The following is a 107,588-nucleotide window of genomic DNA, read 5'->3' on the forward strand; positions in this document are numbered from 1 at the left end:
TCAAGGCTGAGTCGACCTAGCAGGGGCACATGACAGGCTTGAATACACGTTGCCATTGATGCGCATGGCCGGGAATTGAACCGGAATCTTTGGAAATTGCGTGATCAATGGACAAAGATGATCAACGACGTCCGTGGACACATACACACAGATGATTAATACACACGCAGCCCCGCGCCACAGATCTTACAAAGCAAACAAGCCATATAACAACACAGACAGGCAGATGATACGGAAAATATAACTGAGAGATGATACCACACATCCAGATAAGAGGATGCAACGTAAACATAAAGAGAGATGATTAAACGCGCACACAACCACAGAAATAACAATTAAGACAAACAATTATCAGTATATTCGTAATAATTATCAGTATAGCCCTAATAGACTGTAGCGGCAAGTAATGTTAGCGAGCACGTATGAAAGCCAATATGGTGCATGAGGGAGTGGTGTGGCTTGCACCACGCTCGGCCGCCTTCGTCTCCCCAGTGGTGATGCCAGATGCTCATGTTAGGCTGAATCGACTTAGAGGAGGCCCAGGAACGTTTCAGATATTCATCGCCGTGATCGAACACGGGTTGTAAGGGCACTGCGCTAATCACACTACCCCCGCCCCCCCCCCCCACTATACCGGCTTTGTCTATTGTGTTGTATTAACCCACAGAGACAAGACAATGGGCAACACCGCAGACAACGGGCGCGCTGGGCTATTTGCTCCCGTCACGTGAGGCGAGATCGGCTTGCGGTGCGTGGAGGGCGCGGGGAGCAGAGCTCGCTCAGAGCGCGGGGCTCCTGTGCCCGGGGAGGGGGCTCCTCTGCCGCGTCCTCCCCTCCCGCCTCTTGCACTCGACTCCGAGCCGCGCTCCCTCTCGCACTCGGGTTCAGCGAAGCCTCCGATGAACACCGCGCCAGAAACTCGCTGCGATCGTAGCGCTGTCTTTTGCATCTCACGATAGCAACAGTTCCGGGGATTTTGTGTTTTTTCTTTCTTTCTCATCCCTCCTCGAGTCGATTTGTTGCGCTAATAGTAGTATTATTTTATATGTATACTGTAAACGCATATGTTTATAGTGTAGTTTTGAGTTTGACGACGAAGATGCCGGTTATGAAAGGGTTGCTGGCTCCCCAGAACACTTTCCTGGACACCATCGCGACGCGCTTCGATGGCACTCGTAAGTGATGTTCACCTTTATGCGAGGGCGGACGGCTCAAAAGAGCCCTTGGTAATTAGAGCTGTTTACCTCAAACGGGCGTTAATCAGTGCGTCGCATCACGAGCCAGTGTAGCATTACCACATGCGACGGAAGGCAAACGCGTGCGTGCGCGCGCGCGCGCGTGTATACACACACGATCCGTTCAGCTCCGTTCTTGGCACGCCACCGTTGTTTGTTAACTTTAATATACGCTCGAAACACCTTCGAGGTCCCGTACGTATAATTGTTATTGTTATCGTACTTAATAAAAATATGCGTTGCGCAGTTCAACTCAACAGTTGACATTTCGTTGGCATACGTGTCCGAGCATAGAATGCACGTCCATGTAAACAACAATAATAATCAACGGAGTAATTGAGCATTTGGAGGACAGTTTTTGTTGTTGTTGTTGTTGTTGCAAACGACGATTTGCGCTTGGGAGCCTGGACCGCGTGTTTCAGCACCACGGACAGTGCCCGCCACTGTCGCCACGTACAAGCGCCTTGCGCTCGCCACGCGCACAGACTTAAGCGCTCGCGGAGTCGACAATTGACAGCTGGGCTGTCTGCTTCGAAATACAGGGCAAACACATTTTAAGATGCCAATTAAAGAAACGGTCACGGTCTAGCGAGCATTTGGGTTTCTGCAGAAGGCGTCATTCGTCCGTCACTGCGTGTCTCGTGTTCAGCGCGAGCCCGCGAGGGTGTGCGTGTGTGCCCTGTAACCGTCGCCGCCGTACATGTGCCGCCAACAGATCTGTAATCGTATACTACCGAGTACCATCCTACTGTCAACGGAGTCTATACATTTTAAATAAAGCCCATCCTGGCGAGCCTTTTTTTTTAATTCGGCCAATGCACTCGATTATATGGCTAATATGGTGATGCTTTCTCGCATATAATTCACTTAATGTAGCTCCTACCTGTTGATGGCTTACATTTATTACAAGAGAGGGAGGTGATTGATATAGTAAAATAGATAATATATGTTTGGGTCACAGAAAACACGTGGATTCGTTCGTTCGGTTCAAGAGTGGGCTCTGTTAATAATACATTATCACAAAGGTAGTCTTCATGATGACAATGACAAGTTGGTCTGTGCGTCGAGGAGGTCATGAGGTGGGTATTGATTTGAATCATAATGAAATAGACGTGGACCACGGTTTGGGCTTTCCCCCAAGAGGATTCCAATAACCTCTTAGAAGCTGACCTCAAGGTCACGTGGCGTCTTAGCCTACTTCAAACCTTTTGGCCCCACGAGGAGAGCTTCATGCTGTAGTATGTTTTCTAAATATGTTTCTTCTTTACTTAAATCCCCTATACTCGTCGAGCGGTTGTGATAGTAATTGTACTCGCAGGGCAATATCGTGGACGTGTTGCTAAGGCCAAGGTATGTTTAATGATCGACAAATTGTCCAATCAGAGAATGAATGGTTAGAACGTAATTGTAGAAAAGCTATCATCCACTTCCCATCACGTGTTAACAATATTCCACCGAGTGTGCTGTTGAATGTGAAGTCATAATTTCCATTGAATTAAATGTTTTGCACGGGGAACATGGTGTGCTACTGCACACTGTTTACTGGCGTAAACACAAAATGAAAATTATTATTATGATGCTTTTCATCCAACTACAACTTTCACTGGTTCACACAGGATGAGTTTCCAACAATTGTATCAATATTGGCATATTGATACAATTGTTTATAAATTGAAAGGATTGACTGAATCATTGACTTGAATGAAAACTGCAATCATACCATTAATACAATAGTAATACCATTAATATTTAATTAATAATGGAAGCGTCGCTTACAATGATTCTTACAAGAATAAGACGTCAACATCACACAATAAGATATTGAAAATTATAAGGCCACAACAAAGTGTAAAATACTACTTTAGCAGCATTTCAAGTATCGAGGCATATATGTACGTATGTATGTTGTACTTCTTTCGTACGAGACCAACCACGCTGATCGGAGGTGCAGGGGAAGGTCAACAACTTAAAATAATGTGATATTACGAAGCTAGTCTAGTAAGAAGTATGGTATATTATTTCAAATATATATATCAATTGAGCTTAAATGAAGGTGAATATTGGCAAAATAATGTTGTCAGGAACGGTGTGAGAGATAGGGTTAAACGGTGGGCTGGGAAAGACCGATTTCGTGAAGTGAGGGGTACATAACATGTTGGAACGCACATAGGGATGAGGGCAGAGGCGATGGTTTGTTTATTCCACTTAGGTCCCTTATTAAACTGAGCTACACAAACACAACGCACTTGAAGTGGACTATATGGCCCATGTCAGCTTGGTCCAGTCGGGCTGTCATGGGAATCTCGGCTGAGGCCACTTGTCGTTTAGACAGACCAGGTCGACGCGCTTCCCAGTGGTGATGGGGACATGGCATGAATCGCTTTGTTGTTCCATGAGACTGACGCATTGTAAATTACAGATTTTCTGCCAACGTTTATTGCATGGGAGGGGGGGATAGAAGAGATTGGTTCCTGTCTCAAATTGCAGTAATTTGCTCTCTGGATGACAACATAAGTATTATGGTGAAAGTACATTGGAAACTTCCTTGATTACATCCAGTGATTATATACACCTCCAGAGCGAAATATTAAACCAGAGTGAGAACAATGAGTGGGTGGCTTGACCCGTAATTAATCAATGTGGGAGGTAGATGTGGTTAGATAAACATCCATATCTTGACAAATAAGAGAGGAAGGTGGATTTTAGGAACCATTCCTTGGTTCTGAGGGTATAGTCAGGTGTTATACTGGTAGGAACGAAGTGGACCAGACCACCAATAGATTATATCGTCCGTCCGTCCGTCCGTCCGTCCGTGTATCAACATCGACCCCTACTGCAAACACTTGGCAGGACCCTACAAAAACCTTTTGACTCAGTGGGGCTTTCCTGGCTTAACAAGTGTAATAATACATTATGTTTATATTATTTGGTTATTCGTTCCTACCAGCCCACCCCGCAGGGTCCTGTTTATGAAGCAGAAAGTGAGGCGAACACTGGTGTTTGTAGCTGTAGGAGTGCATCATTATGAAATTTCGGGAGTAGCAACACGTTATTATGTTGACTTCTGCAACAGTGAAAAGAAACAGATGACTGTGCTTCAAAAAGGTGCAAAAGCCTGCTATTTTGTACATGTATAGGCCTTGAGATTAAACAAATAGAATGTCGATCAAATGGTATCCAATATATTAATATTGGACATTGATCTAATGCAGTTGTGCACTATGTAGGGAAACTAAATTGCGTGCAGTAAATTAATGTCACGTTAAAATATGATTCTGCATCAACAATTCCCATGGCTAGAAATTGAAACTCGATTCTGGATTGCTTTTGCACTGAATATAGGTTAAAGTGCTCCAGTTGTGTGATTGTGGAGCAACAACTTAGCGGGTAGTAGTGACTGCAGAGGTGTGGACTCGAGTCATGCGACTTGGACTCGAGTCAGACTCGAGTCATGATTTTGATGACTTCAGACTCGACTTGGACTTGCCTCATCTTTGACTCGACTTGACTCGGGACTCGAGAGCAAAGACTTGAGACTTACTTGTGACTTGCACAACAATGACTTTGCCCCACCTCAGAGGTGTGGACTCGAGTCATGCGACTTGGACTCGAGTCAGACTCGAGTCATGATTTTGATGACTTCAGACTCGACTTGGACTTGCCTCATCTTTGACTCGACTTGACTCGGGACTCGAGAGCAAAGACTTGAGACTTACTTGTGACTTGCACAACAATGACTTTGTCCCACCTCAGAGGTGTGGACTCGAGTCATGCGACTTGGACTCGAGTCAGACTCGAGTCATGATTTTGATGACTTCAGACTCGACTTGGACTTGCCTCATCTTTGACTCGACTTGACTCGGGACTCGAGAGCAAAGACTTGAGACTTACTTGTGACTTGCACAACAATGACTTTGCCCCACCTCAGAGGTGTGGACTCGAGTCATGCGACTTGGACTCGAGTCAGACTCGAGTCATGATTTTGATGACTTCAGACTCGACTTGGACTTGCCTCATCTTTGACTCGACTTGACTCGGGACTCGAGAGCAAAGACTTGAGACTTACTTGTGACTTGCACAACAATGACTTTGTCCCACCTCAGAGGTGTGGACTCGAGTCATGCGACTTGGACTCGAGTCAGACTCGAGTCATGATTTTGATGACTTCAGACTCGACTTGGACTTGCCTCATCTTTGACTCGACTTGACTCGGGACTCGAGAGCAAAGACTTGAGACTTACTTGTGACTTGCACAACAATGACTTTGTCCCACCTCAGAGGTGTGGACTCGAGTCATGCGACTTGGACTCGAGTCAGACTCGAGTCATGATTTTGATGACTTCAGACTCGACTTGGACTTGCCTCATCTTTGACTCGACTTGACTCGGGACTCGAGAGCAAAGACTTGAGACTTACTTGTGACTTGCACAACAATGACTTTGTCCCACCTCAGAGGTGTGGACTCGAGTCATGCGACTTGGACTCGAGTCAGACTCGAGTCATGATTTTGATGACTTCAGACTCGACTTGGACTTGCCTCATCTTTGACTCGACTTGACTCGGGACTCGAGAGCAAAGACTTGAGACTTACTTGTGACTTGCATAACAATGACTTTGTCCCACCTCTGGTAGTGAGGCACTGAGAGAAAAAGAACGGGTTGAGAGACTGAGATGACAGACGTTGAGTGGGTAGCTTAAGAAGTGGGCGGGCATGGTTTCAGGTGAAGTAAGAAATTGGCATGCCATGTAGTCATGCAGTAATGCACTGGCCACTCCTAATTGTATACAGCTCTTATTTATATTTTAAAAAAATTGTACAAGAAAAATGCATTACTCTAAGTAATGTTACATTACTATCAATCCTTCTGGAGTTTTTTCCTGCACATTTTTATGTGAAGCATTTACATTGGCAGAAAACGGAACACCGTATAGGGGAAAATGTACGAGTAATTTTGCAGCACAGTACGCATGAAATAAAGCTTCCTTGGCCTTTTTTCCCCAAAGCCAGTGAAGGACATGTCCGAGATGTAATTTCTAACCTTTAATGGTGTGCTTCTCATAGATGAGGCATTTTTGATTTGGCGTGTCACAGCTGCGACTCCACACCAGTGTGCTGCTATGCTCTATGGAGTTTGGGATTAAAGGTTATGCTTTGAGAGGCCAGGGTCAGTAATGGACGAATAGGAATTTACAATTCTTTGCACTGCCTTTCTTTTTTTTCCTGTGGCGTGACAATGTGCCGCTGATAAGATTCGGCCAAAGAGCGCGAAGCTACCTTCAAAGGGGAAGCAGCTTCAATGCGACTGTAAACGTGGCGTCACAAGTTGTTTTTTTGTTGTTGACAAAGCTTGTGTACATCTGTTGATGGTAATTGCTTGATCACTGTAATCATGAAAACAATATATGACATTAACTCATTCAAACGTTAGTGCCACTGATTATATTGACAATATAACTTGTGATTAATTGCCCACTGCTTCAAAACCAAATAATAAATAAACAGATAATACTCCTTATAATAGTCTGTGTAAAAAGTCACTTTATTTTTTATGTTGAGGGAAATATATGTGGAGGCGTAGTGTCTGCGATGTGGTACTTATATTCTCCACAATGACGCACGTGATTATATTGTGGTACATAACCATATTGTGTTTAATTGTAAGTCTGTACAACAGTGAACAAAGCAGTAAAAATAATTTGCTCAAAGGCGACTTGTTAAATTATTGTTGTTGAAGCTGGCTTCAGGTGCCATATTGATTTACATAATACTGGCTGAAATAAACAGGCCTTTAGAGACTGCGTGTTGGGGTGTAGATAGGTTTACTCGTACTCGTAAGCAGTACAAAGTTATTATAACACATTCCTGCGGAGGGAGATGGTAGGAACGTTGGGTTGCTCGGTCAATGGCCAGGGTCAACGGCGGCGTGGTGTATTCCGCAAATATGCGAGACTGTGAGGGCGAGTTTTATAAGAGCACCACGGGGTGACCAGACCCTCCCCACCCAGCCCCACCCCTCCCACCCCCCACCCAGCCCCACCCTCCCCACCCAGCCCCTCCCCACCTTCCCCTCCCCACACAGCCCCTCCCCACTCTCCCCACCCAGCCCCTCCCCACCCTCCCCTCTCCACCCAGCCCCACCCTCCCATTTTTGGATGCACGACGGGCGGATGGACAGAATAATCCCCTGTGGGCTGGTGTAACCAGGAGGTTCCTACCAGTAAAACAAATATACAACAAGGGTATCATCACAGTCAGCTACCACCAATCCACTGCTGGACGAAGGCCTCCCTAAGCCATCACCATCTCTGAAGGTCCTGCAATCTTACAATCACCTGCAATCTTACAATCACCAAATCCCGTGCACACGATCTGATTCAATCACTGCATACCCGCGGTGGACATTCTCTCCCTCAGCTGCCACTCCTTTGCTAGCCTCAACCACCGACTCAGCGACGTGTCTTTCCCAAGCCCACTTACCTTTCTTAATAGGCCATATGATGTCTTTAACCCACACACCTCCGATTAGCGTGTGTTGGCGAAGTGCGAAAGAAGTTCAACACACACATACAACCTGCATAGGTTCTCGAATCCACGTGTTCGTCTTTCTGTCTCTCGGTGTTGCTCCAAACATGCATCTCCCCATGCTTATTTTCGCACTTCTGAGCTTACACTCCATTGTCTTCATCACTGTCCCATGTTGCTGAACCACGTGCACAACATGGCAGGAGTATAGTATCATAGATTACACGTGGCACCTCTGAGAGAATGAGGGGATGAGGACATCGCAGAACAAATGACACCCGGGCAAGGTAACAGCCAACACTAGCAAGAAGCAAAGAGCTATCAAGAAAAATTAAGAGGTTCTCTACATCCGAATAGATGACCTTGTTATGCGAATAGCACTGTTACAGGTCGTCCAAGCACACGTGTCAGGCCGAATAAGGTTCACAGGTTTCAGTGGGAAACTCTGTGACCTGTTGCAACCTACGAGTGCACGTTATGAATTGTTTAATATTATGACTACATATTTATACTGGTAGGAACCTCCTGGTTACACCAGCCCACAGGTGATTATTGTGTCCGTCGTGCAGGGAGGGGTTGGGTGGGGAGGGAGGGGCTGGGTGGGGAGGGTGGGGAGGGGCTAGGTGGGAAGGGTGGGGTGGGGCTGGGTGGGCAGGGGAGGGTTGGGAGGGGCTGGGTGGGGAGGGGCTGGGTGGGGAAGGTGGGGCTGGGTGGGGGGGGTGGGGAGGGGAGGGTCACCCCGTGGTGCCCTTATAAAACTCAACGTTTAACCTACTCACGCCGGCTTGTGCCCGCCCTCACAGTCGGGCATATTTGCGGAATACACCACGCCCTGGCCGTTGACCCTGGCCATTGACTGAGCAACCCAACGTTCCTACCAGCGTGATCTAAGATCACTATCCTTGAATGTATATGCGTGCATTTGGTCACTGTAGGTCAATGAGTATTTATGAAAGCTAGAAGATATGAGTGCCAAAACAAAGACTGAAGCATGTATGCATAAGAGATAAATGATTTCACGTTGACCAAAAAAAACATTATTTATGAAGACTTACCTCACGTATTGTAATTAGTGATCTCAAAACTGTATCTTCTTATCCTAAACGACTCTACCTGGATGCCAAGCCACACGTTTGGTACGAATGCTGCACGCGTGCTTACTCACAAGTACAGAGACACACATCAACCTTGTAGCCTGCACAGGCTGCTGAGACAAGTGGCGTCAGCGAACACTATTATTAAGCCTGGTGTGGTGCATGAGCAGTGGTGTAGCCACTCAAGGGGAGCGGTGGTGTAGCGGTCAGCGAACTACGCTAAGAACCTGGCGACCCGAGTTCGATTCCCGCTCACGGCCAGCACCGGTGGCGAAGAACGGAACCAGCCCTGGGTTTCTCCGAGGTCGACTCAGCCTCAAACGAGTACCTGCTCTGGATGTGTAAACATCACCACTGGGTAAAACAAAGGCGGTCGAGGGTGGTACGAGCCAACCACCCCCTCGTGTACCGTGCCGGCCTTCATAGGTGCTCGCTAGCAGAGCTTTAAATATAGGCAAAAACATGACCAGCCATCTTTTTTCCCCCAGTGCTAATGTTGACACACCACTCCAGGTACTTATTTAGAGCGGAGTCAACTCAGAAGAGGCTCGGGACAGCTGCAGATAATCATCACTGCTGTTAGTTGTGGCTGTGAATACAAACTCAAGACGCCAGGTCTTATGCGCAATCACTAACCACAATGCCATCGCTACCGCCTCACATGTACATGCACATACATGTAATGCCTTTCCTTCTTTGGAACAGATGGTACATTTGACACGGTGCCAGAATGCCTTCTCTTCTTGTCTGCATAAATTCAATTGACTTTTGTTCCAGCTGTTTGTGGATTCCCAACACAATGGAGGGATCACATTCAGATGCATGATGCTCCTGCTGCTGCTGCTGCTTTTAAAATTAACATTACACACTTCATATGTATTTTTTAGTTTTCTCATGAATTTGCAGAGTGAATGTATTTACGAGTTATTGGAGGGGAAAACAACATTACTATCTCAGCCAATATAGCATCTGCAAAACATGACATCTAAGACAACAGAGCAGTAGGTATTTTTACAGTTGAATCGTAACCAGCAGCTGATGGGGGGAAACAACAGGACCTATTTCTGAGTTTAATATGTACAGATCTGCGTGGGTGGAACTATTGGTAAGGTGCTGGAATCACCATTGGAAGAATCCTATTTTAAATTCCAGTTGTGGCTGGACTTAAGTCAATTTATCCAGAGTTTATGTAATAAGTATTACTGTGTGGAAAGTTAACCATGGTTATCCTATGGATGGCCTTGTCCCTACCATGATAATGTGTAATTTCCACACATTTCTCAAGGACACCAACATAGATGAGCACCACCCTATGCTTGTTCGATATACACGGACGTTGTATCGCCAATAAGTATTCAACACGAATGGTACGTGTACTGCAATGGCCCACCGTCTGTTCGGTATGAAGATCAGGTGAATGACAAATTGGTCAGATGCCAACCGACAGCTCATTACCTGCAGGTTCTACGAATCAAAGCAGTTTGGCAAATACACGCATTAAACAGAATAAACAACACGCAATTTTAATTAAATGTAACGGGCATACGTGTGTTTCTCTAAGAGGTAGACGCCCCGAAAAAAAATATTCCAAAAGCTAAATGTTAAGCGAATGGAAGCTTACGTTTTGGATTAAAGTATCTTCCACACGTCTTATTGCACTGATTTTCATTGTTCGGGGGCATATTTGCCCTTCACAAACAGCCTTTTTCAGAAAGGAAACTCTTGGCGAAGACAAAGAGAGCAAAGGGTCAAACAGGGAGCATTATTCCAGACGAAGGTTTTTTTTCTGGAAGTGTCTTCCGTACGTTGTATCGATTTGAAGGGGGTTGGGGACTGGGGGGGGGGGAGAAGAGGAGGAAAGAGGGGAGAGAAGAGGAGGGAGAGATGGGTCGAAACGTGGGGCTGCCTGCAGAACGGCAGTGTTATGAATCTATTCATACTGAATCATATTGTACATTTTAAATGGATGTACATATATATATTTTTTTCAAATATTTTTTTCAAATATAATTCATATAATTCATATTGTGCCTCAGTCTACCTTTACATTGGCGTTCTTTTGTCAGTCATTTTCAGCAATATTCGACTGCCTTTCACACGAGAAAAAAAATTAGACGTAAAAAATTTGATGCGGGAAACACAATTGACCTGTTTAAGGCCATGCTATGCTCACCTTGCAGAAGGCAGCGCATCTGTGCCCTTACACGTTCTATGGTGATATTGGATTAAATTGAGGGAGTATGTGGGAATACCACGAGTTTATTCCCTTAAGTGGAATCTGTGCTTGCTGGCTAAGCCCAAAGTCAGCTGGGATGAGTACGGCAGTGCGTTGTGTGAGACGCAGGCCACAATGCACATCGCCTTTCAGCGACTGCTTTGGCAAGTGCTGTTAGTGAGCACCTATGGAGGAGAATATGGAATATGGTTGTTGTTGTTTGACTTGCATCCCACTGGGATTTTTGCACACAGCGTTGGTGTACGGTGTTTTTTTCTGCAATATTTTGCTGTCTTTTTTTGGATTTTCTGTTTGCACTTAGTCACATATTCACTTTAAGATGTTTTTTGTTCATGTTTTTGTTTTTTGTTTGTTGCGGTCGCACCCGATTCAAGAGCCGAATGGCTCACAGGGCTATACCTAATAAATGAACTTCAACTTGAATATGGTGTCTGTGCAGGACTGCCCCAGTCTGAAACCACATTGGGGCTGTGCAAGCCTCTCCTTAGCGTGCCTGGCAAGGCGATGTTGAATAATCCTTGCCAGGACCTTTCCCGGCACACTAAGGAGGGAAGCGCCATGGTAGTTATTGCAATCAGTGTGATCTCACTTCCTAAAAATGGGGACCACCAGGGAATCTTTACAATCTTACATAACCTGTCCTGGGAACCAGACAGCTGTAAAGATATCACATAAGGCAATATGTACAGAGACGCCAACCTCCCTGCAGTAGTTTGCTAGAAAGGTCATTTCTGCCTGGCGTTTTACCTGGTCTCAGGCTCCAGATCACCCTTCACACTTCATCAACAGATGACACATCAGGCAAACACTCACAGGGGGCAGCTACTTCCTTCAAACTTTTAGGTATGGCAGCCCCGGCAGCGTCAACCCCACCTTGCCCCATACAAAGGCAAATACAAATATCCCCTGTGTAGCCTCAACACACCGTTGGGGCAAGTGCTGTTAGCGAGAACTTATGAAGGCCGGCAAGGCACACGAGGGGGTGGGTGGCCAACACCACGCCCACACATACCTCCCCACCAGCACATATGAACACAGACACCTGCGAACAAACGTGGACATCACACAGAGGTAGGCAGTTCCATATTGACACGTGCATACTGCTAGTTGCACTATATCACACTAGCACACATATGCTTGATTGCACAATACATAAACCGTATATAGATACCACGTAGCTTTGTTGTATTGGAAATATTACTCATAGATCATTACTAAATGCCACTTTATGTGGAAAGGAATCAGTGCATTATATACAGTACAATCTTGATTTGAAGCTTTCGTGACTGCAGGAATCTATACTCTCTGGTTCTTTCGGTAAAGTCACGTGGATAGAAAAAATAAAATAAAAAAATATAAAACAATAAAAAATAATTGTTTATTATTTTTATTATTTTATTGTTTCCCTTCTACGTGACTTTACCGAAAGAACCGGAGGGTATTTACACAGTACCGTAAATATCCCAGGATTCATAATCGAATTCAAGGCTAAAGCTACACTGCAGAAAGAGTCAAATGCATTTTTGAAGATTGCAATAAATTTAAACCGTGCTTTTCTTTTTACTAAACCTCACACAGAAGCCTGACGTTGAATGCCAAACTAATTGGGAACAGTAACTGCTGTTCCTGTGACATTGTAATGTACTTGTTATAACATACCAGCAGAACGATAACAGTGCATTTAAATATCCTGATTTTTTTTACATATTTTACGATTCAGGTTTCCATTGCAGAACAGACTCCTAAGTGGGGTTTGACAAGCTTGTAAATTAAGGATGTTTCGTTTAAAACACAATGTTGCATTAGCTCGCCGATGCGTTTTCATATCGTTCCTCTGCATTGGTTGACATTATAAAGGTTTCATCCAAGCTCCCCGGCACATGGAGCGAAACGTTGGACATCATGTATGGATGCATGTTGAAATTCTTTCGCACCGTACTTAGCCTACCACGTTCGTTGGAGTTGCGGGGGAAGGACAACAAACACCGAACTAGACACACCGTGCTGGACAGCACACTGAGTGACACGAAAGCACATCGGCAGAGCCTTGAAAAGCTAAGCAGTCGTACAAGTGAAATTGTATACCTCTGCCAGTCAGACACGGAGAACCTAATTCTGCGTTGCCTCTTCCAATGAACTCACTTCACCCCTTTCCTAATCTGCCTCACCACACGTTCTCTGTTCCCTTGTCACCTTCCCTGCGGCCTTGATACATCAAACCAGAACTCCACTCACGTTCTGCCCACTCTGCGAAGCAGTTCTTTTTTTCACCTCGTGTTCCTGCCATTTTCTGGCACAAGCATAGAACACAACAGCAGGGCACAACACCAGCTTGTACGTGATGTAGCACGTGTGGATTGGAGCAGGTGCAGCGTGTGCGTGGACCAGTATGGAACACAAAACTGGCACAGAACGATGCAGCTTCTGCATGCATTTTGAACACAACATATCATATCACTGTCCCATATAAATAAAACAGTATGTGTGACTGGACTTTTCAATCCAGAGCTCGCTGGTTTGAATTCTCGACACTGGAAATTGACACGATGAAATTCCCCCAACTCTGTCCACCCAACATATGGTGTGGGTACTCCGGCTTCTTCCTCGACATCTGGCGCGCATTGAAGAGTAGGCCAAATCCCCTCTGGTGGGGTGGGGGAGGGGTGTGCTCGAGAGCTCCCTCTCTGGTGGAGGCCCTTCTACTTGGTGTGCGTGTGTGCGTGTGTGTGCGCGTGCGTGTGTGTGTGTGTGCGTGTGTGTGCGTGTGTGTGCGCGTGCGTGTGTGTGTGTGTGCGTGTGTGTGCGTGTGTGTGCGCGTGCGTGTGTGCGCGTGTGTGCGCGTGCGTGTGTGCGCGTGTGTGCGCGTGCGTGTGTGAGCAAGCAATTGCAGGGCTGCGCTTCAAGCAAATGTACGTTAAACGATGCGTGCTCGAAGTGCAAAAGCAAACAAGGCGTGTGAGGGTTAAGTCCTGAGACAACACGGGGTTCTGTACGTGTTTAATCCACTAGCCATTCACAGGTTGTTGGTTTTTTTAGAGGTGCGGTGCCATGACATGTGCACGGGTCGTTTTTGGTTTGTGCCGAGAGCACGCTGCTTGTTTATGGCGGCACAAGCTCTCTCCCTACCCGTGACACCGAAGCCACTTAATGTGCCAAACAATTTTATGGATGCACGGATGGTTATTTATGGGCATGTTATAGCGGAATAACGTACCAGTCGTGTGTGAAGAATGGTGATGAGCAGAGAGACTGCTGTCAAGACGAGCTGCTTCGGACGATCTGTAACATCTGCAGAAAAGAGCATCATAGCTCATCGGATTTTTCCAGTCTAAATAGAGATTTTGATTGAAGGCTAAATGTGACCGTCCGTGTGCTAGAATAATATGACTATCTCGCTTCGTATTTGTTTTTTGTATGGCATGCAGTTGACCTCGGCAACATTAATATGTTCATGTGGAGGTTGGTGGACAATTAAAACGAGCACACTGTGGTACGACTGTGCTCACCAATTTCAAACCATGGGCCGCATTGTACACTGGCATCCGGCCATCGATTATTCGCTGGTAGATGTTTACAATATTCACTCGGCCAATGAAGCCATCCACTGGCTCACCAACCTCAAATATCACACGGCAGTAGTGCTACAACTACACTGGCTCATTTAGGAGGAACGTCACATTTTAAAACGTGGATTCCGGTGTTAAGATAATTATATAATTCATGGAATTTCCAACACATTTATTTTTGGAAAAACATTTGAATAATCATTTATATGTATATGAATACAGTATTTATCAAGGTTATGGCTATTGACATGTGATCAATTGGCCAGGTAATGTTAATTTTAGTAGCTGTATGTTAACCAACTTCGCTTCCTGTTCTCCCATACAGGGGATTACAATCATTTATTCAGCATCTGGCTGATGCGGTTTCTCCAGGAATCACTGCTAGGGAAAAGCCGTCATCCTGAAAGCCATTAGCAATGTCAACGTGGCAGCAGTAATTATGAACAAGCGTTTTCTCAAAAGGTCCACGCTCTTTTCATCATCAAAAATCGATCCGCGAAAGTTCACTGTTGGAACAGGAATAAAGTGCATTGCTTCATATGCCGATTAGGTACGGCGTTTTACGCTTATGTCTGTACACTCACGGGTCATTGGGCACTTTAGAAAAATGCATTTAGAGGAGTGGACTGCTATAAGTTTCCACATGAGCTATCATTTGTGGCCAGGTCGTTGCTGAAAAAGAGCTACATAGCTCAGGGGGTCTTACGTGATAGAAAAAAAAATTGTTTAGTTTCGTTTTTCAGTACGAGACATCATTCATTATTTGTTGCTTGTGAGTTCACGTCAATGTTTTTTTTGTTCCCGCATTACATGCCAAATGCGTGCACTGCACACGCCCGGAAGATTTCGCTCAATTTGCTGCCTTAGTGGTTTTGCATGTTCTGTTAAGCACAGCACAAGTGTGGTTATTTGCAGTGGTCACCGCTCGCGTGACACGGAAGCCAAAATCGACACGTCGGGTGATACATTACCGAGCAAGCAAATAATGCATTCCCCCGGCACCGTGGCGTGTTTTTTGTTGTTGCAGGCAAGGTGGAACGTCTCCGTAAGGAGCTCCTTAGACTGAGTGGGGAATTGCATGGGCATCATTTGATGGCGTAATTCAAAAGTAACCTTAACGCCATGAGCGAGCGTGGCCAAAACCACCTCCTTTACCGTTGGAAGGGAATGGTATTGGCAATCATTAAATTGTTGTAAGGGGGCTATTATAATTCACTCGGATGAAAGTGGAAGCATAAATTGAAACAAAACAATCCGTTGTGTAGAGAATCTTCGTTTCTGCCTACTTTAAGCGAGCTCGGGGACAGTTCTTCTCTTGCCGTTCTTACGATCCCTACACGGTGACTTTGTTTTGAAGTCAACATGGAATAGCAACATTGAGAGGCAGTGTGAAATACTCCTTGAGATACGTTACAACTGCAACACAATCATGTGCAACATCAGCTTCCGTATCATCAATAAAATCATACTGAAGCATTGTGGTGTGAAGAGGACAACGCATATTGAGCCGAGGCCTTTGTGCAGCGGTAATTGCTTTGCTGTGGAGGGGAGGGTGCTCATTGTGTAGCACTTGACATGCACTGGATGAATTAATGTTGAAAAGTGGTACACGCAAAGTCCTTGTTGTTGTATTCTTCTATAATTACATGTTTATGCTCGTGCAACGCTACGTGATACATTGTGTTTTTAGAAGTTATCGCAATTTTTTTGCTAAATATACCGTCCTTGCAATTAGCATTTTTTTCTGCTTGTCTCTCACTTTGTTTTAATCGGGTTATTATTGTTGCCTGATGGCTGTCTAGCAACGATGCTATATAGTATTTAGAACATAAATGTAATGCACGAATGGTTAATCAAAGAACATAATAATAGGGTAAAAGCTCTGTCCACTTTTCTGCACCAGTTGACTATTTTTTTGTCAAGAACGGGACAGAATTCGCAGGATTTGTTTGCATATATATGTATACACACATATAAGTAGAGGAACATGGCTCACACACGGCTATGATCTTCCCTTTGCGGCAGAGCTGGGTGAGGGATAATGACGCAATTTTATTGTCCTGCCCTTTGGTTTAGTGGGTAACATTAAATGCCCCGCCCAATATGATTTTACCAATATACAGGTTTTTTTTATAGCATCATTTATGAGGCCATTATTTTGGGAACAAAAAAAAAATACAGAGAACTCTCAGCACTTAAAAGAAATAATAAAACTTCTCTTCGTGAATATACGTGGCGTGTCAGGCGGTGAAGTGCTCTTGGTTGGTTTTGCATGCACAAAAGGGCGTGCAAAGTGGCAATTATTAACTTGCAGTGACACATCCTGTGCGCATGTTTTGTCTGCACGTGTGCCGAACTACGATAACAGACACGTTACTATTAATCTGTGCATTCAATAAGCTAACTCGCGACTGCATACAAGTAAACATTCTCAGGATGCAGTTATAAACGCCTTCTGCAATAATCTCCGAAGTTTATAATGTGTGTAGAAATACAGCAAGCATATCATTCATTACAGTATTCCATATCATCATCATCAACAGCCATGAACCAATGCTGGATGAATGCCTCCCCACATCATTGCCATCCCGTATGGCTTTGCGATTACATCATCCTCCGATTTGCACGGGTGGTTACGTACGGTGCGAAAGAAGTTAAACACACATATATGATCCGTCTCACCCCTGCACACAAGCTAATTTCATCGTCCCATACCAACGGCGGTTGTTCTCTAAGGCTCGTGCTCACCTCTGGTTACCTCATGTGTCGGCCATCACCACTTCTGGTGACGTGTCCTACCCAAGCCCACTTACCACAGTTCTTAACAGTCGATAGGATGTCTATCAATATCCGTTTGTTCCGTCGTACACGTATTAACGTTCTTCATCTCAGTGTACATTCCCAGCATGCATCTTATCCATGATTTTGTGTACTGTAGAGCTAGTGTTCCATTTTCTTTGCCAGTGTCAATATTTACTATTCGTATATCATAGCGGGTAATATGCTTATGACTGAAAACGGTTATATGTTTGGGACATTGATATGCATATTTCATCGTCTGATTTCATTATGAGATTGGTATTTCCAAAAATAATTTAGTCTCTGTTTCACCATCCTGTTCATGATCTGCCCTTGGTATACACTGTTGTGTTTTCAAGCTATGTAACTCTGTGAATTATTATTTTTATGTTTAGTGAACTTGTTGCACGTAAACTTTGACTTTGCTCATACGTCTCATGAGCCTCGCGTTGCAGTCTTTTATGTTATATTCTTCAGTAATTTCCTGCAGATCATTTCCAATCCTTTGAACAATTACCATGTTGTCAGCAAAATATTAATTTTTCAAATACAATTTTCAGAAATTATAATTTAACGCCACTGTGAATAGCCTTGCTGAGAGCATATTTCCTTATATGACTCTGATTATGGTTAATTCTAGATTTGAAGCTTTCGTGACTGCAAGGATTCATATTCTTAGGTTTTTTCGGTAAAGTCACGTAGGTAAAAAATTTAAACTAAAATTAATAAAAGCAAAATAAAATAAAAATAAAAAATCACGACGTTTCGGAGGCAACACAAGCTTCCGTCTTCAGGTGGAACCGTCACAGCCACGACAGCTGTATCAAGTAAATGAGAGATTACAAGAGCTACCACTCCGTATATATAATGGTTGAGGGTTGGTTTGCTTTTATTAATTTTAGTTTCAATTTTTTACCTACGTGACTTTACCGAAAAAAACCTAAGAATATGATTATGGTTAGTATTGCTAATTCTAGATTTGAAGCTTTCGTGACTGCAATGATTCATATTCTTAGGTTTTTTCGGTAAAGTCACGTAGGTAAAAACATTAAAAAGTAAAATAAAATAAAAAATAAAAATCACGACATTTCGGAGGCAACACAAGCTTCCGTCTTCAGGTGGTACCGTCACAGCCACGACAGCTGTATCAAGTAAATGAGAGATTGCAGGAGTTACCACTGCGTTTATATAATGGTTGGAGAAGGTGGTGGGGCAAGGGCCGCATACTTATTATTAATATGGTAAGGTGAGGTTTGAGACTAAGAACAGACTGCATAATAAAGGCTGAGCCTTTGTTATGGAGAGGTGCGTTATGCAGTCTGTTCTTAGTCTCAAACCTCACCTTACCATATTAATAATAAGTATGCGGCCCTTGCCCCACCACCTTCTCCAACCATTACATAAACGCAGTGGTAATTCCTGCAATCTCTCATTTACTTGATACAGCTGTCGTGGCTGTGACGGTACCACCTGAAGACGGAAGCTTGTGTTGCCTCCGAAACGTCGTGATTTTTATTTTAATTTTATTTAACTTTTTAATGTTTTTACCTACGTGACTTTACCGAAAAAACCTAAGAATATTAGTATTGTTACTTTATTGATGCAATCTCAATGTAAACGTTGCACGTTTTGAAGTATATTTGTTAATGCTGAATTTCTTTATATAGGCCACCGTGCTAATCGGAAGTGCGGGTGAAGGACAACAAACTAAACACAAAAAGCAGTTCTAAAGAAATGACCTCGTTTAGTGATAACCTGAATGACGACATCAATTTTAACGGACTAAAATCAATTTTCCATGTCGACAAAAGCCAGACGTAACCATAATGCATAGGAACGCATAAGCCATCAAAATTCAAGGTCTCTGTGAAAATACACAATCGTTCCTTCGACTTGTGTGAATCTGCTGTAGTTCAAAGCCTAGACAATTAAGACGGGCATACTGACCTCCACCGGGATCAACCTGAACCACGAACATTTTCTGTGAGACTGCAAAAATGCACGTGACGTATCTTGGTTTAATTCCTTCCACAGTTTTTTTCTTCTGAAGACCTTTTCACGTACACACACACCAACGAGACATATACACATGCAGACACAACAACAACAGCTGCCATTCGACACGAAGTGGAGGTGACATGACCACAGTGCTCGTGCCAGGCTAAGTGCACTTTGAGGCCACGTGATGTGTCGAAGGCTGACTTATTGAGATGGCTGGCAGATGCACTCCCCTGTGCCCCCCGCTGTGGAGGCAAAACAAAGACAAAGACCCGCCGTACAGCATTAACATACTGGGCAAGTGCAATTAGTGAGTACCGATGAAAGCTGGCACGGCACGCTGGGGGTGGGTAGCCAGTGCTGATCTTTACACATCGTAACAGGCACTCATTTAAGGTAGAGTCGACCTAGAGGATACCCAGGACAGGTTCAGATATTCACCAAATGTATTGGTCGTAAGCAGGAATCGAACTCGGCCTCGCCGGGTTTGTAGTGGAGTGTGCTAACCATCGTTGCCACCTTTGGTCCCCCCCCCCCCCACACACACTTCACTTACGCGAGTAGCTGCGTGCAGGCAGATGAACAAACGGATCACACGGACCGACGCATTATGATTTTAACATATATTTTTTTCACGGAGATTTGCTCAATGCTAAACCAGTACTTTGAATATTTGATGAAAGAGCAACAACGAGCATGCATTGGGCATCTTTCCCTTATGTCAACGCAATTTGAACGTCTCCTGTGACTGCACACAAAGCAATAATGCTAAACGCAGCAAGAGTGCTCAACCGCATCATTTAAAATAACGACACGACAAAATGGAGTATTTAATAATGGGCTACATTCTGGAACAATGGACAGTTGTGTGTCTGTGTGTCAGGAGATATCATACATGTAAGCCACGGTTCATGTGACCGTAGTAATGATTTATTTTACCTGATCATCAATTATAACGTTATTTATATATATTCATTTGCATTTAAGCTCTTTATATATAATCATATGGCACCATCTGAAGCTGCCAAGTGTGGCAACAGTTAAGAATTCAAACCCAAATTAAAGAATGCCATATTACTAGGCAGCAGCAACACCCGCAGCTCAGAGGAAGCCTATACCTGCCAGCATAATTGGAGCATGTTTCTGCCAAGCCTAAACCAAACTGTCTTGCCACAGGATATGAATGTCACATTCTGTAAATATCCCCTCCTAAATATCGGGGATGAATGAATATGACAACGCCGTGCAATTTCTCCAATAAAGAGTTCCACGTGTTATTTCCACAATGTCGTCTTGCACTGCTTCTAGATTTGAAGCTTTCGTGACTGCAAGGATCCATACTCTTAGTTTTTTTTTTCGGTAAAGTCACGTTGGTAAAAAAATGAAATTTAAATTAATAAAAAATATATAACGTTTTGTTATTCAACGCATTAGAGATGTATTATTATTTTATTTTTTATTAATTTTAATTTCATTTTTTTTACCTACGTGACTTTACCGAAAAAACTAATGTCTGCATATTCCTCCTCCCCGCCACCGACCGCAGACAGCAACTTCGTGCTGGGCAACGCGCAGGTGTCCAACGGCTACCCCATCGTCTACTGCTCGGACGGCTTCTGCGAACTGACGGGCTTTTCGCGCGGCGAGGTCATGCAGAAGAACTGCGCCTGTCGCTTCCTGCACGGCGACGAGACGGGCGAGATCGCCACGCTGCGCGTGTGGGAGGCTCTGGAGGAGAAGCGGGAGTTCAAGACCGAGATGAAGCTCTACAAGAAGGACGGTGAGCCGTCGCCACCGGCGGCGTTACGCGACGCACGTCCCCGCTTGCTTGGCCGAGAAAGCCTCGCCGAGTTACGAGGTCCCCGCGTTGAAATCGTTGGCCTCTCTTTTTTTGTTTGCTTCAAACGAGCGTTCCTGTATGTGGAAGCGAAATGAAAGCACCTGGGGGGGGGGGGGGGAGAACAAAAAAACTCCAACCCATATGAGGGGAATAACATGTTTTAAATTTGTTGTTGTAAAATAACACTCAGAGCTGGGATATCCAATGATTTTTTCAATCACTCGAATAGTCGTATAACACGAAAACAGTTGGAAAATAGGTTTTACCTCTGTTGCCAATGTGTGCCGCTGGACGGGAGGTAATGAGTGTGGCTTGGCGGCATCGTCAAGGTCATCAGCTGCGTCACGCTGGGCGTGGCTTGCTCGGGGGTTTCCTGCCTTCGGGAGGCAGGGTGGGAGTTGGCTGCGAGTATTCAATGAGCCCGAGTATACAACCGCAAATATCAAATGTAGATTACAAGTTTTCGCCAATTAATAACAAAAAAATTATGAACCAAGCAGAAAGAGCACATTTTGTTGGAAATACTAACATGCACTCTGTAGTATACACATATATGAGTGTGGTACAATTAATCTGGTGTCAGTCGAGCCTGGTAGGCTTTGGCCCATATTAAGATGTCACTGAAATAAGCAATGGTGCGATGTTTTGGTGTGCAACCGCACATTGATCCATTGCTTTTAAAGGCATCTTCTGGTAACTGCTGAAAGCAGGTGGACGAATCTTGTAAGATAAGGCTGGTGTAGCAGTGCCATGAAGTGCATATCTGCACATTTCTATGGTCGGTCGTCTATAAAGCACGTGTTGAAGTTATCTTTTATTTTTGCAGTAACACAGAAAAAATGTTACGCAGATCAAGAGATTACTGTGATAGCAGAAGCTTGAGATGTCATAAGAAGGCTATCGACGCAGCATACAGATGTGCTAACAGGCTTTTGTAAGGTACACCCATAGATGAAGTGAAAAAGATCCAGAAAAATCGGTTCAAGGGGCATGCATGGTCATCTCTAATGCGTTGAATAACAAAACGTTATTAGAATCTGCGCAGAAGCGTCTTGCTTAGGTTAAGGAGCCACGTTGACAAATACCAAAAAATGTAAGAAATAGATAACGTCATCGTGTAAGACAAAATCATAGCAAATTCAATTGATTAAAATGTATGCGTGTGTACAAGAAAATATCCAAGGTTTAAGGACATATGTAAAACAAAAACGTGGTTAAAATGATGGCAATATATTGTACAGGAAATGGGAAATACGAAACAAATAAAACATTGCTTCATAGTGAATGACAATGAGATATACCACTGCCAGCAACACGATATTTTGTGTGATATCGATGTCATTATGCATTGTGTTTTCTTGCTTTCATTTTTCGGACGAAGCATAGTATCTCTGTATTCACAGTCAAATGTGTGAAACACTGCCCCGTTTTTTTTTCCCACGGCGAGACTTTCTTACGATAAAACATATTTGTGATACTGCATTAGCAGTGGTACACAAGCACAAATAACAAAAGCTAAACATTGCCTGAATATTATCTTCATCGCACGTTATTTCCTCTTCATGACATTGTAATTGATAATGAGTTGAGACTATATTTAAGGTCAATATGGATTTTTTTCCACAATTGCTTGCTAATCAGAAATAGATAAAGAACGTTTCCTCTTTTTCAGTTTTACAGCTTCGTGGCTGCAAACATGATGTGACCACGAGGTCGTTCTCCCTGTGAAGACCTTATAGATTATGCTTAACCCATTTATACAGCTCTCTATGCCAGTTGATTTTACTCAAGGGGTATAAGGCTGGATCATACCAGAAAACATTCATCAGATGCGCTTTGGGTCCTTACCGAAAGACTCAAAGAGTATGAATTCCTGCAGTCACGAAAGCTTTAAGTCAAGATTCAACAGATATGTGTTCACACTAGTAAGCTTGCAATGTCATTTATAAAAGTAAAAGTAACTAGTTTGCATACGACTTCTTATGTTTTCCCCCAGTTCGTATTAAATTAAATTCATACCTGACTGCTTTAAATATAATTTTTTATATATTTAGAGAAAATATGAAACTATTTAGTTTTAAACATAGGACATGAACCGAAATCCACACAATGCACGAGCTTGATGCGCAGTGGTTTGGCTGCTGCAGCTCCTTACGATTAAAATTTCCCTCCCTTTATTACTGATATTCCTACTTTCTCCCTGTATCACTGCTAATCCTACATAATACACGAGCATAATATGACTTTGAGACCCCCCCACCACACTACACATTCCAAAAGGAGTGACTAATCCCATATCTGCATTTGCCATCAATATGCTTAATTCCGGTGTTGATATGTAAACTTCTTTGTCAAGGCGCTCTCCTCCCCCCGACCCAGCTGAAATATGCGCTGCCAAGCTTGGCGGTGTTCATTGGGACGCTGTCTTTCCGACAGCTCTGTTTCTTCACATGAGGACGGCTGCTTGTGTTGTGGCCGAAACATCGTGATAATTTTTATTTTCATGTTTTATTTTTATTATTTTATTATTTCCCTTCTACGTGACTTTACCGAAGGAACCAAGAAGACGAAATCCACTCGTTCGCACTGTGGTGCTACGGTCATTGCGTATTTCCAGGAGAAATTGGATTTCTGTTTTAATCATTGTCACACTACAACGGTGTCCTGTCCTTGGCTTCTAGGTGCCACTACTGATTGGGCAGTCTTCATCAGATATAGGAGACCCGTGGGACCACAAGTCATGGCTCGGTCACTGGAAATGTGCACTTTTCTTATAAAACGGTGTTTTATATGGAAGCTAGCTTAGCATTAGAGGCACTATTATGGAACACTTCATGCTTACCTTTCTTCGTGCCTTTGGCCCTTTGGTTACTGGAGTGCACTTAAGTGATGAATACTGTCGTATGGGATGCAATGACTTCCGATAATCTGTAATGGTATCTATTTTAGGCTGTGTGCCTTAAAAAACAAAACAACTCCCCTGCATAGAATTGTGGTACTGTACTGCGTTCGTCTCTGTCAAATTTGTACTCTGTTTTGAAAAGATGAAGGAGGAAGCAGAGATGGACAGTGTGGTTGACAGAGAGATGAACGATTGTTGATTTTTTTGGATGGCTTTGGGTCAAAATCAATCTTTTAACAACTGCCTTTGTTTAAGTTTGTCTTGTCTTTAGTCTGTGCTACATCAAATTCTGCCTCCTGAGATGCAACACTATCGATCAATCAGACATTGGGGAACACGGTCAAATTATCAACAATGAATTACTAAATTTAAAATGTTTAATGCCTAAATAGTGGATCATTCTCAAGTATGATAAACCACCCATTAGTTTCATATTGATTTTCTAAATGTAAACTTTAATCAATAACCAGTTTACTTCTCACTTCTACTTCCCTTTTATCCATTATAACTACGACTTATCTCTATTGAATTAAATAATCTCTGCACCCTATGAATGTTTGCTTTTCCGTCTATAAATCTAGATAGGGTTTTTATTGCATCATTAGTAAGCCTTTTAATGGCACCATATTTGCATGAGAATCACACGGCTAACGACAGTCTGCATTAAATCTGGTTCAATGAAGGGTCGGGTGTGTTTACCTGGATGGCTTATCCCGTTAGGTGGACGGTGAGGGTTCATGGGGTACGGGGACACGGGTGTGACCATGTCAGTGATGAAGGAAACATGTGTGGCTGAAGCATAACATGCACTCGATTCATACGTCTATGCATAGTCCAATCACTTCCAGTGAATGCTCTAAATAAATTGCAGCCATGAGTTGTTGTTCACTTCTCCCACTCCCCCCCCAAACCCACCCACCCCACACACCTGGACAGAAAATAGAGCTTGGAAAAAAGAAAACAGTAGTGTGTGCGTGATTAACGAACCACGCCACGTTCGTTCACCGTGTGGTTTTATGATTTCTTGCAAAATTGACACTGTGCTTTTTGAACAAATATTGCATTTAATTATTAACGGCAGTGGGCTGTCTAATTTTCAACCCAGCTTAATACGGCAAGCTTGTATCGCAGAGACAAGGAAGAAACCCATTCTCCAGTCTTTCTACTGAGTATAGAAAGGTGCAGCTGAGGATAAGGTTAGGCCGGAGGGACTATGTTGTTTTGACAAGCTCACGTTACTTAAAACAAACTGTGATTGCTGCAGTTTAGAGATAAATGGGACATCGTAAAAAACAATGGAGACCATGCAATTTCATTCTGCTTTTCTGTAGTGCCAAACATCACAAGATGGATCGTTGTTATATACCATCGCCGTTTACCTATAGGAAGCAATGACAGCCCTTTTTCAAATACTACAATAGGTGTTTTTTTACATTTTCAATAACACGTGTCACTTCATCATAGTCTTATTCACTGTTAATTAAGGACATTTTAAATCACATTTGTCATACTGTAACAATTGGTATGAACTGAGAATAACGGGCTATTTATGGCAGTTCTACGGTCACAAACAGCCATGGCACGTTTGCGAGAATTAATTTGATGAAACAGATTAGTTAAGCAACAACAACAACAACAAACACGCGTGCCCATGAAGAAGTCATCGTTTTTTGCTAAGTGCGTATCTAAGAGAAGAGAGGATGCCGACTCGGCGTCAGTAAAAATGATAATGGAGTAAACATCAAATGATTCTGCTTATTAAAAAAGAGAGACCAAGGCAGCTCCCGCAATGAGTCAACACATGTCAGGCTTTGAAGAGGGTATGGCGACATTGAAAGGAGGTTGCACAGCAGGACATTAATAGGAAGCAATTCGCTGCTCTGTCACAGTGCAAGTTATTCCATTGCTCGCAAAACTGTGTGTTGTGCGCTCCAGATTGTTTTGCTAAATATGATTCATCGTTGTCAGGCTCCACTGTATTAAAAAAAAGCACACATTTCTATAAGCAGATTATACCAATGGCAAAAAAACCAATTATCCCCACCCACACGTGATACAATGTCCAGTTGTACATCTTCCATGATCAATTATAAACACCGAGGCAAATGTGGCATCCTTTGACTTACACGGTAAGGTCAATACTGCAGATCTGTAATGTAACTCCATTGTGCACCCTGAGATTTTGTTCACATGAGCACAAATACATTTTTTTAATGAATGTTTTTACATTCTGCTTCAATTGGGTGACATGTTCGTTACATAAAAAGCAGTGTTTCCTGTCTCCTCACGCCTTCACAGCCACATTATAATGGCATGAGTGGCTCCTTAACCACTTGAACGTGTGGGAAACGGGTACGTGCTGTTACGCTGTTGTGTACATATACTCCTCTACTTCCGAACCAGTTAGTTTCCAGAGGTCTGTTCGTAAGTCGATTTTTTCGTGAGTCCAACTTTACTCCTGTCGATTTCAAACACGTTGTACGGCATGCACACGAAATAGGGAGAATGGCTTTCAAAGTTGTATAATCTTCTGTAGATGTATAGATGGCACTGGTTCTTCATGTTCTGCAGATGTAGATGCCACCACCGCCATCTATTGCACGGCGGTTTAATTTACGCCTCTCGGTCCGTAACAAGCAACTGGATATACGGACAGGTCTGTTCGTATCTCTGAAAGTTGGTAAGTCGAATGTTCGTAAGTAGAACAGTCCCTGTAGTTTATGGCAAACATTCTGTTCTACGATGGGCTTTCATATTTGTCAGTGTTTCAATCATGGCCTTCAATGCTATACTTGTATTGCTTGTTTTCTGCACTTATTTGTAAGTAAAACATTTGCGAAAAAAATATTTATATATATGTTGTGCATCAAGATAATATGTTGGAAAAAAATCATTTAATTTTAAAAAGCCCTGACGAAACTTGGTGTGATCTTTTTTTGATTACGTTTTAATGGGTATCCTTTCATTAATGGCAACAATTATGCTCAATCTATTGGCCAATCATACTTCTATTTGAGGTTGAAATGTCTTCAATTAACCTTTCAATCGCGTAAGTGCTCATCTACACATCGGTTCAAGTATCCAGACAATTGTAGGCAGCTTGCCCATGGAACCTTTGAGAGTTGCAACAATGGAATTGAATTTCGTTAATGGCGGTGCATAATGTGTCAATGCAATTTTTAGGATCGTTTGTTTTGGACGAGGCGGATATATTTCGAAGAATGACCTGGCGAAGAAGGTGATCAAGCAGTCGCCTGCGAAGAGTGTCTTGAGCAATGGGCAGTAGAGACTTTGTCATGTGACAGCCAGGCAGCATATGACCAATCACCTCATGTCCTTTGCAATCATCGTGTTAAGGAATGTATTATATACAATACTGCACGGCAATTGACTTTCACCTTCAGCAAGATCAAACTATGTGTTCTATTTTGGTGAACAGAGTTCATAGCAGGGCCAATCAGACGTTGCGACAGAATGTTGTTTAAAGTTAAGACTGCTTAGATATCTCTGTATCCCATGCATGGGTTGGCTGCACAGTACTTCTGATTAGCATGGTTGGCCACATACGGTGTGAAAGAAGTTCAACATACATGCATACAACACCTCGACAAAAAAAAGCATATCTACTCGACAGAATTATTATCCGACGAGTATCTTTGCCATGCTTCACATCAGAGTTATTGTTTTTCTCAGTAAATGTCTACTTTCATCTATTTTATCCCGTAATAGTTTTTCTCATGACATGGAAATTAATTGAATCGACATGTTCAAGTCACGCTTTGTTTGCATTTTTGCACCACCGTATTTCAAACGATATATGCAATAATATCACATGTGCATATCAAATGCATTTTGCTCCACATATAGCTTTGAGTTTCTTTAGCATCTGGACATTCAGCAAAGCACAACAGAGAGCTTATACAGCACAACCAATAAAACACATGCAATGCTATTCGAGACAATTTACGAAATAATTTCTGGGAATTTCTTGTAACGTGGTACGACGAATGTGTATCTCATTCACAGGAACCCCGTTCATGTGCCTTGTGGATATTGTCCCAATAAAAAACGAGAAGGGGCAGGTGGTCCTCTTCTTAGCCTCCTACAAAGAAATCTCAGATAAGAAGGTCAAGTTTGCTGTGGACAGCGATGGTGACAGTGATGAGGATGGTAAGACGTTTATGTTCTGACCTTGCCATTTCACCGCAAAGCTGGGATTGGGCTGAACATGCGTGCGTACAGTTTTGTTAATATGAGGTGGAACGGCGGGCTATGAACCAACTGACCTGACTTTAATTTTTCTGCAACAGCTAACATCATTAGTGAGGGACATAATATCCGGTCATGGATCCCTCCTTCACTAACCCACATAGACCTGCTCGGTGAAGAATGGATAAACAACCCCAATAATTGACATGATGTAGCTTGTGGGCCTTCATCCAACAGTGGCTGTTATTATTATCCATAATACAGGTTTTTTTTGGGGTTAGATCGCGTAAACATATAAATGTGACCTATGGAAACACTTGGTACGTCATAGGAATGGGGGATCTTCATGCCGGCTGCAGGACCACCAGTGGAGATGTGAACCACCAATTGCTAATTTGTACAATGGAAAAACACAGAGCATGTTTGTCTGTGTATATATATATTAGGGTTGTTAAAAGCGTTTTTTTTGCACTTTTTGTAACCACATTAAAATAAAATAAAACACTATTCATGGTTACCGGTTTCCCACATATATAGAAATGTCTAGAGTGGTAAATAAAAACATTCTGACCTTTTTAATTGAAAAAGTAAAAGGGGCTGCTGTGGTGAAACGGTGAGCTGACTGGTCTTGCCATTCAGAGTTCGCTAGTCCAATCCCATCTCCCAGCACGACAGCTGAAATAACGGGACCCGTTTATTTTTTCATTCCCCCCCCACCTCTATACACGCAGCAGTATAAATGGGTTCACTACAGTCAGTCAATTGGCAGGTCATGTGTGGTGTGGTAAAGTGTGAGTACGCTTACCTCTTCCAAGATGTCTTGTTCACAAACTCCGGTCGTCCTTGCAGCAGCTTTAGGCAGACCATCGGAGAAAGACGGTCACTGCATCGCGCGCTTGAGGCCCTTCCACCACCAGTGGTATGAGCAAGCAAGTAATACATCGCAGGGTTGCAACTTCATTTGTGAACTGAGAAACGAGAGCAAATGAACCACATCAACCACGTGGTGAATTAGGCCGCAGTGCGGTTTGTACGTTTGCGCTTGCCAATCAGAGCAGTCATTACCAACATTCCACAGGAAACGATTACCAGTTCCTGACTTTTGTAACCTGTCATCGACAGTTTCACGGTTATCGATTAACAAGCCTAGTATATACACATCCATATATAATATTTATACAGTCATCAATTTTTATATTGCTGTTTTTGTAACTTTTTTTTTTATCATTGTGCATTTAAAAAAAATATATGTACTGAGCTGCAATCAACAGCGCATTATAAAATACCATAAATATATTGAGAAAATTGGCCACTCAACACGTTGCCAATACAATATATGACAAGAATGTGTAGAATTACAGCGAAGAGAAAGCCTTGCCAATTACTTGAATAAATGTCATAAGCACTATAGATTACAAATTCCGGAAAAGCTAAGTACTAGGAGATAATAGGTTACTGCTGATGGATGATTTGAATATTTAATATTGCGTCTGTGTGATGTTTCATTGGCTTTGACAGAAGGGCATTTAACTTGTACACTTTATTTAATTTGTAACACGAGCATTCTAACATTTGTCACTTCTCGGCAACAATCACAAACATTTGCGTCACTGTACAGTAATCAACATAGTTTTAAAAAAATAATGCAAGCAAACATTTGAATTCAAATTTCTCATGCCTACATCTTCAATAAAGTGTTTAAGCCGTCTTCGTGATTACACATTTAACACATCATACATTGTCACATGACACTGTTGAAAAATGTCACCCAGTATCTAAATTAAGGTAATCTTCTAGTGCAGCTTACCGTGTAATTGAGCAAATGAGTATACATTTAGTCTATGGGATATCTCAATTTTAAACAAGACGGAGGAGCGGGGGATCCTCTATAGCTTCCTGCCAGCACTGGTTGTAAGCGAGCAATTGCAGAACGACGCCTTTGCATTTTACCGATATGTTGTTCAATAGAATGTTGCACCTTTTCTTTTCTCCACAACGCCGAGAGTAATGCTGAGTGTTACCGAGCTCATGCTGACCGCTGCGGTCCTATAGCGTGTTTGTAGTTGTCCCGTGAGGACAAGAGCCTTGCGTACCACATCATCATTCTCGGCGCACACTTCGCCCCCCATACATTACTACTTCGCCTCCTTCTTCTTCTTTCGTACGGCTGATTGTAGATGCAGAGCAACAACTGCGATTTCACATTCAGGTGGTCAAGCCAGATAACTGCATCAGGAGCAGCGGAGTGCATCGCTGTGATGCAAGGCCGTAATTATAATATATATTGTGGGGGACACGTTCTCCCCACAATATTCTAAGATGCTCAAAATGTCCCCCCCCCTCCCCCAATATATTGGTATGAAATAGATTCATGATGATGTGATTGTGATTATACTTTATTAATACCTAATCTCTGCCATTGCATACAATGAAACAAATAAAGGTAAAAAATAAAAAACAGCAATGTAATACAATACACTATTTGACATTATTGTAAAAAGTAAATAAAAAATCCATCCTATGTGTTAGTTTTTAATATTTTAGGCAGGAAATGGCAGAAAATGAGTTTTGAAATTTGGATTTTTTTTTCTGGGGGGGGGGGGGGGGGGGGACCACCAGACCCCCTGAACGATTTGGTCCCTCCCAATGTTGACTCCATAGCTACGGCCTTGCTGTGATGTCTCCTTCGTATTTGTGGATCGGGGCATTGCATCGTTATACGTTGTTATGACCTGTTCTGGGTGGTTGCAAACCATGCAACATATAAGCAACCAATTCCCGATCCACATACATTACTGATGTGTGGCAGAGACATGAGCCCTCGCCCACGTGGTCTTTCCATGAGGTCAAAGTGGACGACTGCGTCAGCATATTGTTGAATCAACCCATTAATGGTGATGATTAATTCTTTAGAATACAATCCTACAATCTGCACCGTGTTAAACAAATCTGTTGTGCAGCTCATTGAGCTCGAAAGAATGTGTTATATGTGACCGTGCACCGCATGGCTAACTACATTTCATACCGAGGAGATCCTCTGCACCTGTGAGTGTTGTTTTCCACTTGGTCAGACCCTAGTTTGTAATTTTGCTGAAGACAGTGTGCGATACATTGGTGGGGCTTTCGCATTTAATGTGCTCGGAATGATGAAGACAGCCTTGTTTTTTTTAAATTAACTCTGCAAAATTCACATTCACAAAGTGATGGTGGAAATTAACAATTATAGAGGCACATTAGCTTGTAATTGTACTGAGTTGAGGTTTTGAAATAAATTTACTTAACACAAAAGCTGGAATGGCTTGTGTTGTTACCACGAAATATTATTAGAGGATATCTTAAGTTCCCAATCTTCTTCTTGCTATGGCTGATGTTGATTTAGAGGAATAACTCTAATTTTACAGCGAAGTGGTTGCACCAGATAATTGCATCAGGATCAGCGGAGCGTATTGCTAAAACGCCTCCTTTGTATATGCAAATCGGGCGTTGAGTCATTATTTGTTCCACGGTTTAATCTGGGTGACCAGTTGTTCACAGTGACTTTCGGCTGCAAACACAGGCTTAGCACTGAAGGAATACAGTGCCAGATGTGGAGCTCAACACGCGCGCGTACAGCCCCGTTTGTCAATCCACTGCTGGATGAGAGCCACCCACGCAGGCATTTGACCACATTTCACGGGACCGGCGAGGGCAGTTTGGTGAAGGTAGATCTGGGTACGGAACAACACAGGTCGCCGTTCAAAGGGAGCTCTTCAGCTCGACTGGCCTTATCTCACTCGATAAAGTCAAAGGCAATACAAGTTGGATTTCGCTGCTCTCGCGATCCACTGCCAATAACGGCTGCGACGCCTCTTTTGGTTGTTGTTTCAATGCGCGGCGTGAGTCGCCCATCCAAGCGGTACCCACCAGGCTCAAGCCTGCTTAGATTCTGAGGTCTGACAAGATCGGGGTCGTGGCAGGTGATTTGGTCACAGGCAGTGCTCTACACTAAACGATGGTTTTATTATACCAGGTGAGGCCCGCTGAGCTGTGTAGATCTTTTGCAGAAGCGACCTCGCCACAAATGATAGCCCAACGAAGTGGCTTTTCGTGTGGGAATTTCTAGCAGCCGAAACACTCTAAACGCCGTGACGTTGATTCTAAATGTGGAGGGGGAAAACCGGAGGACCCGGAGAGAAATCCACGGGGTGAACATGCAAACTCAAAATATACAGGCATCGTCATGGTTGGCTATCCAACCCACGACTTCCTGTATACCAGGCGAGGCAGATAACCATCTCGCCACGTGCTGCACGGCTCTGTGGTGGGTGCTCACGGTGTGCTTTGCGGGGGGCCGTACGTGCCCTACAGGCCAGCCTGTGGCGCACAAGAGGAGGGACGGTGGAGCCCTCGGGGCGAATTTCAACCCGAATCGCCGTCGCAGCCGAGCGGTGCTCTACCACCTCTCTGGACACCTGCAGAAGCAGGACAAAAACAAGCTGAAGATCAATAATGTAAGCGCCGAGAGCCAGACCTGAAACATTGTGCGAGCAGATCAAACGAACCGCATCTGGAGATGTTTTGATTCAGGCAGAGTGTCACAGTGTATGGTTTCACTCCAATGTAATATTGTATTTGTAATGTGGATTTACAGTTTTCCATGTTTGTGTTTGTATTTTTTTTAATTTTCATTGTGCTGCGGAGTATCCACTGCCTTTTCTTATTGACAATTAAAAACGGAACCTAAAAGTGCTTTATCCAATTTACAAGAAAAGTAAGGGCATTAAAGGCACAGCAGGTTGTGCTGTAGAGGAAATGGATAATGAAACAGGAGAGACAAACTGTGTGGACTTGGCAATGTGATGTGCCAATTCAATTGCAGTATTCAAGTTCCTGACACATGGTGCTCAGGCACACAGAAGAACACGTTTACAATATTTATTTTCAATGTCCCGAGCATGGCAAATGTGTCACGAGCGAAAATGGAGAGAACAATTCCCATTAAGTTAAATCATGTCAAAGTTCCAATGAACTTCATATTATAATTATTTTAAATAATTAATAGTTTTATATTATAATATTTCCAAACATACCTGTACATACCGTCCTGTTGGTATCGTCAGCCACCAGTTAATTTGGGACACCTGGTGTGCTCACAAAAATGTATAGTGAAGCCAAAAACACTGCGTATCTTTGACATACCATATATATATGCACATCACACTTCAATATTGGCTACAAATGATCATTTTCCAAAGCACTTCCGAATGTCACTTGTTTAATTTATTTTCTGGTGATTCAAGGAGAATTTTAAGAGCTGCCACCGTCGGCAGATGCCTTCGGTTGCCGAATGAATACATTTATGAGGTCGCACTCATTATACACAAAGTGCTTGACACAAATGAACCACAGCATCCTGCTGATTTCATCAAGGAGCATAAATCATCACGTGAACTCCGGTCATCCTCGGAGCGGCTTTTGGCTAGCCATCGAGCAAAGACGGTCACTGCATCGCGCGCTTTCACATGCACTTTTGCAGCCATCTGGAACGCTCTTCTTTCTGATATTAGGAAGCCACTGGAGCTATTCACTTTTAAATCTAGATTGAATACTCATTTATTTAGAACTGCTTATTGTGTTTAGTTTGTCGTCCTTCCCCCGCACCTCCAATTAGAGCGGTTGGCTACGTACAGTGCGAAAGAAGTTCAACATGCATTGGGTACAATTGCTTCTCTTTGTTTGATATCCCTTCATGCGCTGAATAGTACAGAGACTCCCTGCACTCACTCTCCTTTTTTTCTCCACCCAGAACGTTTTTGGCGAAAAGCCTTCACTGCCCGAGTACAAGGTGGCAGCCATCCAGAAGTCTCGCTTCATCCTGTTGCACTACGGCACGTTCAAAGCAGGCTGGGACCTGCTTATCCTTCTCGCCACATTCTACGTGGCTGTGACCGTGCCCTACAACGTTTGCTTCTCCGAAACCGTTGAGAACATATCGGACCCGCGTAGCACGGCCGTCGTTGACATCTCCGTGGAGATTCTCTTCATCATTGGTGAGTAATGTTGGGTCAAAGCGATGCCACTGGGCTCTTCAAATTCTGTCCTTCGCACTCCCACACAGAACCCGAAATGCCTCCTTCACCTTCAAAATGATGGCATTTATATTTCGTCAAATGATATCGAAGGTTGTGTGGAAATGATGACTGTTTTGATGTTTCCTAATCATTCCCTTGCCGCACCGGCACATTTATGTGCATTCACAATATCCCGCGAGACCCTAAGTCACTACAGCGTACATCATGCAGGGGCAGCCAATTGCAACTGCAGCAAAAGAGCATCTCCATGCAAGGATAACTTAAGGGAGAGATTGCGAATTAACTGTAATCAGTAATGAGGAATTGTTTCTAATTAAGGTTACATTCTTAAGTGAGAGTCATGCTGGGCACATTCCATTCCTTTTCTTGAACCAATGGGGGTAATTTAACATTTATTTTGTGTCGACTCGTTAGTCCGTAACACAGTCACTGTTGACGTCCCACAAAGTGGTACTTACTTCACCAAATGATGATGATAATGGTTGCTGCTGACTGGCACGGCCGCATCAGAGTCAAACAATTAACCGTCACTCATAGCCTACTGGGCCTTACTGTTCATTCATTGCTGAGCTTTCTGAATATTAAACTGGTTGCGCCAACATCAATAATTCTCGTGGCGTGGGCTTTTGAAAACACGTTTTGAAATTCATTTGTCGTTTATTCATGACCAGGTGTGAGACAACGACAGAAGGTTTACTTTGGTGTCAACCCACTGCACATCAATTTATCTTTTAATCTAATGCGAATTAGGTTCTTGTTCATAAAGTGTGAGCAAATGCTCAGTCACTGATTTGAGCAGGAAGTGGGCCAATATTTGCTCTTTGCTACATGTGTAATGCGGGCGTAAACGACCTCCCGGAAGTGACGTCATGGGGGGAGGAGTTACGTCACGTCGGGGGGAGAGGGGTCAGGTCTATAAGGGCAGAAACCGGAAGCAGAAGGGGAGGGATCAGAGACTGGGAAAGAGTGAGGCCACGCAGGGCAGAGGATGAGAGAGAGAGTGGCGAGATCGCCACATACACGGACCACGAGGTTCGGCACCGTCGGCCAACGGTGACCGACCCCGGAGCAGCAGGAGCAGCGAGGAGGCTGCAGAGAGCAGCGGGTCTGCAAAGGAGGAGTTGTGCAGCTGGGGTCTGCACGAGGAGTCAGCAGCGGGTCTGCTAGGAGAGAAAGTGGGCTACGTGAGCGACAGCAGCCTGGGGCTGCAGAGCGAAGAGTATCTAGGGGAGTGCCGTGAGGGAAAAGCATAAGAACCCAAATAAAGGACACGGAGAGAGAAAGAAGCGTCCGAGTTCTTTATTACACATGTAGCTACCCAAATTTAATGTGTGTGTGATAGTCAGCCAGGACACTTCACTTTATCCAAAGAGGCAGAAGCAAACACGCAATAACATTCTCATTATAATCATAAGTCATGATCTATGCACAGTTATAATACAGGTTTTTTTTTTAGGTTAGATCGCGTAAATATACAAATGTGCCGTTAAACCCGCCACCACCCGACACAGCCAATTTAACGACACATTTATATAGTTAAACGATCTAACCAAAAAGCTTACGTGTTAAACTATCCACAGCTGTATGAAGGCCTCATATAATACATGTCACTGCATCATAACAGGAGGCATGTTTCATAGTTATTGTTTCTGCCCTTGGTGGGGGGAATCATGGCACAGTGGTTCGTGTACTCTGCTACGAATCTGGATCCGTGTATTCTCTTCCCAGCCATATCTAACAAATGATCCGGCCATGGCTGCACACCCCTCCACCAACTCATACTGACCAGTACAGTGAAGTATGGCTAACACATCCCCATTGAAGAGAGGCCTTCGTCCAACAATCGCTTGTTCGCGTTCATCAATTTGGCCAAATGGTCGTTCAGCAGAGTTCTTGACTCATGGTGAGAAAGGTTGATGGTTCAAATCTCGGGTCAGGCAGGGGATCGACTCAACCGATCATATTGTAAATGAGCACCAATCTGTGGGGAGGTGAGCAGCACTAGTCTCACTGAGGGAATGGTCCTCGCTGTGAGACGTTTGAATGTCCACCGCTGATTTGAGGATCGCCGTAGAGATGAGCACTATTCATGTGATGTGGACCAATCAATTTCAAGGACAATGCATACATTATCAGAGTGCTGTTTTTTTGTTTGCATTTTGACCGCAGGTATTGTGGTTAATGCAAACATGATCCCTTGTAAAAAATGTGTCAGTTTTGTGCCAGATAAAAGGGTAAAAAAACGATTATTATACTGGGCATACAACTCGCGCTCACCCAATGCACCGTGAACTTTCACCTCACTCGTTGTTCAGCTTTTAGGGTGGGGGGGGAGGGGGTCTCTTGGTTTATATTGGCAGTGCATTGTCACAACGCCCCGTGTTCTGGTTGTGTTTACGAGGTTTTTTGTTATTTGTTCAGGTTGTTTTTTTTACCCCCCACTTTGTTGGCACAGCAGCAATGTTAGCAGAGCCTTGCATTAACAGGGCAATTAGCGTTTTTTATATGTCAAGGGTGTATATTGACACGCTTTTTCCTTATAATCTTCAAGTGAAGTTACTGCCTTCATAGATTAATTTAACTTTGATTTATATGCAATGTCTTAATTGGTGCCAATTAACCAAGGTCTGGTAACCTTTGCATTCTTAAATGATGGATAGTGAGCACTGCCAGGCATGCGACAATGTGTGCTGTTAGAGGATACCTCCACCGTTATGATAATAATGCACGAAAAGCAGGAAACTAAAACAGAACCAGGGGGGAAAACCCACCAAACTAAAGAGTTAAGGCCATTTTAAAGAGATGGTTTTTCAAAGCAGACTTAAATATATCTACCCAATCTGAATGCCTGATTTGAAGTGGCATCGTTTGGATGCCGTGCTAACAAAAAGCACCGATCATCCACTGTTAAGATTAAACTGAAAGCAGAGTCCAGGAGTTGCATTTCAAGCAAATGTTTAATGGCCTCTAAAGCGTCACTGTGGCTGAGCTGGTATAACTGGTGGCATAGCGACTGCACAAAAATAAAACAACAAACTGCATTGCTTGGACGCTCTGTTATACGGTACTGTAGATAATCGAGGTAGGGTAACCCATATATGCGCTCAGTCTTGGCCACCTGCACAACAAAAAAAGAGCGACAGTGGAAATGTTCTCATTAACGGAACCAATTTTGGAAGTGTATTGATTATTGTAATGTTTTAAAGGTCCTTCAGAGGAACTCTAAGTCTAATGGTTAATCTTGGGCTATTTGAATGTGTCACAGAGCTTGAATGCCCAAATATATTGGACCATCTTCCATTATCTTTTTTAAATTAGCGTGAAAACCCATACTTCACCAAACATTTTTTATTTTTAGTTGAATATCTAATCATATATATATATATTTTCACATGTAATATATAAAATGCTATATAAATATATAAATGCAAACGTTGTTCCTGATTGCTTATTGTATATCGATCACCCTTAACTGATTTCTTAGTACAGTATATGATCATTGATTCCATTTGGTGTACACTTTTCAATGGTAAACCATTCGGTTATATTTAGTGTTGTTATTTTACAGGGTTTGCGATGGAAGTTTGTATTTTAAGTTGCAGGATGCTGACGTGTCGTTTGGAACACAGCGATATGGGGGATCTTGATCTGGAGACGCGTGCAGCAGAGCTGTGTTAATTAAGACCAGCACTAGGGAAGCATGTCCCACCAGGCACACTCTATTACTCATGCTCAAGGCTCATCTCACTTCCTGTTAATCGATCGTTTGGCCTACAACAAAGCAACAGGACGTAATAAGCTTGGCAATTAAATCCGGAACTTACGAAGCACCCCAAGGAAATGTCACATTCTTGTCACGCGGTGAACCCTTTAGTCATCCCACAGAGTCCGTGCAGTTGTTTAAGGCATTAAAGTAGCAGTTGTGAAAACCACATTTGTTTTTCGTTGACTTCCTGGTGGGGGGAAGCTGTGCAACTATCGCGAATTCGCAGCCCGTGGTGAACGTCAGCATTTCTGGCGTAAATTGTGGACCGTAAATTTTGTACCGCCATATTGGCAAACATTGTATCAGAGGCATGAATATTTATAATGGCTCTTAATTTCAACAAAGGTGGACCACGTGTGATAACATTTAATCATTTCATCATGATGCTTATAACTCATTTTAATTAGTAACCAAAACGTAGTTTTTGGGCTTAAATAAATTGGGTTCAGTGAGAATTATGAAAAAGGAATATGATGCAATTTAAATGCTGAATATTGGCAGGATATACAAATGGATTTTTTGCTGTTAATTGTGAGTGTTAACTTGAACATTACAATGAGAGTGCCAGCATGAGTTTAACTTATACAATAGTTGATTGTGATTTTTCATAAAGCACCTTTATAAAATATCCACACAGTCATCTAAAAAAATACCTACTGTATATAAAACAATGTGTGTAAGGCTGAAACAGATGCAATGGGATTGCATAGAGAAAGTTACGTAACAAATAAAAATACATGCACGACCAGTACAGCACGCTTAGCATGCATTACATATCTAGATGGCACATTATAATTGTCTATAATATAACAAAGTAGAACAGCTGTGCAGTGTTGATATCAAATAAGAATAGCATTGTGATCATCTGCCTATATAAATACAATGAGCAACCATTATAATTTTAAACATTGGACACCCCTTGCTGTTAAAAACAAATCAAGTAATTTGAAAGGCAATTTGCCAAAGCCTGAATAATATTTGGCTGAGTGTATCTGACCTGTTTACATATATCATTTGTGAATGGAAAAATATTCAATCCTTAGAATGAGGTTGCCAAAAAGTCAACTGTTACCACCTGTCTGATGATTTTTGTTTAACAAGTTTTAGAGGAATCCTGTTCTGCACACAAAGGGTATTTTGTTGGGAGCCCACTTAAACACACATCACCAAAACAGGCAGTGGCATATATAAACTGATAAATATAATTAATTTGAAAGTGGAATTAATGCATCACACACTCTGCATCATTTGCGCATCACTCACAACATATTATTTACGAATGAGGGAAACATGGTAATTACAGAATGATTAAACGATTCCTAGGTTGTACTTCAAATTCAACATTCTTTTTAATTTTGAATGATAACCAAACTTATTTGTCACATTATCACACCATATTATATGTTAGCATTGGTTAATGTTGAATAAACAACAGTTTTAGTTGATTTGAAGCTTTCGTGACCTCAGGAATTACTCTTTGGTTCTTTTGGTAAAGTCACGTAGAAAATAAATAAATTAAATAATAGAATACGACGTTTCGATTGCAACACAAGCATAAAACACAGACACGGAGACACAGACAGACACACAAGCAGAGAGAGAGACAACACAGAGACACACACAGAGAGACACACAACATAGACACACAGAGACCCAATGCCTCTGTGTCGAGGCCTTAAATAGAGAGAGGGGGGGAGCAGAGAGAGAGGTGGTAATTTATTTTCTTTCCACGTGACTTTACCGAAAGAACCAAAGAGTAACAGTTTTAGTGTTTTCTTTTCGTTTTTCAAGTCATATTTTGTCTCATCCACACTTTCTTCAACCACCGTACAACTGGTCACACAAAGCTTATTTTCATGCGTCTTCCTACTGCTCCACTTTGGAATTCCCTCCCATTGTCTCTTATCATTGTCTCTTATACTGGTAGGAACCCACTGGTTCCACCAGCCCACAGGGGATTATTGTGTCTGTCCGTCCGTCGTGCAGGGAGGGGCTGGGTGGGGAGGGAGGGGCTGGGTGAGGAGGGGAGTTGGGGAGGGGCTGGCTGGGGAGGGTGGGGCTGGGTGGGGGGTGGGAGGGGTGGGGCTGGGTGGGGAGGGGCTGGTCACCCCGTGGTGCCCTTATAAAACTCAACGCTTAACCTACTCACACCGGCTTGTGCCCGCCCTCACAGTGGCATATTTGCAGAATACACCACGCCGCCGTTGACCCTGGCCATTGACCGACCAACCCAACGTTCCTATCAGCCCCCTCCGCAGGAATGTGTTCATTGTCTCTTATCATTGTCTCTCATCATTGTCTTTTATCATTGTCTCTTATCCCAAGTTTTTTACAACCTTGCTCAACTCGCATCCATTACACCTTCAATAGTGCTGTTTGTTGCTGGCTCCTTGGCATTTCAGCCAAGAGACACATGAAAATTTTAATTCTGCTCATCGGTATTCTGCCACTGAGGTTGAAAAACTCTCGCAGTAGTCAATGTATCGTCCCATATAAGAAAATAGCATCTAGAGGGTGATAATCAACACCTGAGATTCATTCATCATCAGCCAGGATCAATCCACTGCTGTATGAAGGCCTCCCCACATGATCACCATACTGCACTGTTCGCCAATGCCAACATCCATCTCACTCCTGCGAGTTGGCTGATCGCATCGCTCCACCTCCACTGCAGTCATCATCTCAGACAGGTTTTCATACTTGGCTGTGATTTTGTCGGCAGTCTTGTTAATCGGTCACCATCCCTTCTCGTGATCATCATCCTTTGCCCAAGGTTGCTTACTTTTCACTTACTTTTATTAACAGTAACATATGATCTCTCTGAGTTGTGTGTGTTACCTGTGCACGTACATTTTCTGTTATCCAAGTGTAATCCCAAGCGTGGCACCTATCCATGCTAGAATTGTTTGTTGCATGACAATCACACCGAAAAATGTGTAAACATAAGGCACGGATATTTATATATATAACAATAAGCAAGATTGGTGTTTCTATTTTTTACAGTCATTGCTGGCCAAGCTGAGACCATCAACTTTCTACAATTGAGAAGCAAGGTTCATCAGCAATGGCCATTCGCATGAGAACTCAGTATCTCCGCAGAATCAGATTATTTATCTGATACGGCATTTACTCTTTGTCCCACCCACCTACCTAGCTTTACGTGATTTGATGCTAAACTAAATTTTAGAAAAAATATAATGTATCCACGAACACATTTAATTTAAACGTCACATATTGGTTAATTGAACAGCTGTGATGTATATTTGTGTTTTTAAGCTGAAACTGTATTTAATATATTTTCACACATTTTTGTATTTGTAGGATTTTTTCTTTAATTTAGTTGTATTTATCTAACTTGTATAACAATTATAAATAACAATTTGCTTAATACGTATTCCTATTAATTTCAAGCCAAACTTTGTTATGCGTTTACACTCATACATCTTTTACAGCAATGTGTACATGAGCCATTATTTTATGGACGAAATTTTTATATTCGCAAAAATGTTCAAGCATTAACAAAAGTAATGCATTTTAATTATGCTGAAAGTACCAAATGCATTGCATGTTTTGTGCTTCTTAATGAGCTGGCAGGTTAACTCTGCCGGAGTTACATTTCATCAATTATTCTTTGTGGTTGTCATGCCTAGCCTTCACATATCAGAATGTTGCATAATATATGCTGGATACCGAAGATCACACAATTCTTACCACAGTTTATATCTGGCATGTGAAATTAGTCATCATTTCTTTTTTACAGTGTTTTACGTCTCATTAAAACAAAACAAAATTGCACCGTTACTTTTGCCTTCGGCAAATGTATATATATATGTATCACAGTGATATATAACTGCGATCATTACTAAAACATCGGATGCATTATTTATTATTTTGTTATAGAACATGAAACATATTTTGAAACTTAACAGTAGCTACAGTTTACACGACTACAACGATGTTGTAAACACAATAAAATATTAATGAACAGATTTAGATTTAAAGCTTTCGTGACTGCAGGGATTCATCTTCTTGGTTCTTTCGGTAAAGTTACGTAGAAGGGAAGTAATAAAAAAAAATTCTCACGACGTTTCGGCTACAACGCAAGCAGCCGTCTTCAGGTGATTATTGGATTGGAGAAACAAAGGAGTGGAACGTAAATGGTGAAAATATTTTGACCATCTCAGAGCTGCTCATGACATCCATGATAACAACCAATGGTAATGCTCTACAGGGAAATGACGTAAGAATGTATTAAGAACAAAAAAGCCACGAAGTTAGTCTGAACTTAAACGCATTACAAGAAAACGTAGTTACATCAAGTTCCCCAAACAAATTAATATCTCTCTTGGAGGGACGCAACTGGAAACACACACAAGAGTGCATAATATCTTGGCCAAAATATTGAAGGGAGACCAGAATATATATATACTTTTTTTAAGTAAATAAGCAGACGAGAGTAGTTTGAAGTGCTTTTGGAAAACTGAACTTAATATTGAAAAAGCTAAATATTGCCAGAGACGTAAATTTACACATCATATTCATTCTTAAGAAAAGTCAAATGAGCTTGGGCAGGACGCGTTGCGAGGATGGATGTTGACCAGCGGTCGAGAATAATGAGCGAGTGGCAGCCAAAGCAGTGAACGCATCTAAGAGGACACCCACAGCCGAGAGGGAGCAATGCGTGTTGAACTTCTTTCACACCGTACCCGGCCAAGCGTCCGAATCGGAGGTGCTGGGGAAGAGCAACAAGCTACACGCAAAAAAAGCAGTGCTAAAGAAATGAGCTTTCAACCTACATCAGCTAGACAGATGGTCGCATTGGGGGGGGAATTGTGAGAGATAGCAACGGACGCCTTCGATCGGCGGTGGGTAGATAGCGGCTGACGATGAGAATGACAGAATCTCCCCTTTTTGCCGTCATTCGTTGCCTTTTTCACTCAGATCAAGGCCCACCAGGATTGCTCTACTTATTTATGCCTGTTCTTTTTTTTTGTTCTTGTTGTCTCTCTACAGACATTTTGCTCAACTTTCGCACAACTTATGTGAGCAAGTCGGGGCAAGTAGTTTACGATGGGCGCTCCATCTGCGTGCACTACGTAACCACCTGGTTCTTCATCGACCTCATTGCTGCGCTGCCCTTTGACCTCCTCTATGCATTTAATATCTCTGTGGTACGTACGGATTTTATTGTCATTTATTGTTCATGTTGGCTAAACCGTCCCCCGTATTGATGCTACGTATGTATGTTGAACTTCTTTCACACAATCGTGCTAATCGGAGGTGCGGGGGTGGGGAAGGACAAAAAACGGTGTTGCTAGCAGGCCACAATGCAGCAAAATCAAAGTATCTTTTAAATATTATTACCTACTAAAAAATGTCTAGTCAGAGTGGTTTCCGTTCAAAGGACCATTCATTTTTATGAATGAATATTGTGGATGTCCTAGGAATGGGTTCCTGTGGGTTATTGCTTAGATAACGGATATGCCCTCAGGCATTCTACTATCCTATAATTGTATTAAATCTACAACTACTACCTGCTGACTGAACCTGCTGAGTCTGTGGTTACTGTTTACTTCAAGGTTCTACCATCAGCTCAATCAGAATATTCGTGATCTTGTTTAATGGCGTAAACTGCAGATTGAAAAAATTATCAGGATGTTTGTCAAACAATGTAGTAGGAGTAGGTTTTTCTTTACCATTTCTGGACACCCATAGTACTTTGAGCAAAATAAGTTCAACATACATACATATGAACAGAACAGAGACTTTGCTCTGTTGGGAACCTTTTCAGCAAAGCCCACTGACGGGTCTGGCAGGGGGAAACCAGGTGTACAGACTCACTGTAGGATCTGTGATAAGGAACTGGTTTTCAATTGATTTTCTTTTTACGAGATCTGACCCCAAAAAATGCGAAAAGCCACTTTGTTGGGCTATTATTTTTGGTCAGGTCACATTCTGAAAAATTGTAATAGCTCAGTGGGCTTTACCTGGTAAGATAAAAAAAAGTGTTTAGTTTTATTCGTATATTATTTGAAGAGATTTGTTTACCTTTCCTATTCTTGTTATATATATTGTCATTGGTTGTTGTTGTTGTCACGTTTTAACCTGCCCTAACTGGACATGTGTGAAACAGAGCCTTACAGCTCACGGGATTTCTCCAGTATCAATTCATCTTCTGATTCTGAAATCAATTATAATTCATACAATGGGTCGCGAAAGGAACTGACTTGGTGCTGATTTTGTCCTTCATTGATCCCACCAGCAAGTCACTGTCCAGCAGTCCTGGCACTTCGGTGGTGTGTCGTCTTCTGACAGGTTTTACAATAAATCAAATGTATCTTGCCAGCGACTCGACATCCATCCTTGTGTTACGTACGAAGACTTGTTTAAATCCAGTCAGTCACTGGAGTTCTTATATCTCCTGAAAAGAACTGGTCCTATAGGATAAAAATAAATAAATATCTACGTAAAGGAGTGCGAATGAAGACAGAGAAGTGTTATGACCTGCGGTGTGGTGGTTGAGCACAGTACGGACGAGACAAAATTCACTCGCAAAAAAGACAACTTTTACATATTTTTCGATTTAAAGCTTTCGTGACTGCAGGGATTCATCTTCTTGGTTCTTTCGGTAAAGTCACGTGACTTTACCGAAAGAACCAAGAAGAACTTTTACATAATTTACATCAAATAGGTTTTTTTTTTACGATCCTTGTTTCGTTTCAAATTCTGGATGATGCTCGAAGCCAATGGCCCTGCTAAAATTACAGTAGCCGCGATATAATTTATTGATGGCGAATAAAATGCATCGTTTAACAACAAGAAATATTAATTCGGGTGAAAGAACAGGTGATCTTGCACAAATGTTTTAAAAAGCAATTTTTTTTTTATAAATGTGACTTGATTTTTAATTCACATATAATTTGTTTTGTTTGAATTCATACACGACGAGATGATGAAAATTTTGGGACAAATCTGATTCGACCGATGTAGTCATACACTTCAATTCAGTAATACGGAGAATGATGGAACAATTGCAATGTGATAATAAAAAAATGTAATTACTAAGGAAGAGGAAAGAGTTTATTGAGTTCATGCTTTAAGAATTTGACATGACCACTGTGTTTCAAGGGTCTTTTTGTAAGCAGCGTTAACGTTTTGTGCAATTGGAGGACAAACATGGGAAACATTTTAAACATTCTTGGCAGCTCCTTAAATTTGATCAGCGCTCACTAGATTTGTAAAGCGTATCTCATACATATATCCAAATGCGCTTAGGGGGAACGTCTTGTTTTATTATTTGAATCATCCTGAACAGCACGGATGCATCATAATACCAGAAACTAATGCAGCATTCACAAAATTTAACGCAAATACATACAGCAGCCCATAGTTGCAACTCTCACAATCATTAAATAAATATGCTAATATGTACACACGTTGACCTTTTCTCAATCCACTGCTGGATGATGGCCTCCCCACACTGTTTGGGTCAAGGAGGTTGGTGAAGGTGGGGAGCATAGACATTGGGAAGGCAAAGTTCAATACATCAACGGATGTTGCTGTACTCCCCAGAAGCAGCCTACAGCAACCTACCTGCTTCACACATGGTGAACACCCATCCAAGCTCAGTTTAATAACACGTAGGCTTTCGCGACCAATATCATCCAATATAATCATCCCCACCCCCCCCCCCCCACTTTGTGCAAGAGCGCAGAAGTGTGGTCACCGCATCTACGCCTCTATATAAGGAACGAAACAGGTGGACTTCTCCACAAATCTGGCTGTCGCCTGATGAAGCTGGTTGTAATTACTGGCGAAACGTCGTACTCAGATTGTAAATGTTGTGGCTTGGCTCTCCAACACACCGGTGTGCTGTACTAGTGACGAATTGGCCACGTTCTGTTTACGTGACAACCCTTTCTAGTTGGCTGTGTCGGGTGGTGGCGGGTTTTAATGACACAATTATATATTTACGCGATCTAACCCAAAAAACCCATCCAAGCACTATCCAGGCCCAAGCTTGCTTAGATCTAATGGGATTGAGCATGATAAAGGGTGATTTACTCATCGGCCCTGTCGTAATATAATCTCGCTCAGTTGCAAGTGCATTTGATTTTTACATTAAAAAAAGGCTGCGCTCTGAAACGAGTCAATGCTTAGCATGAACAAAGCAGAGTGATTGGCAGTGTGTTATTCACAACAACAACAACATAGAGAATTCTGAATCCAGTGCTGCCATGTTTGGTCTTAAATAATTTAGAAGGGTTCACTCTGGAGGTCAACTAATTTTCGATAAGCAACCAATTTCAGTTGGATCAGAAGAGTTATGGCAATAATTGAGGACTCATTATGTCCCGTCACTGTGATTCATCATTCAAGAGCACCCAGCAGGAGACTCTGAGCATCTGCTCGTAGCGATGGAGGTGAAATGAAACAATTCGGCGAGAGGAATGGAGCAACTCAGTTGCGCATTTGTATCAAATCACTCAATCGGGATTACGCATTGCAATCATCACTCGCCCACTGAAGACTTGACAGTGCCCTCTTGAAAAGGAGTCGTGAGATTCTGTGAGGCTTTCTTGGGAAAACAAATATAATAATACATTATATTAATTTAACAATGTGGAAAATGTGAAATACTCTCCCAACACACTGGTGTGCTGAACTAGTAACTAATTGGCATATTTTTTTCTCATGATAAGCCTTATTAATTGGTTGTGTCAAGTGGTGGCAGGATTAACGACATATTTATATTTACGCGATCTAACCCAAAAAAAACCTATTATGGATAACGTTTGTATTGCTTTGTAGCACAATGTAAGATTCGTTCAAAGTAAATTACAACATCATATGCATACATAGATTAACTACCACAATATAAAACAATATCTTCCTTATCAAATGAAGATGTCATGAACCAACATTAAATGTGTCATGTTTACGCAAGCGATTAATATAGCAGACTGAGAGTAACAAGGAAAATAAAAATGAGGTTTGTTTTTCTAGCAGCGAGGGGAAATTAACATTTCTGCCATGCTTGTAGATTCGGACTGATGAACCATATAAAAACGGAAGATTGGATTTACATATTGTACCTCATTTTCTATGACACACGTTAAGTTTTGATATTTGGTCAAACATCAAACATCCAGAGCTATGTCTGCAAAATGTGTTGCGTTTTTTATATTTTAGTCCTAATGCAATTAAGGGTATCAATTTATGACACTCTGTTTCTAATCCTTGTTGAACGATGAATTCTTCCTTTGCTAGGACATTCCGCAAAACAAATAATTTTAAGATGAAATGTTGACCCCTCAATAATAAACAAGTGCAGATTATGATTAATATCAATTTACGGGATCACAACTATTTCATCAGTTTGCTGCTCTAGGCATTTTAATCTGTTGTTTATAATGAGTCTAAAATCTGAGATTGTTTTAAGTTGACTGTCTTGTTTTTGTCTCTAATTAGTTTTTCCCTCTTGTTGGCTACATTGCACCAGGCATCGATCACCACATGTGTAGTTTTTATTGAGAACAGAGATATCTTTAGCAATCTGGGCACTGTCCACTGTAATGAAGTCAATCTCATTTCTAATTTCACTATTTCATCTCTGCCAAGTTAATTTAAAAGGATATTTCTTTTTGAAAAAGTTTTTAATTCGTTTCATGCCCCTGCTTCCTGCCAACTGCAATAGAATATCATCATTCTGATTCCTCTCTACAATGTCAAGATTTCCAATCATCTCATCTCCACACCTTTTACTTACTTTTGCATAAGGTAACCCATGCCAAAATGGTACTCGAATAATAATGATAATAAGACAGCTCATTAAAAGAGGGATGTGAAAGGTTAACAAGCAGACAACCAATTATGTAAAACCACAAAGACAGGTTGAGGAAAATGCGAAATAAAACAGGAGATGGGGAATGCGAAACTAAATATTGCATAAACAGAACTCTTCAAACAGTTAGAAAAATAATGAGAAGTTAAATTAGAGAATAAAACATTTCATTGAAGATGTTCGAGCAAGCAATGGGAGTATGAAAGCTGCAAAGAGGAGGTTGATGATTATCCACTTGGGGGAAATATGGAATCATAACACTTGACAGAGTAGAGGGATTTATGCAGATTTCTCAGGCATAAATTGCATATATTTCAGGACGTGAGCCATGTTTCAGATGAAGGGGTAGTACCAGATGTCATACAAACACTTTCTTTCACGGTATGGAGAAAATTACGTAAAAGCTCCCGGACCAAATACAGTAAATGGTATAATCATGGACATCAGAGGAACAGGACCAGTCATTAGAAGAAGAATTATGTAATGTTTGCACGGAAATAAACTCCTCAGTCATAGAACAATGCCCAAATCATTAATCTATTGAAACTGACTTGATGATTTAGATAACTGTTGGCCTCTAATCGAAGGCCTAAAACACATTAGATACCTTGTGCGCAACTTTTGTAGACTGTGAAAATGTATTTAACTTAGAAGAACCAGATGCAGTCAACCCCAAGCTCTTACAAACCAAGGCCTAAATATATATTTTTAAATGCTAATAAAGACCAGTTCCAAGCTTGGACGTTTCACACTAAGATTATGAAGAAAGTGTCAATAAATATTAGAAAAGTAGTCAGATGAGGAAACATGCATTCCTGAAATCTGCTGGCAGCGATATTAAAATATTATTCGTAAGAATTGGATTGGGAAAATCGTGGCATAAACGTGAAAATGTTTTTTTTACCTATTTCAGATTTTCTAATTAAATTGTTATTACAACAGCCAATGGGAATGAACTACAGTATGAGGAATTTAATAAAAAAAAGTATCAAAGTGTGCCTCGATATAAATGAGCAACAGAAAATTACTTTTCAAGTTTGCCAAGGGCAGTCAATGAAGGCAGACCGGGATAAAAAAAAAAATATGAAATGAACAGGTGAACAAGAGCAGGTTGGAATTATTTTGAAAATGAAACTTATTCATGAAAAGCAACATACCCGTGTGCCACGTGAAGACAGCTTTTAATCAGTAAACAGTGCGTGCTATGACAAATGATCAGAAATATGTCAACTGACAAAGAACATTTGAACAAAAGCTCAAAAGTGCACGCAAGAAAAAGTGTGACGGAGTGTACACAATTGTGCTCAGGGAACACATCCAAGAGGATGGCCTCCATGGAGGTGAAGCAATGAGATGTGTATGTACGTTGAACTTATTTAGCGCCGTACGTAGCCAACCGTGCTAATTGGAGGTGTTCACGTACAGGAGCTGTCTATTTGAGTTGTTGTGTCATGTGACTCTGAGAGTTGGTGACACCTTCGGAAGGCTTTTATCCCGCAGTGAATATATCGTGACTATGCGAATTAAATGTTTGTTGTTAACACAATATTTCTAGATTTGAAGCTTTCGTGACTGCAAGGATTCATATTCTTAGTTTTACCGAAAAAACCTAAGAATACACAATATTTGTGGTTTGAATTAAGTTAATATTTTCAGTTGCCTGTTGATGCTGTGCACAGCTTTATAATCCTAGAATCTACATATACATAAAAATTTCATGTGCAGCGAATTTCATCTTTTAATTAACATCAGTGTATTTTCCATAAGCAAACAATATATGTGTAGGCATTTGCTTGCCTGATTCTCAGCCGGAAGCAATATTCCCAGTGGAAGTTATTTTAAAATGTAGTGATATACATGCATATGTATTGCTCAACATACTGTATAATGACATTTATTTATTATAGGCGTGTATCAAAACAAAATCTCCATGCAAAATTGTAAAACGCTTTGAGCCACTCGTTAAACATGCACATTTAAAACGACACGTAAGCAACCGAGTATGTAAAGTAACACAGCGGTCCTGCTGTCCGCGCATCAGACTTTTTTTACGTGCCCTGCAAGTGGCCGCTAATATTGGCGGTGTCACACCTGATGCTTTGGGAGGTTGTGTTGGGAATTACCAGACACAATGAGGAATATGGACCATGTATTTACAGGGTCTTCTAAGGTGTTAAGCCCCAGTGGCCCCTACCTCAACCATCTGTGTTTGAGATCAAGGTTGTATATGGGGGGAGCGGTAGTGTAGCGGTTATCACGCTGCGCTATGAACCTAGTGACCCGGGTTCTATTCCCGCTCATGGCCAACGCCGGTGACGATTATTTGAACCGGTCCTGGGCCTGCCCTAGGTCGGCTCAGCCTCAAATGTGGACCTGGTGCGATGTGTAAACAGGAATGGTGTTGGCCACCCACCCCCTCGTGTGCTGTGTCAACCTTCATAGGCACTCACTAACAGCACTTGCCGCAACAGTCTGTTACAGGCTATACGGCAGATCTTTGTCTTTGTTATTTGGATCTCGTATCACTGGGATCTATGCAAATCTCTTTTCCCGCGCTCGGATACGTGAATGTGCGTTCCTTTGTCAATCCACTGCTGGGGTTGTTTGACCATACTTCACCACTGCTGGTGAGTGAGGGTTTGGTAAAGTCAACTTTCAAAAGTGTACGCTGTCCCAGTGGGCCGCCCCTTGGTTGTAAATAACGGTTTTCATTCCTTCACCTTGGCTTTTTTTATTGGAAAAAAAAAACTCATTGTGACCTCGCAGCCACCAGGGTGTGCACGAAATTGTTTCTGTTTCTGCAAAAGAATTGCCTCATCCCACCAGAGCTCCGTGTGCGTGTCCAGACAACGTTGGTGCACCTGCTGAAGACGGTGCGACTGCTCAGGCTGCTGCGACTGCTGCAGAACCTTGACCGCTACTCGCAGTACAGCACGGTGGTGCTCACCCTGCTCATGTTCATGTTCGGTCTGCTCGCTCACTGGATGGCGTGCATCTGGTACAAGATCGGCAGAGCGGAAATCGAAACCAATGACCGTCACAGCTGGGACATCGGTGAGGGGAACGTAAAACAATGCCGTAGAATGGATAAATGCATTCAGGACTCCGGACCTCTAAAGCTCCGATATTATACTGGCAAAGATTTTGAGAAATCTATTTGTTTTTTTTCAAAATATGTATTATTCCATTTAAACAAAACAAAATGTGTCACCTGCGTCATCGGGTGGATGAGGGTTTACGACAGACATTTTATTCATGCGATCTGACCATAAAAAGATATGATTCATAATATTGGTCACGAAAGCCTATGTGTTGAATGACCAGTGACTTCTTAAAGCACAATATGTCACTAACAGACAGTGTTTAATCACCTTTAAATCAGCTGATACACATTTTCAGGCTAAATGTGGAGATGAGCTCACGTGTGTGCGTGCACACAATCTGCGTGTGCTGTCCGACTTCAGGAATAGGTATAAACCCCAGAAGCCAGTTTCAAAAACGATGTTTTAAAAAGCACAAAAAAAGATACCACATATTTAGCCTTTCAAAGACTGCTGGGGCATTTGCTGTTAGGGAGCACCTACAAGTATTGAGGTCGGCACGGCGCATGAGTGTATCATGTGGCCAGCACAGTGGCCAGCCATCCAAGTCTCCGCAGTGCCGATGTTTAACCGCCACTCCAAATGAGGACCTGGAGTGACTCCACGTCCTCATTTCATGCTGAGTGTGCCAAAGGGAGGCTCAGGATCGTTCTGAAATCACACTCAATGTGAGCTGTGGCCGGGAATCGAACTCAGGTTTTGGTAGTGCATTGCCTAAGCTCCCGTATGCGAAGCTGCACGCACAGAATTAACAATATTGACAGTGCGAGAGTGCACGCGTCGATTTTTATCAATGATTTTGGATTTCGTTTGTCCACTTTCCCAGTTTTTCCAATCCTGAAACTCTTTTGACCTGAACACGGTGTGCCTAACTGGGCTCACAAGTGCACCTTTGAGAAGAGCATGTGCATATACAAATATAATACCTGCTAATTAGAGCATTGTCTGGTCATACAATCTCACAATTTGAAAATAGTTTGGTGAAATAATTGAGACTAATTACTGTACATCCGTTCATGGTGTTATTAACCCTTTGGATATTATCGCATAACGTTTTATAATCTGCGATGCTTATTCATTGTACGTACGTATTTCATCGCATTGCAAAAGTAACCGTCACTCGAGCGTAATGACACCGAATAATTTGCATTGTGTGAGTAGCACACCACCGTCTCGCTAACTGCTTGCTTGGAATGTGATACACAATGACAGTGCAAGCGGGCACGGTGCACTGCTAGGCAAGTCGAATCTCTGTGTCCTTGAGCAATAAGCTTTCCAGCGTACATTCAGGCTTGTTTCTCTTCTTATTGGGCGTGATGTCCAAAGTTTCTCTCTATTTTGCTCTACGGAGCGGCAGGATTGCCGAGTGGTTAACGATTTTGCCGAACAGCATGCAGATCTTGGGTTCAATTCGCGACTCGGGTGTCTTCCTGTGGGGAGTTTCAAAGTTGTTCCCCAGGTTCTGCATTGGTCGCCTCCCGGGTTCTTTGGCTTCCTCCCTGAGCTAAAACCAAAGCATCCCAAGTCTGAAAATAAAAATGACCTGAAGAATACTCGTTTGAGATTACGCGTAGCAACCTCGCCCCGACTGCGAACGGAAACAACTTTGGCAGGACCCGCTTGAAAGGGAGTTACGAGACTCGATGAGGCTTTCCTGGATAAAGAAGTAGTGTAAGAATAATAATACATAAATTGATCTAACAATGTGAATTTTATTTTTTAAACTGAATCTATTAATTTAGTCATAGCAAATCTGGGAAACTAAATCGTTCAAAGTAAATGCCAACATCATTTAAAGAGCTTATTCCACGTAACGGGAGAATTAAGTTCCTGAAGAAGCCCCCCGCAGTTGGAGCGAAACGTCCATACTTGCTGAACAACAGCATGCGGTAACACACCGCAGTGGACACAATCATCTCCGTTGCCACCATTTTAGCCAACGGTGATAATTTCACATTTCTATTGATAGGGGGCTGTGTTATTTGTTGATATTTCACGTAAGGGACCGTCCATAAATGACGTCACGCACCTAGGGGGGGGGGGGTCAGACATTTGTGACGATGTGTGACGAGGGGGGGGGGGGTTGAGAAATGTGACGTCATGTCAAAATGCGCAAATATAGACAACACGTTCTACTTAATTAAATATAATTTTTAAAAAATGTTTGCTCCTACAACATCAGAGTGCAGCGCCACATTAAAGACGCACTACAATGACAGTAGTTTAAAGCGATTTGAAGCATGTTTTATTTTTTTTGGGGGGGGGGGGGGCAGAGCTTTGTGACGTCATATTTGAGGGGGGGTCTGACTTTTTGTGACGCCGTGTGACGATGGGGGGGGGGGGGGTCAAAACCGTCCAAAATCGCGTAACGTCATTTATAGACGACCCCTAAGTATTCATTCAACTTTTTAAATCTTAAAAGGGAAAATAGCCTGAGTTCACCCAGACCTTGAATCTAACACGTGACTTGAATATTAGAGTCAGTGTGCTCCATGGCTCGCGCATTCTGATAGTTTCCTCGAGTTGTTTGTTTCTGTATGGGCTGCATTAACACACGTGCACCACGTGTTTACATCATATGAAGACAAATAGCCCCCATATAGCCTGAACAGACTGTTGTGGAAAGTGCTGTTACCTATAAAGGCCAGCACGGCACACGAGGGGATGGGTGGCCAACACCACGCCCGGCCGCCTTTATCTCCCCAGTGGCGATGTTTACACACCACACCAGGTACTCATTTGAGGCTGAGTCGACCTTGGGGAGGCCCAGGAACCGGTTTTATCGTCACTGGTGTTAGCACAGCGCGCTAACCGCTACGCTGCCGCACTAAACACACCACACCGTATACAGTGCTGTATACATTGTATTTGAAGTCGGATAAGAAGCCATGCAGATGAGACTTCCATAATCTCTTCCGCTTCATTCAAATCAAATTCCTCTATGTTTAGTTGGATTGCAAAGAGAATGTAAGCCAGTAATAAAACACGAGCGGCAGATTATCCAACACATTTGAAAAGCATTAGAGTGGATGCCATTTATTTCTTCTTTTGTGTGTTTCAGCTGCAGACGCATTAATGTGTTGGGAGAAACGAATTGTGTTTTTTGGAGGTTTAGGCCTATTTGGACAGAATCTGTGATTGGTAAGCTTTCTGAGAAGTGGGGGGAGGGGCGGCTTTATTGGTGTCAGTGTGTATTCCATAGCGTTATTACACAAACACGTATCAGGAATTCACATTGGCTTTTGTGTGCCAAAATGAACACCACTGGGTAATCGCCAAGCTTAATATTACCTAAAATTGGAGTGCTATTTTCCCGTACATGTGTGATTTAGTTTTTACATAAAAGAAAAAAACGTATTCAATTTGTATAGCGACTAAAAAAAACAGAGGTAAGAATGACACAGGCCAATTTTTTTTATTTAATTGATGAAAAAAATAACAACAAAAATGTATATCCTACAGCTAGCTTAAACAGCTATTTAATAGCGTATCCCGAATCAAACATTGTAAATATGACACGAATGTGTGACAAAGTGTTGGCAGCGGTGCACGCGTGCAAATAATAAACAACAAAAACACATTTGTCAATAACACTCCCATGAAGTGTGAAACAAATCTAACAGGCAACATTTAGGGCAATGGCGCTTCTTCATGGCATAGAGAAAGCGGCCAGAGATGAGAGTGTTCATCGTGCAATTTTCAGCGACGAATCACTCAATCTCTCTGCCCTCTCTGTCTCTCTGCCCTGAAGTCGGGCCATTGCTTAAAATTTGACTTAAATTTATGTTTTGTCATTTTTAGCAGGCGGTACTGTTGACCAATGTGTTAATGTTTTCTTCCCGTTAATTTGGGCAAATCCAACGTGAGACGTCCCAGTGGTTAGTATCAATTATTTTTCAATCAAACCGATTTCCAAAGGCTTTCCACGTGGACCCGTTTGTTGCAGGCTGGCTGCACGAACTGGGCAAGAAGCTGGAGACACCGTTCCACACCAACAACACGGGCGGAGGTCCGTCCACTCGCAGCGCCTACATCGCCTCGCTCTACTTTGCTCTCAGCAGCCTCACCAGCGTGGGCTTTGGCAACGTGTCGGCCAACACCGACGCCGAGAAGATATTCTCCGTCTGCGCTATGCTCATCGGAGGTAAGGCTGTGAGGCCAGGGGATCCATCAATCTGTCCTGCAGCCCCCCATACGTTCCGACAAAGAAGGCCCGCTTCAAAGCAGCGTTTGTATTTTATTCCACGCATGATTCGATCTAATTATAGAATAGACAAACAGGCTCATAACACAGAATAGAGGGATATTTTTTGGTGGCAACAGGCGCTTATGTGTTGGGTTTAGTCTGGTTTTATTTCGCCTGTGCTGCGTTTCACTGTTAATTTAATATATTTTTTTAAAAATATTTTTCTACTGTACATACAAACAAAATATGCGTCACAGTCGGTGACCGTAACAGACGATGTCTTGTGAAGACATTAACAACATGGAGTTGCGTATTCACCCTCTTTGCTCGTGGAAGGGAGCCATGCCAGGACTGATGAGGACCTTCCGTGTAGAGTGCTTGTTTCTAATCTACTATCTTAGCACCAATCGCACGCTGGGAAATCAGCAACCATCCATCCTCTCGCCTTATCTCTGCCTCTATACTACACGCAGTCTGCTTTCTCATTAGCCGTAAACTACTTTAAAATGCGTTAAATATGTATCCTCTCTCCACAAAGAGCAACATTTAGTAAAAATGCATTTGTTTCAACTGTTCAGCTTTATGTTATACTTTATATGTGTCGGTGCAGGAAAATTAGTTTGGGTTTTCACAGATTGGAAGGTTTCTCTTCGCTTAAAATTAAAATACAAGGCAAAAAGTATTATCACTGTACTGTCTGTGAGCGTAATGTGGGTGGTTAATATTCTTCAGCAATTAAACGACATTGAAAATAATTGTCAATTACAATTGCAATTGCAATGATAAACCCACACATAACACCCCTGGGCTTTTGATTAATTTCATAAGGTCACTTTGGCATGTACATTTTTGTTATAGTATCAATCACAATTTGTGGGATATAGGTCATAACCACATCGACACATTCGTTTGCATGGCTTAGAGAGCCGATTATCTTCATGCAATGTGTCATAACCTGTAACATTTTAACAAATTCATAATGATATATTCAGCGAATAGCATTGTGGTTAAAGGATATGAGTTCCAGTTCTAGTAAGCGATCAATAGACTTCATTGTAATCCCCTTTGAGGTTGGTCAAATAAGTACCATTTTGTGGGAAATTCCATAAAGATTGTCCTATGGGAGACACTGGTCCTCATTGCAAAAACATGACATTTCCAGCATTCATTCAGAACCAAAGGATCTCAAATGAAATCATTAGCAAGGCTATGATGCAGGCGCTCTGTTTCACAGACGAGTATAGCCTACCAGTGTGGGTAATTTTGCAGATTATTAAATTTTTTGTCTAATTCAAACCCTGATGTCGGCAGACATGGCCGTGATCTTTAACGGACACTGTATGAGCAGCCAATGCCTATTTAACGGTTAATACTCCCGCAGTATTGATCAGGGTGACCGCTGTTTTCGAACCGCGATCCTCTGCAACAACAAGCGGCCAACGCACGACCTCTGGGTCACGTCACCGCCCTTGAGATGAACACCGCACCGAGCGAGCGTGTGGGTCACTTGCTATTATTCTCAACCACGCTTTCCGTTTGCGAACCCCTGGGCAGCGCTGATGCACGCGGTGGTGTTTGGGAACGTGACGGCGATCATCCAGCGCATGTACTCGCGCCGCTCGCAGTACCACACCCGCACCAAGGACCTCAAGGACTTCATCCGCGTGCACCGCCTGCCCAAGCAGCTCAAGCAGCGCATGCTCGAGTACTTCCAGACCACGTGGTCCGTCAACAACGGCATCGACACGTACGAGGTCCGTGCACTTCACACACAGCCTCGCGGACACTCCAGCGGGGAGACCGGCGCTTCTGTACCTTACCCAGCTGTGTTCGACAACTACCACACTCCAGGCGAAAACAATTCACCTTTCTACTTTTTTTCTCGCACTGCTCCACTTTTGGAGTTCCATCCTGCTGTTTCGTTTCCCGAATTCGTGTGACTTTGCTCGAGTCAAGAAAATTTGCTGGCTTTTATCGAATGTGCCTTCAGTGGAACTGTTTGTTGCTGACCGCTGGGCGGTTTTTGGCCTGTGCTCAGCAACTGTGATATAAAAAAAAAACGACAAGATCCTTATGTCCAGTAAGTTTCATTAGCTACGTGAGTGAGTGTTATAATAGCAATGCATCGATTAATTTATTAAAATCGATATTTATTTTGCAACGAGACATACATCAAACCTAGTATTATTATGCCCGTGTATAATTTATGAAAATTGCACGTAATTCTTTATGCAAAATTGTACGCAATGATGTTATATTTGTGTTAATGGAATGTACAAAACTATACAAAGAAGACAGAAAAAATAAAAATACAGATGAGATGGTAAATCTGAGACGAGAAATAATCGATAGAGGGGAGTGTCGGAGAGTAAACTCACAACGTTTACAATTTACAATTCGTGGGTGCGGAACGAGTAACGAATTAGCACGTTTTGTTTACGTAGCAATCCTTACTAATTGGCTGTGCAGAGTGGTGGCAGGTTTAACGACACGTTTATATCTTGACTTAAAGCTTTCGTGACTGCAGGGATTCATATTCTTTGGGTCTTTCGTCATCGCCTGATGTGTTGCTATCGAAACGTCGTAGTTTTTTGTTATTGCTTTGAACCTATCTACGTGACCTTACCAAAAGACCCAAATAATATGGACATGTTTATATTTACGCGATCTAACCAAAAAAACTCTATCATGGATAATATAGTGTTTAAAAAATGTATCGGTTCTTGAATCGGATCATAATCCCCCAAAATTATGAAATTTTCACTAAATCACTCGAGGGGGGAATCATTATATGTCTAGGGAAAGTGATAATTAGTTACATCCCCGCATTGGTGTGCCCTAGTTAAGATAACCTGAAGAGGTTGATGAATTGGCCGCAGGATCAATAGAACATGAAGCACATCCTGCCAAGTCAGTCCCCTATGACAGTAAATCACGTGAGCAAAGTGGCATTTCATTGACATTGGTCCCTAACATCATTGGCCTACTCTGTTCTTCAGGAGCGGCCAATCAGCGCACTGTAAGACATGACACATGTTTCAAAATGCTGGGCACTAATGAACTCGTATTTTTTTTTGCTATTTGGAATACACGTTGCAAATCAGTACAAATGAGATGTAATATTTTACGGAATGGCTATCACTTAAGTGTCTCATTAAACAGCATACGCAGAGGCAGATGCCGGGCAAGTGGCAGGTTTTAGTTTTTGAATTTTTAGACCATTGTTTTCCTTATATAGCCCAACGTTTCACAGCGACACAACTCTGCGTTAAACATATTCTCACTTGTAAATAATTTCATATCTGACTTCACCATCCTAACTATAGACCGATTTTTTTAATGCAGTTTTCAACACAAACATTCCCATGACAAACATTGAAATGGTATTCTTATAATGCCAAGAATATGTCATGGTTTTATTTAGCACCAAAGGTCTCCACAAAGTTTATTCAAAACGTACTGTTCATCGTGATCCCTCTGGACTATGCAATATTTTGCCAAATGAATTAAACACGTGATGTTCTCTATTTTATATATAAATAAATGTCGTCCCTTTTGCTCATCAGTAGATTAGTGGAAGAACTTGGCAAATAACGATTCACCTCTTACCCAATGATTCAGCGAAACATCACAATTAGGAGGTTCACATGTTCTTGTTCGCCCGTCTCACATGTGTGGTTGGTCGAGCATGTTCTCTCTCGTTTGCTCCTCTTGCCTAGAGGTTCACAATCGCGAATATGTTTCACGCATTGTAAACAGTCGGCTGTCGCACGTTCAATCCGACGCACACATACACATCACCAGAGCGTCGGCATCAATTGCAATGTGGGGGGGGGGGGATCATACCACCCCCGACTTGTGTCACAGCGTCACACCTTCCTCCTCCTCCTCCTCCGCCAGCTGCTCAAGGACTTCCCAGACGAGCTGCGTGCAGACATCGCCATGCACATGAACAAGGAGATCTTGCAGCTTGCCATCTTCGAGTCGGCAAGCCGCGGCTGCCTACGCTCCCTCTCGCTCAGCATTAAACCCTCGTTCTGTGCCCCTGGGGAGTTCCTGATTCGCCAGGGGGATGCACTCCAAGCTTTCTACTTTGTCTGCTCCGGCTCCATGGAGGTGCTCAAGGATGACATGGTGCTTGCCATTCTGGGTGAGCTCATTTCCGAAAGCATGTATTCAACACACGTGGACATTATTGCCGGTTCAGTGGAATTGGTACGTCACGATCTTGGTGAGACGCTCCTCAAAAGAAATAACTCAAATGATGCAAAACGCAGCGGCATGGGTCTTGGAAAATAAATAAAATGCCCCCCACCCCCGTGTCCCACCCCGTCCGATTCCCACCCCTTCTTCGTAGCCTAGCGCCGAGGACCGAGTCTAAATAAATATTCTGATTCTGACCCTCTAGCCTATTGGCCCCAGTTCAGCTGCTCTGCCGGCACACGTAACAGTTACACGACTGGCAAAAAACGTGTGAATGGCTCTTTAGCTGATATAAATGTTGGTCGCTTAAGTGTTCAATGAAGTGAATATTTGCTGCTTTCTTCTGTCTCATGAAGCAACACTTTGGTGCATTCTGGAGCATTCATTAAATGGCCTAGGGAATGTTCATAGCAAGCTGGTAAAATAATGGTGGAGACCAGTTAGCGGTTACATGAATCTTTGGAGAATATACGCCGATGTACCCATTCCCTGAATTCTAAATAAGACTCTCATTAATACAACTCCACCTTGGGTCACGTAAATAATTCACCACGGACTATATATATACACACACGTGTATAAAAGACAACGATAAAGATCCCCCGTCTAGCCTGAACAGACCGAGTACCTATGAAGGCCGACACGTTACATGAAGGGGTGGGTGGCCAGCACCACGCCCGACCACCTTTGTCTCCCCAGTGGCGATGTTTACACACCGCACCAGGTACTCAATGGAGGCTGAGTCGACCTAGGGGAGGCCCAGGACTGGTTCAGATAATCGTCACTGGTGTTGGCCGTGAGCGGGAATCGAATCCGGATCGCCGATATTGTAGTGCGGTGCGCTAACCGCTACCCACATGTGCACACACACACATATTTTCTACATAAATCTAATTTTAAAAACAAAATAGGTCATGCAGTAGTTTTACCTGGATATATCCTTTTTAGTATGAAGTGAATTGCATTCTTATTTAGTTTGAAGTCATGATAAAGGCCTAGCGAATTTATCACCATATTTCACGATCTTGCAATGTCATAATCCACCTTTTAATTTTTCTTTCATTTTAACTATTTTACGGAAACAGAAAGTATAAATACAACAATAAATGCTTTCCTTTTCACCACAGCTCACTGCTACTTACAAATAGAACCCTGAAGGCTATCCACTGAAAGACAAAAATCATTCTAATAATGTACTGTAATAATTCATAACTGTTCAACAGCCAGTGTGTGTGAACAAAATACTTGCAAGCTACTTATTATATTTATAAATAACAATGGCATGGCATGGCATTTGAGGCAAGTTTTCGCAAGTAACTCTCATCCTCTGTCCGCCCAGCAGTGTAAATTGTGGGGTAAATTGTGGGGTTAATTGTGGGGTAAATTGTGGGTATCCCACTTCAAAAGGTGTCCGGCCCGCATGGAAGAGAAGACCAAATACCCTCGAGAGGGCCTCTGGAGAGCTCCCTCCCAGCAGAGGCCCTTCGGCTAACCGCTGGGTTCGCATTTGCAGGGGCTGCACCTTTACCGCTCGGTAAACACGCAGTGATTCCATCAAATCTGAAAATTACTGAAGTAAATTGCTTTTCTATGGTCTTTTGGACTAAGGCTGCAGATTGCATAGAGGTTGACCTACCTTGTGCAATGATTTACATTGCAGACACGGCCGCATTTTATAACAATGGGAATAGAACAGGCAAGCTAAAAGCGTTGAGATTTTTCTGTTAATTTCATATACAGTCCTTGGTGCTACATAATCATTACTTAATAATATATCTACGCGGCGCATCATGTCACAGGTAATTCAATTTCGACATCACTCATTGATTGTGAGCAGAGGTGAATTTTCGTGGTTTGCTTTGTAAACCCTTCAAGGTTTAATTTGTACCAGTCGTACATTTCGCACTGTCCTAAATAGGAAGACATAGCATAGGCCTTATCTCCATATCGTAGCACTACGTTTTATTTTTTTCCGTAAATCACAAGCACAAAAATAAAATGAAATCTATACTTCACGTAGCAATCGATGACAAGGTGCCACGTTGGCTGAGAAACAAACTTGGTGAAAATTCTTGGATCTAATACCGTAATTGTGAGACGCATTATTTGTTTGCCCTCTGTGGTTTAAAGGGAAAAAGTTGGGTGTGCGTTTTTATCGTCACACCGATACTCTCAGCTCCTCGAGCTGAGCTGAGCTGGTTGCATGCATCTCCTTCATCGTGTCCAGACTCGTTGTGCCAGTGCCGAGATGTCCCCGTAATGTTAATTGACCCCCCCCCCCAAGGGGCTTCCTGAAATGAAAATGTAACACCTGTACGAAACACGTAATTAACAACCCAGTGGCTAATATTCTGAAATAAATTCGCATTTGAGAGAAAAAAAAACTGAATTATAACGGTGATAATACCGTAATGTTAAGCCAATGTAATATTCGTAACGGTGGTAACAGTAACAATGATCACAGATACAGGGAAGTAAATATGTGCAGGAAGGGAGCATCTCTGGACCAAGTTAAAGGGATCATTGGGTTGCTGGACCAGAGCCTGGCCCCTTGGGCCATGGCCATGTGGCACTGCTCCCCTAACCCCTGGTGGTGCTGCATTGCACTCGGCAGGGCTGAGCGCTCGGGGGCTGCCACCCGTCCTGCTTTTCCCAGGATCGTCCTCTTTTTGAGGTCACTGTCATGGCAAACATAGAAGTCTTGCCAGGACATAAAAACAACAACAACAAATGTTTATTGTCAGTTGCGTAACAATAGATACATCACTCGAGATGAATGCATTTATATGCATTTCTCCAATTTTCGGGCATTGTGAGATACCCGTCTTGCCACGATAAGTCCCAGTTTTTTGTACCTCGGAGGTGGCAGCCCCAGTGAGGGCACAGGTCGTCGTCAGCACTGTGCTTTGGGCACCGGTAAGGGTTGAGTGGAAGCACAACACATCCATTTGCCACTTTTGTTCAAAGCAGCGTGGGTCATCTTGTATTACTTTAGTGCGTGCCTTCATTACCATTTGCCCAAGTCAAAAATAATGTGTTAACACCCCCCTCTGAACCACACATTGTACCAAAAAAACACGAGTGGATGAAAAGTGAACAAGGTTTAATGTCAGCCAAGAAAGTAGTATAGATTTCTTTTCAGTGAGGCTTTATTTTATTTAACATCGTTGAGTTCACCTCTCAGTGTCTGCGAATGTAGCTCGGGGTTTTTTTTCTTCTTCGCGTTCAAGCCAGTTACAAGGGGTTCCGCCGTCAACGTTTCTCTTTCCAATTTGTTATCTGATCCTCGGTACACTGAGGCAGTCTCTGCACCATGCTGCTCCACGTGTGATTACACTCAGCACGATTAGGATACCCTGTGGTTGACATCTGGCAAGGCACGCTCTAATATTCGGCAGGATAAAGTTAGAGGCTCTCTGAAGCGCACCGTAATTTGTTGCATGAAAAAAAACGATTCCACTTTATTTGCAGAATTTCCATTAATTTACATTCAGTAAGGAAAGAGAAATTAATCAAATAAATATATATATAACAAATAATACGGTTCGTGATAGCACACAACAAACTACACTGCTGAACAACATGCCATGACGAAGGTGAAACAAGGAAATAAAATATATATATCTACACAAACGTGCATACTACAGGGCATGTAGATGACAAAGACGATGTAAGCTGGAAGCAATTAAGCTCTTTGGCAATAAATCTCTTTTACACAAGTGGCCAGCCCAAGATTAACATACATATGAGGTCATGGCAAATGTCAAAAGTCAAAGCACCAAATAACTTTGTCAATAAGCCGGATTAAGTTACTGACAAACCATCTATTGAATAGCAAAAGAGCTCAATCGTTATAAGATCCATAATTGCTTAACAATGTCAAGACCTGGTGCATGGAATAAAACAAAGCAATATCACACCAACGCATCATAAAGCGGAAGTGTAAAATGTCGGATTAAGAAAATATAATTTATATAGCCAAAGAGCAAAAAATGACCTAAACTCAAATAAACACTAAAACATAATGCCAAGTCGTATATGCAAAGAATGATAGTGAAAAAGCAAGCATGCCACATTTTAGTAACGCTAATTATATCTGATTATAATGACAAGCCCAGATAACACGAAGCTACCCAGCAAGGAACAATGAAAGTGTCGCATGCGCCAGAACCGCCCACGTGCCACATTGCACCCACGTACCGCAACCCGCATTGACGTGGCGGATTGGAACGACACGGGGTGCATCGTCGAGACAGACGACCAAATCCGAAACTCGAATTATTCTTGCCGGATAAAACGCCATATTTAACCAAAAAACACCACAAAAAATGTCTAAAAGAGACAATCGAGCCAAATAAAAGCCTCCCCGAACGCCTTCAAGCCTCGAGGGGAGACCAGGGCAGGAGTCGCTTGTCACGGTGTGCACCCTGGGGCTACCGGGGATCCCCTGCCAAAAATCTCACTGAACCCAGGGGACACCACTTTAGGAAAAAACAATTAGAAAATCTAACCCCGCCGCTCGTTGAAAGCCAACCGCGACTATCCTGTTGGGGGCCTTGAAGAGCCAGGGACAAACCCAGAGCCTTCTGAGTCCGAGAATGTGGTGTCCCTTGTCCCACTGGACTGCTGGTGCTATTAAAAAAAAACATGAAAATCACTTTTCTCTAGTGAGGTCCAGTGAATAGAACCGTTATCGCTAAGTAAGTGTATATTGAGATCCATTGCCACGTCTGCAAGGAAGATCAAGGAATGTCACAGTGCACAGAATAAATGATCAATATAACGTTTTGTGGTCAGTCACTTCTCAATTTAGAATTTCATTTTATCATTCAGCACACAATGTTCTACTCTTATACCAACCATCAATGTACTTATTTTTTTACGTAAGTTAACGCATTGTTGAATCATTTTTAAAGTGTTGCACATAAACGCATTTCTCTACCACTTTAGGCGATACTGTTAACCTCTCTGATGATTTCATCACAACGCTTTTATAATTTCATTTCCCACGGCTTATTGTGAGCAATTATTCAGACCACACAATACGTTTATAATCCATGGCATCGAACCAAACATATGGATGAGTCACTGATGGATGGACAGTAATTTCATGACACGAGTGTGTGTTTGACATTCCAGCATTGAAAAGATTAATCCACAATTTGAAAACGTGGCTATTTTCCTGTCTCTCTCGGTGGTATTCACCACCTCGTGTGATGACGTGTTGCCCTCATCTGGAGCAGGCAAGGGAGACCTCATTGGCTCAGACTTGAGCAGCAAGGACCAGGTGCTGAAGACCAATGCAGATGTGAAGGCCCTCACCTACTGTGACCTGCAGTGCATCCACCTGCGGGGCCTCTACGACGTCCTTGACCTCTACCCCGAGTACTCGCACCAGTTCCACGAGGACATCCAGGGCGAGCTCACCTACAACTTGCGTGAGGGCCGAGAGGTCAGTGCGACTGCCCTTCCAACACGGCCCGGAAACCTATTAGCATGGTTGGCTGCATACGGGGTGCGAAAGAAGTTCAGCATATTTCGATTTAAAGCTTTCGTGACTGCAGGGATTCATCTTCTTGGTTCTTTCGGTAAAGTCACGTAGAGTAGAAATAATAAAATAATAAAAATAATACATTAATAAAAAAATAATTCTAAAGACGTTTCGGCCACAACGCAAGCAGCCGTCCTCAGGTGAAGAACAGGTCTGTCAGACGCTGTCTGTCAGAAAGACAGTTCTTCACCTGAGGACGGCTGCTTGCGTTGTGGCCGAAACGTTATTATTTTATTATTTCCATTCTACGTGACTTTACCGAAAGAACCAAGAAGAAGTTCAGCATATATACATAGGTGCAACTGTTCCCTCTGAGTTCCCTCCAAGTGACCTTTTCCCACACAGTAAAGGGTAGCACTTTCCCACCCGTACTGCCGTATGAGAGCAATGCTCGTCGGCTGTCAGTGGGAGTCCTTCAGCCAACAATGGTGTGTGCAAGACATTGCATGGCTGCACATTTATCTCTTCAATGTAAACACAAATACAAAGAGCCCCCATATAGCCTTAACATACTGGTAGGGTAAGTGCTATTAGCGAACACCGATGAAGGCCGGCACAGCACACGAGGGGGTGGGTGGCCAGCACCACACCCGGCCACGTTTGCTTCCGTCGTGGCGATGTTTTACACTCATTTGAGGCTGAGTCGGCCAAGGGGAGGCCCAGGACCGGTTCAAACAATCGTCAATGGTGTTGTTGGCCGTGAGCGGGAATCGAACTCGGGTGGCCGGGTTCGTAGCGCAGCGAGCTAACCGCTACACTACCGCTCCCCACATACACACACACACACATTCCATGGTTATTATAGTTTTCTGCCCCCACTTGTAAACAAGGCAGAGTGAAGAGGGACATACTTGTTGTTGTTGTTGTTTTAAAAGTAGATGTGTTTCTACAGGCACAGGCGGAGGCTCAGGGGGGCGTGTTCCAGAACCTTCCGTCAATTTTGGAGGATGAGGAAGACGCCGAAGGGGGCGACGAGGACGAGTTGACGCCGCTGACTGTGCGCCGCCTCACGTTAAGGCACAGATCGGCGAGTGCGAGTCACAAACCTAATCCGTTGGCAGCAGGAGGAAGACCCCAAGTTGCGGAAAATGGGGCCTTATCCGCCGCTACAGCAATTCCAGGAAGATTAGCGATGTTAGACGGAATCCGTAGTGGCCTGAAGCCAGATAATCTGAGGCTCCCTCGAACTGTGCCATGCTGCGGCGTACCAGAGCTAAGCCCAAGGTAACGGGGATTGCTACATCATGCTGACGGAATATGAACTTATGGCCAGATTAACATTAACGTCGTACTCATAAGATATTTAGGACCTTGAAGCACCATTACGAAGAGAGGGGGCTGCTTTTATACGATGGTTGTGCTGATGGTATATTCCGTAATGTAAATTTTTGAAAAATGACATTTCCATTGAATTATTTCTCGAGGGTCAGTTGGGAAAACATTAAACTCAATCTTCCTTCACAGTGACAGTAAAGGAAAAAAACTGTCATTACTTTTAGTTAACCCTGCTTATAGGTTTTTACATGTCTAGTTCATGCAAAAACTGCAAAGGCAGCTGTCACTAAAATGATGGTGTAACTCTTCGCAAATACGATGTCTTGTTGTTTTATACACAATGTTTCTGAAAGAAAAGATGACCAAGATATTATATTGTGATTATGAAAATCCCATAATTCTGCCATTAAAAGTCAAAATAGTGATACTGATTACGAATATCTTTTTTTTTATAACATTCAGGCAATGGTTCACCCAAACAGTTTATCTCCAACGAGAGGATTTTGCTCTTAAATTAAAAAGTGCATTTTTACCACCTCTGTTATATATTTTATTAAATCGTCGAGTAATAGGCCAGTTATGCACCATTTTAATCTGGAGAGCTAAGATGAGCTGGATAATTTGTTGACATTGTATATTTGTAACCAGAATGTTCAGCATTCATCAAGTGCCTTGCATACACAGCATCATGCCGTTACGTATTGATTGCAAAAAAAAAAACAATTTGAGAATTTCACATAGCTTCATAAATTTAAATGGCATGGTGCACACCAGGGATTTGCGTATTTAGATGAGGATTAAAATGCAAATGAGGGTATTTCAGATCATTTAATATGGCCCTGCCTTATTATCTTTGAATGTGTCCTCCTATATGTTCCACTTTAGTAATGCGCCGTTTATTGCGTATCATGATTAGCAATTGTAAATTATTTTCACGCAACCTGTTGAGCCATTAAAGTTACAACAAGATGGGTTAATTTCACGGCTAAGTGACATCTGAGAGGTACGGATCTGTGCACACCACTTGTCTTATCAGCCTTTTGTTAAATATGCAAGCCTGTGTAATCGGTATGAACTCTATTGGCAACGTTCGTTCTGCGCATTCGGTGCTCGAAGGAACTGAATTATTAGGTGCCTGAAAATAAATGTCTACTTGGCTGCTGCAGTGACATTTCATACGACGTTGATCATCATGTGTCAGCGCGGTACTGGGAAATATCCAAACTATTCCATTCGGAACTGTGATGGTTGTGAACAACGTGACCACGCTGCCACCTAAGAGCTACCATACCTATCGCACGGACGGAGAGATAATGCTGAGGTCACGACTCCACATTGTGTGCTCACGGTAGGCATCACTGATTAATTTGCTAAGATGTGAACAACTGCAATAGCAAACCGCATCCCTCGTGCATTCATGGCACAATCAACTTCCATTGGCCATAACGATATTAATTGCTGCGTTTTCATCTGCCGAAGGTCCTAAGTGTATGAAATTGCACTTGATGTGCTAATTTAGTGCCTCTGCTGCCTGAATATTAACTTTGTCAATTATGCCTTCAGGCAGCGGAATTAAATGCTGATTATATTCGTGCTTACCCTGAGCAGCGCCAGCGCTGACAAGATTTATTAAAGCAATACGCGTTCGCAGAAAATTGTAAACATCTCATTGAACCCGACTTAGCCGAGGAATGAGCGGGTTACATCGTAACGCAGGCAAAACACGGTGCTTTGTTTTCACTTGAAATGGGATACTTTTCACCTTCCCATTTCCCACATGTTTCTGAGAACATGCGCAGCGCCAGCAGGTCTCTCACAGCCCTACGCACAGTCCATCTGTTGTTGTTGCCTTTGTGCCAGTGACTAAACCAGGCCAAGTGAATTGACTTTTTTATGCGCTGCTACCGTTACCCAGAATGGTAAAGCCCTCTCTTACCTCCTTCGGTGACATTTTTCACCGGCGAGCCTGAGTTGTGTTTTATTTTCGCTGTGAGAACAAAATGATGAAAGGTCCCAATATTAAATGTTCATCTTGTTGCTTAAATATCTAAATCCATCCCGTTACTATTTATATTATAATTGTTCAATAAATCATCTTATAGGTTTGATAAATCTGAGCATGACAAAGGTTCCATTTTCATTATTCAGCATCGTAATTAATCTTACAGACTATAAACATAATGTCAAAGCATGTACGTGGGTATTTTAAATGTAGGTTATTTCTGAGAGAATTAAACATGAAGAGGAAAACATTCCGAGGAGCCTAATAATATCGCAGAATATTGCAAATAGTATACCTGGATTATAATCACAATATCAAATGTACATATCGTAGCACAAATTGTCTGTTCAGCAAAACTACTTATACAAATGAAATGACTCGTCCAAAAATTCAACATATATTTTCTCAAGTTTATTTCACTGCATTGTAATTAAGTACAGCAGCATGCTTCCTACTTCGTGATGTCTTCCCAGATTTGTTGATGGGATTGAAGATAATGGCAACACACCAGTGAAGCAAAGATTTGAGTTCCTGTACAAGGACCAAAGGCAAGATGCCGGCAGTACCACCTCTACCATAGGTAACTGGAAATTGATATTTCCATATTTTACATATGAATAGCTTTTTATTTCCAATGTAAAAAAAAGTTTTTTTATTTCAAAACATAGCAAGCCACTTTCACATTTTCCTTTATTTGTGTGTGTGTCATTCACAGTCCCCATTGCATCAAGGCACTCTACGTCCCTAAACACGCACGCACATAAGTGACAATGAAAATGCTGCACATACGTTTAATATTCGCAAAGAGCAAAGCGATTATCTTCCAGTTCATATCGCCCTGTAATTATCATAATACCTTTTTTGTAACGTCGATTTTGACAGCTGTCAAATTTAGAGTAGTTTAACTGTTGCTCATTATGGTCCGCTTTATCTATGCGAGCTCCACTGTCGCACAACGTGTGCTCTTCACATTGGCGAGTGCACTTGCTGATAATGCTGCCTGCCGCAGGAGCGGACACGACGCGGATGAGTCCTGGGGCGTTATCGCTGCCACCAGAAGAGCCCAACAAGAGCATAGTCCGGCTCAACCAGGAGGTAACAAACACTGCCCCTTCGACGCAACACAGCACAGCACTCCGATTTGGTGTATACCCTGCATCAGCAAACGAATTTGTCATGTATAAATAAAATGACAATGATAATGATGACCATCATCATCATCTTCTTCCCTTTGTCAACCCAATGCTGGATGAAGGTCTCCCCCACACTGTGTCTGTCATACTGCACCATGCTGGTCAGTGCAACTTGGTCAATGGGGAGGCCCAGGACCGGTTTGCATATGATAGCTGACGTTCACGGTGACTGCCAATCAAACTTAGGTCACCAGCTTCATCGCGCAATCCGCGTTTGTGGAGAGATATTGCCCCTTAAATAAATAACATTGTTTTTTACATGAATTTGCACTCATGTCAGTTTCTCTGTAGATTGATCTCAATGTGAATATCAACGATGGTCACCAACTGAGCTTATTTTGTTTACAATATATAATAAAGTATTCCCTTGCCCCAAAGCATGGCCCTTTCATACAGTAGTAACCAAAAGTTACACATCAATAACCGTTCAATTGTCACTATCCATGTCTGCCATGGTGTCCAGATGTCAAGCTTGACCAAGGAGGTCACACAGCTAAGCAGAGACCTCAGGAACATCATGGAGCTCCTCAAGGGGCTGATGCAGCTCCACCACAACCCGGCCCAACAGTCGCAGCACACCTCCAGTGTCACGCCCTCCACGGACAGACCACCATCCTGGCCCAACTCCACCCCGGTGGGCAGCAGCAGCTTTGACAGCGTGCTCGCTCACGGCTCCGTTAGCTCCCAGCCCATTCCACAAACTCCGCCGTTCTCCGAGCAACAGCAGCAACGGAAATCACGTGACACATCACCGTTTGATCGCGACGCTCAGACCCTAACACAGGAGCAGGAATTGCTTCTCCATCAGCCGCAGGAGCGAAACTATTCCGTGCCACTGAATAAGTCCGACGTCGGTGGTGCGGTTGGACAGATGTTGAGTGACGAAAACGAGCTGAAACACAGTGGAAGTCAGGAAAACCTCACGGCCTCTGTGCACTCTCTCGCTTTCAATGCTTCTAAGGGACCCACGCGTAGGCCTTCACTTAGCGAATCCATAACCGGTTTAACTTTTCAGGGAAGTGAACCTCAGGTTGTGAATGCCGGCACGGAGTCAGACGGTAGCAGTGGTGCGCTGGGAAACCTGGCCATGATTCATAATCCTGAAGAAACCTCGGAGGAGCTTCTGGTATATTCTACAGAAATGGCAGCAATGGGCAACTCTAAGACTACGACTGTCGTGAACATGATCGATGCCATAGATTTCATTGACGACGAAGGGACAAGTGTGTGAACGGATTGCGAGCAGTTTTTTTTTTAAAAACTGTAGTTGTGGGATTTAATTTTGCTTGTTTTTAACGTGTTCTTTTTTGTTGCAACTTCGGCGTCACCTTCTCACGACGATGTACATGGTACCTGTTGGGCAGGTGTAAAGTGCATTTGAGGCAAATAAATGTACTTTAGAAACTACTGGAACTTACATGTATGTAACTGCTGGGGAATTTTAAATTTGGACACTTTAAGAGAATGACATAATTTAAACATATGTAAACTTTTTTTCCCACAGATCATGCTTTTGTAATAAGCATTGATTTAAAATGCATTGAATGTGTCCTGTAAAACTACCTTAATGTACCGATCAAAGACAACGATATTGATAGGAACTGTATAACTTCCAAAGGCTATTTTTATATCATTGTCATGATCCTTTACACTAAGATAAGAAGAATATCGTGTCTTGCCTTCAGAATGAACGGTATTTCAAAGCAGACTGGTTTATTTTAAAATGCAATGATTGAAAACTAAAAGTTTAACTTTTTCATACATACTCTTTGGTTCTTTTGCATACATATTTTGGGAAACTGCAAATGCCTGATTCGGGAAAAAAAACAATGACTTTTTGCAATCCCTGCTGGAGTATGAGCTGAAGGAATATTCTCTCAATGCCAAAACATATACATGTAAATACTCAGGTGAGGTATAAAATATGCCACTGATTACAATATCATTGTCCCGGTAATGTGGGGTATTTTTTGTATCCTAAATTATAAAGTCAGTAATGAAAGCTTTACATAAAACACCCATTCATGTTCATCCTCCTTAAAATGATTTCGACGTTTCGCTGAGCGTGCTGGGACCTTCTTCAGGCACTGAACCGGTAACGTTCCCAGAACACAGAGCAAAGCGTTGGATAACGCACCAAGTGGCGCAGCGCAGCAGAGAAAAACCTACCACGCAAGCAGTATTTTTTTTTGCATTTGGTTCATTTTTTTTATCTTCCCAGTGTTCGTGTGTTCCAGCTCCCTGGCTTGAAGAGCAGTGAGGCACAGTGGTGCACAGCATGTGCACAGCTGCGCACCGGTGACCTGCGAGGTGGGGGATCTCAGGAATACTGATCACTTCCCCACCAACTCGGCTGCAAGAAATTCAAACGATCACGAGATGAAGCGATCCCAAAATTGATGGATGAAAATGTGTGGGGGCATTTTTTTGCGTACTAAACAATTCTTTTATATACAACTGCCCAGATGTAGCATTCCGAATAGGCAAACTATTTAGAAGGCACATATTATTCCTCACTTGTTGAAATATACATGTAAACATATATACAGTATGCAAATACTGTATCAGTGTATGTATACATTTACATGCATCTACTGTATATTTAAACTGCCACTTAAGTGCCTTCAATGTTAGCAATTTGTAAGTTAACTCACCATAGTCGTCCTACTTGTAGTTTAAAGTGGTATATTTTACTGTAATAAGATTATTCTGTTCCTAAAATATGTTCTGCACACTTTGTGGACAATTTTATGTGGTGCCTGCGGTGTTTAAGCATGGCATGTTTGTGGGTGTATTTCATTTATTAGGTACGAGTGCATCAGTGATTTACCTGTCCTAGTTATCAATATATTGTTTTAATGTTGTTTATAATGTTGTTGACGTAGTCTTACTGTGTAGACAAAATCTAACAAATGCTAATGATTCAATTATTTCTAATGTTTGTAACATTTCTTTGACAGCAGCGTTAATGCATTGAAGTACACTGCATGTAACGTGATAAATGTATTGTTTAGTGTCCGTTTTCTTTGCATGTACATCTGTGCCTTTAATATCACCTACCCATAAAGCTGAATGTTTAAGAGCCCTCCTGTTCACCACAAGTATGAATTATGTGCTAATAGTTGTTAACTCTGCCTCATATCCAACGAGTTAGACACAGAAAGGGCTTGTGTATGGCCTAAAGATGTTTCACTCTTCCTCATTCCATATTACAGTATAATGTAGGGTGGGGGAAAAAAAACAGTAATATGTATTCTGCTGACAAAAATATTACCATGCGAAGAAACGATATATATTGTAAAACTTAAGTCTAAATTAAAAAAAGATATAATTGTCGGTTAAACACATACCAATCTCAGGCATATTGTCAGAGGCAGATTTGAAAACCTTGCATTTAAAATACATTTCTCTCAAAATGCAACTCTTTGGTTACGACAACTGTTCTCTGAAAGAGAAAACCTTTTTGCACATTACATTTATTTTCCCAGTGTTAGACAAAAATATACCAAAGTATTTTAATATAGATATTAATTTTATAATTACACAATTTTACTGTGACTCCATATTTGGGTCAAATATTGATGTATGGGCATTTTAATATGTTTAACGTATCACGTAGAAAAATGTTTACCTATGGATTTCACCAGAATTCTAGTAAAGTGATTTAATTAGATGCCGCTTGACTGTAATAACGGTCAACTTGCATTCCTCGTGAACACAATCGGGAGTAACAACATACAGTTCGTAAAATCCTCTATGAATCTATAAATTCCTGAAGTCAGTTTTCCATAAAGTGAGATTGTTGATGGATCAGTTATATCTGAACCTATTTATGTTGTCATGGTCCACTCTCTACGTAGTTTTGTAGGTGACTGGACAGCCTTGGCAATGAGTATGATCGCTACTGGGGCAGTTTGACAAGAATGGCTGCATCACACTGACACGCTGCGATTTTCCGCAGACAATCACCAAAGCACACTGACGACTGTTAAGTGGACATTTGTCACAAGGGTGGGACATTCAGTGTCAGTTTCACAGTCCAAAATGCCTTTAACATCAACAACAATGACACGTGATTTTTTTTGCACGTGTTTTTTGTTTCCTATGGTTGGTAAAAACAAACGGAGATTCTTGGCTCTGGACTCATTGAAGGTAGAAAATTAGTGATGTGGTCATTTTGAGTGTTTCCATAAATTGGTGGTTTGGAAAGGTGCATGATGAATAATTTATGCTGGTCAGATTTTCCCACATTCGCATGGATCAGAGGGACAAAAGATTCACCAATAAGTGGATGCATTGCAAGTGTGACATGATGTGCACCCATAGCACTCTTAGGCGAAAGTGTGGGAGGTAATCTGACAGTTTAGTTTTATGATATAGCTGAAATATACAACATAATGTTATATCTTGTTTAATAGTGTAATTTCCACATCTCTCTTGTACGTTTGAACATTAGGTTATTGTGTAGCATTTCAAGCCTTAGCAGACTCCATGAAACAATGTCCACAACAATGCGGAAACGTTAATTTCGTCTCTATAAAACGATAACAATGTCGCACAGCCTTGCGACGTCAGACGCATTCTCGCCATGATTTTCGTGACATTTGCCATTGCAGACGTGCCCTGACGCCACCCTTCCACGCGCCAAAGCCAGGTCTCTCCTTCTGCCCCCTACCTCAACACTCAAAGCATATCCTGTTTATTCATAAACATTCGTCACTCACGCCTGAGGTGCATCCTTCATGCGCGTTGTCATTCATCATTCCATGCATTACCACCCCTCCTCCATGCCCTCCACTGCAATCTGAGCACAAAAGCTGCTCGGCTATAGAACGTCCAACAGTTTGGCCATCTTTACAAAATCCACATACCACACATTCCTCCTTGCATCCTTCATTCTTTAACATGTCATCTCACTGGCAGCTTTATTGTTCTCCTAGATACGGTAGATACCAATTACTTGCCTTCCCCTAACCCGATATGTATGTTGAACTTCTTTCGCACCGTACGTAGCCAACCGTGCTAATCGGAGGTGTCTAAATATTGTCTTTTCGAATTAGCTCTCTACCCATTAAGTCTGTCCTATCCTCTGACCTATCTACTGTATGCTCCGTTGTTCAATTCCTAAGGAGAAGCTCCCGTAATATTCCTGTAGTATATCGGCGTCAAATGTATTATCTCGCCTACGGTTTGCGAACACTTATTTATCCGCAGAATAATTGACAATAACCTCACCTCTTTATTTTCATCTTACAGATTGCCTCCTTCAACCCATCGCTGATGTCGCACACACACACGCACACGCACGCGTGCACGCACCACCTCATCGCTCGCCTCCGACTCTTCAGTTGGCAATCCCAGGTCCTCGCCGCTGTCTTCAACAGCGATCACCAGGCGTGACCAACGCAATCACGCGCGTCTCCTCCTGTAAACACGCGGTTATTGTCCACGGAGATAATCGCATCCCCCCCCCCCCCCATTTGTTCTCACATAGCTGCTCAGCAGTAAGGGCTTCATGCAGTTACAGCCCACGACGTAACGCCTCGTCGTCCCTTATTTACTTTCTCTACCTTTTGTGACCCGGCAAACACGGGCAATTTCCTCCGGCTCAACCCCCCACGGCTCGTGCAATTTCCGTTAACTACTGCACCCCACTAGATTACCAACGTCATCATCAGCCGTGATCAATCCAAAGCCATTGAGGGTCTAAACATCTCGCCTGGTGTACCGGAGGTCGTGGGTTCGATCCTGACGCCTCGATATTTGGAGTTTGTACGCTCTCCTTGTGGTCGTGTGGATTTTTCTCCGGGTCCAACCAGCTTTTCCCTCCACATTTAGAAACGTGCGTTTAAAGTATTTCCCCGCTATAAACATTTCCACACGATAAGCCACTTGGTCGAGCTGTCATTTGTGGCCAGGTCACTTCTGAAAAAGAGCTATATAGCTCAGCGGGCCTTACCTCGTAAAAAAAAAGTTTAGTTTCTAGTTTATTGCCACATCTCACGATCCTGCGATGCGACGATCCATCTTAGCAGCTGGCACACACGCTGATTTCATCCATACGTCTCCTCAGTGGGTGTGCTGTCACTCCATAATTTATCTTGATGGTCACAGTCATCATCCCTTCCGGCATCATGTCCTCCCCAAGCCTCGCCAACTTTGATTTCGAGTTTAAATGAAGTCCGCCTTGCCATGAGGTCGTACTTGATCTCCCGTTTTCACCCTCAAGACGGTGAACCCGAGTCTGCCAGGTCATTCATCTGCTGTCCACAGCTGTTCTCTGCACCACTTCTCACCGTACGCAAAGCTGATTGCGCCGGGGGTCGCGCACACCACTGACTCGCGGTGTTTCACACCTCTGATTAGAACGGGTGGCTATGTACGGTGCAAAAGAAGAAGTTCAACGTACAGACGCACAGCGCGAAATATTTCCCTTCATCGTTACCGGCATTGTGCCCTCCCACATCCCAACACAACAATCTTGTTTATTTGGCTCAAGTTTATCGAAGACTCGTTCCTTCCTGTTCCGCTCAAGACTCAACAACCGCTGACTCACCGTCTGGCTCTCGATCCTCCTCTGTCTCTCTCTCTCGCTCTCTCCAGGGTTTCTCTTCACCTGTTATTCATCAGGATTGTCCTTCACCTCTCTAGTGCACTCTTGCTTCCTGAAGCCCACCTGCCTAGCCTTTCACACGTACTCCACGCCTCTCATTTCCCGAGGCCGCATTAACCCCATGGCTTTGGATTCCGGAACAAAGTCACAGCTGAGACCCCCCCCCCCCCCTCTTGAGTGGCCACCGTTGTCAGGCCTGTTTCCTGTGCAACAGCTCAACAATAACGTCACCATGCAGATGACTGACGCACGCCATGACGACCGTTCGTACACCTGCATGGTCCTGCTGAAATGCGCGGCGCACAATTTGTCCCCCACGTGGGTTGCCGGGAGCATCAAGTCATCGGCAGCATTGTCAGAATAAAAAAAAGCCCGGAGATAATTTGACCATTTTACCGTTTCCTTTTCGATGACAACTGGAAAAGATGATCTTGTTTTGTCTTCTTATTTAACAGTGCATGTCCACTGCTGTCTCGTATTTTGAACGTTAGTCTATTGTGCAGTATTTCAAGCCTCAGCAGTCCCCACAATGCAATGTTGTGCAACTTTGGAGTGTTTGCAAACCCTTGCCACGACTCCCACCAGTCTCGAAGGATGTATCCAACCCCACTTTGTCAGTGTACTGTATCTATTTTGAACTTCTTTCGCACCATAACTAGCCAAACGTGCTAACCGGAGGGAAGGACAACAAACTAAACACGAAAATAAGTTCCAAAGAAACGAGTTTTTAATCTAGATTTGAAAGTGCATAGCTCCAGTGGATTCCTAATCGCTGCAGTGGTTCTCGCACCACACGACCCCATGTCTTCACCACCCACGTCTCCACATGCTCACACTGAATCTCTGTCTCCCTCTCACCAAGCTCACCGACACTTTTAGGTCTCTACGCCAAGCTGCATCAACACTCACTCTTATCCTTATTAAACACAATACAGAATAATGCATCGAATTGGGACCCATGTCTACCTATAAATATCTAACAGTTCACCAGAATTGGTTAAAGCGAGCCTGGCTGCTGACGAAACCACTAATTGTCGAAATTGGTCCAATGCTGCTGAAAAAAAAATCATTGCCAGAAGGTTGTGTAGCTGATAGGATGTGTATTTTATTCATGCACTGTGTGAAAGGACATACATGGGAATGAGGCACGTTGTCTGCTCATCTATTGCGTTAACATTCCATCCATAACCTATTAAGTCTCCATTCTGCCCTCATTCATATTACCCAGCAGATGCCACATTCATTTGCGTGGTTAGAAATTATTTATCATGGTTCCATAACAGGTTTCATACCAAAAAATGCAAACTCTCCCGCGATGATAAAACTCTCTCCTTTCTCAGTCCGCTTGTCCAGGTGAGGGTTGCGGCGGTCACGTGTTGAGTAGTTGCGGTCCAGACCTGCCTTTCCCTGGCGACAGACTCCAGCACTGCATTACTATACACTACTACACTATACTATACACTACACTATATAATACTATACACTACTATACACTACTCTACATTACTATACACTACTACACTACACTATACACTATACATTACTATACACTAGTATACACTACTATACATTACTATACACTACTACACTACACTATACACTAAATCTTACTATACACTAGTATACAGTAATATACATTACTATACACTACTACACTACACTATACACTATATATTACTATACACTAGTATACACTACTATACATTACTATACACTACTACACTACACTATACACTATATATTACTATACACTAGTATACACTACTATACACTACTATACACTACTATACACTACACTATACACTACTATATACAGACTCTAGCTCTTCCTGGGCAATTCCCAGGCGTTGTTCCCAGGCCAGCCGAGCAACACTGTCCCGCCAGCGTATCCTGGGCCGGTCCCGGGATCTTCGCCCAGTGGGACGTGCTGCCCGTTTCAGCAAAACGCTCAACCGAAGCAGTAGCTACTGACTTATTGCAAATTCTCCCATGATTATCAAGATGTCAATTTTAGAAAAAAATATGCATCGTTTCGTACAAAACACTCTTCGGAAGTAGTAACTACTGACTTATTGATGGGAAAGCAAAACACATTAGACCGAACTTCACTCTGCTGTCACGAAAATGGTCATTATATGTAAATCTCTCAATGTTTGAAAGGTCTGTTAAGTATTTACTCATGTATATGTGTATGTTACCTTTAATGCTGGATGATAACACATGGCTAACAACTGTATGTGTAAATACCAGTAATGCTATACGCTTCATTGGAAAACTTGTTTATTTGCATGGAATGAGTATTTTGGGACGTTTCAAAAAAGTTAAATAAACTACAATATATACACATTAGTAGATGTGGACTAAAATCATTAACATGAAACTATTTTCTCGGCTCACCGTTCTCAACGATAGGCAGCTGTCTGAAACGTCAAACCGTTCTTTGCATTTCTAAGAACAAAGAGTAATGCCTCATTTCTCTCTTTAATCTAATCAACTCCATTGTGACGACACACGAAGAAGCATTTAACAACTACTGCAATCCTGACGTCTTCATGCGCTTTACAAGCATATTATTCTTAAACATTTTAAAAAATAAATGACACACAAAAACACACAAGTCTTTTGAGGAACACTTTAATTTTGTGGAGAAGACCTCAGTGTCAGAAAAAATATAGCCGATGAAAAACAGGTCAAAATTATTTTAATTATTATTTCAATTAATTTATTTAAATTATATCTCACGAACGTTACAGGGGAAAGCGAGCGGATATTACACGTGACAAACGAACACCATTGAAGAAAGAAATCACAAATGCTTAAAACATGAAGGGCCTTGAGTAATGCAGTCTTTTGCAGAAATCCACAAAATCAATTCCACGTAAGTTGCGCGCCAGTTTTGGTCCGATTCGCCGGATTGAATGAAATGGGCTGAACCCCGTGCCACATCAAATCCCATCATCAAGCATAATAGAAGGGTTTTATGGGGTTAGATCGCGTCAATATATAAATGTGTCGTTAAAACCCGCCACCGCCCGACACAGCCAACTAGGAAGGGTTGTCACGTAAACAGAACGTGGCCAATTCGTCACTAGTACAGCACGCTGGTGTGTTGGAGAGCCAAGCCACAACATTTACAATCTGAGTACAGATTATGTATGATATCTAACCCCAAAAAACCTCTATTATGGATGAAATTGGTCGCGAAAGCCTACGCGTTAAACTGACATCATCAAGCTCGACTACACTAATGGACCGAGCTGACCAATCGAGCCCTGCTCTCTTTTTTTTTAAGGATCAGAGGAAACAAGAAGATGCTCGGTGTAGTCGGTGCTTTGCTTCGTTCATCATTTCGTTTTTTTTTTCAATGCTTTGCTTTATGTGCCCCCCCTGCTCTCTCTCAAACACAGGCACGCACACTTTGCTGCTCTTGACAACCGCTCTACCCTCTGCCGAAGTGCGCTAAATGTCACGGCAAAGCCAAAGGCGGCTTAGCGATACCCAAAAACAATAATGCTGACTGACGATGGTGATGATGAAGACGATGTTGGCGATGACTAAGAATAGTATGAGAGGGATGATGGTGATTATTGCGATAAATGAAGAGCATGATGATGACGACAGATGAAGACTGTATGATGATTGTAATTATAAGTGAAAATGATGAAGGTGATGACCACCAAAGTGATGACGCTGCTGCTGTAATTACTGTTGAATAACAAACGCACAACTGCCTCTCATCCCGTGGTGACGAGCCAATGCTGACCTGTAAAGTGCACACCCACGACAGGACCCCAGTTACGACTGAGTCATCCTAGGGGACGATGAGAACAGGCAATACCGATGACCCATTTTCAAATGTTAGTTGCTGGATTCGTAGCATAATGCACGAACCCCCATATTCACTCGCAGGTCGGAGGCAGTGGATAGGAACAAAATGTTGTCAGTAAGATGTTTATATTCTTGGTTCTTTCGGTAAAGTCACGTAGACGGGAGATAATAAAATAATTAAAATATAAAAAATAAATATTTAATATTTTTATTATAATTTATTATGTATTATTATTTTATATAAAAAAAATTCCCTTCTACGTGACTTTACCGAAAGAACCAAGAATATGAATCCTTGCAGTCACGAAAGCTTTAAATAAAAAATTAGATGTTTATTGGAAGGAAAAGGCAAAACAGGAATGACAGTGATAATATAGCTGCGAAGACAGTGTGCCTGGATAATTAGCAGCAGTGCCGATATTGTCAAAGCGCAGACAACGAATGCTGCATGTTTGTCATTTTGGTAACAATATAATGTACGTAATTTACAGCTATTTGTCAATGAGATGTTGGATGGAGGCATCGTCAGACCTCCTCAGACAGGATTCCCAGTACCGTGTCAGTTGTACGATTCGTTAGGCCATACTTCGCCGAGCTGGTCAGTGTGAGTTGATGAAGATGTGATCAGGACTGCTTGAGAATCGAGCTAAGGCTTGTAGTAGCACATTGTGCGCGCCCTGCCACCCATCATGTGACTTACGTCAACAGCCTATGTAGGCTACACAGGGGATCTTTGTATGTAAATGTGTCTATATATGTGTCTATGTGTACACGCGTGCATGTCAATTTGTGTATGTAAATATGCATGCGTAAATATGTGTGTGTGTGTACTGCGTGGGGAGCGGTGGTGTAGCGGTCAGCGCGCTGCGCTACGAACCCGGCGACCCGAGTTCGATTCTCACTCACGGGCAACACCGGTGATAGCGATTATCTGAACCGGTCCTGGGCCTCCCCGAGGTCGACTCAGCCTCAAATGAGTACTTGGTGCGATGTCTAAACATCGCCACTAGGAAGACAAAGGCGGCCGGGCGTGGTGCTGGCCACCCACCCCTCGTGTACTGTGCCGACCTTCATAGGTGCTCGCTAACAGGACTTGCCCCAACAGTCTGTTACAGGCTATACGGGGGATCTTTGGCACAGTGAGGTACACAGGTGGTGCATGTGCCAGTCATCTCATTTGGTCAACCCATAACACCTGTGTCTGTGACCTCTTGCCAGCAGAGAAGCCTTTCACACCTCACGTGCACCTAGCCTGACACGAGCGCCATGGTGATGTCACCGCAACTTAATAGTGAATGGCGGCTGTTGTTGCTGTTGTTGATTTGCACGATTGGCTACGTATAGTGTGAAAGAAGATCAACATACACACATGCATAATTTGGGGAGCGCAGTGGCTTACAAAAATACAAATGTCTTAAATAGAATGTACTTCGGTTTACCATGAATATCCAGATATTTTCCATTGGCATGTTTCACACTTGCTTAAACTTTCAGCAGTTTAAAAAAATACATAATCATGTTTTATATTGTTTGTTGTTACTTTCTATTGGACATCTGTGAAAAACAGTTTCTCCAGGATAAATAAATATATACTTGAGTTTAAAACTTCTGTATGTGTAATTAAAATCTATTCAGTTGAGCCTTTAAAAAAACAGGTTATTTTAATGTTATTTGTCGCAAGGGGCAGAGCATGCAATGATGATGTCAGCATATCACCATTTTACATGATTCATTGATAGTATCATAAAAACATGCGGACATGTAAATTAGATGTTTATTGGAAGGAAAAGACAAAACGGGAAAGACAGTGATAATATAGCTGCTAAGACAGCGTGAAAAAACATGCTGACATGTCTTTTTTACTAGAATTATGTTTCAAATTAAATCATAGTAGTCAATAATACGAGCAACTGATGATAACATCTTTACATTTAGGTAATTTTTAATGCATTTTATTGATATATCTAAAAAAGGTTAAGAAAGCCTTCAACGAGCGTTACTGAATTAATTAGCCAAACTGTGATATAATTGGTTGATGTATTATTAAACAAAAAATGCATTGCTGTTTACTTCCGCCATGTGACACTTTTATTTAGTAATTTAGTTTTTACTCGAGGCAATTAATTGAAAAATGTTCGTCATTACACATTCATCAAAAGACATATCCAGTTTTGGCAAAATTATCTTTAAATTGCACGACAACATTATATTAATAAGAGGTGCACCTTTACTGTAATACTACTCCCTTTATGTTAAATTTAAGTTAGAACAATGGGACATTACCAGAAAATATAGTGTGTAGAATTACAGTATCGTGGGAAAAGGTGCCTTAAACCAGCAGTGGATTGACCATAGCTGATGATAAACATGATACTATTTAGAGTGCATCATTTAGAATAAATACAACAACAAAAACTGAGATTTCAAAACCGACCATCAAATAATATTTCACGGTGAAGGATGCCCTTCCCTTAATCGTAATGGTCAATAAAAAAAACCTTGTTCTCCCAACCGACCTTACCCAGGATTTTCATTTACACAATGACCTGCCACGCTCATTTTCCCCTTTGGTTTATGAACTAATGTGACCATGGGGATCCCATCTCTTGGCAACCAGGAGGCATAATCTAAACAATAAGCCATTATTTCTGAAGTACTACACTAAGTGAGGCTTGTGCAGACCTAAATATAGCTCTCCTCGAGCTGGTCTTTGCTATTTAATTTTGAGAACAGAATGAGCCCACGTAATTGTAAATGAACGATGCAAATACTGCAATTATCTGATGACTTGACGGTGGGGAGGGGAGTGTGAACGGAGGGAAAGTTTGACATCACAGATTTGCCCAGAATTTACAACCACAGTTCGTCAGTGATTTTTATATCGACGCATGTGCAAAACTAAATTCAACAAACAGTTCTCCCCTGGTTACTTGTGTTGGAAAACTATCAACTGGTTAAGCATTTGTTAAACTGGTAATTACCTTTACACAGGCAGCGAAGGGACATTGAAATATGACAACTATGTTATTTACATCTAATCACGAAGCATGCTGCGATTGTAAAGCAGGGTCAAATGTAACCACGACCTTCGTAAATGAGGACATGTGTAATAATGTGTGTACAAGAACACCATAGCCCTCTTTGACAGGTGCTGGCAAAAGCTCACAGATTAATAAGTATAACCCGTAAAAACAAAGTTTTTCACTATAAATCCTTATATGCGTGGCGGCTAGAGTCCTCTCGTCCTCTGGCTTGAGATGGATGCCACCTATGGGTCAGATGATTGCATTGCACCATTAAGCAATTGGTAATTCAATATAATATTTTGTCCTAAACAGTGTAAAATTTTGGAAAAAAATTTTCACGAACATTAATTGTCACGCACAACGAGTCTGTGCGGAAAATGTCAGCTCGATTGGATCACGGGAAGTGGGTTAAAAAACGACCGAAAGATTTTCACGGTCGTAAGCAAGCAAGCGAACTTAATATAAAGGATTAAAAAAAACACTGCTGTCAATTCTACAACTCTCAATGTAGCGACGAAAAAATTCCTTCCTATGCCATTGAAGCTTCGCACGCATGAAACCATGCGTCTAGTAAGTATTTCTGCGATAATTTGTTTTCTTTGCGCGATTAATTATGATTAATGGTTTTTGTTTTGTTGTTGTTATTGTGTGAATTTATATTATTTATTTTTGGGATTAAAACTAATCTGAGTACGTTTCCCCCCCCCCTCCGTTTTACGAATGTGAGAGCGTCTGCAGGAGAGACGCACAAACAGGATTTTCATCGACCTTGTCTACTCCACTTATGTTTCTCATAAAGAAGCCCCTTAAGGTCTGAACACGAGACACCGGTTGGCCTCGTTTTCGGCGCGGTTCCCTTTGTTTGTCATGTTCTCACGTGCCACGCCGCGCCTCGCCACGTGTTAAAGACAAATTGGAACGACGAGCTCGAAACGTGGACTGGGCCCGATTCATTGTCAAAGGTTGCGGCAACTGCCAGTGTGCCGGATTGTGACGCGTTCTCGTAATGCAAATAAGGGCACTGCAATGCACACCGAATTAATTCATTAGCGTTGAGAATGCAATCACAATACGTGCCTTTAATTATTTGATCGTCAACAATACATCGTGATTTTCCTGATATGCAATGAACAGTAACATTCTTCGTGCATTTATCCTCCAATTTTAAAGGTGCGAAAACTAAACTCTTCACTATCTTGGATAACCCCGTAAGAAATAAACCATGTTTTATTTTTGTGTGAGGTTAACAGCGTTAGATCAGCAAAATACAGCACTTAATCATAATATTCTTGCGTGCATGACTTGAACATGCCCCTATTAGCGGTATCACATAAGCTGAAGATGAACATATCAGACCTTTCTATTGTGGGGGGTAGGGGGGGTGTCTCCGGACCATTATTGCTATTTTTGGAATTACTGTACGGTATTACGAGGGCACAGTCTACTCACCGTGTGTATACCAGTTACATGGAATCAATACGGAACACGCTCTCCAACACGAATGTTGTGTTTACCATGGCTTTAATATAGTACACACACAAAATATCACCTTTCTGCAAAATAGTGATGACATTCAGTCCTCTTTCACGAGTCTAACAAATGCAATCATCTTGAAATAAGAGGATAAAATAGTTGAGTCGTGTGCTTTTGACAAATAAAAAAACATTGGAGTGGAATGAGTTAAAATTAGTTCGGTCTTTACCAAAGGGATTTAGTTTGGTTGAGATCAATTGATATTTGCCTAGAAATGGGATAAATTGGCAATCAGTTTACCAGGCCATTTGTCTAGGAAGTGATGCCACTATCCAGCCGATCAAAACATATGCAGACTGAATGTTGCTTTGTGGAGTGCACTTTGCAGTGTTGAAATGCACCATTTGTCATGTATCCATGATGGTTTATTGAAAATTACCTTGCAATTTATTTAACAATCCCAATTCCCCATGGCATTGTTATGAGGTGAAAAATGTTCTTCATTAAATTGTACTCTGAGAAAATAATGTACTTGTTTTAATTTTAGCTAAAAGTGCACCATTTTTTACGACAGCTCTCAGAGCGTGACATTTTTTCTGAATAATTAAGCAAAATTATAAGTGATTGTAATCTTATTACACGCGCTAAAATGTGACAAACGAAGAAAACACCCCATAAGTCTTGTAACTATGGGTACGGGAGTGGAGATTTTGAAAGGTCAACCCCTTCATTACAGCTCATCGTGTTGATGATGCTAACTGCTTAGTCAGGATAAGAGGGATAGGCCACAAATACAATTGTTCATTAGACTAATGCTCGCAAAAAGCCAAACAACACACCTTACTTACCTCACAACATATTATAATACATTACTGTTACGCTTCCATTAAAGTAAATGGTTGACTCTTCTTGGTTCTTTCGGTAAAGTCACGTAGAAGGGAAATTATAAAATAATAACAATAAAACATAATAAAATAAAATGATGAATCCCTGTAAGTCACGAAAGCTTTAAATCGAAATTTAAATGTTGACTTTTAAAATAAAGAAGTTTGCTGTAGAGATAGTTAAATACAGTATAAACACTATTCATTCATATTTCGAGATTAAATTTCATACACCTCTTTGCCCTAATCACGGTATCGTTAATGAGAACGACTGAAGGCTTCAACGGTACACGGCGACATGCCCATCTGGTCTCGGAGACCTGGTTTACATATATATTATTATTGTTATTGAACCAAGCAGCTTAACGGCCGTGAACCACATGTCGCACTCGCAATAAAAACTGCCTGAATAAAACAATACTGGAAATACTTACATTGATTTGAATCCGTTCAGGACTAACAAAGTCACGTGCACAATTATCCTGTGTGCCACACCGTATTAAGGCCTATATCAAAGCTACCTTAATTTCAGGCGATAATGATTTGTAATTTTGTAACTCTTTACGTGCCACAAATGAATTCAGCCCATCCTGAATTCCAATCTGCACATTTTTTTTTATTTACGATTGCACCTCGCTTTGTGTCGTCTGTTGTGTTTGATTGAGTGCCACAAAAATGCTTTTTAGCACAGAGTCTATCATAGCTTTTGGGAACTATCGATTCTTACAAGGTGGCTCGATACACAGTGTGTCAAGTGTGTGGGAATGGAAAAATGTATGGAGAAAAATACGTCCAAAAATATTATCAATTTTATGTTTGACACAAGAGTGAAAAATTATAATTGTTGGAAACAAAGTGCCTTTGATGAAAGAGTCTTGAGTGCGACTCAAAGAACTGGCAACACCGTATACCCTTTGAGAGTGGGTTTATGCCCCATATTTTATTGGAGAATTTAGTATAGCTTCGCGGTCAGACATCAACGTGCATGGAACCCTACCCAGAAAGAGCAATCCACATTTCTGCTTGCAAATCTTTCAGCACAGTAGCCCAGGAAAACATCTATCAACTATTTATTTGGTGTGCTTACTATTGTTATCAAGACTATAACTCATGCACTTGAGTATATACCAATATACTGCACCACTAAATCAATACAATCTCTTAGACAAACTATGAATCTAGATAGAGCATAACACACTTCAAGTTTGGTATGAATATTGAATATTATTATTATGGTCAGGCATGAAAACAAGCCCAAATCAATATTAATTAAAAACATTATTGTGATGTCAGAATATTTTCATTGTATATAACTCGGGTACTATGACAACTAAACAATATATTGCTTTTGAAGCCATAACGCCACTATTCCTCTAACCAAAAAACTCAACAGCATCGGTGGAAGGTAATATTTTTTAAACTTCTATTTAACAACTTATTTACACGAGGTTCATGCAGATTGGAAGAAAAATAAAATAAAAACAAAATTCTACCACTTATACAGCCAGACTATTAAATATTACATGCCAGCCTTCCTGAAATAGCATCCTCGGGTATGTGGGCGCAGAGGGGGAGGGTTGTGGGGAAGGCTCAATCAAAAATTCAGCTGCTTGAAATGAGCTTTGGAAGTTCCATCCATCTGCTGGGCAGGTCCCACGTGCCTCTGGCCAGTGGGTGCACAGCGCCCGCGCTGGCCTTGTGAAGTACATTAGTGCATGGAAATGAGGGCCTGTTTTCCAATGTCAATCCACAACAAATTGCATGCCCCATACTTGGTGATTTGTAAAAAAGAAAAAAATGCATTAAAAAAATAAATCAAGACTTAGCAGCGTGTGAATTCCCCAATTGTTCACACCAGCAGTGACAGTTGCTCTTTTGCACAAGGGCACACCAGCTGAAATGGGTGAATATCTCCTGACAGCTTTTATCGTTGGCAGCCAGCCTCATCTTCGAATGGCACTCAAGTTGCATAACCTGCATGACTGTCACTTTTAACGTGATCTGTAAATGCCAACGCTGCGCGCGGGAAGCCCATTCATAATTGCGGATATATTGCCGTGTCAATGAATGAAATAATACTGCCAGAAAGTCAGACATATCTTCATACATGCTGCTCTTGTGTTATCAATTACCTTTTTTTGTAATGTACTATGTATTTCTTATAGCTCCTTTATCAATCCACTGCTGAGGGAATATGTATAACCATTCATCAAACTATTTCTGGATGAAGGACTCTAAGTGCCATGTCGCCTTTTGATAAGAGAGTTGTTTGACAATACTTTACCACGCTGATCAGTGCAAGTTGGTGAAAACCGAAAACGGCGGGGTTGGGGGGGGGGGTATGACCAGGAATTGAACCGGCGTTGCCAGGGTAATAGTGCAGTACACGAAGTACCAGTCCAAGATTCACAATTTACCGTCTCACAACTAATTATATTTTGTTTGTTCTTCAGCTGTGAACCGACCCTCTGTGTTGTATTACATTACATTTCGATATTTTGCTAGGTTATTTAATTTTAGTGTGTCCTTCTCCTGATTTTCAGGCTTGCTTGCCGTGTCATCGCACTTGCAGCACCACGTTTTGTTGTCCACTCATTGATATGCTAATTTTTTCTCTAACCCCCCTCCCTCTCTCTGCGTCCGCCCTCCTCTGTCTATTTAAGGCCACCCCACAGAGACGATCACCTCTCTCTGTTACCTGTGTTGCTCTCTCTATGTATCTTGGTGATATCTGTCTGCTAATATGTCTGTTTATAGTTTTCTGGTTAGATTTTATGTCGCTATTTCATTATACCTGATGATGATTGCTTGCGTTGCAATCGAAACGTCGTATTCTATTATTTAATTTAATTTATTATTTTATCTTTAGACGTGACTTAACCGAAAGAACCAAATAATAATTCCTGCAGTCACGAAAGTTCTAAAATTAAGATTGTTCTTCAGCTGTTGTATGCTCGACAAAGCAAGTTCTTAATGAAGTAAAATAAAAATAAAAAAAAATAGGGGTGACTATCTCAGTAACTGGACTCCTAGAAAATCAGAATACTGAGATGCAAGGGCTCTTATGCTGGCGAGTAACCAGAGGCAGATGGATGGCGCTTGTAATCCATTCGCGACCACAACGTTTTCACACTTCTGAATATTGTTGCTTGGAGGATGTTTGTGGGAACTCGTGCAGTTCGGCACACCCTACATTTGAATGTTACCGAGGGGTATTATAAAGGAACAGTTCCTGATCCTCTAATAGCAAATTTAAACAACTCAGTTCCCTAAACCACAAATGTGTTCACTGTGTCCTGCTGGACTATTGTTGCTTCACAGGTCAATTTAGATTTTTCTCTTTTGGTAAAAGCGTTATTAAAAGCTTTATTAAAGCTTTTAGTTTTTTACATTCATACATTTTATATTTTTACTTTTAATCTTCACGATTTAAAAAAAAATATCGGTGAGCCATTATATTTATGAATAGCATTTTTATCCAGAATCCATTATAATGTTTGACGAAGCGAGGACTTTGTAAAATATTGTATTTAGGTATTTTATTGGCCATCAATGTAGCATTTCTCAGTGTGGGCTGGATTGGTTGCAGACAGAATGCAATGTATAACCATACGTGGCTTGCCTCTATAATTTTGACTTTAAAACCATAAGCAAATGTAATGAATTATTCATTCCTGAGATTTGAATGTTTCCATCTAACCAGCAGTTTGAAAACAAATATAAATATAATCATGTCTTCAAACTCCAACGTCTTTTTTTATTAACGATTCTACTCGGATTCGTGTATTACAATAAGAGCGGGTTTTTTTCAGTTAACATGAAAGAAATATTGGTTCATTCACATCTCCACCACTAATTCATTGTGTAGATAGCAGCTTCTGAAATTATAATTATTTAAATACTAGATGCTACATTTTTCATTTTGTGTTACAGTTTATCACAGATGACATCCCTTCAACCCATCACTGCCTTTATTTTACTGGCCCCTAATCAAGTGCAAAGATCATTGCAGCCATATTCGTCTGTTGTCTTGATTGCTGTTTAGTAGCACAGTTATTTTCCCTTTATTGTCAACCAAAAAATAGTTCACGTTTTAGTCGGTATATATGTAATTATCCATATGCCAATGTTAAACTGTTCATCAGGAAACAATGTTTTAATGTATTTCTTATGAGGGCCCCGTGGTGTCAAGTGCAGTCTCCAACTATTATTCACTCTATATCTCATGCCTCTCTATGTGCTATTGTAGGGCTGTTACAGAGAGCCCGTTATGCATGGCAGCCTATGGTAAACAAACACAGTAGGCGGGGCTACATGTGTGCACAAGCAGGTGCCCTCTGCGACGTCCGCGCCAGACACCCTGGGGGGTCGATTCGGTCGTTATGATCCCCCGGGGCCCCACCCCTCAGGGAGGGGTTGGGTATAAAAGGGGATTGTATCGAAGGGCTCGGGAGTGATGTTTAGCTAAAGAAGAGGAGGCGGAAGACGTCTGAGATAGAGCCCTGGACTCCCCCTGGTACGCCGTCCTTATCAGGACCGCGCAGGCTCGAGCCAGTGGCGTGGTACCAGAGCCAGAGCCAGTGCTGGTCTGGACTCTGGGTACCGGGCCCGACTGACCAGTGTCGGGCCAAGATAGCCTCCCCTAGCCCATTAGTGGAGGACTCAGAGGCAGGCTAGGGTTAGCTAGAGAGGTGTGTCCTCAGATAGACGGGTGAGGGGGCCGATACCCCCTCAAATGTGTATGTCACAACGTTGGTGTTAAATAAACAAGTGTGCCTCCAACTCCGGTGTGAACGAGTCGTGAGCGTTACTACATCTGGCGTCAGAAGTGAAACAAAGTACGAACATGGATACACGCCGGACGACTCGAGTCGGAGTACCAGGGGCGGAGGACACCGCTGCAGTCGGAGGGCCCGAGATGGCTGAAGATGCCATCGAGCAGCCGGGGCTGGGTGCATCCACGCCACAGCAGCTGGAGGAAGGGGAGCCGTCGACGGAGGGGCTGAGGCAGGCGCACGCGAAGCTGGCCGAGCTGCTGTACGCCGCAGCCGCCATGCTCGACAACATCACGCGGCTGGGGGCTGCGGGACCGCCACGAGGCGACAGCAGCCAACGACCACAGCGCCTTCCCGCCATTTCAACGGAGCAACATTTTGAAACTCCCGCCATCGCCGCAGCTGCTGTTGAGGGCGTGGCCGCTCTAAGCATCGCGTCCAACGGCGGGAGTACAGTGCCTGCCGCGTCACCACGGGTGCGACCGGCGATGCCATCGCTGGTTCGTGCCGACGCTGAGTTGAGTGAGGCGGACGAGGGAGTGCGTTCTTCCTCTGCAGCCGCTGCCTTACATCAGCGGCTACCTCCACTCAAGGAATTTGTGGGCGAGGATGGCGACTGGGGCGGCTTCCAGCGGCGCTTCCTCGCTCACCAGGAGATGGCACAGTGGACAGACGCCGAGGCTCTCCGCGCGCTGCCAGCACTTCTCGACAGCGACGCCCTCGCCACTCTAACATCGGCTTCGAAGGAGAGGCGCTCCACGCTGCGGAAGGCGATGCAGGTGCTGTCGGCGGTATATGGTCCACCATCGGACTGTCGCCAACTCTTTTACGATCGCCAGCGGGGGACGAAGGAGTCGCCCCTGGCGTACCGCACAAGCCTCCTGGCACTGGCGAAGGAGGCCTTTCCACGAATGGATGACGAGGGTGTCGACGCCATGGTGACAGAGAAGATACTTTTGCTGGCGGACGACTTAGACATCGTCATTGTCGCACAGGACGATGCAGAGATGTGCTCCCTCCAAGCGGCCCGTCTCCTCCACGCAAACCTGTCCTCTCAACGACGGAAGGCCAGCAAGGCGGCGAGCGGGCGCGCCGTCGCTGCGGCCACCCTCCCGGCGGAAGAGGTTTGCGCCATCAACCATCGACGGCAGCACGGAGCGGGAGCGCGGGAGGACCGGGCCGGTTCAAGCCGTCTACAACGTCCATCGTCGCCACCAGCGCTTCCACGCTGTTATAACTGCGGCATCCGGGGCCACGTCGCCTCGGGGTGCCGCTCTCCTCGGCAGCGCGGAACGACACCTCAACGGGACGCCGGCCCTCGTCACAAGCTCCACCATCATAATCCGGCGAGTCGCGGCACCCCTCATGTTTGGCCCACGCACACGCCCGTCACACACTCGAACACCGCAGCGAAGGGGGGGCAAATATCGCGTACCATGGCACCAACACGCACCGCTCTGGGTACTCACATTGAACCCAGCCAGTGGTCCGTGTTGGCCCATCGGGTTGTAGCCGCGTCATCGGGGTCGTCGGCCGTTGTGGGTCACATCGATGGGGTCGAGGTGCGCATCCTGGTCGATACAGGAGCATCGGCGACCATTATTTCGGAGTTGATTTATAACATTCTCCCTGCCCAGAGCCGTCCTTTGATGCCTGTTAATGTGCCATTCTTTGCTGCTAACGGGGGTTCACTTGGCATCATCGGACAAATTCGAGCCCAAATTTGTGTCGGGGATATTAAATTATCTGGGCCGATTTTTGTTTCCTCCTCGCTGGCGGTTCCGTGCCTGCTGGGGACGGATTTCCTGGCCAAAATGCCGATTAGGATATTAATCGACCAGGGATGCATTGAGCTCCCATCGGGCCGACGCATGGCGTTTTTGCCATCCCCCGCTACGAGCCGGACGGCGTTCGCGACGGTGCCGGCGTTCGTAGATAGAACGGTGCGCGTTCCTCCGGGGGCGCAAATGTTAATTCCTTTGAGACTTCGGCGGCCCTTCGCTAAGGGCATTGGGGCTCAAGGGGTTTTGCTGGGACCGTCTAGGGCCGGGGTCAGTGGACCTAATTTACTCCCGGCCCAGACCATAGTGAGAGGGGATGGAGAACCCTTCATCGCGGTCCTCAATGTGGGCTCGCAGACGGTGGTGGTCCCACAGGGGACCGTGCTTGCTCACGCAACGCCGGTGCCCTGTGAGGAACCCGTCGCGAGTCATGTCGGCGCTGCCCCTGCACCGCGACCACATTCAGACAGCGATGAAGGGTGGCTCGAGGCGCTTTGCGCGGGATCGACGGACCTGTCAAATTTAGAGCGCCAACGTCTTAAGACACTACTGAGGGAATTTTCCGACGTTTTCAGTCGGGATAAATACGATTTGGGCTGCACTCATCTGCTGCGTCACCATATTGATACGGGTGACAGCGCGCCAATACGCCAAAATCCTTTTCGGTTGAGTCCCGCCGAAAAGGACCATGTCAAATCGGCTGTTGATGACATGCTAGCCGCCGACATAATTTCTCCCTCCAACAGCCCTTGGGGAGCGCCGATCGTCCTGGTTAAGAAGCAGGACGGTTCGTTGCGGTTTTGCGTTGACTTTCGGCGCCTTAATAAAATTACGGTTGCCGACGCATACCCGCTCCCACGGATGGACGAATCGCTTGACGCCTTGGCGGGAGCGCGATTCTTCTCCACATTGGACTTACTTTCGGGATTCTGGCAGCTTCCTCTGGACGATGATTCAAAGCCTAAAACTGCTTTCCGTACTCCGCACGGCCTGTTTCAATTCAACCGGTTGCCGATGGGCTTACACTCAGCGCCGGCAACTTTCCAGCGGTTGATGGAATTGGTTTTGGCTGGATTGCAATGGGAGTCGTGCCTGATTTATTTGGATGACGTCATTGTCTTTGGCAAAACTTTTGAGGAACATCTCCAGAGGTTGCGGGCGGTTTTCCTAAAGATGCGGGCTGCTAATTTGAAATTTAAGCCCCAAAAATGCCATTTGTTACGCGAGTCGGTGCGTTATTTGGGGCACATCGTGGGGCGCTCAGGTATTTCTACCGATCCCGCCAAAACGCAGTGTGTAAGCTCCTGGCCGACTCCCACCTCAGTGGGAGAGGTTAGGAGTTTTATTGGGTTTGCGTCGTATTATAGACGCTTCGTCGCTAATTTTGCGACTATCGCCAAACCCCTACATGCTTTAACATCTAAAGGGGTTCGGTTTTGCTGGGGTCAGGAGGAGGAGGCTGCTTTTTGCTCCCTTCGGGATGCTTTGGTAAACGCTCCTCCCCTGATTTACCCTGATTTTTCAAAACCGTTCTTGCTCGACACCGATGCGAGCAACACGGGTATTGGGGGCGTGCTCTCCCAGGTGGTTGACGGCGTGGAACATGTGGTTGCGTACGGCAGTCGGGTGTTGTCTCCAGCGGAGCAACGGTATTGTGTCACCCGTAGGGAACTGTTGGCAATTGTCCATTTCGTCCAACAGTATCGCCCATATCTGTACGGTCGGCATTTCACCGTCCGCACAGATCATGCGGCACTGCAGTACGCCCTGAGGGTTCAACAGCCATCGGGACAATTGTCCCGATGGTTGGAGGTCCTCCAGGATTACGATTTCCAAACCACATACCGTAAGGGCGTTCGCCACACCAACGCGGACGCTCTGTCACGCTTGCCAACCACCTCCGAGTGTGCATGCCTCCTGGGGTCTGGACGTTGCAGGCCTCCAGGGGACACATCGGTACCTGTCTTGGCGGCCGCCAACGACGACGATGCAATGGTTCCTAATTCGATCGAACAGCAGGGCAAAGATTCCCTGTTGGGGTTGCCCGTCATTGAATGGGGGCGCCTCCAGATGGAGGATGTCTCCCTCCTCGGGTGGCGACGTCGCGTTGGCGGTGCGGCGGGGGGAAAAAGTGGTGGTTCCGACGCATGGGAAATGTGCCAAGGTCTGCTAATGCATTGGGACGGGAAGTCACGTCGACATCGGCTGGTTGTCCCTACTGGGTTGCGGGGTAGGGTGGTATGGGCCGCTCATGAGCGCCTCCTACACCTGGGGACCCAAAAGACTCTCGCCTTGCTGCAACTTGATTTTTACTGGCCTGGCATGACGAGGGATGTGGGGGATTTGTTGGGATCGTGCCCTCAATGTGCACAACGCAAACCGCCGGCACGGGAGTCTAACCCGCCCTTGCAATCGATCAAAGTGTCCAGGATAAACGAGCTGGTCGCTCTGGACATTTTGGGACCATTCCCCGCCACCCCCAGAGGGAATAGATATTTGTTGACGGGTGTCGAGTATTTTACACGCTGGCCTATGGCCTGGCCTTTGGCCAACCAGTCGGCAGCAGCCATCGTGGAGGCCTTTGTTCAGGGTTATGTCCTGGACAAAGGTGCTCCGGAGAGGCTGCTGACCGACCAGGGCAGAAATTTTTCCGGTAAACTACTCAGACAAGTCTGCGATCTCCTGGGCACAAAGAAAATTCGGACCTCCCCATATCACCCACAAACTGACGGGATGGTCGAACGTTTGCATCGCACCATCTCGTCCATGTTATCACAACAAGTTTCGGACTCGCAAACGGATTGGGACCTACAAATTCAGGGGGTCTTGGCGGCGTACCGGATGGCACCCCATGCGGCTACGGGGTTTTCTCCCTTTTACCTCATGTACGGCCGAGAACCAGACCCGCCTGTTCGTGCCCAGTTGCGGATCCCCGTGCCGCAGGGAAAAACTAATCTGGCTGACCACGTTAAATTTAATCTGGACAAATTGACCGAGGCACGGGATGCTGCAATGCAAAACTCTGACCTCCGTCAGAAGGCAAATGAGCGCCTCAGATTGAGTCGAGCGCACATGCTGCAGTGGAAGCCGGGGGACAAGGCATGGTTGCACTGCCCCCAGGTGCCACTGGCAACCTCCTCTAAACTTGTGCGGCCGTGGCGGGGCCCTGTGGAAGTGGTGGAGGTGTTACGTCCGCAGTGCGTGCGCATCAAGTGGGGGAAGCGGCGATGGTTCGTGCACCCCTCCAGATTAAAACCCTTCGCTGCGGTACACGACCCCACTTCACACGTGCGTGGCCAAACATGGGGGGGGTCGGCCGACTTGCTGGGTCCGTCTCTGTCGCTCTCACCTGATGCCTTGCCGGCTGTGCCACCTTCAGGAGCATCAGGAGTGACGGGCTCACGCCCGATCACCCCTCCTGCGGATACCGAGGGTCACGCGGAGTCAGAGGAATGCTCACCTCAAGACGGACAGTCGCCACCTGATGGTCCGCCACGCGGGGTTACCCCGTGTGAGGGGCCCGCTGCAAGGACGCGCGCTAAAATGCGCAAACTGTTGTGAGGCCGGAAAATGTGTACATAGCTGTTGTGTTTATTGGCTGTTGTGTGGATGGTGTGTTTCCCGCTCCTCGGATGTACATATGTTGGGTTCACCGTTTGTTGTGTGTGCGGGGTGGGTTCCCTGCTGGTTGTATATAAGCTGTTTTTTTACGGAATTCGTATTTATTCGGGGGGGTGCGACGGGTTGTTTCTCATCTTGTTGTTGTGTCTTGTTCTGGTTCCTGTTATGGTTCAAAAATAGTGAGGCACACGTCAGGGGGTGAAGGCACCTTTATTGTCAAATTTTGTATGTTGGCAGCCGGGACGGCTGCATGCTATGTGGGGGGGAGTGATGTAGGGCTGTTACAGAGAGCCCGTTATGCATGGCAGCCTATGGTAAACAAACACAGTAGGCGGGGCTACATGTGTGCACAAGCAGGTGCCCTCTGCGACGTCCGCGCCAGACACCCTGGGGGGTCGATTCGGTCGTTATGATCCCCCGGGGCCCCACCCCTCAGGGAGGGGTTGGGTATAAAAGGGGATTGTATCGAAGGGCTCGGGAGTGATGTTTAGCTAAAGAAGAGGAGGCGGAAGACGTCTGAGATAGAGCCCTGGACTCCCCCTGGTACGCCGTCCTTATCAGGACCGCGCAGGCTCGAGCCAGTGGCGTGGTACCAGAGCCAGAGCCAGTGCTGGTCTGGACTCTGGGTACCGGGCCCGACTGACCAGTGTCGGGCCAAGATAGCCTCCCCTAGCCCATTAGTGGAGGACTCAGAGGCAGGCTAGGGTTAGCTAGAGAGGTGTGTCCTCAGATAGACGGGTGAGGGGGCCGATACCCCCTCAAATGTGTATGTCACAACGTTGGTGTTAAATAAACAAGTGTGCCTCCAACTCCGGTGTGAACGAGTCGTGAGCGTTACTACACTATGAAGAAGGGCCTTTGCCAAAAAAAGGAAGCCTATTATGTTATTTTTCCTTTTAAGGTGGCGGTATTGACAAATGTGTTGAGTTTATTTATTATTTAAATGTGTCATTTATACACTCTCCATTTACCATTGTAACCATTTCTTTGAATTATCATGAAGCCGCTGATTCATCACCTGCTTAACCAGGTCATCCTTTTGAAAAATATATTTTTCTCTCGACAAACAAGATCTACACAAATGCAGTGGAAAGTTAATCAGTGAACCACAGCGTCCTGCATAATGCAGGAAATGGTTCCTCCAAGGGGCACGAAATTGTCATCATGCCCTTGCTGAGAAGCAATCTTGTGGTTTCATTAAGCGATAATTTAAGAGACGGAGAAAAAAGGAACACACAGAGACTTTCCGCACAGCTTGTAGGCCTCTCTTCACTGTCACGACAATCTGCGCCACACGCGAACGTTCGCTCTTCAGTGTCAGGTGAAGTACCTGCTTTGCAGTATCTTATAATGTAATCATATTGTGCTTTACTCTGAAATCATGACTACCACAGTGCTCGTGTTATTTTTAAGGAATTATTGTGAGAATTAAAGACTAAACGAGAGCTACATTATTTTTTATTTTACCAGGTAAGACCCACTGAGCTTAATAGCTCTTTTTAGGAAGCAAGCTGGCCACAAATGATAGCCCAATGAAGTGGCTTACCATGTGGAAATTTATAGCAGCCAAAAACTCTAAACACATGTTTTTAAATTTGGAGGGAAAAAACGGAGAACCCGGAGAAAAATCCATGTGAACGCGACCTCCTGTATACAAGGCACGGTAGTTAACATCTCACCACTCCAGCAAACAGTTGAATATTCTTTACCAGATTGAAACACTAATTACATCTAACATTTTCCATGATCTGTCAATCAGTCCATGTGTTATGCAGCACAGTCTTCTTCGACATTGCAGTCTTGGCTCTGTTTATCAATTATAATCAATGCCACTAGAATGCCAGCATTTCTGTGATTTGTGCATGTGCGTGTTTTTGTTTAAATATATTTCAATGTTTGCCCTATTATGCGTACTAATATATAATTACACTGAGAGCCAGAAAGAGGAACACGTGGATCAGAGGACAAATGCAAATGACATTATATTGACTGTTTAAAAAAATTAAGTGGACTTGGGTGGGACACATCACTAGAAGGTATAATGACCAACAGATGAGACTAACATAATTACAGCTAATGGAAGATTCTAGATTTGAAGCTTTTGTGACTGCAAGGATTGCAAGGATTCATATTCTTAGGTTTTTTTCCGTAAAGTCACATAGGTACCTACGTGACTTTACCGAAAAAACCTAAGAATATGAAGGTTTTTTTCCGTATAGTCATGTAAGTACCTACGTGACTTTACTGAAAAAATCTAAGAATATGAAGGTTTTTTCCGTAAAGTCACGTAGGTACCTACGTGACTTTACCGAAAAAACCTAAGAATATTAAGGTTTTTTCCTAATGGAAGATGACTACCACAAGAGTTTAACCACCAGAGATGGGTTGATGAGATGAGCTCACGTACATGAGCTGGACCATGAGGGATAACGACGACATGGGGAGGTTTTCATCCAGCAGTGGATGGATAAGTGCTGTTGATGATTATGATTTATGCATTATTTCACATGGTGTGTCAGAGGAACACAAAATGCACAACACAGTGCAGGCTTAGATAGACCAATAGACTCACTCACAAAGACACCCAAAGACTCAATCACACAGAGACCCATAGACTCACTCACACAGAGACCCACAGACTCACTCACACAGAGACCCACAGACTCACTCACACAGAGACCCATAGACTCACTCACACAGAGACCCACAGATTCACTCACACAGAGACCCATATACTCACTCACACAGAGACCCACAGACTCACTCACACAGAGACCCATATACTCACTCACACAGAGACCCACAGACTCACTCACACAGAGACCCACAGACTCACTCACACCGAGACCCATATACTCACTCACACAAAAAACCATAGACTCACTCATGCAGTGCCACATATACTCATAGAGACCCATCGACTCACTCACACAGTGCCACATAAACTCACTCACACAGAGACCTATAAACTCTCACACGTGATAGACCCTTAGCAGGGTCCATCACGTTGATCCATTAGAGTGCCTTTCTCTACCCAAGGGCTGATTTGTGCCTGGTAGATGTAATCTTCGATTGCACGTCCCTTATTCCTTTTTAATGTGTATTTATACAGTGTGAGTGCTGCATTGGCAATGTTCGTAAGAATATCCGCTCCCGCTAAGGAATATAGTCCAGCCCAATATTGTACGCAAAAGCACGAGAGCTACCACAGTTGCAGTCATTTCACAAGTTGTCGAATGGAACGGCTCAGTTCCTCTTGAGGACGCTGCCATATTTTGGAAATGTTCCCACATCATTGTCTTGGTGCCCATCCACAGCAGGTGCCACGCCAGTGAACTTTCACCTCGGACGCGGTAATGAAGCACACAAGTCAGCGGCATGTGGCTGCTGTGGCTCGTGTTAACATTCAACTTGGCCTTGTCAACATTTACTTGCATCATTGCAATTATTCGTTCTCATTTGCCACTAAACTGAACTTTTAGTGCTGGCCGCTCATACAGAGAGTATGCCCCCCCCTCTCACCCCAGTTCTTAGTCTATACCCATTTCAAACCTTTTAAAATAGTCTGCCTCAGCAGCAGACCATGCTTTCCCACCTGATGATGGACGCTTGTGTTGCGCTCGAAACGTCGTGATTCATTTTATTTTATACCTCTGTGACTTTACCGAAAGAACCAAAGAGTAATGTTAAACTAAACTAAAAACTTAACTTTTGACTTATAACTTTCGTGACTGCAGGAATTCATATTTGTTGCTTCTTTCGGTAAAGTCACATAGATGGAAAAAAATAAAATAAAAATAATACAATTAAGAAAATTTGTCATAAAAACCAAAAACTCACGACGTTTCGATCGCAACACAAGCGGTCGTCATCAGGCAGGGAGATCGTCATGAGTTTTTGTTTTTTTTATAAAAAAATATATAAATTTTATTATAATTTTTATTTTATTTTAATATTTAATGTCTGCAGTATTTTTTTTATGTAACCAGGAAAGGTCCCCTGAGATATCCGAAGCGACCTGGTCACACCTGATTGCTTAACAAAGTGGCTTGTAACATGGAAATATATAGCAGCCAAATACTCTAAACGCATGTTTCCAAATGTGGAGGGAAAACCGGAGGACCTGAAGAAAAATCCACTCGACCACGGGGAGAAAGACACGCCAACTCTAAATATACAGGCATCATGATCGTGATTGAACCCACGACCTCCTGTATACCGGACGAGGTAGTTAGCATCTCGCCACCGTGGCTTCCTGTTAAATGTTAAATGTTAAATATCACCGCGTGATGGCAACTGGTATTTCGGTGTTAGAGGCACTTGAAAAAGTTTTCCGAGTGGAGCTACATGAAGTGGGACGAGTTGTGACGTGTTGTGACACATCTTTTTTTAATTCCCGCAAAGAGCAAGGGTATGCTGCTGGAAGCAACGGTGAATGAAATGTAAAACGAACGGAAAATAACTTCCGTGAAACTAACAAAATCGACGCAAATTACTTCACAACAGTGTTGCACTTCAAAGTCGCACCTCCTGGCAAATAGGTGTTTTGGGATAACGCCATCAAAACGCCCGGGCTTTTGGAGTCACAAAAGAGTCAAACAGTGCTGAGAAGAACATATCCGATATACAGAAACTGTCCATGATGATTATGTACTGGTCGCACCTCCGATTAGCACACACTTTCGATTATCATGGTTGGCTGCATACGGTGAGAAAGAAGTTCAACATACATGCATGCAACCCTGTTTGTCCAGGCTGTCACCGGAGTGGCTTTGAGTTAAAGCATCCACAGAACAGCCCAAAGCAAGCCCCCCCGCCCCCCACCAGTGACTCTTTTCTCTTGAGAAACCTGAAGCAACACGTTTGTGGTAATCGATTTTTCAAAGTGCCTGGTCCGGCTTGGAGTAGACTTCTCATCTGTTGGGATACCCTCACTGATCTCAAAGGGGGGAGCAAGTTTGAAGAGTTGAGTAGGACTGTCTTGAAAAACTGTGCAGGGACCTCACCTCCAAATGGTGTTCTTTTAAATTAGACGGAAAAATGTGCGAATGCTTCTGCTATTATTTCCTTATTCAGAGGTTCCTCCAAAGAAAAGTTATATTTAAGGATGTACAATAAATCTCTCTCTCTGTCTGAGTAATTTTTTTTAACCTACTACGCAATAAAGACATACATTGGACACACAACATAGTTTAGGCCACGCAGAAATGGTTTGCTTTTATAACACAGTGAACATACACAAGAAAAAGTCACTATACTAATTGGTAAAGAAAAAGGAATAAGTGTGCTAGAATGATGTATGCTGGACAATAACACCGGTGTACAATGTGTGCATTCGAAATTAGTCAATACATCAATTTGGTGAAATATTTTATGAAGGCAAATTAATCAGCTACGGTATTTTTAAAGCAATACTCGTGTACACAAAGGGAATCTTAATGCGAAGAGTGTCTGAAGGAAAACATACCCATCTCATAATTAATGCAGTTACATTGCTCTGCTTCAGCCGTTTCTGTGAAACCAGGGGTTAATTTTGAGGTTGAGAGCTCCTGTCAGATCCTTTTTCCTCCTGGAATTGTAAAATGTACATATCAGCACATCTGGTTGTGCGCTCCACTTTAAGCTTTAATGCCACTGCGCCAGAGGCCGACACATATGAGCCTTACATCATTTAAGAACATACAACGGAAAAGGCAAAACCATACAAAATTATTCCTGCGTTGTAAACTGCATCCGAATGATTTCTGCATCAATGAGCCAAACCCACAGAGGCCAAATCACATGACCCAATCCCAAGCAAAGCATATGGGCATGTTAATTTGTTTATTGACCTAAAAAAGATTGATAGCAATGCTGCACTTATAACAAACATAGCAGGTGGTGCAATGTACAATATTCTAGAATTAAGCCTCGCATAATGAATCAGGGCTAAGTAATGACAAATGTTCATTATTATTCACACAATAGGCTGCTTCATTGTGAAATTTGGCAATCTCACATTGGCCCCATTTCCAGAAATATTCATTGCCAACAATAATTAATATCCCATGGCAGACATTAAAGTAATAAATGAAAATATACTAAAGAGCTGAATGCACAGTGGGCATTTTGATGGTTGGCATTGTTAAATTGTTAATGTAAGTTAGTGCATATGGAATTCAGCCAGAATTCTAATGGTGCTCATTTGTGTCTCTCTCTTTAATCACAGAAATATACAGCCATGCATCCGAGTGATTTACCGTATTGCATCGCAATACTAATCGTTCATTTTAAGTGGGCATAATGTAGAGTTAAATATACGCATTTACAGTTGATATTTGGGTTAGGTCGTGCAATTATCTGGCCAAATTTCCGTCGTGAAACCCTCAAGCACCCAACTTTGACAAACAAATGAAATTATCAGGTGTATAAGCGTTTAACAAGTTAATTATAATTTTTTCAGCTCACTCGTAAGTTGAAGAATAATTTTACCAACGAATTTAGCAATTCTATACAATGGTTTGCTTGAAACTGCATCATACATCTTCAGGATGTTATCCAAAATGCAATCCAGGAAGTCAGAACAGCCATGTCATCTTAAATAAATAGGTGTCATATCATCACAGGAACAATAAATCATATTCAAGCTTGATATTAACCACAACAAATGATTGCATTTGAATTCGATTATAATTTAATTGGACCAATTATTTGCATATCATGCATTATTCATTACAATAACTCATGATTATATGGCCTCTAGCAGGATAGAATTAGTATGTAAACTAACGCTGAAATTAAGTGTTAGAAATGTAATAATAGTTCATTATTGGATATATGTCACCAACTTCTGAATCATGTTTCCAAGCTGTACTCAATGTATAATTAGTAGCTCAATTAAAGGTTTTTTTTCATTTTATATCTGCTGGCCATATTACTACTTGGACTAATTCATAAATGAAATATAGGTTTATGTACTTTGAAGAGGGGCCTTTTCCCAAAATGGTACCACAAATTTATATATGTATTTATTTATTTCAAAGCAGTGTTGTTGACAAGTGTGTTGAGTTTTTTTGTTTATTGTGCTTGTGCACCGCTGCCAACACATTTTTAAAGTCCAAAATAAAACCAAAATAAACGCAATATCAAATATCAATATGCATGCAATTGTAAGCTGATTGATAGTCCAAAGTGTTAAAAAATAAAGCCGATGAAAATAAGTTCAACAGTAATATACTTTAAATAACCGAGTATTATACATTATGCTCACACTGTCTTAAAATTCACACGAGTTTAAAATTCCTCCAAGTTGTACATGAACTGTACATACATAAATTATACAAACTTGGCACTCAAGTGAATAAATATCCCTGGCAGCGTGCGCAGCGGCACAGAAAGAGTCTTATTTCAAGTCTCAGCATGAGGAGTTGTCGTGGCAACATGGGCGTTTCCTCGGTTACGCCAAGGTGCCAGTGACAAAGCACAGGCCTCGCTGATTAGTTTTAATGGCCGACCAAACAATGTGCCCAAATGCAGTGGCGCCACCTGCACATATCCACCAGCCTTCCAATGTTGCCCAGCCACCGTTAGTGTAAACAAAATGACAAACTCTTTCAACAAAAATTACATGTATAAATCTGCAATCTGCAAACAACGTAAAGTAACTTGAAATGCATATTGTTTCTGGGATATGCTACAAGGTAGTTTTATGCCAAAATTATCACATTTACAAAGATAGTATTAATGTGCCAATATATTGATCAAATTTTGACCAATAAAACTCACCAGTGACGTTAGACTTAAAGCAGACTAAATAGGCAATAGTTTTGGCATAAAACTACCGCTTGACCGAACTAAACAATAAATATGGAATATGGATGGAAGTAAGTCATGTTATTCTGGGCACTGAGTGTAAATTACTTTGGAAACACTACATACAAAGCAACTATTATAAATAATTACAGTTTCCGAGGAAAGTCATATTAACTTGCAGACAGATGGTGTAGGATGCTTGTCAGGAAATGAATCGTCTGACATTTATCCCTGTAGACTCCAGATTTTAAACCTGGAAACAGTGGTGTAGTGGTCAGGTATCCAGGCTGTGTAACTGCAGCAGGCCCACAGGCCAAAAGGACCCATGGGCCAACCTACGAAAAGGGGGGAAATTGGACAGGGAGCCTGATTTATTTCCTTTCCCCAGCATCAATATCATGTATGCTAAGCCACTGCTTGTAAATCATTGATTTAATCAAAGTTTAAAACATCGTATTGATGTTTTCTCAATTCTAATTTTTTTACTTTGTAAGAATGTGTGGGGGAAAAAAACAGAACTGTTGAAATACTCCTGACCCAATCACTCGTAATGTGCCATATCGTTAAAGCTAAGCAGCCTGAGTCTGGATAGTGTTCGGATGGGTCACCACCATTCATAACAAATATTATAGGCGGCAACGTTTCATGGTTGGCAGCCGAGGACAGGACAGACAATCTACGGGACTCTTATTTCTACGCTCCCACGTCTATGCTCCCGAGCATCACCAACCTGCACTGACCAACAGAGTGAACGTTGGTCAAATAACCTCGATGACCCAGACGGCGCAGGGAGGTCCTCACCCAGCAGTGGATTAAAAAAATGGCTGTACATGCACGCTGTAATACGGCAATTACATTTTTTTTATAAAAAAAAATTACAATAAATGTAAATACAGTCACCCAGTACAGCACAGATCTACGTTGCCAGGGTATGAAAGTCAAAATTTTTGAGAAAATACATCTTGGGGTGTGCGAGTATCTGAACATAATCTTTGGGATTGAAATTGACCTGAACACCCAAGTAGAACTCAATTCTGACATAAGGTGAACGCATAGAGCAGCTGACCTATGAATGGGTGCAGTCACAAGAGACAAGGACAACATCCGTGCCTGCTGCAGTTACCGCCAGTTAGGAGTGAGTGTAAGAATCCATTCGGCCATCATTTACAGTGCAGTATTCACAGAAGACATTTTGAGCCAGCACAATAATACCATATTATATATTAGGACAGTTGCATTTTAAATTTGACAGGTTGAAAATATCATGGGACCTCCTTTGCCAGTACTAAAATATAAGAATAGGTTTTCCCCTTTTTTCTGGCAACAAAACTTAAACTTTTTAAAAAGGAATCATGTCTGCGTTAAGCACAATACTTGTGGTCAGAATGCAAACACAAAACATACTCTGATAATATATGCATTGTCCTTGAAACTGATTGCTCCACACCAGAGACAGCTTTCTTTAGAGCCTCGTCTCAAATGGTGTTAGACCAGAGGACGCCAAAAGGCGTACAGCTCAAAGTCAATGCACTGTCAAAGTAATGAGAGCTCGGGGTGATAATCTACATCATGGGACCTCCTTTGCCAGTACCAAAATATAAGGATAGGTTTTCCCCTTTTTTCTGGCAACAAAACTGAAACCTTTTTACAAGGAATCATGTCTGCATTAACCACAACACTTGTGGTCAGAATGCACCATTTGAGACGAGGCTGAAAAGAAAGCTGTCTCTGGTGTCGACCAGTCAGTTTCAAGGACAATGCATATATTATCAGAGTATGTTTTTGTTTGCATTCTGACCACAAGTATTGTGGTTAATGCAGACATGATTCCTTGTAAAAAGGTTTCAGTTGTGTTGCCAGAAAAAATGGGAAAACCTATTCTTATAGGTAGCAAATAGTTGCAATAAAAAGCCAAAGCAAAATAAATGATTGTGCAAAATACATTTTGCAAAAAAAAAAATTGTCAGAAGTGTGCTATTTTTTTCAATTATGCAGTCAATATGCCATTCTCTATGATAGATTGAAATAAACCATTCTTACTTTAATCGTGTTAGCACTGTTAAACCAAGGCAATTTTCAAGTTACACATCTTACATGAATGTATCAAGTGCGGTCTAGACACACTGATTCAAGGGTTATAAACTACATAAATGTAAACATATTAAGAGTTATTCTGCTCTCAGCCGTGCAGGCCATTATCGATGGCACCATTTTTCAATGTCTCTTTGGCTGTAATGTTGTTGTTGTAGTGGACGCCAAAAATATTGAGCCAGTCTTGGCAACAGGACAGGAGTAAAAGCTCTGCGTCTCGCTCACCCACTGCTAACATCAGACATTGTTGAAAACAAAGGTCCCCTGTGGCAAGCGAGCATGTTGGTAATGTTCTTGATATTTTGCGACTATTAGTGCAAATTCACATTTAGCGGAAAGATGAGCTGGCAATAATTATAAAAAACGTCAGCGGACATAGCAGTGCAAGGGATAATCTCTGTATTCCGTGAAGATAGTTTTCTTTCAGCAGTGCCTCAGATGTCACGTTGCAAAGTGAACATTGCCTGTGTGTCCATCTTGCAGCACTTTTCCTGCACATTTGTATAAATAATACAAACACAATGTTTCTTCTTCCCATAGTTTTCTTCATTTGCGACGCTTTCACCCACTCGGTGTATTTGTGTTCAGCTTGTAAGAGATTTATGAGGGATATTTAATATTACGACTTTCCTTCTTTCATCATTTTTATTCCAATCTGTCTTCCCAAATTGCCCTAGGATAACTATTCTTGTTTTCCAGTATTGTAGTCTCTCCAAAAATTGTTTTATTTTGTTTAACAAACTTAACGTGTATAGTTTTTGTTTTGGTCACGCAGCATTTATTTCGTGCTCCATTTAGCAAAATTATTTGCTCAGTTATTCAATTCATTCATGGAGTTCAGTTTCCTTGGATGATATAAGGCAATGGTGGAGCGAGGAAATCAACCCATTAATATGAATTAATATGAGTTGGCTCATCATAAGAGTATGAGAAACTGCGTTTTTGGAGATCTTCATCATGGATCGATCAGGGCTAATGTTTAAATGTTATATCTCAAGCTAATGTATGGCTTATACATTACAAATATCTTTTTTTATTCTATACGTATATAATTAGTTGAGATAAACTCCTCTTCGTCAATATTCATATAAGCGAGCAAATATTATACTCAAACACATACAAAACAACATACAGTGTAATCACTCTCTGAATAACATTTGTTGTCATTTTCAATGGTACTACAGTACAGCAGTTGCTACTTGTATGTAATTCCCCCCCCCCCTTGTTTCTGTTGTAGGCTTCACACGTGTTTTTTGGCATCGAAATTGTAATTTTTTGTGATTATATCAATTCTCGTCGGCGCTAATATCGCTGTTTCTAAACCTCATTATTATTTTTTCCTCCTCGTTCAATATGGGGCACTCTCTCTCTCTATCTTGCAACAGTAGAGACACTGAAACCTTGTTTCGTTTTTTTATCGATTACTAGAGCTGGCACGAGTCACGACATCTCGCATCGCTCGACAGACTGCGGCTACACACGCGCTGGGTGTGGGTGTGCCAGGGCCCTCGTGCCACGGCGACTCATGTCCGTAGTGGCGAGGAGGGTCGCCACCTCCGAGGTACAAAAACTATCTGAGACGTGATAATTGTTTTTTTACCCTTTTATCTGGCAACAAAACTGACACCTTTTTACAAGGAGTCATGTTTGCATAGACCGCAATACCTGCAGTCATAATACAAACAAAAGACATAACTCTGATAATGTGCACTGTCCTTGAAGTTGATTGGTCCACACCCGAGACAGCTTTCCTTCGAGCCTAGTCTCACATGGGTTGGACCAGATGACGCCAAAAGGCGCACTATCAGAGTTATGTCTTTTGTTTGTATTATGACTGCAGGTATTGCGGTCTATGCAAACATGACTCCTTGTAAAACGATGTCAGTTTTGTTGCCAGATAGAAGGGTAAAAAAACAATTATCATATTTTTACTTGCAAATGAGGTTCCCATAGTGAATCTGAGCAGTATTACGAGGAAAAAAAACCTAAATTATCTCAAGATACCAGAAGCGGGGTGTGGAACCACATGTAAATGCATTCTCTCGGGGAAAACTGACCAGACTTCCCAGGACATCCGCCTAAAAAAAAGAGTGATCCTGGGAAAGCCATAA

At 42.8% G+C, this 107,588-nt stretch overlaps 1 protein-coding gene across 1 annotated transcript; it reads left to right on the forward strand.

Moving 5' to 3' along the window:
• The first annotated feature begins 1,084 nt into the window (after positions 1-1,084).
• On the forward strand, positions 1,085-72,387 carry LOC144725058 (voltage-gated delayed rectifier potassium channel KCNH8-like). The gene is made up of 15 exons (XM_078604510.1): positions 1,085-1,175; positions 20,998-21,231; positions 28,220-28,363; positions 32,750-32,892; positions 34,188-34,431; positions 43,253-43,410; positions 50,930-51,137; positions 55,131-55,328; positions 56,925-57,124; positions 59,271-59,520; positions 64,817-65,025; positions 66,017-66,348; positions 68,875-68,981; positions 69,411-69,496; positions 70,058-72,387. The coding sequence occupies exons 1-15, from the start codon at positions 1,100-1,102 to the stop codon at positions 70,823-70,825; spliced, it is 3,357 nt and encodes a 1,118-aa protein (XP_078460636.1). The 5' UTR covers positions 1,085-1,099; the 3' UTR covers positions 70,826-72,387.
• The last annotated feature ends 35,201 nt before the right edge of the window (positions 72,388-107,588 follow it).

The sequence above is a fragment of the Lampetra planeri genome, chromosome 2 (assembly GCF_965212315.1).
Source record: "Lampetra planeri chromosome 2, kcLamPlan1.2.h2, whole genome shotgun sequence".
Lineage (NCBI taxonomy): Eukaryota > Metazoa > Chordata > Hyperoartia > Petromyzontiformes > Petromyzontidae > Lampetra > Lampetra planeri.

Coding starts and splice junctions, on each gene's coding strand:
- LOC144725058 (XM_078604510.1), top strand. CDS start 1,100: ATGCCGGTTATGAAAGGGTTGCTGGCTCCCCAGAACACTTTCCTGGAC. Junction 34,432..43,252: donor GGAGATTCTCTTCATCATTG/GTGAGTAATGTT, acceptor GTCTCTCTACAG/ACATTTTGCTCAACTTTCGC. Junction 69,497..70,057: donor TAGTCCGGCTCAACCAGGAG/GTAACAAACACT, acceptor CATGGTGTCCAG/ATGTCAAGCTTGACCAAGGA.